This window comes from Maniola jurtina, chromosome 17 (genome assembly GCF_905333055.1).
Source record: "Maniola jurtina chromosome 17, ilManJurt1.1, whole genome shotgun sequence".
In the NCBI taxonomy this organism is placed as follows: Eukaryota; Metazoa; Arthropoda; class Insecta; order Lepidoptera; family Nymphalidae; genus Maniola; species Maniola jurtina.
In genome coordinates, this window is record NC_060045.1 from 712,775 (window position 1) to 834,670 (window position 121,896).

Consider the following 121,896-nt stretch of genomic DNA (forward strand, 5'->3'; position numbering starts at 1 on the left):
TCTACACTTGGCCTTTGTGGCAGACTATGGCCCAAAATCCTTCTCATTCTGAGTGGAGACCCGTGCTCTGCGCTGTGGTCTAAGTCAGAGGTTCCTGGTTCAATTACCGGCAGGGGTGATTTGGAATTTATAATTTGTTGCCTGTTCTAGAGGCTCCGTCTTTTGGAAAAAAGAAGAAAGAAAGAAGATAGATTATAGCCTAAATCCTTCTTATTCTGACTGTAAATCCGTGCTCAATAGTGGGCCGGTGATTTGCCGTTGAGGTTGCTTTTTAATTGCTTGAAGGCTTGCGCTTGACGACAATCGTGCTTAAAAAAGCAATGTCGGGTCTAAGTCGCGCTTGCCTATTCATTCTTGTGGTGATGGTGAATATGCTTCCGCGGTGTTCGTGGCCCGCGATATTCATAAAGCGCATGAATATTAGAGCATATCCCTCGCCCGTCACTTGTGCGTCAATCTCACTAATATATAAACGACGTCTGTCTGTCCGTGCATAATGGCTTAGAGTTACTAAACGAGCCACGTTAACACTGCTACCATGCCTCGTTACATTGAGAGGGGTATCGAGTTACCGGTGCTTTTTTTAAATATTCAAAAGCCTGTTAAGAAAATATGTTACTAGGGGTCCATTGTGGCATGATGGATTTGGCACCGGAAGGGGCAATTTGGGAATTTATGATTTAGTGTCTCTGGTTTGGTTTTTGGGGTTTGACGTCACTTTGAGGTCAGATTATGGCAAGGGTTATGGTGTGCGTAAGACAAATAAACTGTCTACCTATTGCCTGCCTGTCTAATATGTCTGCGACTACATCCATTTATTCAGGAGGTTTATTGCCTTTTTTAGAAATTCCGTGAAATCTTTGACTTTCGCGTATGTAGTATGTGTATATTGAACAAAAATCCCATCCCATATCTTTTTTCAGGATGTACCATCTCTATCTATCTATCTATCTCTATCTCTGTACAAAATTTCATCAAAATCGGTAAAGTGGATGGGCCGTGAAAATAAAGAAAACAGAAAAACGTTTTTTCTTAAACTTTGCTACACATTACATGTTATACCTAAAAGCTGGTTATCCGGCGTTTCATCCACTTGGGCATTTAAGCCATTAGAAGGGAAGAAAGAAAAGCAGATACATTTGTAATAATTAGGTATGTAAGTGTGGATTATTAGACATGCCAGACCGATGAAGATTATGGGTTTTCAACGTCATTATGGGGTCAGTTTATGGTGAGTGTGACAGACAGACAGTCTGTACCGCGAGATGTACCGCGGAGTGCTCCTGACAGCGAGTGACCATTACTTTTATGGGCTATTTCGTATTCATACGTGTTATTTATGGGGCGACATATTGGATGGCATAATTGCACGTGTGCACTTACTCCTTTGTTGCAGTTGCACTATTTTTGGCATCTACGTGATAGTAAAAACTACAATTTTTCTGAAAACTCAAGTCTGGTAGATAAATAACTACCTATTTCAGCATTTGCTAATAAAGTCCTTTCATAATGATACTCATCGAAATGTATAAATAAATCTAAATTTCGATACTATCAACGTTAGTGAAATGTAAAGTTTTGTAATAACCCCGTAGTAAGCTACTGTTTAGATTAGTCCATGCTACGAAATCCGTCCATTGCTACGATCGTAGAGAGAGCTACGGTATTGTAGAGATGGAGCTACGGAATTGTAGACAAAGCTAAGGTAGAATTGAAAAGAATAGAATACAATACAAGTAAACTTTTACAAGTACTTTTGCATCGTCAAAGTATTGTAGAGAAACTTGCTATTGCGGTGAAGGTAAACATCGTGAATATTCTTAAAGGTGTGTTAATTCTGCCAATCCACATATGACCGGTGTGGTGGACAAAATCCTAAATCCTTCTCATTCTGAGAGAGACCGTGCTCAGTATTGATGGCTTGATCATGATGTGCCTATTTTCCAACTTACCAAACCTTCCTCGTAATATTCATAAAATGTTATCTTCACAGGTACCTAATGATCATCCAGCAAAAAAATAATAATAAGATAACGACTAGTTCGGTACTGCCCATGACAGCTCGAACTTCATCTCTCGCAGCACTGTGTCCCATTGTGTCCAAAACTCATGCAACTGGGTCCAAATATCGACAAGTCGTAATCATCAAATGAAATATGGTATGTACTCGTAATCTATATTATTTAAATACATATAATTATGTAGTTAAACGACGAAATAAGCTTAAAATCATTGAAAAAAATCAGAAAAAATCTGATGATTTGTGCTGTGTCTGAGCCACCCTCAGCGCACGAAATATTCTAATCGTTATTTATCTCAATGCTGCATTATCTCTGTCCACACTCCCCCATAACATGCAGACATACCCAACGATTTTATAGAGTGGTCGCCGTAAACGCATTAGGCCGATGCAATGGCGATAAAAAATTCTATAATCCCAGACAATTTGGCAAATGAGTGGCGTGTCGTCCTCCCCCCTCCCTGCCCGTCCTCCCCCTCCCACTCTTCCGCTATCGCCATTAGAACGCTCTTTTATCGCATTACTCTTCGTACACGGATGTAAGAAGACAGGGAATCTTGTTAGGAACTGAGAATTAGTATTTGGAGCCTTGGCTCAGACTTTTATATAAATTTATTGGAACAAACTTGGCCGATGCATCGATGGTAATCTAAGATTCTCGGAAAAGTTAGTTTTAATTTTTATTCCCTTCAGGAAAGGCAAAGGTGGGTAGACCATGCAGCCTGGTAAGTCGTAGATGAATTATTCTTATGTTGTTATGAAATATGAAGGCAAAGCTGTTCAGTCGTTTCTTTTAATAAAGATTCTCGGAAAATATTTTGGTAAATGGTTCTTTCTTTATCTAGATCTACGTACAGTAGGTATAATAAAATAAAATGAAATACATTAAAACTTATCCTTAAAAATTTTTATTTACAAAAAATATACGCCGTCCAAATGGTCATTAATGGGTATTGTGCCCAATACTATTTCCACGCTGAATGGCAACGAAGTTGAGAGTAATTCTGAGAGTTGATATCGTATCCAAAAGCCCTAAAACTTCATAGTTCGTAGTCGAGGGCGTGTCGGCGACCATGACAGATGCGCTCTATCTGTCAGGACGACTCGCAAGTCGCAGCGTTGGGTGCTTATGGTTTCTATTACGACGCCCGTTCCAATCCTGATGCCTTAGCAACGCCCATAAACTATACTGTCTTACCAAATGCATGATACATTCTTTAAGGCGAAGGCGACGATGATATGAAAAACTGGTCAAATGCAAACGGCGAATCCAACGCGAATGGTTCTGTGCTATTTTGAAAATAGTCATTCTAGTTATTTTTAACACACTCCGTGAAAATTTCAACTTTATCTATTACAGTTAGGCGATTGAATAATAGGTAACTGACTTTATATAATTAATGCAAATGGTATAAGCCTTTACTGGTCTATTAGACGTATAAAAGGAGAAACTAACTGACTGATACAATATACCTATCAATGTATCCACAGCTCGAAGTGCTGGGTCTAGAAACTAGACCTAGACCCCTTCAAGAACTTTTCGAAATTTTACCTAAACGAAGCTGGGGTGGTTCAACTAGACTAATAAAAGGTAGTATCTTAACTAAGGATATCTAAATAATTTGATACTATTTCAGTTACCGAAATTCAGTTATAACACTACTTCTGATTCTCCTTGGTGACGCAAGAATTTCATATGAATCTTGTAATCGGATTTTTCATATAAATTAACGATAAACCATAACATTATCAATTTTAATGATAAAGTCAAGAAAGTTGATTAACACAGTTTGCACTGCATACAGCAACGACGATAAGACGATTATGATTATCATGATGCGTTTGGGTAGATTACAATTATCTCTAATCGCTGTCCTTTGATCGTTATAAATAACACCCAATTTCAAACGACTCATTAGTTGAAAAATAGCCATAGCAGCAAAAATGACGTCCGAAATCAAACAGAAGAAACTTATGTTTCTATTCAAAATCTTCTTTGACCGCGATGGCAATGGTTCGATTACGAAGGAAGACTTTGAGCAATCGATAGAAAAACTTGCGAAGGCAAAAGGATGGGAGCCGGGAGATGAGAAATACAAGATAGCTGAAAAGACTTTGCTCGAAATATGGGAAGGCATGCTTTATAAGGCCGACGCGAATAAGGATGGCGAGATATCTGCTGATGAATGGGTAAAACTGTGGGAGGAGTCTAGCAAGGATTCCCCTTTCGATTGGCAGGCTTACTACTGCAAATCCATCTTCCGTCTCCAAGACTCGGGCAACGATGGAGCGATCGACAAAGAGGAATTCGTCTCCGTCCATAAATCTTTTGGTCTCCCCGAAGATCAGACTAGCGAAGCCTTCGACAAACTGGCTTGCGGTAAGGACAAGATAACCTGGGAAGATTTCCAACAGCGCTGGGAGGAGTTCTTCACCTCTGAGGACTTGGATGCTCCAGGGAATTACATTTTCGGTCACTTAACTTTTGTTTGAGTATTAAAATCTGTGCTGTTCGGTATGAGTTATGAATGTTTATTTATGTTTGCATTTGGCTATATAATAATTTTCTAAATAAAAATACTTTTTAATATTTTTGTTTTTCAGTCCGTTTTCCTACATGTCTTATCATGTTATCTTTTGATGAGTATAATCACTTAATTACGTTATCTTAAGGATTATAATCATACGTTTATGTTACATCAGCAACGAAATTTTGATTGCTGTCTTATCACAGTTGGAAAAATATCTAAAAGCAAGAAAACTTGATAAAAAAGTAATAAAGGCAATTTCAACGGGCGATGGAGAGAGATGTGCTTGGAATTTCTCTACGTGATCAAATCAGAAATGAGGAGATCCGTCGGAGAACCAGAGTAACCGACATATTTCAACGGGTTGCGAAGCTGAAATGGCAACGAGTAGGGCATATAGTGCCAAAAACTAATAGACGTAGGGGTCCTATGGGGTCTAACTGCAACAGCGATTTGAGCTGTATTTTGATAGTCAGTAATTTTCTCTTTTAAATATTCACTATAAAAATGCAACTGCAACAACTGCTTACCGAAGTATCAAGAGCGGGAGAAGCTAAGGGCTTATCAATTAACGTCAGTAAAACGAAGGCGATGTTGATTTCGAAGAGGCCTGAAAGTCCCTTCCGTCTGGAATTGAGGGGCCAGAGCGTGGATGTGGTCCCGAAAATGAAGTACCTGGGTAGGTACTTCACTTCGGATCTGGATCACCTACAAAGAAATAAAGTGCCGTATTAGCCAAGCCAAAATCATGTTCCACAAGATGTCCAAGATCCTTTGCAGCACCAAATTACAGCTTGAGCTGAGATGCCGCCTTATAAAGTGCTATGTCTGGTCCACCCTCTTGTATGGTTGTGAAACTTGGGTTCTCAAAAAGGAAGCAACTAACCGCCTGCAAGCTTTCGAAATGTGGATGTACAGGAAAATGCTCAAGATAACCTGGAACAGTTTTACACCAAACACCAAGGTACTGGAACTGGTCCACAAAGAGAGAGAACTCATGTCCACCATCATGCGAAGGAAGATCGCTTTCTTTGGGCATTTACAGAGAGGAGGACAATTCTCATTCCCAAGATTAGTTTTGGAAGGGAGAATTGCTGGCAAAAGAGCTCAAGGTCGCCAAAGACGCAAATGGTTGAACGATATAAGGGGGTGGACAGGGCTTAGTTACCCGAAGTTGAAAGAGGCGGCTTTTAATAGAGAAGCTTTTCGGATGATGATCGCCAAACTTCGTTTCGAAGAAGGCACGCGATGATGATGATGATAAAAATGCCATAACTTAACTGTTTAGCTGTTAAACGTTTAAACAGTCTAAACGCAAAGGAGAAGCGCAGGGCGACCCTTTTTTGAATACCTTTGTCCAATTTATTTGCGAGGCTCATAATTACCTTTATTTTAGCAGAACAAATTTCGCCATGAAAAGGTTGTGACCCAAGAAAGATCCTTGTTAAGATAAAACGGTCGGTTATAAATAAAGAATAATTCTGTGGAATACGGTATAAAAGTGGACATTTTTGTTGAATACAACGAGTGCTAATTTTGCGGTGAATTATCGTTTTGAACCCCGGACGGGACGCGGAACTAGGGCCCGAGCCACAAGCTTTAGCGAGTTCAAAATGACAACATTATGAGTTAATAACCACGGCGTAATATTGTATATCAAATCTTTGGAACTCGTAATCGCCGAGTTTCTTGCTAGTTCTTGCTAGTTCTCTAGATGCATTTAACGATTTAAAAGAATTTCTTATTTCTATTCACTCTATTTTATTCTTATTGGCAAGTTGGAACGTTTTAATCTGGATTATAACATATTCCAAGTTTGGCAAATAAAAAAAAAGTAAATTAAAATTGGTTCATTCGTTTAGGCGTTACGATGCCACAGACAGATACACAGATACACAGATACACACGTCAAAATTATAACACCCCTCTTTTTGGGTCGGGGGTTAAAAAACTCAACTGAAACTTAAGTTCTTCGCATTTCTTTATTATATCGCTTGTAGCTTATAAATTACGCCATTTCCTGATCCCAGTGCAAGCTGTAGAGGCTACCTGGCCAGCGGAGTGGCTTCACGATATTTATAGCCGTGTTATTACGCGTAATCGTCGCTCGAGTCCCCTCCTTTATTATACGACGATCTCACTGAAAGTTATACCTGAGAATTGCTCCCGGTAATAGACTTAATTCCTTGATTTGTTTGGCTTACGTGTGTAGACTACCTGACATCTCTTATGAGAAGTTTCACCAGCGCATTCCATACAATCGTAGTTTGATTCACATTTGAATACTAACCAATTAAACTCAACAAAATTTTGTAGAAACGTTTTACTGGCATTTTTGTGCCAATTTTAAGAAAGGATTTTTGGAAATTCCACCTCGGTAGATGGATTAGCTAGTGTTTAAATAAATTTTACTCTTTTTAATCAGTATAATTCAAAATTACCAATAATTTTGCTATTATTAAAAACAAAAGAGTAATAGTATTGTAACAAAATAAATCAGTAGTTACCTAAAAAAGTTCATAAACCATTTTCATACACCTTTTAATTTTTTTGGCAAAAACGTGGAACAAAAAATAATCGAATTTCATACCAGGTTCGCAACCTATCGAAAATAGAGACATAAAACAATGAAGAGATCATGAAATTATATCCAAATGCCGTCAGAGGCTCGAGCTTTTATGAAAAGTGAATACCGAACAGAGAAATAAGATAATCCTTACCGTTCCCACATCAAAGCGAATATTCCGCGCGTCAATGTTGGCAAAATTCAATAAATAATCGCCTGATCATAGCGAGTGGTGTAACGCATAAACGATCCATATTTTCATAAGCTTGTGCTCATTCGGATTACCCATCACAGTTTAGTTTTGTGAGCTATTTTGTGTTACTTTTCTGTTTTACTTTTTATAATGGTGTACGATAAAAAATAAACCAAAAGTTTTTTTTTTTTAATTCAAAAAAATTCAAAATTCAAATTATTTTTATTCAATTAAACTTTTACAAGTGCTTTTGAATCGTCAAAATAATCTAAAAGAATATTAACCATGCTAATCATGACTAATACTCCCCTTTCCCCTCAAATTAAGCGTAACGCTTGTGCCAGGAGTGAGTACGACAATAGTGCAACGGGTGGGGTTTGAACCGGCGACCTTTCGGAATTCAGTCCGCTCCTCAAACGTTGAGCTATCGAGGCTCTCAAGTTGGTACACTTTTGTTGTAAGCTGATAATGATGTAATGGTGATAATTAATTATGTGAACTTTGTTATTTTTTTATTTCAGATACAAGTTAGCCCTTGACAGCAATCTCGCCTGGTGGTACGTGATGATGCAGTGTAAGTAAGTGTAAAAACTGCCATACCCCTTCCAGATTATCACGCTTACACCGTGATAATCTGGAAGGGGTATGGCAGTTTTTATTAAACCCTTTGGTTTCTACACGGCATCGTATCGGAACGCTAAATCGTTTGGTAGCGCGGCTTTGCCGGTTAGTTACTAGCCACGGCCGAAGCCCACCAGACCAGACCAGACCATAGATTTAGGAATTACAAAATGAAATGCTCTATCCTACTCCGCTATCGCCTGTACTCTGTGTCCACATTAAGTATCGCACAAAAATCCGACTCGTCCGGTCGTATTCAATATCCGTCCGCGGGTGCGACTGAGCCGGCCGCGTGCAGGTGACGTCTGCCCGGTTATCCCGTAACATCCTGCGAATTTGCAGGCTTTTATATTTATTAAGGGATTTTTTCAGGACATTACGTATTTGATTAGGATCTGTTGCATGATGGCTAGTTGTAAAAACACTCTGTAATTTTTCACTATCACCCCTTCGCTGGCCCACTTGGAATGAGAACTAGGCCCACTAGTTTCCTCTTAGAATAAGGATGGTGTAAACCTTAGGTCACAGTCCACCATACTGGTCAAGTGTGGATCGGCAGACTTCAAACACGTTTGAGAACTCTCAGGCATGCAAGTTTCACTATAGTTTGTACGTGGGAAGTAATCTCCGGAACTAATGATCCGATCTTGAAAATTATTTCACTTTTATCTTACTTTTATTTCCCAACTATCCTAAAGTGTTATTATATAGCCCATAAATTATATAACGCTGATGAAGTCGCGTGCGTAAGCTAGTGCCTTACAGATTAGGTCAAAAACCTCAACAGTTATCTTCACTCAGGCTAGCCGCCCACACAAATGAAGCATAATAATCACCCTAAGACGTGAATTAGGGTCGAGATTAGATCGTCAGGCGATAGTTATCGCGCTTTGACTAACTCTGCGAATCGCGCCAACTACTGTGCTTGCGAATCGCATGAGGGTCCTTACACATAGATTGGTTTCAAACAAAAAAAACTAAATTAAAATCGGTTCATTAGTTTAGGAACTACGATGCCACAGACGTCAAACTTATAACACCCCTCTTTTTGGGTTTGGGGTTAAAAAGAAGTTGACTGCGACCCTGACAACCAAATAAGCATTGTATAGAAGCAGGCGTCCATGATATCCAAGGAATATCCTTAATTTGCTATAATCCGCAAATCTGGCAAATCTATGCATCAAGCAACATACACCGCCCGCCCTCCCTCTGCTAAGCATGTAGGAATAGCCTTTGCAATTGTGCATTGTAAGGTCTACATCTCCTGAGGATGCTCCGGTGTTGGAGCGAAACGCGCGTCGAGTGTGCTCGGGTAGATTTGTGTGGTGTTGCGTGGTGGCTTGCGTCTGGCCTGGTAGCCAGATTTACCTTTTTCAGTGGTTATAGCAAATTAAGGTTTTTATTCTTTGAAACCAAATAAGCAACTATAACGATCAACCCATTAATAAGTCTGTCCTCCCGTTTATAAGGAAAGTCCACCTCGCCGACATAGTTATTCGGCGTAATCAGGCATCTACTTTGATCTCCGAGCGACGCGATCAAAGGAAACCTTCGGCAATTACGCGGTGCGAATATGTGCTTAAGGGTCTACGTAGACAAAAGATCTTGGTTGATTCATAGTTTAGTTTAATCGTGGTGGCTCACTGCGCCAACTTAGCTGGATCTTATATATCAAATCTTTGAATAGAGCAACCGCCGAGTTTCTTGCTGGTTCTTCTCGGTAGGAAATCCATTCCAAACCAGTGGTAGATGCTCTTGACGATTCAAAAGTACTTGTAAAAGTCTAATTGAATAAAAATAACTTGAATTTGAATTTGATCTCAAAAACTAGATGAGCAAGTTGCTATACATCTATTTATCTAGATAGATATTTTGTTTAACCGCATTAACTAATGGATAGGTAGGTACATACTATATAGTCTATCTTTATGTGTTCAAATTAAAAAAAAAATGTTCGTTTATTAGGTTAACCAACCCTTACTTTATGTTGCGTTCGGAGACAACCCACTAGTGACTAGGTAGACATACAAGAGATCATATTTTGTGATTACCGTGTCATCATCTCAAGAAATTTTACATATTTCCTGTTGTCGTTTATACTTTACTAGCTGATGCCCGCGACTTCGTTCGCGTGGATGTAGGTTTTTAAAAATCCCGTAGGAACTCTTTGATTTTCCGGGATAAAAAGTAGCCTATGTGCTAATCCAGGGTATATTCTATCTCCATTTTAAATTTCAGTCCAATCCGTCCAGTAGTTTTTGCGTGAAGGAGTAACAAACATACACACACACACACACACACACACACACATACAAACTTTCGCCTTTATAATATTAGTGTGATAATATTCCTAATAGGTATGTTAGTCCCCTCGTCTAAACGATCGATCCATCAAGTCTGTAGTCTGCGGAGCTCTATGGCTCGATTTAGCGAATATACCTTCACGGGAGCAGAGAACGCCGACTAGTTCGCATTGTGCGTGGAACAATACGAGCAAGTATTCAGGTAGGTACCTATGATTGATGACAATTATTTCAATAGAATCATATTGATATTTTTTGATGTGAGTACTTTTAAGTGATTAATTTAGAGTGGTTAAGCATGTGCTACACGGTTTCAAACGGCGGTTTGAAACAGAGGTTTGAAACAGTGTAGATAGTTGTTTTATGCCAAATTTCGTTTGACCTTTAAACACCCTTGGCAGCAAGGCTTGCGTTTGAAACCGCTGTACGAAGCGTTGGTTTGAAACTTGTTTGAAACCGTCTAGCCACTTGTTTAAAACCTCGTGTACGACAGTCACGTTGCAGCGGCGAGCGCAGCCAGACGTACGCGACGACGACGTTCTCAAAATGAAATGAGAAGAAGAAGAACGAGAAGTAGTTACAGAACTTCTTGAGCTATATAGAGACTTGCGCTGCCTTTGGGACTTAACATGCGAGTAATACAAAGACTCGACACAGAAAACTTCTAAGAAGACTTATTTTTCTTTCTTTTTTTTCTTCAATTGCATACAAAAGAGCAAGATACACCCCAACTCTTTGTTCTTTAGATAGGTAAGGCGCCATGACGTCGTTGTAGTGAATATACGGTGCGAGCGTAGAGACGTCCTATTCACGCAACGTTCTATAAAAACTGATGGTTTCAAACATGTTTTAAACCGTGTAGCCGGTAAAGCGCAAATCTGTTTTTTCTGTTTCAAACCGCCGTTTGAAACCGTGTAGCACATGCTTTATTTATCACCACTATGTCATCATACAAATTTAGTAAGGTCATAGACTAAGGAAATAAGTGCCTAAAAATATCAGAACATCGAAATACAAAATATCAAAATAGAAATTCTAGAATTTTCATTTATTTACAGATTTTATTCCGTTTAAATTTCTCAAATATCAAACATACTCTATCAAAAAAATTCACACGTCATATCAATTAAAATTTTAAAATCGAATTCGAACTCATAATAAATTTTAAAAATTAAAAAAAACACCTATAAAAATTTAAATAACTAAAACTTCGTCTTTCCAAATATGAAGTTTCCTGGAGCATTAGGATCTTCTGTGGTGAAGTACTCCTTCCACAGTTCTTGGAATTCGCTCCAGGATACGTTGGCCTTGCCTTTTGACATGTTTCTGAAGGCGGCTAAAGCATCGTCCTTGCTAAGACCAAAGGATGCGTAGACAGATGAGAACTCCTCACCATCAATAGCCCCGTCGCCACTTGCATCTTCAAGTTGAAAGATGAACTTGCAGTAAAGGCTCTGCCATTCGAAAGGCGAAGCTGGGTTCTTAGCATACTCCTCCCACATTGCAATCCATTCGTCCTCACTGATCTGTCCATCTTTGTCTACATCTGCGCGACTCTGCAACCCTTCCCAGATCTTCAGCAAAGCAGACTGGAGCTCCTTATATTTAGCATCACCAGCAGACCAGCCTCGCATTTTAGTAATATTTTCAATTGCCAAATCAAAATCGCTTTTGTCTATTGAACCGCTCGCATTTCTGTCGAAGAATGAGTTAAATACGTGAAGAAGCTTCTTCTTCCTGAAGTCTGACACCATTTTTGAAGATTTTTGGTTTTTTGTAGTCTAGGATAAAGGCCTTTATTGAAAAGTTGCCTAAACTATTCACTCTTGAGTTGAAGGTAACACTATGTTAGAGATACGATCGGAGTCTGTTTTATAGTGTAGAAGTTACTGCAATTATATCATCATTTTTAGGGATCTCTGCCAAAATGCAAAAAAAGAAAACTTTAGACTAAAAAAAGGCTCATGATTATTGTTTTAAGAAATGCTTGCACGACTTCATTCATAAAGATTTAAGTAAATATACAGATAAAATAAAACGAAGTGACAAACTATCACAGTCTTTTTAAAAAATCAGCAATCCGCCTTTAAAAATTAGTTCTTGTACGGTCTCAATACAAGGGAATTTGTTTTTGTGGCGGTAGATTAATTTAACCAAATATACGTTTCCTTCCAACGTACGGAACCCTAGATGAGCGAGTTCGGCTCGCACTTGACCGGTGTTATATCTTGCGTGTGATGTGCCTTTGACGTTCTTCATTTGTTATCACTTTCGCTATCTTGTCTGCAATGCAGCGAATGTTTCCTTTCTTATTAAAATTAGGATAGAGTAATGAGATGATTGCTCTAATAAAGCAAGATAAAGGTCAAAAAGTAAAATTCAACTATTGCGCCGCATTATTTATCATTCCGAACCAGGTAGTGGTGCGTTTCTATATTATATGCATTTTTGACGATTCAAAAGTACTTACCTACTTGTAAAAGTCTATTAAAAAGTATTTCTATTCTATTCTATTCTATTCTAGCTATTCTATTGGAAATACAAACACGGAATAACGGTTTTGGGTAAAGGATAGCTTCCTGAAATTTTTAATGTTTAATGGCAATTTGGGTGCACCATTTGATGTAGGAGAAAATATTAATAATTATGAAAGGGAATATTATTAATTATTTATCTGTACATTCGAAAACAGATTTTTATTTATTTTTATGCATAATAGTTTTTGATTTATCGTGCAAAAGGTTGAAAAAAATACCCAAGTACGGAACCCTCGGGGAGCGAGTCCGACTCGCACTTAGCCAGTTTTTTATAAGTTGGGACTTGGAACAACTTTTCTATTTCATAGTTTGAATTTAATACTATTCCTGCCACTACATAAACTTCTCTGTCAGTAACTCATCTGTATTCGGCACTGTAATCTTATATTTACACTGGCATAATTACAGCATAGTGACAAACTTCTCTTGAATTGTTTGAATAATGATTTGATTACTTGGTGAGCAAAAATTCAGCAGGTTTCCTGAATGTACAAGGTTTTAATATCCGCCATGTATTGAAAAATGGAACCATTTTCGATTTTTATCCTGAAAAAATATTTGTCTGACCGCTTGATTACCCACCTATTATTCCGTTATCTATTAGTACTATTTTAAACCCACCTTAGCAAGATGGCACCACCAACTTACTGTGATAAAATCTATTTATAGATAATTTCAGTTTAAATCTATACCGATGTGTTAATCATGGCTTTAATAATATCGCTGATAATAGGTATACCTACCTATTTGTACTGATTATTATGATAACAATTATTATTATCACAGAGGTAACGCTTGCTGACATAATATTCACATTGTACTAATTTTAATTAAAACAAGTGTAAATTATAAATGTATAACACCCCCGACGAGTGAAGGTTACAGTAACTAGAAAAGAGCTGATAACTTTGAAACGGCTGAACCGATTTTCTTGGATTATAGCTAAGAACACTCTCGCTCAAGCCACCTTTCGAACAAAAAAAAATTAAAATCGGTTCATTAGTTTAGGAGTTACGATGCCACAGACAGACACATAGATACACAGATACACACGAACAAACTTAACTCAGTGAGCTTCCTTCATCATTTAAGAATACCACAACATACTATTTTCTTCTGACACATCAAGATTACTGTAGATTGTAGGTATATAACAATAACCACGCACATCTCTCCAAGACATGCATTATCTTAAAACAAAAGGCTTTAATTAAAAATACAGTGTATATTATCACATATTATAAAACTTATACAAACACACCATGTATAATTCGCGTCTACTCCCAAGGAAGTAATTCGCAGCCTTGGGGTATTGATATACAAAATCCTAGATATCACCCACAGTCGTTTCAGGCTTTAAAAAGTACACAAAATGCACTCTGCGTTACTTCCGTATCTGAATTTTACAGAAAACTTAAGATATCTCTATATATGTATGACATAGATAATTTCTTAAAATAGCAATTGATGTTTATTTTTATTAATTGCAACAAATTTGTGTTGCATTCGTAATAGACAAAATAAATCATGATAGTCATACAGTTTATTACTTTCGATAGACTTCATGTTCAGAATTTAAATATAATCTATACTAATAAATAAAATTGGAGTGTCTGTCTGTAATTTCGAAATAACTACCTCATATTAAGCTCATATGGTTATTTGAACGATACCAACACTGAATCACACGTTTTTAAAATTTTTGTCTGTCTGTCTATCTGTCTGTTTGAAAAGGCTAATCTTCGGAACGGCTGGACCGATTTTGACGGGGTTTTCACAGACAAGTAGAGGATTGATCAGGGAGTAACATAGGCTACTTTTTTAACCGACTTTCAAAAAGGGAGTTGTGTTTTTCTTCCTATGTACACCGAAATCTCCGAGATTTCTGAACCGATTTGCGTAATTTTTTTTTTAATCGATAGAGGAACTTTGTGACAACTTTCCCACGGGATTTCAGACCCTAAATCCACGCGGGCGAAGCTGCGGGCATCAGCTAGTATTAGATAATCCTATTAGATGAAGCCCGCAACTTTATCCACGTGGATTTAAAATTTTTAAAAATTCCGCGGGAAATCTGATTTTCCAGGATAAAAAGTAGCCTATCTCAGTCTCTGGGATGCGAACTATCTTTATAACTCATAAAAATCGGTTAATTCACCTGTTCAATCGTTTTTGACGAAATTTGGTACATACGTAGCTTACATTCTAGAGTAGGACAAAGGCTTTTAATCCCGGAAAAACAAAGAGCTCCCACGGGATTAAATAAAAACGAAATCCACGGAGATGAAGTCGTGGAAATAATCTAGTGTCCTTACAAAAATTCTGATTAAGCACAATTTAAAGGTGCCCTTAAGTTAAGGCTTTGTTTTGCAAACTTATAAGAATGTATTATGAAATTGGTTTGTCGCGAACATTTTGTTTCAAGGGGAGTCAGTCCAGTAATTCTTGCTGTTGTTTGCTTGGGCCGGAGTGTGTATCTTTGACTTTTTGTAGGTATAACTCAGCGTCAGGGCTGTAAAGTGGAAACGCCAAGGTTTTGTTTCCTCCCTATGTCTGGCCGGTGATGTATTAGCGAGGCGCGGCTTTGGACGTCTTTTAACTAAGATTTCGAACGATATAACTCCTTATAGTTAGGTACACAAACAGCTGATATAACCTATTATAGGTACGAGTAGGTTATACTAGGTATCAGCTATCCTAATAATCTATCATAATAATGACCGGGACCGACGAACGATTTAAAATGTCCTTCGAACCGTGGATTGTTTCCGGTTCGTTTCCCGTCTGAGTAAAGAAGTAAATTAACATTATCAAATAGGCATCGAGAAGCCCCTATTTCACTAAAAAAAAAATTAGTTTTGAAATGAAATGAAATAAAATGAATGAAACTTTATTTCATGTTAGACAGTCTGTGCCACTTATGCTAATATTATGTCAAGACTCTACCACGAAATTCGGAAAGAAGATTCTATAGAGAAGAGCCGTCAAGAAACTTCTCAGCAGTTTCTCTTTGCTTTTTAAAACAAAATGTTACATTATGTAAATATACAATACACAATAGCAATGTAAGTATTACACTAGCTTGAGGGTGGGGAACGTGGTAAGGGAATTGCCCTCCCCGCGAAACTTAACCCTCGGGAGGACCTGTGGATGATGGACATGGGGCGGTCCGTCGTTCACAGTGTGGTCCTTGGGTTGGTTGGCTGCTGTGGTTCCAGCATGACTCTAACGGTGTTTGGGGGCACGCAGTGTCCCAGTGGTAGGTTTTCTGAAGCGGACATCCGCTGGCAGACTAACGATGCGGTCTCTTGTACTCCGTCGTCAGCGGTGGGATGGAACTTCGTGAGGTTTTTAGTCGGTAGGACCTTTATAACCACTGTGCTCCTCCGTAGCCGGTGGTATCTATGAGGGATTTTCCTCGCGGAGAAAAGAGTTACGCAGGCTCAGTAGTCTGTCTTTCCTTAACGTTTATTATTACTAAGCGAAGTCATAAGCTACATTCCCTAATAAAAGAAAGCCAGAACGTTTAATGAGGTAATAACAGGAGCAGCTTCTGATCCCAAATGGCAGCGTTTTACGGCATATTTATGATGTTGCAAAACATAAATATACTCTACTTTCTTAATAATAATGTTAGGAACAGAGTAGATAACTATTTATAAGATGCTTTTCGTAACTTAGATTTTCAAAAACTGTCTCTGATTTGATTCATTCACTCTTTGATTTCCGGGGATAAAAAGTACCGTAATATGTCCAAGGCCCTGGGACAGTTCAACTCCTTTAGCAATTTCATCAAAACGTTAAACAGAATGCAGTTCGTGAAAAACTAGTAAGCAGTAAGTAGTTAGTTTACATCCCGGGGATTGACATAGGCAACTTTTTATCCCGAAATATCAAACAGTTCTTACGAGCTTCTTAACCAACCATCTGTTTAACCGATTTGTACCCTCTCCTTAGACTGATGATTTTTTCAGACTAAAAACTTATTGTATGCAAATTTTCGACAATATTGGTCCTGCTTTTGAGGTTATAGCGAGACAGATAGATTAACGCACAGCGTGTGACAGCACACTTTCGCATTTTAGCGCTTGCTGAAAATAATTCTTTTTAACCTGACTCTAGTACTCAGATAGACTCGTTTCCATATTAAAGTAAAAATATAGGTTAGGTTTAATTTAAAATTCAAATTCCGTAAAGACTGCCGTATTTCAACAGACATAAGTGCGAAAGCGAATCGCAAACAAGCGGGAATTTGCGCCATACATCACGCGTTATCTGACGCGCAAAAAACCATCGCCCGCCTAACATATCGCAGTTCGCAAATTGCTTATTGTTTTATGAGTTTACGGTTAACCCGTGTTAACCCTTCCGAATTCCTATGAACTTTTAATAACTTTAATCCAGTGTTTACCAAATCCGAAACAGTGTATTCGTCGCTTGGAAATAAGTTACTTTAACAACTTTGGTACCAATGTTTTTTTAAAGAAATAACGTATCACGTCATATTTTTTAAGCTAGGTGCCTATTATGTTTTACTTGTAATATCATGTGGTGTGTAGGAAATATTTTGCCAGATTAGGATCCTTGAATTTTTGGCCCGGAAGACCCTAATTTTTTTCAAATTAAAAGTAAGCAGGTAATAGATATGATGTTTAATACGTCCTCTCTAAAGCGCAGACCCTATTGGAAGGATTTTCATAACTTCCATCCGAGCGTTTCTAGGGCACATCAGTTTCTTCAGAATTTTTCTCAAAACATAACTCATAACAATATGAATCGAGCGAAATGAAACGTAGGAGAGCAAAATGTACAACAGTTCATATTCAACGTTCATGCATGGGAGCAAACGTAAATGAGGCCCCATCATCCATACAAGCCATACAAACCATACAAGCAGACATGCTTCAATATTGTATTTGTAACAAAAACCTGCACTACGTAGCCTAGGTAAATACGAGTAACTTTGATATTTGTCTCTATGCAGCTGTAGTTCAACTAGATGTGGCTTAAGAAACTGTAAAAAGAGTCTATTTGCCAGATTATGTCAAATTGAAAAGATAGTATGATTCTGGCAATCGCCTTGTGACGTCATTGATCACCTTCCGTAGAACGAGCGTGACGTTATTTTTAGGTTTCCGTACCTCAAAAGGAAAAACGGAATCCTTATAGGATCATTTTGTTGCCTGTCTAACTGTATGTCTGTCCGTCCGTCCGTCTGTCTGTCTGTCTATTAACTTGCAGAGAAATATATTGGTATGTAGAAACATAAATGTGTTAAGTATATCTTGTACGATAGTATAAAACCTTTCGTGTGCAAGTCAGATTCGCACTTGACCGGTTTTTTTTTAATAATAAATTCTAGCCTCATAAATTACCACATACAAAACACCACATCATTTCATAACTATAGTGTCCAAGACCCTATTAAATATCACCTGCATGCTTGAAAGCTCTCCATTATCATAAAAATGCATGTTCTCAAAAGTGACCGAAATCTGTCAATCTGAAGTTGCCCTGTGGCCAGCGTAATGGACTATGACCTAGCGGACCGGCGCCGGCGGCGATAGGTTGAACAGGATGATGATGATGATGAAAAACACACCCTATTATTTATATCATAAATATTTACCTACTTATTGTCTAATCCTATTAGACGTATATCTGGATCGACAGGTATCTTAATCTAATCTAGGTATCAAATCAGGGTTTAAAAAATGACTAATCTATCAGCTAACTTAATTACATTGCTCTGGAAACACACGTCAGCAGTTACTCATTGACGCAAACTGTTATCGCGTCGTGAATCATCTTATCTTTTGCAGTTTATTTCACTGATTACAGCTACCTATTTTTGATAAAATAAAGTTTGACTAGCTTAGGTCATAAATTATTTACCTACCTACCTATATTACATAAAAATAGTTCAGTGAGCCAGACCAGACTGACAGGCAATGCACAGCCCGTGGAAACGACGCTAGAAATTGAAATTTCGAGGACATGTTCCTCGAGCTCCCTAAGGTTGCACTGAGGAAGAATTGTATGAAATTCCAACCGGAATCCTTAGGAAATGCAAAACCGCACGGACGAAGTCACGGTAATAAGCTAGTATAGCTAGGGAATATAATATGCCTCTGTTCAAATTGAACTGCTTGTTCAGGTTGATGATGATGACCTATAAACGTGCATTATAGACAAAGTTAAAAATCAGTTGATTTAACGATAAAGAAAAACATTGTGAGGAAACATTCATGCCTGAGAGTTCTCCATACTGTTCCCAATACGCAATTAGTCAACCTAGTAGACTAGGGCCAACACCTTGTTCATTTTGAGAGGAAACCCGAGCTCTGTAGTGGGGCGGTGATGGTGATGATGATGATGATAGGCTGATGGATGGATAGCGCCACATCTAGTCAGTGGTTGTTCACGTCGGTATATTATTTTTAATACCGCTTACAAGCCGGGCGCTGTAAGACGACCTCGTTACACGTGGCTAATCCAAGACCGCCGCCCTGGAATGAGCGTTTCCATTGCCTACGTTTTTTTGACTCGATGCCAATGCCCTTGACGGCAAGCTGCGTGATGATGCAGTCCAAGATGGAACCCAAAGCAAAGCATAATAAATTCAAAATTCATGAGGCGAAACCGCCGCGGGCGGGGCACGTGGTAAGTTCGCAGAACTGATACACGTTAAGGTACCAAGAGATCCTGGGATGACGACTTCGCACCAAAAAAAGCAGCGTTAGCAGACCCCTCCACTGAGTGGACGAACGAGTCGCAGTGCGCCGCTGGATCCAGGCGGCGCAAGACGCACGAGTCTGCGAGAGTCGCTTGATGGTAGTTTGCAGCGTTCGGAAGGGCCTACAAAGATCTCAGCTCCTTGTCCTGTTCCCATGGCACTAACGCCGCACGTTCTTTTACTGGATATATAATGAACACGTAATAGCGCGGGTGCATGTACAATCAAAGGCCGTAAGCCGTTTACGTCTCAATAATCATATTCGCGTAGCACGGTTATGCACATGCGTTAGGTGTGTGTGGCGTGTTTGTAGAAATCGGTAGGTTCGAAAGGTTTTTAGTACAAGTTTCGCGTAATCGCTACTGGAATTATGAGGCCAACCGTACAATGTACACTAAGTGAAATACATATTTTGCGGTGAGAACGGGGTTGTCGGCCGTTGTCTGTGCAATGGACACAGTGCCCCGCGACTTGGTCGATGCTCGCCAACAATGAGCGCTCACCGCGAGGCAGATGTAATGTATTTACCTACAGAGTTAGACTATGTAACCTCGCTATTCCCCTTCCAGACATAAACAATAATAGCTAGGTAAATGGTAACTATTGTACCTAGGTACCTACTTTATGCCCTAAATCTCGTGCCTCATTTCTTTCCGTTAATGGGAATCTTCTAGGCAGATAGCGTGAACAGATTTTTTTTTTAATTCAGATAAGTTAGCCCTTGACTGCGATATCACCTGGTGGTAAGTGATGATACAGTCTAAGATGGAAGCGGGCTAACCTGGACGGGGTATGGCAGTTTTTATTAAACCCATACCCCTTTGGTTTCTACACAGCATCGTACCGGCACACTAAAACGCTTGGTGGCATGGTTTTGCCGGTAGGGTAGTAACTAACCACGGCCGAAGCCTCCCACCAGACCAAACTACAAATTTAGAAATTATAAAATTCCAAACCCGGGAATCGAACCCGGGACCTCCCACTAATAAGATCACAGTGCTTACCACTGCGCCAGAGAGGCTGTCAAAATAATGAACTTGATAATAAAATAAGAGTTTCTTCTCATGTAGGATAATTTATTTATTTCAGAACCTGTGGTAGAGTTATCTTGTACCAACAGATAGACATCAGTTGGTAGTACGGACGGTTCTCTCGTACTCAAATGAAGAGCAACATTTTGAACAGCTTTTGAAATGCATTATGAGATTTAAGCAATAAAAAACAAGTATTTAAAACAGACTGCATTGTCGAAGCGTTTAGTCTCGCTGTCGCTCTTACAAACTATTAAGCGGCTCTATTTACACTTCACGATACGATTACGACTGTGATATCGTGCGGTGTCATTCACTATTGAAGTATCTACTACGCACAAGACGGGCTATTCCGCACAAAAAAAAATACACTGCCATGGCACTCGTTGTTATTTTTCTTACAACTTGATGTCCAGTGGATACGGGATTTTATGTAAATTTCAGCTGTGGTTGGTTATCATCCAATACATACCTACAGATCGTACGTCGGTCGGTTCATTGTCAATATCTAAAAATATAGATACGATATCGTATCGCAACCATCGCATCGTTTTATATAAATACCCCTCTCAAACTACCCTCCTGCTTGCATTTCGCTATTCGAGCAATGATTGCTGCAACCATTCTGATAATTGCAGTTACAGGTTCGCTGTTTTTAATGCACTAGTGTACAAAGTGTGCTATTACTGTACAGTATATACGATGGAGGAATAATGGTCTCATAATGCCCGCCGAGTTTTATTGATTCGACAGAGTAACTAAGCGTTTCAACTGAGAAGACTGCAATACTTGACATGTCTTAACTTATATAACTCGTCCAAACTAAGAAAGTGACACCACCATAAAAGATTGTCACCATATTGTGACCTCTAGCTAGAAATATATTTTGATTCAAAATATTATTAATTTTGTAGAACAAAATCCATTGAAAATATATTAGAATATAGGAAACAATATAACTAGGACGTCACAATATGGAGGACACGATTTCACCTTCTTAGTTAGGACGCGTTATATTTAAATACCTATGAGATTTCTTTTTTATTCCACTCATGTTTCATGTTAATTATTTTTCATATTTCTTTGGTTTTTACACGCAGCTTTGTTCACACTTTTTCCACTTCTCTCACGAAAGGTTACCTGGTAGAGATTGGTCTGTAGCAATAAGGTCACCTTTGCATACGTAGTTTCAAGTTATTTATAATGCACATATTTCTCTAACCTTGTGTGCAATAAAGTATATATCAATCTATATATCTTTCTACCTATCTTTGTTCAGAGGCAAGGTGTATAACAAAAACTGCACGTTTAGTTTTTAAAAATATATTTCATAATAATTCTTTATTACAATATATTAAGTAACTTAAATATTATATTAGCCATCATTATCATAGTTATTTCAAACATACGCGTATACACTATAAATTAATCATCAAGAAAATAAGCATACATATCGCAAAAATCAATTCAGAATCGTCTTTAGACATAACACTAAAATTTCATTGCGCACATAATTTTAAAAAGAAATTAAATGTTTATTTGTTAATAGATACTTCCTAAAGGCACTCTTATTGCAACAAAATTAGTTGTTGTTTAAAATTTTAAAAAATCAATTTTTTTTCGACAAAGTTGATTTTTTTTATAAATTTCGGTTGTGTACAAAACTTTACTAAGAATCGTACCATCTCTTTCTTCAAACAATATTTTGAAAGGGATAGCACTATATATTATAGTCTTTAGTTTTTTTTGTTTAGTAAAACTTATATTATCTGTAATAATAATTTAAGGCTGAGCGAGAAATAAATCTAGCCTATTTTTTAAACAACAAAGAAATTAAACAAAATTTATTAATAATAGTCTTTTTAAGCAGATTATTTATTAATATAATAATAATAATAGATTATTTATTAATAGGCATTCAATAAAAGATAAATAATGTCTATATTATCATTGCATTTTTAATTATGTATGTACTTTTATGTTAAGAAATCAATCAATTATTAATAACTTTAAAAAAGCTAAATCAGATTATTAATATTGATTAATAATATTATCATACATTCATACTATATTAATTGATATAATATACATGAGGTTCATGGAAGATGATAATTGTCTACATTTTATACACAGGTACAAAACAGTTGCCGCTTAAAGTTGATTAATATGACGTTTTAATATAGCAGTAGATTATAACAGTACTAATACTCATATATAAGTATAATGTACCTGCGCAGAAACCTTATTTTTGAATGGCGCGAAAATATCTCGGCCAATCATAGCACGCATCCGTCCGTTATTGGTTGATACCTAATTACCTACGCGCCATGTTTCGTACGCGCGAATCATGAACGGAGGTAACACGAATCGTTCTTGTATTTAAAGTCTTAACGTCAAGCAATAAGGTCTGTATTTCATTGTGTACATTCGGTTTTGGTCGGCCGGTAGACTGCGTTTTTCTGCGCAAAAGAATTTTTCCAAAGCGACTAATAAAAGGGGTACAGTTGAGGAAATATTAGCAATGTTTGACATAGCTAATATTCTTTCAAACTTCAAAGACTTTACAACATTAATAAATGAGTAATGTTACGTGCAAAAATTTAATATTCAATTGGAGTGAATTAGCTACAGCTGCTTTTACAGGTAAAAAGAGTTCTGATTTTGAAATAGTGGATGATTTATTGAACTTTTTATGTCAATAAGTCATCTTAAAATAAAGAGAATCATTATTTTTAACTTTTTATACTGGCTTGAAGTTCAATCAGTCATTGAAGGTACCAATTTCAATATTAATTCACGTCGCCAGTTTCTTGAATCTGCATAACTTAGGTAGACAGTAACTTAAGTAGTAAAATTATATTATGGGACCATCTCGCAAACATACTGGTTAAAAATTGATAAAATGAAATTGCAAATTGGTCTAGAAACTTCGCAGGAACCGGTATACACAGATATACAGGCTGTAACCAGAACACTAGCAGAAACTTAGCGTTATTATTATACTACCTTAACACAATCCAACGTCATTATAACCATTTGCCTTATCTTGTAGTTTTACTGATTTAGTATTTTTCAATCCGCATTGTACGGAGCGCAAAACTCGGGTCAATGCCCCACTTACGACGCGGCATTGACTTAGAGTGGCCTATTTATGGAACGTTCGTTGACCTCTAGCGTCAGTCAGATGTTTTATTTGCAAAATAATGTCAACTTTTAAAAAATACAGGTTTTTTAGCGCTTTTGTGGTGGTATATTATCAGTGATCATCAGTATTATCACTTGTCTTCGTTTTTGCTAGCGTTCTGGTTACACTCTGTGTCTCTGTACAAACGAACCGATCATCTTGTTTTTTTTTTTTTAAATAGTGAATAAGTGATGTTGTTCACCGCGCGCAGACCTGCAGCTGCTGCGCGAGGAGGAACAGCATCTTGAGGCCGGGCAGGAAGGCCGCGACGGCCGCGAAGTCCGGCCCGGTGGCTAATGCCGTGACCGCACTGAGTGCGTTGTGGTGGTCGCCCGCTTGCACCAGCTGCACGCACGAGTGCAGTGAGGACAGCGCTGATTCCGATAGCTGAAATTGTTATTATAGACAATTCAGTTACATTAGTGTTTACATTTGACGCACAATACTAGGTACCATTTTTACCCGACTACGTGTATGTGTAGTGTAAGCTTGGCCCATATTAATTATCTATAAACGTGTAGAAGTTACTGATTAAATAGTTGGCGCCACTCAAATCATAACAAATCATAACATCATATTAGAAGGCGTCATTGATTGGCTGAAGTTGTTCAACATCTGATCGATAAACGTACTGTATATAAAATTCTTATAGTTTTTAGTTGATGAATTGTAGCATAATAAAGGATAATATTTGTAATCAATATATAAGATGAAAACATCTTTATTACTTAGATGATTTGTTAAACGAGCTTGATGATTTGTATATTAGTCACTAAGTTTATTCATTGTACAATTTGGATTGGCCGATAACGATAAGATAAAAAGGGGAGTGGCTAATAAACGTGGAGAGGTTACCTGTAAGAGTGGTTTTAAAACGACGACATTCGAAAATATACTAACGTAAGAGGAACAACATTTATTTGACACAAATGTAAAAGTTAATAAATTTAAATATGAAATAAAAGTATAATAATTTATCATAAAGATTGTGTTTGTGATTTCGTCAGACCTTACCCAAAAGTAGGTATTTTGAGCATATTCAATGTACATTTAAACAATTTAGTAAATTTTGTAGTTTACATTCCTTATGTAAAATATTTGCGCGCCATTACATGGCAAGTGTAGTGACACTAAAATAAATTGCAAAACCTATGCTACATTTGAGCAACTAAATGATTGTGATTATGATTATGATTACGACAAAGCCGTACGGGAGGGTTATAGCAGTCTATGTATGTATGTATGTTTGTATCCAGATTCTGTGTTTCACAGTAGCACCTAAACTACTGGGCTGATTTTGATGAATGAGGTATCAATTGGTTCGTTGTAAGGGCCCGGGTGACACAGGCTATATATTTTAAACGACAAAAATTTACTTAATGGATGATACTTCAAAAAAGTGGGGTTCTCCAAAAATTTTTTTGTTATTATATCGAGTGGGATGCCAAATGAAAGAGGAGAAATTTTTAAGTTCATGAATATAAAAGTACTACAACATTAAAATATACCAAGCGACAGAAAAACAATTTTACTGTAATATTTTAGGACCCATCCCATTAACCAATTCTGACAAAAGCTACAAAGATAGATTGCAGCCCGGGGTCATAGGCTATTTTTCCCGAAAATTCAGAAAGTTCCCACGCCACTAGTAATAAAACAACAACGTACCCTATTTTCTCGCAGCATATCATAGAGCGTTTCTAGTCTCCTCTGTACATCTTCTAATTTTCTCTTCATTTGCTGGAAAATGAAGTTAATTATTAAGGTAATTTCATATATCCATGATTAAGGCTAAGTTAGGAAATCCTGACTTATGTAACCTATTTTGTTTTTACATAAAATTTGAAATGTCATCAGCGTCGGCAGAATTCGATCGTTGAAATACTTAGAACTAAATGTTACAAAACTAGCGCTCCAAGCGGAAATGTTACAAAATTAAAGTCTTAGATTTTGACTTTAAGGTGCACTACACGGGTCTGCCCGCGAAATTCAAATTTAAGCCTAAAGCCTAATTTGTCGTATTAGTTTACAAATTGCGAAAAACCAAATTAAATTCTAATTTCGCAGGCAGACCCGTCTCATGCACCTTAAACCAATAGCCTACAGGTCCAATTTACTCCAAAGTTCGATTCTATCAACTTTAAATCTCTCGTTTTCATTGTGTTTTAAGTCAAAGTGACTGAAAGACTATTCTCAGACTTAAAATACAGCGATACTAGTCTAGTAGCATATAGTTACCGGGTTAGCAGCTCGCTCGGAGCACGCGTGCCTCAGCGAGTCCAGCGCGCTCTGCAGGACCGCGTGCTCCTCTGGTATGGGGCCCTTCTGTACCGGCGCCGCCTCCACCGGCGCGGGGCTTTCCACCTGGGACAACATACAATTATCATCCCACGGGCGTAGTACGGCCTTCCTCTGAGAAAAGCATATTATAGTATCGAAGATTATGTAAATGATAAAAGAGCGTGGATTTGACCTGCAGCTCGCTCCAGCAATGCGCGGGACTCCAAATACTTTTACACATGGCATAATATTGTGTATCAAATCTTTGAAAAGAGCAACCGCCGAGTTTCTTGCTGGTTCTTCTCGGTAGGAAAGGCATTCCGAACCAGTGGTAGATGCTTTTGACGATTCAAAAGTACTTGTAAAAGTCTAATTGAATAAAATTATTTTGAATTTGAATGACAAGGGTTACAACGGATGGAAGTATCCCGGAGCCTGGCTTCCGAGTGTGGGTACCTAAACCTGTAGTGTTATTTTAACTGAGACAGTATGGGGAAATCCAAAACCATACAAGGAAACTGTCTTATGAAACTTCAGCTCTTTTTTTATAAACAACATTTTGGCACAGTCAATTATTTGGTCAAGCGTGAGTTGCCCATAAAAATCAACGAAATTGACTAAAATTTTTTTTAACACCCATCGATTCATGTAAAGATGATTTTATTGTATCGATAGAAAAAAATCGGGACAGCAGAAGTTGGTCATATTTAAGTAAATGTTTTTCCATACAATACTATATTTTCTACAAACCTGTTGTGGGTACCCGGGTTGCATACCCTGAGGATACTGCTGATATTGCTGCTCGTACTGTTGGCCCGGGAACTGGTTCTGTCCGGGGAAACCCTGCTGACTAGGGAACTGCGCCTGTTGACCAGGGAACTGCGCTTGCTGTCCAGGGATCTGCGCTTGTTGTCCAGGGAACTGCGCTTGTTGTCCAGGGAACTGCGCCTGTTGTCCAGGGAACTGTATGAATAGATATGTTACGTTCATGTACATGACGTATAAAATCCATTCTCGCTGATGAGTAAAAAAAAAACATAAGCGTAAAGCTTGTGCTTAGAGTAGGTACAACGGTTACAATAGTGCAACGGTTGGGGTTTGAACCGCCGACCTTTCGGCTCTCAGTCCGCTTCTTTATCCGTTGAGCTATTAGGCTATTTAAATGTTATTAAGATTGGGATGTTTGTCATTCCTTCACGCCACAATCACTGAACCGATTTATCTGAAATTTGGAATGGAGATAGCGGCTACCTTGAATTAGCACATAGGCTACTTTGATAGGAGAAAATCAAAGAATTTCCGCGGGATTTTTAAAAAAGGCTAACGAAGTCGCAGGCCTCGTCTAGTAAACTTTTGACATTTTATTTTGACATAAACTTTACCTGTTGGTTTGGATATTGTCCCCCTTGCCCCTGGTATGGTTGTTGGCCAAACGTTTGGTCGTATTGGGAGGTTGGCGCCAACGCTATGTGCTGTGGTGGTTCCACTCCAAACAGTGGGTGAGTTATTGGCGCTTGAGGCTGGGGGGTTTCTTGCTTTGGCTGGAAACAAAACATTCATCACTATGTGGTGGTAAATGGATTTCTGAAAACCTTAATGAGGGTCTACATATAAACTGCGGATTGAGCTGGATGTTCATATATCAGTCAGTCAGTTTATCCTTTTATATACATAAAGATATGAGACATTGGAAAATAATTAAGTATAGAATATAATACAATAGAATTAGCCACTTTTCTCTGATGAAGTAAAACAACATGCAGATGATGCATTACAAAAACCATACCCAAATTACATTAATAGTCATACTAGACTTTTGTTTTAATACAAAATCGCTAATGCGACCTTACACTGGGTATTTTGGCGAGTTCAGTAGCATATGTAAATGTAGCAGTTTTTGTTTAAAAAACAACAAAAACAATGTCGAAAACAAAACAAACTATCAAATTTCACTAAAAAAATTACCTACACTTGAAGGATTTTTTAAATCCCGTCGTTTTCACTAATTATGATGTTATAGACCAGAGGTTCGATAACATCAAAATTTGCGGAAACTACGGGATTTTCTAGATGTCACTAACAGTCGCTTAAACTGCCAAAGATATATTATTTATCAAAAGTTTCAGCATTGACGGAAAAGCGAGCTCTTGTTGCGTGGTTTATACGATGAGTTTTGGATGAAATGAAAATTATCAAACAAGAAATCAAATCAAAACAAAGAAACACAAAAAACAGTAAATAAATATAGTCAGTTCTGCCATCACAGCTGTGACTGATAGACAATCTCCATCAAAATGCAGGTTACTCACACACCTGCCGCAGGAGCAACCTAAGTCGCCCATCAAAAGGGGCAATTTCCAATTTTTCTCAACATTTGCTGGTCAGTGTGAGAGTAAACTACCGATTTATTCACCGCCCTTATTCTGAACACACGTGTTTGTTGTACCAGTTTTTTAAAATAAAAATAGCGAGCAAACGAGCATCACCTGATGTTAAGTGATTATCACTGCCAATGAACATTTGCAGTATCAGAGGAACCGCCAATGCATTGCCGGCCTTTCAGGAATTTGTTTGTCCACCGTACTATCGGAACCCCAAAGGAAAAAGAAAAGAAGGAGAAATTGCCCCAATCTCGCTACACACAAGACCATGTCCCAAGGCGCTAGAGACTACCTAGGGAGCAAGAAAGGTTTTGTGTTCTTACCACCATGCCACAGGGACAATCTAGACAAGTGTAAATTAAAAATATATAACACCCCCGACAAGTGAAGTTTACAGTAACTAGAAAAGAGCTGATAACTTTCAAACGGCTGAACCGATTATCTTGGATTATAGCTAAGAACACTCTCGATCAAGCCACCTTTCAAACAAAAAAATAAAAAATAAAATCGGTTCATTAGTTTAGGAGCTACGATGCCATAGACGGATACACAGATACACACGTCAAACTTATAACACCCCTCTTTTTGGGTCGGGGGTTAAAAACTGACCCTGCTTACCTATACACATAACAAGAAGGCAATTTAGGGTCAAATCCCAAGATTGCCCCTGCAGCAGGTGCGTGAGTAGCCTGCTTAATGTCTAATGAACGACTATCAAACAGATGCGGATTCAAATCCTGTCGACTGCGCAGTTTTTGATAGGTATTAAAAAAAATTAACTCATGAGGGAAGCATGCTACTCGCAACGCAAGCCGAACCTCGGAATGTAGTCTATGCTCAATAATGTGGCTCCACTGTCGGGTGCCCGCGTGGAGGGCCGACATGTCTTCGTGGCTGAATTGCTGGACCACAACATTGCGTCAAACATACACATAATATATCCAGAACAGATACAGAAATCTGTATCTATATTATATGGGTAGCTATACATATAAATCTTTTAAAATGATTCTATTTAAATGTGTTACTTCAAAAGTTCAAAATAAACAATTGCTTGGACTTGGTTCAATAAATTACAGTATAGCAGTAACCCCTATAAAGGGTCAGTAAAAATTACTTAAAAAAAAATCTCATTCAGAAAATACTTAGGAATATTTGAGTGTTAATTAATAAAAATTTTAACTCCTTACCTTAGGTTTAGAAGTCATCATCGGAGGATCATTCCACCCTGGAGGAACTGGTTTCGATGGAGGCGACGCCGCAACCGCTGGTTCCACGTGTTGATTATTATAGTAACCACCGTTAACGGCTGGGTTTAACGGGTTCATTGGATTTAATGGGGTCGTATTTAATGGATTAATTGGATTTGTCGGGTTCAAGGGAGCGGGATTTAATGGGTTGATTGGGTTTAGTGAGTTAATGGGGTTTAACGGGTTAATGGGATTGGGTTGGTTGATGGGTGTGAAGTTGTGGCTAGGCACGCTAGCAGAGCCGTATTGGTCGGGTAGAGGACTGTTGTAGCCAAAGGTAGGTTGCGATTGTATGGGGTTGTTGTAACCGTATTGGTTATATAGGGGTGCGGATTGTACTGAGGGGTCCACTTTGTATTTTGAACGGCCGGATTTCCCACCTAAAAAGATATTTTCACATAAAGTAGGTATATATTGATTATATTTCTGTAGTAATGTTTTTCAGTCGTGTAATATGACGTACAACTAATAAAAAATCCCCTCGACGATGTCCCCACGAGATACATGGGGTTATTCAAGGGGAAGACCAACAAATTCCTGAAAGGTAGGCAACGCATTGGCTGTTCCTCTGGTGCTCCAAATGTTCATGAGCGACGGTAATCACTTAACATGAGGTGACCCGCCACCAGTGCTACAGCTACTCTTCAAATAATCATAATCAAGATTTTTTTTTAACTTTTTTTAAAGGGTTCCGTGCCATCGTACAAAAAATAGCTCTTTTGATTTTTTGGCGGCCATTTTTAAATTTCCTTATTTGTTACAATAACGGCAATATAAACACCCATTCTGAGAAAATTTCAACTCTGTACATGCTATGGTTCACGAGATACAGCCCGCTGACAGATAGGCAGACGGATAGACAGCAATGGTTGTAATAGGGTCCCATTGAAAAGTATTATCATATTAATAAAAACATTTATACCAGGCTGTGAGGAGACGCTAGGGGGCCGAGGCGGCATGGCACTGGCTACCCAGCCCGCTGTTTCAGGCGCCGGGGCTACAACAAATAATAATAACATTGGATAAAATCTCTTGATTATTCAAAAGCTCTGTGTAATTTGATTTATAATCTAGCCTGACATTGTCTCTATTAACAGGGCTCTCTCCGTCACTCGTTTCCACTCGTTTCATACAATCGTAGTTCCAATTTCATTTGAATAATAAGCAACCAAAGTCCATGAAATTTTGCAGACATATTCTAGAAACTAATATCTGTGTCGGTGATGTTTTAGATTTTTCTAAAAATATGTAGTTTTAAAATTACAGGGGCTCAAAGATTTGTATGAAAATTTTAAGACCGCGTAACTTTGAAACCTTGTATTTTAACAGAAATCTGGAAAACCACAGACATAGATATTAGTTTCTAGTATATGTCTGCAAAATTTCATGGACTTTGGTTGCTTAATATTCAAATGAAATTGGAACTACGATTGTATGAAACGAGTGGAAACGAGTGACGGAGAGAGCCCTCTTAAGCTTTAAGATTCTGGAGGGTGGTGTTGTCTGCCGGATGACAACCTAGGTTAAAATGCCAAACATTCAAGCTTTTTATATTCATCAATAAATATCTAGTAGTGTTTGTCTTACCTGCATTATACGCGTTAACATCGTTATGCGCAGGGAACTGTCCGCGCGACTGTGAGTGTGAACTCACTGTGCGCGTCCGCGCCGCCGCCTGTTGCGGTTGTTGCTGCAACCAAATGGTTACCACAATAATATACAACTTTGTAAAATCTAAATTCTAGACATATAAAGCTGACTTATAACTGACGTCTGATAATAACTGTCAATTAACCTAAGAGTCGAAATCTCGTTCTCTTAAATCCCAAGAGAACTCCTACCATTATAAGATTAATGGAAAGGGGTCACGACCCTCAGTAATGAGGAACGACTAGAGAGATAACTGACGTGCAGCTATGAAAGGATTTTCAGAAATTCAATTTAATTGAAGCCCATGCGGGTCAGCAAGTCTATGATAGTTATAACGTTACATATCAAAATATAAATTTAACAAGTTAATGGGACTTAATGAGTTAATTGGATTAAAATATTAATGGGATTTAACAAGGTGATTGGATCTAACAAGTTAATTTGATGTAAAGATCGAAACTGTTTAGTTTATAGTTTTATTTTGCCTTTGCTCGGGACACTGTTCACGTGAATTGAAGTCGTTTTAAAATTTCCAATAAAACACCTTTGTTCTTCTGGAATAAAGTTTTCTACATAGACGTTGGTTTAACCGTTGAAGATTATGAAGATTATTTTTAGTCGTTGCCGTTGAAGCCGAAAATTAAAGTGGATACCGCGCACGATAGGCTGACGATATGGCGAGGGTAGCAAGAATTGGTTAGATGAGAAAAGCTGTGGACGGACTATGGTGGCGTTTTCTAAGAAAGCGTTTCGATCACATACTGATCATGATGGCGATGGTGATGTCACATACCTGTACAGTCTTCTGCGGCCTCATGCCCAAAGCGACCATGAGCCTCTGGTTGAGCTCAGTGGTGGCGCCCTGTAACGCGGCCAGCGCGCTCTGCAGGCATCCTTGCGACGCCAGCCGAGCGCCGTACTCGCTTAGAAGAGTTTCCAACTTGCCACCGGGCTGCGAACAGAATAAATAATTGGGTCATCGAGCTTGGATTCAAAAGTAAAACTTCCTTAGGTGCGATTTGAGTGAGCAACTCTGGTCGTTTTCGAAAGTAACATTCGTATTTTTCCGTTTATATTTATTTTTATTTTACTTAGAAAACTTTGTTGCATACACAAACATATATACAGAAAAACTAGAAGAAATACTATACTAGATGGTGCAAAGGCGGCCTTATTGCTATAGCAATCTCCAGGCAACTTTTAGTATACGGATTTAGCCCAGGATGGTTGCACAGAGTAAAACTAATAAACATAAATATTTACATGGCTAAGCGCCAAAATTATCTAGGCATGAAATAGAAAGGTGACGCGAGTTGCAGTTTCATCACTTTTTAGTTGAGGTCTAAAAATCATCACCTGTACGGGTCGCCCCCTGGCGGCAGCGGCGGCCTTGGTCAGCAACGCCAGCTCCGTACACTTGGCCAGCGTGGAGATGTCCCTCGCGGCGCCGCGTAGCGCCCGCGCGGCCAACGCGTCGCCGTGCGCCGCGCACACGTAACACAGCGCGCCCGCGTCTCGCAACGCTTCATCCGACTCCTGGGATAACTTGTCTCCCAGCATTTCTGTCAAACAATAATAATCATCATCATTATCAACCGATAGACGTCCACTGGATATTCCACATGCCACGTTCTTTTTTAGGGTTCCGTACCTCAAAGGAATAACGGAACCCTTATAGAATCACTTTGTTGTCCGTCTGTCTGTCTATCTGTCCGTCCGTCCATCGTGTCTGTTAAGAAAACCTATAGGGTACTTCCCGTTGACCTAGAATCATGAAATTTGGAATTCATATTAAAAGTGGAAGGGAAAACTGATGCCGGAAGGGCGTCCTATATCCTAGCGGTTCGGATTAGAAACGAGGAAGGAAATCGCTTAGTACGTTTTCCTTCACTTCCTGAATCCAGTGGCGAATTAATGTTCCATTTCGACCTCAGAAAATTGCCCGAGACTTAAGATAAATTTTAGACTCTTGCGAAAGTCTATGAAGAACTTCTAAATAATCTGAAATTATCTTACCACAATAATGCGCAAGACTGTCTCCCTCGCAATGCGTAACCAACGCCGCTAAGGTGTCTCTCCAGCTATTGGGCGAAGCAGCCTGGATGAGAGTGTCCCATTTGGACCTCAGGAGACTCCCGGACACCAGGGACACGGGGTCTGAAGCGGTCTTGTTGAGATGGTACTTCTGGACTTTGTATAGAAGCTCTTGGCTACCTGAACACACAAAATAGTTGTTAGACTTGACCTATATTGATAAATAACAACAATTGGAAAGTTTCGCAGCTATTTAACTCGTAGCATTATTTTAAAACGCTTTGGGCTCAAACAACAACACTATACAAACAAAAAAAGAGATTTCGACGAATTGAGAACCTCCTTTTTTTGAAGTCAGTTAATAACATGAACAATAGCACTAATTCGATTGTGCATCATCTCTAAACTAAATTATGGACAAGTCAAAAAATAAACTCTTTGATTTTCCAGTGTAAAAAGTATCCTTCCTTCGTCGGGATGCAAACTATTTCAGTCCGAATTTCGTCACAATCGATTAAACGGTAGGGCCGTGATAAGCAGACCGACAAACACTTTTTTATAACTTATACACTAGCGTTTGGCTGCAACCAGACCTGTTGGCAAGTGGTGATGCAGCCTAAGATGGAACGCGCTTGCCTAGAAGATGCCTATTCACTCTGGACTTGAAGGTAGCCAGATAGCTTGCCAGATATTAAAAGTATCATTGTGTACATTACCCAAGGAAGCAATGATAAGCGCGTCCGCGATTCTCTTCGCCTCCAAGCACAGTTCCACCGCCTCTTCCAGGTTGCCGCACACCAGAGCGCGACAAATCAAACTCGTTGGATCTACCAAATATGCCTATATTATTATTTTGTTACGTCGCCGGCAGGAAATATTGTACATCGACCTTGAAAAGGGATTTGGGCGTCGTAGAATATTGTCTCTGTCACTCTTACCTATGTGACATTTTGTCGGTCTCAACGACAGAGGCTACGAAACCGCTATCTCTCTCTAAAGGTCGATGGACAATATTTCCTGCTGGGTACTGTACGTATTATACATCCAACACGTGCAGCCTGTGGGCTGATTATACGAAGAAAAGGTAGTGATCTCTACAATAATGCATTCAAGGCTCGAGCTCGTGAATTGCAAGAACTAAACTAAGACGAAAGTCTTTGCTTCTTCTCACCTTCTCCATTAGGAATGACCACGTTGTCCACCGCTGGTTCTAAGTCCACACTTGCGAGCTTCCTTTCGATCAACGTTTGCGCGTCCTGTGGGAGAATTGAGGGGTGTCAGCTAAAGAAAACTCTAGTGGGGATGTATCTGCACATGAGTACTGCACATTGCTAGAGAGCGAGAAACAAAGCTTGACTGAAGAACCAATAGTGCAGCAGACCCCACATCCCCGCCATCTACCAAATAAATCGATAAATAACCCCCTGAATCAGTTGAAGCAGATAAGTAGCTCGATTCCGTAAAACCTGCATCAGTCATTATGACAATCGCAATTGTTGTTATTGGCTAAAACGGTATTCTTCTTGCAACAATACATTGTAACCAATAATGAGCGAGCGTCAACCAGCAATCAGAGGTGATTGCGATCATTATATTGGAGCTGTCATTCTACCGCAATCGAGCGGCCGATTTATTTTTCTGACGTCAAATGAAAGCTCTGCAAAAGTATAGACGCCATAAGTTGGCACACGAGAAATCTATATATACAAAAAATTGTCTTGATCCATGGTCCTAGGAATCAGCTTAGCTTATTACTAAGCACTAACGCAAAGCAAAAAGGAACATACAATTCTTTTTTTTTTTAAAGAATATTAGCCATGCTAATCATGACTAATACTCTCCTTTCCCCTCCAATTAAGCGTAAATCTTGTGCCAGGAGTGGGTACGACAATAGTGCAACAGGTAGGATTTGAACCGCCGACCTTTCGGAGTTCAATCCGGTCTTCAACCGTTGAGCTATCGAGGCTTCTTGACAAAATAGCAACGTTGCTAAGTAAGTTATCGACAGATTACAGATAGATTGATCCAGATAGCTTGGCCGCAAGTGACTTACCGATAGATCGGTGCTGGTGTCGGTGGACAACTCAGCTTCAGTCTCCGTGCTCTCGCCCTAAGTTAGTGAGCGAAAAGGTTATAGGCAATTAGTGCACATATCAATAAAAAGAGGGACAGTCACACTAATGCAAGTACGCTGGACTTGCGATTGCAGACTGTTTTTTGAAGCAACATGATTTTCGCCATTTTGGCGTAATAGCAGCAGTGAGCGTCATGAGAGCGTACTCGGAACAAAATGTTAGTGATGAGGCGTCTATCAACATAGTATCAGTACGAAGACTATTTTGACACAATGGTAGTGATTCTGAGTGCAACTAAATTTTAGAGTATTCACATCTTTTTCTTACCAATGCAATAAAAAAGGACAGACAAACCGTAATTTAATTTAGAACTGTCAAACCTCGAAACTTTAGATGCCAGTCGTGAGCCTACTGTTTAAATTTGTAGAGTGCACTAAAATTTAGAGTCTTTAAATTTAATTCATTTTCCACCCTTTTTCAGATATATTTAAAAGAAGAAGATGCAGATACTCTATATTTAGTTTAGAGAAAACCATCAGAATCGATGTCAGTGTCAATTTAATTTCCCGGTACGCTCGGCGAGGCGCTTCGAATCGGCACAAAAAATAGCTGTCATTTTGTATGGCAAACCTCTTCCAGCGTACTTGTATATGTACATTTCAGTGGACAGTTGGTATAAAGTGAATTCAAGCAGAAACGGGTACATTTTTGTGTTAAAGGCATGTTATAGGTAGCTATATCAAAAAAATTTTTGGCTAACATTAGTGAAATATCAATCAGTTATAAGGTTTATAGACATTCAGTTAGTGCTTGAGATAAGTACAAATTTTGAAGTATATAATATTATGATTAGAAATTTGTAGAAATAGATATTTCGAGTAAAGATTGGTGTATAAGTTGAAGATAACTAAGGAGTATATTGAAAACGTTTCCAACCAAGTTTCACTTGAAACGCATTAAGTAAGAAAACTCAAAAGAGCGTACTTTAACTTTGCTCACATTACTTAGGTTGAAATCTATAGAGCGCACTTTGACTTTCCTTAGACTTAAGTTTCAGTTAAAACGAGACAGGTTTATGCCAGCGGTATAACGCTGTCTCGTTTTAACAGTGTCTTCAGTCTGACCAAAGCCAAAGTGTACTTTATAGATTTCAACCTTAGAGTTAAAACGAGATAGATTTATACTTTTGACATAAATCTGTCTCGTTTTAATTCTAAGTAGTCTGAAAAAGTACGCTCTATAGATCTTAAAGTTAGACGTAGAGATAAGAGCACGAAAATTAAACAAACCCAGAAAGTTTTAGACATAAGGTTAAGAATTTTTTTAGACAAAGTTATCGAACATAAATTAATAGATACTAACCAAAATAAACTCGTAAACAAAACTGGATGTTTGAATACCTGTTCGATACTCATACTTATCTCATAAATATATATAAAGATACTTACTCTGCTGAGTCCAGCAAGGTCCGGGGCGCGCGCTTCAGCAGCCTGACTCTTGAACTTCGAGGGGATCTCATCTTGCTTGAAACCTTCAATACAAATGGCGCATTTTAGGAAGAGTTTACTACTAGTCACTGAATATATTTTACAATTGTATCAAAGCGTTTTACGTACACTTGAAGGAAATTCCAAAAAAAAATATTTAATACAAATCAAAAAACCTTCCAAGTGCGAGTCAGACTCGCGCACCGAGGGTTCCGTTTTTTCTGACAGTTTGCACGATAAATCAAAACATATTATACATAAAAATAAAAATATGTTTTAGAATGTACAGGTAAAGCCTTTTCATATGATACCCCACTTAGCATATTTGTCCATGAACACACTTTAATTTGTGATGTAACCACAAATTCACGGTTTTCGGATTTTTTTCTATAATTGTGCTATAGGACCTACCTACCTGCCAAATTTCATGATTCTAGGTCAACGGGAGGACCCTTTAGGTTTTTTAAATAGACACGACAGACTGACAGATAGAGAGACGGACAGACAGACAGACATACCGCCGAGTTACAACTATAGAGCTGTGTTTTATATTTGGATACGAAAGCCCCAACTAGCACTCACCAAGGAGATTGAGAACTTCACTCCGGAACGTGGACATAAAGTTGGCGCGGAGGAAGAACCACGTGTATCGCTCCTGCTGATCGCTCGCCGCGTCGCCTTTCTCGCGGCAGTATCTACGAGTATAAGGGGTTTAGAGATCAACGGAAATTCTCCAAAACACTATAAATACTAACCCTACCATACACTTTTGGTACTACAAATTTACTACTTACCTTCACCTACAGTGAAGTACAAGGAACCATAACCTTAGTTTGCTATAATCCGCTAAATCAAACAAATTTGACAACTAATCCACACAAATCCCAACACCACTCTGACTGAAATTGAGTGGTGTTGGAATGTGTGGTGCTGCGTGGTGGTTGTGCGTACTGCTTGCTTGGTGCTGGCTTTTCCTGCATGTTCATCAGTGGGCGGGCGGTGCATATCGCATGCTGCATGTTGCACCATTCAGATTTGTTTGATTTAGGGAATTATAGCAAATTGAGGTTATGGTTCCTTGTATATCATGGACTTCCGCAAAATAACACCTGCTTCTATACAACATACAGTACATAAGTACATCAAAATAGTAAACTCACTCAGCCAGTCTCTCGGCGGCGCCGGGCTCCTGACTCAGCGTGAGTCCGATCACGGTGTCCAACTCGAATGCCTTCTCCACTATCTCTGGTTCGCTCACTACCTACAGTGAAGTACATCAAAATTGTAAAAAAAAAAAAATTTCATTCAATTAAACTTTTACAAGTACTTTTGAATTGTCAAATAATGCATTACCACTGTTCGGAATCCGAGAAGAACCAGCAAGAAACTAGGCGGTTTCGCTTTTCAAAGATTTGATATACATTATGCCATGTATTGTAAGTACTTAGTACTTAATTGAAGTTTCATTCCTGGAGCGAGTCAAAACTACGCTCTTTTATCATTTACATAATTTTCGATTGTATACTTTTTTGAGGAGAATAATTTTAATAGATTTTTTAAACTTCTGTAAAGCCACACCAAAATTATTAGTGCTAGGTTATTATCCTATTTGACCACAACGCATTTTGGCAATGAAGAAAATACATAACAATTTGAAGTTTTTTTCTTTTGAGATTAGTTGCTATTATGTCAACACAGCTTAAGCCACTCAGATTAGAAATTTGAAATTTTCATACTCACATAGAAATGATTTCTAAAAATTTAAATTTAAAAATAGAGTATGAAAGTTTATAGAAGTCCTAAACCATTACATAAAATGTATATTACATTATATCTAAAGAAATATGTTTCACGTACCTGACTAATGTAGACCATTTTCTGTGGCCCCTCCTCTTGTGGACACCTCTCGAATGTCACTAGTTTTCCGCCGAACTGTGAACATATTCTTAGTTACTAGCTTTTTCTCGCCACCTCGTCCACGTGATATAATTTATAGCTTATAGCAATCTATCTCTAATATAGCTATCTATCACTGAAAGAATTTTCAAAATCGGATTTCATTAGTTCCGGAGATTATCTGGGGTTATTCAAGAGGCCAACAACTTCCTGTAAGGCCGGCAATGCATTGACGGTTCCTCTGGGGCTGCAAATTGCGGTAATCACTTAACATCAAGTGAACCTCCTACTCGTTTGCTCACTATTTTTATTAGGTTTCTAGTTGATGCCCGCGAATTCATCCGCGAGGATTTAGATTTATGAAAATTCCCGTGGGAACTCTTTGATTTTCTGGGCAAGTAGCCTATTCCCCGGGATGCAAGCTATCGCTATACCAAATTTCGTCAAAATCGGTAAAGCGGATGGGACATGAAAGTTAACAGACAGACGAGCATGTACAATGTACAGTAGACACTTCCATTTACAATATACAATTATAGTACGAAAGAGATGATATGATATTCAGATATACACTCTGCAGTACTAACCGTATGCATGAGATCCAAAAAATTAGAAAACTTGAGATTTTGCACATCTAGGTTTTCTCACTAAGAAAGGATTTAGTAATTAAGAACCCTCGTTACATTTACCATCTGTGACACCAGGAATAGTTTCGTGATTTAACGACATACAGCGCCATCTGTTGTCAACTGTGGTGTTACTATATCAATTTCATATAATACTACTGCTACTACTACCAGAGTGAATAGCTGATTTTATGACTAGCTGATGCCTGTAACTTCTGCGTCGGTTTAGATTTTTTTGATCCCATAGGAACACAAATTTTTTGAGATAAAAAGTATCCTATGCCTCAACAAGGATGCATTTCAGATCATTTGGTTCAGGGATTAAAAGTGGCTTTTCAGATGTTTTTGCTAAAAAAACCGGTCAAAAACGAGTCGAACTCGCACACGAAGGGTTCTGTACCATAATACTCAAAATAACAGTTAAATAACAGTACAGTGATGTAACCACAAATTCACGGGTTTCGGATTTTTCCCTTTACTTGCGGTATAAGACATTGCTACCTGTCAAATTTCATGATTCTAGGTCAACGGGAAGTACCCTATAGGTTTTCTTGACAGGCACGACAGACGTACAGATATACAGACAGACAGACAGTCAGACAACAAAGTGATCCTATGGTTCCGTTTTTCCTTTTGAGTTACCCTAAAAACCAGGAAACAAACAAACAACTTACAGCAAACTTGGCGCCGGTGGGTCGTTTAAGCCACTTGGGCGCGCGTGTCGGCTGCGCGGCCACCGTCTGCACGGGCGCGCTCTGCTGTACGACAGGCAAGGCGGCGAACGAGTCCGCGCCGCCAAATGACTCCATTATGTTGCTTTGACTGCTGGCGCTCTACAACGAAACAAAAAGAAAGATGTGAGTGTAATTTTTTTTATTGTGTGATAGGCTTGCGCTTGACGACAATCATGCTGAAAAAAGCAATGATTAAGGTTTAGGTTAGAGTGCGCTTGCCTAGAAGATGCCTATACTCTTGCTTTAAAGGAAATACGCGCGTTTGCGGAATTTTTTTTTGATAATGGGTTTTTCTTTCTGTTAGATCGAATTGGACTAAAAACTAGTTTTAGGTTGTTTTGTTTAGAAATTAGCTCAAGTTTGTAGTCAATGATCGAACTCTATTGGATTCAATTTTAGCAGTTAAACGCAGTTTTGCTTAGGAGTTCACGTGGAACACCCCACTCACCAGCTCGCCGCCCTGGAGTCCACGTCTCCAACAACTCACCATGTTGTGCTGTGTGCCGGTGTGTAAGAGTGTGTGTACAGCCAGCGACTGGTCGAAGGCGGCCGCGGACAGTAGTCCTGGGTCGCGCGGACTCCAGCTCACGCCGAACACCCAGGCGGACTGGCGGCTCACTTCCACCACCAGCTCGCCGCCCTGGCGTCCACGTCTCCAACAACTCACCATGTTGTGCTGTGTGCCGGTGTGTAAGAGTGTGTGTACAGCCAGCGACTGGTCGAAGGCGGCCGCGGACAGTAGTCCTGGGTCGCGCGGACTCCAGCTCACGTCGAACACCCAGGCGGACTGGCGGCTCACTTCCACCACCAGCTCGCCGCCCTAGAATGAGGAGTTATACGTACAGAATTGAGAACCATCTTTTTTGGGTTCCTCAAAAGGAACTTTTATAGAGCCACTTCATTGTCTGTCTGTTTGTTCGTTATGTCTGTCGAGAAACCTATAGGGTACTTCCCATTGACCTAGAATCATGTAATTTGGCAGGTAGCAATGTCTTACAGCACAAGTAAATGGGAAAATCCGAAAGCTGGAAATTTGTGGTTCTATCACAAAAAATTTAAAAATTGTGTTTTCGAAATAATTAGATAGAAAAAGAAAAATAAAACCGACTTCAAAAACCAATAATACTAAAAAGTAGAAAATAATTTTTGTTTAGCTACAGATGTAATGTACCTAGGTATGAAGTCGGGCGAGCTTCACTCTTGGATTTCTAATTTTGTTTTATAATATGCTCGCTCGACTTCATACCTAGGTACATTACATCTGTAGCTAAACAAAAATTATTTTCTACTTTTTAGTATTTTTGGTTTTTGAAGTCGGTTTTATTTTTCTTTTGAAAATTTTTTATTTCACAATTTTTAGTGGCCCCACTGTACTGTATAATATGCTATGCCCAGTTAGACCCCTACTGTTTACTAAGCTATTACAGTGATCGCGAGCAATTTGCTCTTATCCATTGAGGAGTTCTGTTCTCCATCTCCGAAGATATTCATCAGATCTTCACCAAATTTATATGGGACCACCTGCACAGTATACCCTTTCAAACAAAAAAAAATTTTCAAATCGGTCCAGGGGTCTTTGAGTAATCGGGGAACATACATAAAAAAAAAAAAAAAAAAAAAAAAAAAAAGATCCCGACGAATTGAGAACCTCCTCCTTTTTTGGAAGTCGGTTAATAAATAGAGAACAAAGAAAAAATAAAGAAACTAAAAACAAATAGTTTACTAAATCACACCAAGATGGCGCTGTCCCATCATTAAAACTTATTAGTTTGTCATAGTAGAATTGACTATAATAGAAACTTCTGTAAAAAGTTAGTAGGAACCAGGAACTTACTGGTTTAGTATTATTAGGGTTCCATGCCAGTATTCTTCCGTCCTTGCCCCCGGACAGTAGCAAGTCGTGGTCGTGGCGACTCCACGACAATGAGAGAGCGCCTTTTTCATGGCCTTCTAGTGTCACCAAGGGAGATGCTGCTAACCTGAAAATGTTACAAAAACGCTACACTATTATATTTCATTCATTTGATATTTTGTTTGTTTATTCACAAGTACAAAAAAAGGTAAATGGGAAATTGAAATATCAGATAAAAAATGACATCATTTTCGAAATCAAGACCGCGAAAACGTGCCGTGAAAATGCATCTTAAAAAATAAAGCATCCTTCCTTGGTTCTCCAAATGGAGATCATTTTTGTAATCAGCATTCCAAAAACTTCGGGGATAACGCAAGAAATTGATAATCGAAAAAAAAAACACGTTAACGATCTTCAATTTGAAAATGAAATACATTTCATAATTTTCGTAATCAGCATCACGGGATAGATATGCCCGCCTCTCACAGTCTCCTATTGGGCATTACTAAAAACTAGACTTTGAATCGCGCCATGATTAAAAAAAACTACAAAAGAAGCCTGAGCACCTAAATATAAAAGGAATACAGTGGACCCCCGGTAATCCGACAAATGTTTACAGCGCATTGTCGAACTATCGAATTTGTCGGATTATAGTGTACTGCCTAAGACACCCTATAATCAAGAATTTTGTACAAAAGAGTACCTTGTAATCTGACAAATTATAGATCTAAGTAAGATTCTATTTATGTTATACATACTCTGAAGAAAAATCATACCTGACTATGTAGCTATATCAAATTTAGTAAATCCAATAATAATAGACATGTAGGATTACAGGGGATGCTGTATTAGACAGGGACCGGATTACAGAGGATGCCACTGTAGATTATTTCTAAACGTCATGTTCTCACCTCAAATCCCACAACTGTATGACGGGCGCCTGGTCGTCCTCGGAGGCGATACAAAGTTGAGTGGCCACCGCGGGGTGCCACGCTAAGGAGCGCCAGCGAGTCCGGAACTGTGAGTCACTGCAAACGACATTTTCATCGAGTTAAACTTTAATTGCTCTGAAGAGCTGTTTGACCTTATTCCACCCTCCTTTTCCACTTCAGCCTTCAAGCCTGGAGAATATCTAAGCTTACTCACCTTAGTTTCATAATGGGTTCATTTTTCCTTAAGTCCCAAACCAAACATCTTGTGGCAAATGTGGATCCCAATATGTGCTGTACCTGAAATAATAGAAAAGTCACCTCTAAGTGCGCTCTACAGATTTCAACCTGTCTCACTTGAGAGATCTCACTTCTCTCACACAAATGTACAATCCTTTAGGCTACCTACTAGACTTATGGCATGAGTTTAGATGACTGAATAGGTGCAGATCCAGGAGGATAGTAGTTTTTCGTGCACAATGGAAAAACAGTTCATGTAATAAGAGTAATTCTTAACCACTCTCATTACATGAAGACAAAGTCAGAGTAACTGACTCCGACTTGTATGATCTCAAACTGTTCCAGGTCAAACAAGGGGTGGTTTGTATTAGTAAGGTTTTAGAAAAATTCCAGATGAAGCCGGAAGATTTTTATGGCTAGGGTTGTCAGTAAGACCTGTATGAGCTCAAACCTGTTGGTTCCAGGCCAAGCCCTGCACATGGTCGTAGGGCTGGCTCCTGTTGCCTGGCGCCATGGGCTGGCTCGTGTTGTTGAGGTCCCAGATGAAGATCTCACTGTCTGACGCGCCAGAGGCCAAAAGGTTCTTCTGGTAAGGGTTGATATCAAGGGCTGACACGTTGCCTGTAAGAGGAAATATACTTAAATTACTTTCAATACCCTCCTATTCATAAATACTTTCCCTAACAGTGTCAATAAATAGTTAAGTAAAATGGATATAGCATGAGCTAGGAACAAAAATATTTCAGTTGAAAAATATCACTTTTTAGTTTTATTAAATTTTCATGGTGGCCATTTGGAAATTTTAATTATTTCTTGTTATAGTGGCAATAGAAATACACACTCTGTTAAAAGTTCAATTCTATGTATTAAGGTTCACGAGATACACCCCACTGATAGGCAGATGGACAGCAGAGGCTTAGTAATAGCGTTGGCACCCTTTGGGTATGTAACCCTATAAAGTATGTAAGTATGATAGTTTAATACACCTACTAGAGCCTAATAACTAGGTGATGCCTATATAACTTCTCTATGGTTTAAGATTTTTTTATCATATGGTTTTTCCAAATCTTAGACCTCTTGCAAGGCGAAAGAGTTCAATAAATATTTTTATCAGAGAAAGTTCTTATGAGCTTATTAATAACTTTTAAAAATAATTTGGTTAATAAGAATTTTTAATTCTGAATAACCTGCTCTGAGCGTATTGATGATAAGATACATTTTTCATTGGCAATGATAACAAATTAACAATGCTTATCTTTGAACAGTAGTGAGGTAGTCTATAGTCATAAAACATTCAATATGGCAACTGTGCAGATAAAAATGTTGACAAAGAAAATAATATAATTTAAAACCACATTGTAAGCTTCTTCAAGATATTGAATAACTAAATATTTGCTATCGTTCACTACTGAGTCAGCCCAAGCTTTTATATTATAGTTGATCAAATTATTGTACTTAGTTATTTACCTACTTACTATACAATGCATTGAGTCTGCCATTACACACTTGGCCACCATGGCAGACTATGGCCAAACTTATCTCATTCTAAGAGGATTCTGGACAGGATTCTCATCAAGGATGATGAATCATTAAATGTGAGAAAATTCTTAGGAAGGTACTTTACAAGCAAATAGCAATAAGGATTGTACCTTGATTTAAAACTTGTTGATTTTAATAGATGACTAAAACAACCTATCAAAAATATAAAGAAAGTTGTTTCAATATACTATTCTACTAATAATGTGTATGCAAATCTGCCTGTTTATCTGCCCCAAGCTGTCTGCCCATGTCATAGCTCCTTTTTGAATAAATTTGGTACAAAGATGGATTGCATTGCATGGAGATAGGCATTTTATTCCAAAAAAATCCTAAATCCATGTGGATACACAGGAACATAGTATTTGATACATTAGCATTGTATGTATGTTTGTTTGTTTCAAGTCTGGAATAAGTAATTTTCTTTCCTTTTTTTAAGCTACCTATTTAAGGAGGAAGCGACGGGCCTGCCCGCAAAATTCAAATTTAATTTGGTTTTTTGCAATTTGTAAACTAGTACGACAATGCAGCTTATGGTATTTTAATTGCAACAAGTATCATCCTCACAGGTTTATATAAAAATTTTTACTTGAAAGAGTCTAGTTTAAGAAATTAATTCTAGTATTGACTAATTTGTGAGAATAGTTACCATTATGTTTAGAGGTGCTGCCGACAAGGGGCTCACTGGCCTTGTTCAACAAATTCTCTGCACTGTAGAACTCCAGCAGGCCTCCGTCGCAGCCCCCCACTATTATGCCTGCACCGGACCATGCTAGCTTCTGAAATCTGAGAAGTTTGCTTATTAAATACTTACCACAGTATTTATTTCAATATTTTGACATTTTTAGTTTATTTTTTTGAAAATCTGTGAAATATCAAAGATTATTTGGTTATTGAAAAGTTGACCCTCAACAGAGGCTTTCAATGCCAATTTGATGGCAACAATAATACATCACTTGCATAACAGTTTTTGGCAGCAATTCTGTACAAATTGTGCTACTTCTAAATTAGATAAACAAAAGTGGGCCATGAAGCAATTAAAAACAATCTCATTCATTCATTCAGTGATAAGAATAGTCAAGTGTGCTGTAAAAGAATGATCACTATAAGAAGAGATAAGTACATTAGTTTTCATTACTGTGCTTTAAAGATAAATCACAGAAATCTTCTCAGAGAAACATGTAAGTGAACCCTTTTGCCTGGCACTTTTTGGTGCTCCTCTTATGCATTTCTTCGAAATGCTACTGATTTATCTTATAAGCAATGTAAGGAAAACTGAAGTACTTATTATAGATTTATCTTGTTTATCTTTTATGAGAACTAAGAGAAACTTAAAGAAACTACAGCACTAAAATGCCTTGCATCTATATTATATCACACATATTTGCATTTCTACCTTATACTTAATGTTTTTCTGTATCTTTTTAGTTGTGTGGTGTATAATAACAGTGTATAGGTACTTAATGTTTTTCTGTATCTTTTTAGTTGTGTGGTGTAATATTTATTTGTACAGTTGAGTTGTACTTAAAATTAACATTTTAAAGACTTGTACTTACTTATGTTTTGTCTGTATGCTAGATTTAAGTTCTAAATCAGGGCTGGAGTCACTTAAATTTAAGGCATAGAGCTCTAAATAGGAATTAGAGCTGAAATTAGCGTCCACTTGCTGCGCCGCGGAGCCGGTAACGATCATAGAAGGGTAGTGCCCCGGCGGCGACCAGCTGGTGTTCACCGTCCGCTTTAACTCCTTAATCTTCATTGTCAAGCACCAATCTCACTAAAACAACTATCACACAACTTTAAAACCGATAAAACTAAGTATACAAACAGAATTATGTCACAGCTTTTCGAACACGTCACACATAAAACTTATACTTTTATCATTAAAAGTAAAGCCTTTGAGATATTGGAAATTTAGTAAATTGTAGATTTTGAGTGAAAAACGAAGAAATTAGACGTAAAATTCAGTTATTTACCATAAAAACACCGAGTTGGCAGTTGGCACTTCCAACGTGGCTGACGTATTTATTTCCAAAATGACAATTCTCTGACAGCGGCTGTTGAAGTGACGTGAGTGACGTTGACAATGACGTTGACATTCGTCAAAAGTACAAAGCACAGATTATATTTGAATCGAGCATTGAAATGCTGCTTTGGTTTGGATTTTATTTGTTAAATATTTTTGATATTTTACACAAATTAGGTATGTATGTAGTTAGGTAATTTAAAACTATTACTCATTAGAATAAGAATTAAATGAAAAGCATATACCTAGTTACTTATGAAAGAAGGTTTTAAATATTAATCAAAAAAAAGATATCAAGAACTCAAGAGGGTCAAGAAGTGTTTCAAGAAGACACTTCTAGAAGACATTTTGAAAAAAACGGACAATTAATAGAAGTTTATGGTAAGAAAAAGGTAAACGGCTCACGGCAACAGCTGATCCTAAATACAGTTTACTAAAGTTTCAAAACTGCACAGACCCCTGCAGTTACTAAGCAGTTGTTAAATCGATTGAATTTTTCATTAAATACCTACCTAGTATAATAAGTAACTAAAACACTTTCTAATATGGAACTAGGAATCAACTTAGCTTTCTAAACAGCATAAACTACGGTACCTACCTACCAAATAAATATCTACTTACTTGTAATACTTATACCTAGTCATTCTCTCCAACGAATTTACTTAAATAACTAGTAGGCATTAGGTAGGTAGGTAGAAAAGTATATCTGGCACCAAACAAGCGATAAGTAACTAGGTACACAGTTGTTGACTCCCCCTTACCTTCAAATCATCTTCAAATCCTTTTTTAGAAGAGGGGGAGTGAGTGTGACTGATAATAATATTAGTACTTTACCTAAACTGCTTGAACTACTTACAGTAAAGAGAAAGCCTTCTTGTAATTTTTTTAGTTTCTAACAGCATAGTGCTTAGAGTTGTACTAATAAAGCAAGTGTAAAGATCTGTAAGTCCCCCATCGGAGCAAGGACTGATAGGTACCTGCTGCCAAACTTCACACTTTACTTTGTTAAGTAAATAATTAAGTTGGTAGATACCTACATTTGTTTGTGAAGCTAACAGGAGGTGTGAAAACATGCTTATCTTGAACTTTCTAGAACTTGTTTGTAGCTATTCCAGCAATCATGCCGATAGCGATGTCTACGGACGAGTGGGCGCGCCTCTCGCGCTGGTCGGCCGACCACCGCGAGGAGCCGGAGGCGGCGCGGCGGCGCGAGGCCGTGCAGCACATAAACCAGATGAGCCAGCTGATGACCAAGTCCTGGCCCAACTCATTGGAGGTATATCTATTAGACGTGCTTTCTAGCAATGTGTATGGATGAGTGCAGTTCATGAACCGCGGTGTCGCGGGCATCAGCTGGTACGTTTATAAAGCGCAGTCTTCCTCGTCTCCTACAGAATGTGAACAAGCGCAACGAGGAGTTGCGTCGCGCGCGGCTCGCGGCGGCGGAACAGGCTAACTCGTTGTTCTACGCGCGCTACGTGAAACAGAAGCAGGCGGAACAAGCGCGCCTCATGTACAACGCCAGAGACTCCTTCTTCAAGAACAAGGACGCGCCCAAACTGCTGCTGGGGTGAGTTCTCCATAGAATGTGAACAAGCGCAACGATGAATTCTGATCTATCACAAAAGAACCACTTTTGACTACCTTCTTGGCGCAGTGGTGTAAGCGTGATCTTATTAGAGCGAGGTTCCTGGTTCGATTCCAGGCAGGGATTGGAAATTTTAAAATTTTCTTAATCTCTGGTCTGGTGGTCGGCTTCGGCCGTGGCTAGTTACCACCCTACCGGTAAAGCCGTGCCGCCAAGCGATTTACGTGTAGAAACCAAATGCCGGGTCTTCTCAAATTCTACAATATCTGTATTTCTGTCAATGTCTGCGTACGATGCCGAATTATTAGGTATTAGGTAGGATCATTGAGCCATTTCAACTTAGGCTTGAAGTAATGTCTCTCTCTATGATCTGCACGCCACTGATTTCAACAGTTTTTTTGGCCTCGGTGGAAGAATTTTGTCACAGTTATAGTAAGATCCATAAATTGGCATATTACCTTATAGCGCCGTCATAGAAACAGTAATCCAAAAGGAACGAGAAGAGCAAGTGAAGTTCAACAAGGAGCTGAAGAAACAAGCGGAAGAGAAGAAGAAACAGGACGAAGAGCAAATCATTCAGAACGCGAAGGAATGGCACGCACTGATGGAACTGAGGAGAAAGCGGCGGTTCGAAGTTAATAAAAAACATCAGAAAGAGATCTTGGATCAGTGAGTTTGTTTTTAGCACAGATTTTATGAAATGAGTCCAGGGTGAAGGTTTTAGACAAGAACAAATCGTTAAAAGCTTTCCAATGAGTTCTTACACTACTCAATGATCGACGTTAGATAAAAAAAAACTTGTTTTATAACTTTACGTCAAAATATTAAGAAATAAACACCAATAGTAGTAGTAGTAACTAGTTAGTATATTTAGACTTTGTCCAAAATAATAAAGGTTCACCTTTAGGGCACACGAAGTATCAGAACGCAATCGTAAAGAATATGAGGAGGAGCTAAATCAGCAAATGGTCGACAACATCAAAGCGCAGGAACAGATGGAATCTCTCCGAGAATTCGAACAGGAATACGTAAGTGAATGTTAAACACGAAAACTTAGAAAATAAAGATTTATTAGTTATTTATGATGTATATGATGTGGGCATCCCACATCAGATGGCTCTTCTTAGTTATTTATCCAAGATTTTATATGTATTAAAGTTCAATATCTCACGTAAGAGAAAGAAGGCTTTCGGCACACAATAGGATACAAATATGCAAATGATACGTTAGGTTAATTAGGTATAATTATTATAGAGTAAGAATGAGAAAGAACACATCCTGGCTGATATGCAACGAGCCAAGCAAGAAGCGGACAAACGACGTCAAGAGCAAGAGGCCAGAGACAAGATGGACGACCGCCTCATTGAGGTTCTGCAGCGCTCGCGGGCAAGGATCGAACGCAGAAGACGACAGACTGAGAAACAGGTAGGTAATAAAGCTAATGGCAAAGAAATACCAATTATTCTATTGAATAGAATATTCGAAAAGCTAAGATTGTTGAGGTGAATATGAAACACCTAACCTGCGTAAATAGATCAGTATTAATGCAGCGTTGTGTAATTTTCCAGATACAAAAAGAGAAGCAAGAAGTGCTAGAAAAGATAAGCCAAAGACTGGAGTCTGGGGATGCGGAGCGTGATGCCAAGGAACAACAGATACTGGAGAAGGCTGTTAAGGAGAAGGAAGCTGCGTAAATGATTCTTTTTATCTATATTATTGCCATTTGGAAACTAAATATAAATATTAATTTCGTAATCAGTACTCCGAAAAGCCTAGGAAATGACACCCTTTTCCTAGGTTTTTTTGGGGTCGATTTTTTCAATTTATTTAAGGTTAGTGGCTTTTGGCAACTTTGTAAACACCAGGCTTCTAGGTTCTCCTAGGTTCGCCTTGGTCATAGGCTAGTTTTTAAAGCCTGTTGATGTCCTGGTGTAGGGTGGAAGCGCGTCGCCAGGCGGAGCTTCTCAAAAAAGAAAAGTCCAAGCAGGAGCGCATCGAGACACGGAAGCAGTTCCTGCAGCAGGAGAAACAACGACTGCATGAGCTTAATGTCATGCACCAGTGGGAGGTTATGAACAGGTAAGTAGGTATGGTCAAAAAGAATTAGTCTAAACAAGAGCAGTACAAGGCATGTACGGCTGTAGAATAAATTGGAGCAGATCGAGACTGAAGCATTTTCTGAAGGAAGAACAAGTTTGTATGGGATGAATGTCATGAACTGGTGGAAAGTAAGGATGACAGAGCAAAAAGCAGTAGTACAAATAGTGCAACAACTTAGGACAAGTTAATTACACTTTTGGATAATTTTAATAGATTTCTATTAACTATCTAACGATATTTAACGTCAAGTTACCGAACAAAATACTTATGTCAGAACAAAAGATAAAAGAGAATATACGTATATGAACAGTTTTTTAATAAAAATTGTCTAAACAGGTTCAAAAACGACGAGTTATACGAAGAGTTCCAAAAGAGAATGCGAGAAGAAAAAAAGCGTAAGATACTTGAGTACAGAGAAGACATCATCAAACAATGGGTAAGGAAATAGTTTTGTGTAAAGCGTTTTATTGTGTGTTGATGGGTGTTTAGCAGGGTGGTATTTTCAGTCCACTTTTTCTTGTAATATTTTACTTAATAAACTCTAACAACTGAGTGACTGACAACGCCCAAACATAAAGAAGTCTAGGAGTTAGATCTAGAATATCTAGAATAATAGTCTAGTAGTTTGAAATTTTGCGTCCTTATATGAACATAGGTGAGCACTATAAATGCGTATTCGCACGCTTTTTTTGCCGGTATGTGTAAATTGTAGATTAGAACTTTGCTTCGATTTGCTGCCAATATGAATCAAGAGGGTGATGAATTGGGGGTGATGGAAATCCTATCGGGCCCAGGGCTAGCGTAAGGCCAAACCTGCATTGAAATCGTTTCAATCTTCAATTTATAGAATGAAGAATACAAAATTTTTGTGCTAGCGCGAGCGAGAGGAGCGCGAGGCTGCAGAACGCGCAGAGACGCGGCGTTTCTACGGCGAGCTGGCGGAGAAGAAGCTGCGTGACGCCGACAACAAGCTGCTGACGCACGGCGCCATGCTGCTGCAGGAAGCCCGCCAGAACGGCCGACCCGACTACGCACTGCGGCAGACGCTTGATGTGAGTTCATATTTCATAGAATTGTTTTACAAACATGAGTCTTCGTGAGTCACATTTGTGTGTCCTTCGAGCCGGATTTTAATTTTTATTCGTTAATATTGTTCTTTCTCTCCTATTTTTTTAGGCTTTGGAAACGAATTTTATGCTTTAATATTTCAAACTCAAACTCAAACTCAAATTATTTTTATTCAATTAAACTTTTACAAGTGCTTTTGAATCGTCAAAATAATCTACCACTGGTTCGGAATGCTGTTCCTACCGAGAAGAACCAGCAAGAAACTCGGCGGTTGCTCTTTTCAAATGTACAATTTACAATAATATGCCATACTGTATATAAGCAATTGCAGCGCCGTGTATTGCTGGAGCGCATCAAATCCAAGCTTTTTTGTCATTTACATAATCTTCGATTGTATAATAAGCTTTTTTCAGGAGCATACTTTTAATAGATTTTTTAAACTTGTGTAAAGGCAAGTCTAAAATTGATTGTGGAATTTTATTATAAAATATTACACTCATTCCCACAAACGATTTTCCAACTTTCCTGAGGCGGAGCGTAGGATATGCGAGCCTATCACGGTTTCTAGTTTGCCGGTCGTGGAAATCACCGATTTTTTTGTAACTATGAATGTTTTGTCGTACAAAAATTGTATTTATTAATTGTATCTTCCCGTCTTTTCTTGGTCTTTGGAACAGGATTTTACTAAGTATTTTAATATTGAAATGTTCCTGTCTTCCTTTATGATGCTCTGGAGTGATTTTATTCGTTAGCATTGTCTTTTTCTGTCCTTCGAACTTTTTTGATGCTCTGAGATTTGAACCGTTAAGATTGCCTTTTTTGGTCCTTCTAGCCGGATTCTATTCGTTTAGGTATGTTGTATTTTTCCTGTCTCCTTTTTCGATCATGTGAGCCGGTATTCATTTCTTCCGTTCTGTTTCAGCGTTACTGCAAGTTACACCGCCTGTACCCCATGCCGGACCTGCCGTCATCACTGCAGGAACACTTCAAGCGATACGTGCCGCGAGACCTCACGCAGCCCGACCCCGAATATGTCTACCCCGCGCCGCCAGAACCATCAGCGGACCAACAAATGGAGGAGAAGAAACGAGATGGACTACAGGAGCCTGTGGTCAGTTCATAGACATACAGGAATCGCATGGGAACTCGTTGATCTTCTGTGATAAAGTGCTACATTTTACATGCTATTGGTACATGCTATTTTATTAGGACTAAATTTCATCAAGATCAGTTCAGCGGTTGAGCCGTGAAAAGGTGACGGACAGACAGACACACATTCACATTTATAATGCCTACAAAAATTTACTTTGATAGCTAGACTAAAATTGTGATAGTTTATGTACCTACCTATCTACTTAGGTTCTCGTAGATATTTACCAACGTTTACTCCTTTAATAGCTAAAAAATATTAGTGCGTAGGTATAGATATAAGATGGTGGTCTAGAAACAGCTGTTCTGTTTGGCAGCCATTTTTAATACGGACGGAAGTACGTTCCCATCCCTTCCATCCGATAAAAATACCTAAGTACTTTCATTTTAAGTCGCGTCTAAAGAAGCTTTACTTCAATATTCGATGTGCTTCAGCCGGGCCCCATCAAGCCCCCCGCGGCTCCCAGCAAGGAGCCCGAGGACTACAAGAGGGCGGGGCCTGCCAACGGCTTGCAGCGACGGAATGCTCTGGTACCTACCTATAGCACTTTATGATTCAAACCTACTAAGGAACCTAAAGCTTAAAGGTCATACTCATAGCTCATTAGAGCCACCCGGCACCCGACCTGCACCCCGCCTCTACTTGCGCGGTTAGTATTATTTATATGAACTTTTACGGGCATACGCTCATTATCTCAAATCCGAGCGAGGCGATCCCCTGACGTTACGATGTAATGAGCTAGACCTTTATTCGCTATAATCCGCAAAAACAGATAAATCTGAATGGTACAATCCACTGCTCGCCCTCCCGCTACTAAAGGAGGAAAAGCAAGCAATACACACCACCAACACAATAAATACCCCACAAGTCTTCTAGAACACACTGAGCGCACGTTTCGGGACTCCGGCAGATGTCTAGACTCCACAAATGCGGCTATGTATTTCTTGCTTTTCCTATTTTTTGTACCATACAGATTTGCCTGTTTTGGCGGGTCATGGCACAGATTAAATGTTCTTTAGACTTCGTCAAAGTAAAGCCTGGCTTCTACTGACCGTTCACTACAACTTGACACCCGTCCTTATGTTGGCACCATTGCAAATCACACAATAATAATTAATAGTTCTAAAGAAAAAAGCAAAGCAATGGAGCCAGCATGACGGGAGGAATCAAGCTGTAGTGAACGGATGATATCAATCTTAACTTTTGCTTTTATTTTTCTGTTTTCCAGCACGACATTTTCCTGCCGCCCATTACGGTTCGGCCGTGCGAGACTGCGCAGTGCGACTGCGAGTTGAAGAACAAATAAAACAACAACTGTACAAAATACTCGTTTATTCTCAGCTCATTTTACAATGTTCCCAATCATCTGTTGTACAACTTTTATGGCACCAGAGTTGATGTGGACCCAGCCTAGCTGTAGACTCGGCGGTAAAAAACTGACATATTTTATCAAAGAGCTCTTGGTAATTTTTAAGGAAGTGCTTGAAAGAAATTTTGTTACTATAGTACCATAATTTCCTTAAACTAGAATCCTTAAATTGATGATTTTTAGAATAAACATCAAAAACCGTCATAAATAAAGCTTGTAGGGCCTAAATTGCTAGTGTTTAATTTTAGAAAGAGTTTAACTTTGATAGATTTTAACTGTCGAAACATTTATAATTTCAGAGTAAATCGAACCTAAAGCATATTGTTTTAAAGCAGTAATGTCAGTAGTATTAATTTTTCTCATGCTATGTTTACGCTTAAAGTAAGTAAAAACCTAGATAAATGTACCAGTAGATGTAAAAACAAAGTCGAGCCTTATAACAAGGCGTTAAGATCCATAATACTTTAACATAGTATTTGGATACTCGAAATATATTAACAACAAAGTTGTCAAGATTTTACTTGTACTAAACATACAAAAACATGTAACAGCTAAATGTGTGTATATGTCAGTAACAATTTTAGTGTAACCTTTGAATTCTACAGCTAGTACGGGCGCACTATAAGATTTTTGTGACTAGAGTTAAATTAATGTGATGTTTTGTTTACAATTTTTTGTCGTGTTACAAAATCGTTGGGAGTGTGTTACTTACAATAAAACTTAACAATAAATTTTGAACTAAGTCTATCTTATTCGAATCTTTGGTCACATTGAGTGTAGATAGTCAGAGCGGTGGATAAAATAACCATAAGCGTGAGGATACATTAGCGACACGTTACGACAAAAAGTCGGACTTTTAAAAAAATTAAAAATCTTGAAAATGCTTGCACTGCGTGGAATCATATAAACGCACTTAAAAAGCACTCCTTGACCAAAATCAATCAAACCAAAATAATCATTTTTTTTGGCTGTCATTCTTTCACAAACCATTGACTGAAATAATATGCTGTATAATAAAACCTTGGTAATACGTAAAACGTACGTTGTGTTCGTTGGCATACGTGAAACCTGATAGTTAACGTAAGTTCAGCCAAAAAATTTGACAAATTAGCACGGAAAACACATACAAAGGAGAACAAAAATATAGGCAGGTTCAATTTGAATAATTGCAATGCGATCACAAATTCGTAGGTACCCTAGTATTTTAAGGGCCTGTTTTTGATGGACTTAGTTGTCTGCAGTATCATCCCACGCTAAGTGTACGACAAAGTGGCTAGTGTACCCTCACTCTAAATCGTCAAAGAAATTCTAAAGTCAGACGATACTACGTCGCGAGTTGACCAATATGGAATTAATCTCGACACAGCATTCTGTAATACTTTCGTTACCTTTGGCCTTACAAAGTATTGTCTACAGTTGTCAAACTAGAACGATTGCTATTATTAACGAAACAGTAAAGAAAACTATAAATTGACGATCATTCTAAGGACTGATTTTTCAATCACCAAACAAACTTACTGACGAATACATTTGACATTTTGACGGATTACCAATATAATAATCATCAGTGCCATCATGATCAAATCATCGCGGCTCACTACTGAGCACGGGTCTTCTACCAGAATGAGAATGGTTTGGTCATAGCCCATCACGTTTGGCAGACAACTGTCAATATGTCTATTTTATTCCTGAGTTTATTTCACGATTAAAAAATTGGCTATAAGTTATTAGATTGGCCAGAACTCTACAAGTAGTGATATCTTTTTCACAATCTTTCCTGTGGAAAAAGTAAGATTTCTGTACAAAAGAGTTAGTGCCAAAAAAATCTGAATCAATCGTACTTAAAGCCTAATTTGTCAAATGAAATCGTTTACAATAACAATCGTAATGCAAAAAACATACAAAACTAACAAATGTCCTGCTTAAAGTTAATAAAAATAATCGGAGCCATTTAAACGAAATAAAGTAAAACATAACCTTAACTATATAAAAAAAACTGTCCATCTTTCTCGCGCATACAATAATTTATCTTCTATCCTTATCTTATAAATCGAATGACCCCGAAGGTCGGAACGTTCGAGAATGTTCGGTCGCTACTTTCGCGTCGTCCTAAAACTAATAACTGAAGAGCTGGTGGTAAATTTTGGTAGGTGCTTGATAAACGTGCATCAAATGTAGTACCATACGTGTGCCGTCTAGACTGCTAGCTAGACCATATATAGGACTTTTCAGTTTTAAGTTTTGAGAAGGCCGATTTCAAACCAATGTTTTATGTTATACAATTAGGGCTGACGATTAATTGCAATTTGAAGTACTACTTGATGATTCGAAAATCGTGGGATTACTATAAAAGATTGGTTTTTGTTAGGCTGCATCATCACTTGCCAGCAAGCCTAATAGCAGCTGATAGATTAAAAAAGACTTGGACAGTCTATAAATAAATAAAAAAGAAACAATTCCACACAAGATAACGAAGTTATAAGTGGTAATATTGACTTATGAGTTTAGTGACACATGCTGTTCTATGTGAAATAAATTAATTAATTTCATTTAACCACACTTCCAGCGTTTATCAAGCACCTCCGCAACATTTTGCACTCGCTCTCCAACTATAACTAACTTACTCTAGCTTGTACTGTCGTGCCTAACAAATATATATAAATTTACAAACGAACATACGAACCTAAGTTAAAGGATATGGCAAGGTTTTGTGCTTATAAGAACTTCCCTATTCGAGTACAGAAATAACTATAATACAAATGTTACTTTATCTCTTTGAACAATCTAACATCTTATATTAGTCTATATTATGATAATTTAGAGGAATATTAGTACAAAAGATATCAGGCATCGATTAAGAAATTCAAAATGGCGTAAAACATAGCCTACAAAATAATTTCATAAATTTAGGTTATAATAAAATTATAATATACACTGCAAATAATTTAATAATATGGTACCAGATCTTATTTATGTAAAACTATATTATTTGTCAATGCAAGCCTTATTATTAAAAACAGATCATATTGTAAAAAGTTTTAAAAAATCACAGAGGCCTGATAGAGATCATTCATTCATAATGTTACCTTTTTATGGGTTTAAAGTAATGTACGCTTTTGTTTTTTTTTACGTATTCACGTTGTTTAAATAAATAAATCATTAAAAAACAAACAACATTTGAAAGTAGGTTTTTATGGAATAAAATTTATGATTAATATAAAGTACAGTAAGTTTTTCAAAGTATTATAAAACTCCACGCAAAGCTCACTCAATTATTGTACGCTCGTGGGGTTAAAGCACCTTTTGACACCTTCGGGCGTGCTACCAGGATTCAATATTTCTTAATCGACGCCAGATATGTTAAATTATCATTACTGCCATGGTATTTACATGGTATTTAGTAGAAGACATGTAATTTTACTAAGGCAATATCGGACGTTAGGTTCAGGTCATCTCTCATAGCCCATTCGGTACGATAAGCAATAGGCGGAGGTTACTTGCACCCTTTCACCCTAAACTAAAGTAATAAATAAATTAAGTAACACAATACGGTGCCTATTTGGTAGAACGAAAAATAAAACAATCTAAAGATCACTGCATCTCTTTTTTTCCAATTAAAAAAGAAAAAGACACAATGTATTTTTAATAAGTGACATCTAGAGTTTTTTTTTTAATTAGATGATGAGGAAACACTTGGATGAACTCTTAAATCTACTCCAAGAGTAACAATAACATTCTTGTAAAAGAAAGAGATAAAATTATGGAAATTACTACGTGACAGTTAGAGTCAGCATGCCCCATAACGTTGTCAATACTAAGCAGCAGACACGTTAAAATTGTTGACTTTTTAAAATGAGACGCATTTATACAAATTAATACGTAACAAAAAGAGACAGTATGAATCATACTTGTTAATGGCATGCTTGATTGCTACTAAAAGATTTGGGCATAGATTTAAACATTCTGTCCTTGTCTTACTTCATTGGAAAAAAAGAGATGCACTAAACTCAAATTCGTTTGTTATCGTTCGCCCAAATCGGTGCCATTAACTAATACATTCTGAATTTGGCACTAATCTAACTTAAATCTAAACGTGAGGAAATGCGTTGGGAAGTCAAACGCCCGCATAAGGCCCGGTGTCCACCTAAGCGGAGAGGAGAGGAGATGTGTTTAGTCGACCAATCAGATTCATAATAGATGACATAACAAATATATTATCACGTCATCTTTTTTTTTTTATTCACTATAGGTAAGCGCTTGACCACAATCACACCTGATGGAAAGTGATGATGTGGTCTAAGATGGGACGTGTTTACCTAGAAGGTGCCTATTCACTCTTGTTTTAAAGATACCCGGATTGTAATTGGTAGGAAACACAGATCTTTTAAAAATCTGATTGGTTGACTGTACACATCTCCTCTCCGCTCCGCTTAGGTGGAGACCGAGCCAAATATAGCTGGGCTCATATTATTATCCAAACGCAAACAAACTATACCAATTACAGTCCAGTTAAAATCTAGAAATATTTTTTAAAGAAAATTTTAGACGTAAACTAGACTGTGATCGAAATCATAAGATGCGTATAATTTCTAAGTTCTAACTGATCTTAGCGTCAATAAATAGATACCTCCAAGTACGTTGTTTTTCCTGTTTAAGGGATATAATAACTCAATGGGAGGTATCGAAATATTTGTCATTCCTAAGTTTGTGTCATGAATCGAGTTTTAAAATATACGGGCAGTACTTTAACATGAAGCACGAGTGAAGCACCATACATGACGTAATTTGAGGTATTCTACGTGCAGTTTCTGCTCAGATAAATTCGGAGTTTTATTATTTTTGCGTAGCTTGGACCATGTGTTGTAACCTTTACGTTTGCCATGGCTTAAAGCTGGGTTATAAGGTTCTTGGTGCGTATAAACGCAACGCATGTAACCCAGCATACGCTAAACGTAGCGTTAGTTTGACGTTACGCAGTGCGTTTGTGCGCACCAAACATTGCGACATGTTCTATGTACTGAATTTACGTTGCGTTCGGCGTAACGTCGCACTTTTCTTTGGTCGCATTTTGGCGAGAATGCATTCAATGTATTTTGCATAATCACTCAATATAAACACCAAATACTAAATAGTATGTTTCAGGTACAGAAGGATCCTTCCGTACATGTTCAAATAAATAGCGACTTTTGTTTAGTCGTAATAAAGTGCAATTTAACTCGAACAGCACTGCGATTTTTAATAAACGCCTCTATTTCTATCACGTAAACTCCTATCTCTTATCTCTCTCCCTCATAAGAGATAAGAGGCGTAAAACAAATGCACTGCCAGGTGTAAGGTTCCTTCACGTACTTTTCGGAGTAATTTTTGAACAATATATGACCGAAAATTTATCCGCCGAACTTTACACACGCCGCACGTAATTTGTGCAAGTGTGTCATGTCACTAAGATAGCGCTTTCGTAGACAATCTGATAGTGTGGAGTCTAAAATGTGATATGTTTAAAACAGTGGACTGACCGTTACGAACATGTAAGGCTGATAGTTCAGTTCCGGCGGGACGAAGTTTAGTTCCGGCGGGACGCAGCTTAGTTCCGTCATGGACGTCCCGCACCAGTCTGGTTTTGTCTCACTATAGGGATATTTCGACGCAAGGGGAGCGAGGCTAGGCGGAGGTTGTCCCGCGCTTAGATGCGGAGTTTTTCAAGGGTTATCCCGGATTAAGAGGGTGAGGTTGGTCAGGGGTTGTCCCGGACGTTGTCCCGCGGTGTGGCGGCACGCAGCCTGCGGGACACGGCGTCTAATCGCTGCATGTAGGCGGCCGCGGCGTCGCTGCGCGGGGAACTGAAATAAATGGCTAATTAAGTGACTAATATCCTCCCGCTAAAAAAAAAAGAATAAGTTAGTTGAAAAATAAAGAAATTGGCATCATATTAGAAGTATAACAGTGCTCTGTTCCATCCCAGGGATGTAAGCTAAGATGTAAGGTTTAACTGTTGGGCCGTGAAAATCTAGCAGACAGACACACTTTCGCATTTATAAAATTGTTTAGTATGGATAGTGCGCGACAGGTTGGCACAGCAATCGCGGTATGAAGTGGAGGGACGCTCCCATCCCGATTGCCATGTCGACATGGCGCGAACTATAAATGTTTACTAACCTAAGTAATACTTGCTCTTCACGCGGCGAATTGACACCGAACGTTGATCGCCGAATGGAATCTGCACAAAACAAACAATCATATTATGTCAATATTGCTTTATTTGAGCCTCCTTTAAAAGGGAAGGTGTTTGATAAAAGCTAATAAGCTTTAAGGACCGACCAAATTAAGTCCGCTGTGGGCGGTCCCTTGCACGAGTGTATCAGGCTGTCGGCCAGCAGAGAGAATTGGCGAATGCTCGTGAGGCGTATAACATCTGCCCACAAAGACGTTGCTTCGTGATGACCACGACGGCTCTGCCAAGAGTGTTACGACGAAGAAGAAATAAGCTCAAGTGAGTCTGGTTGGTTTAGAGTATAAATAAAGCTGATGTATAAATACCTGCAGGCAACCCTGAGGGCGAGGAGGGTAGTTTGAGGTTGAGCAGGCGCCGCGCGACGGTCGCGCGGGACGTGGGGCCCAGCTCGCGCGGCGCGGGAGTCGACGAAAACGGTGTCCTGTATAGTAAACCAAGATTACTAACTGAAGAGTATATATGTATACTTGTATAGTGCACGATAATATTATGAAACCACTTGAAAAGAGCAACGTACGCAAGTAGGACCGGCGTTCCGAACCAGTGGTAGATTATTTTGATGATTCAAAAGCACTTGTAAAGTTTACTTGAATAAAAATCTATTGTATTCTATGGATATTGGATACTCACATTGGCTGCGGCGCTTGTCCTCCGGCGGGGCTTTGACGGAAGAGAGCGTTGGCGGCCAGCGCGCGCGTGGTCTCGCGCCGTCGCACCAGGAACGACATGCGCGCGGAGGCCACCAGCGCCCACGCCACACATCTGCAAACCACCCAATATTCATTACGGGTGCCGTCAATAGGATGAATAGTAATGTATGGAACTGTATGAAACATGGCACACCGCTTGCGTAAAGCGTGGAGGTATGTGTGGCCCGGTGTGTTAGGGGTTTACGCACGTCACTACGCACGTGTCACGTGTACGCAATTGGTGTGAATCGGCCTTTAAATACGTACTTGAACTTTTTCAAGCCGCGTAGAGGCGGGGTAGCGCTGCTGGCGTCGCTCGCTCGCTGCAGCTTGCGCTCCAGCTCCGCGTAGCCGGCTATGACTCGCTGCAGGTAACGCTTCTGCCACACCAGCGCCTTGCGGCAGCTCTCCAGCCGCGCCCAGCGCCCGTGCAGGTAGCGGATCTGATGGGACAAGAGATATTCAAATTATAGCTCAGACCTTAAAACGGCGACTTGAGTGATACGCCAACCATTACCCCTCCCGCATCGCTCGCCCCATATTTTAAATGCGAAAGTATGTTTGTTTGTTGGTTTGATGGTAGGTATAGTTAAAGATCTAGAGAGTGACACTATCCCGGAAAATCTTAAAAACGATCATCATGCGGACGAAGTCGCGGGCATCAGCTAGTCAATAATAAAGAAAACTAAATAACCTATTGAAATAATCAAGTTACAAGTGTAAATTAAAAATTTATAACATCCCCGACAAGTGAAGGTTACAGTAACTAGAAAACAGCTGATAACTTTCAAACGGCTGAACCGATTTTCTTGGCTTATAGCTAAGAACACTCTCGATCAAGCCACCTTTCAAACAAAAAAAAAACTAAATTAAAATCGGTTCATTAGTTTAGTAGCTACGATTCCACACACAGATACATACGTCAAACTTATAACACCCCTCTTTTTGGGTACTTTAGCCGTGTTAACCATGACTAAAAAGTTGAGAGAAAGAAAAAAGTATCGTACCTCCTTAGCCACATGCAAACTTAAATTCAAATAATGAAATTTAACACTGTCACATTTAGACATATTTTGTCAGAATGTAATGTTATCAACAGATTTTATTAATTTATATTTTTTTATAAATTATTTCTCGTTCTTACAATGAAAGTTTAAGAATTTCAGAGAGATATCATGGAGCCGCTTAAAACTGACTCCCCAAAGTTGTCCAATATGGTGTAAGTTATATCAGGATTAGCATTAGCCCATCGCTAGCCCCATTCTTCTTTCTTCTAATTCATACAATATTGTATAGACGCAGGCGTTACTTTGCGGAAGACCATGATATACAAAGAATCAAAAGCTTTATTTGTTATAATCCGCCGAGAAAGGCAAATATGGTATAAAAATTAAAGTATGGTACAATATGCAGCATGCGACATATCGCATGCTGCATATTGTACCATACAGATTTAGCTTTTTCACCGGATTATAGCAAATTAAGCTTTTGATTCTTTGTCAATCAATACAGCTAAATTCGAACCTAAAAACTTCGTTCACCCATCCACTTTAGTAAACGTTGCTTAACTTAGCTCAGCTGAAAAATTAAGTGATATTTAATTGCTTAAAACACACAAGTTCGAAAAGTTAGAGGGGCCTGCCCGGGATTGAACCCCCGACCCTCCGAATCACCGATATCTTAACCACTCGGCCATCACCACTTTTTTCATCATGCTTAACCTAAAATACATCGTTGTCAGTATGTGCGGTGATCACCCGTCGATCACCAAGACGGAGCTGAACGCGAAGGAGCCGAGGGCTGACGAGGACAAGGAAAAGGACATCGAAAAGGACGCGAAGACACCCATGTCCCACGCGAGGATTTCACCCACGGTGAGAATCATTATTATTTTACTTATTCTTGGACTCGCTGATTAATCTTATTATAAAATGCGTTGCTTGTTTGTGCTTCTTGGTCCGCGATGATCTATAATCACCCACTCGATTCACTGGCCAGTTATAATATTTTCTCTCTAAATCTGATCGCTTACGTACAGGACGTATCCGAAGGTTTAATGTATAAAAAGATTGGAAGAAGTAGTGAGACACGTCACCGACAGAAGAACTTTCTCTTTTACCAACTCTACTGTCTCACACAATAAGCGAGATTTTGAATTGAATGCTCTTAAATTCCACGTGATTTAAGAGCATTCATTCGTTTATATCATTTGAAACAAAAAAAAAAAAAAAAACGTTTATTTTTGTACGTTGTGCCACACATCGCCAGCTATACACCACCAGCTAAGGGTTTGTATATGCGGCGGCTCTAATATGTCAGCATTAAAGCCAAAAGACCTCAAGCAATTCAATTCAATTCAATTTGACGATTCAATTTAGCTATATCCTCGTCCTCGTAAAAACCTCTGTAAAGAAGCTTCGCTTCAATAACATGGTCCTTTGTGATGCAGTCGTCTCGCGACAAGCCCGAAGAGCGTGCTCGTTTGCGCGCCGCGTCCGAGCATGCGCTGCGAGCGCTCGCCAAGCAGCGCCGCTCGCTCGAAGCCGTGCACAGACCCGACGTCGCCGCCGTACAGGGCAACAGGGAGCTAGTGCAAGGTACCACTTCATACGCGCAAAGATACACACTATGCAATTATCGATTCATCTCTATTATTTTATTTGTACCAGAAAGTTGCAACAATAAAGAGAAAAGGGAAGAAAAGTGGACAGAGAGATCTCTCTATAAGAGATCTCTACCAGTGACTCTTGGTGAGGAAAAGGTACAGCAAAGATATAAAGTAGTCATGAAAAAGGCTGCTTATTTATGTGCTTATTTATGCTTGACAACAATAAATGTGATAAAATTACGTATATTCAGAAAGTTAAGACCCTGAAAATATCTATATTTTCGGCCTGAGGCAAATTCGTGCATAAAAGCGCGCAAGTGTAGTTTTAAATTGGGTAAAGATAAGAAAGACACCCTCGGAAGAGCATATCGCATGTTGCACCATACAGATTTGTCTGGTTTAGCGGATTATAGCAAATTAAGTCCATGAATATACAAGTAACCAAACTTGTATATTCATGGACTTCTGCAAAGCAACGCTTGCTTCTATACAACATATATAAAGTTTTGATTTCAGCGGCGTTGGGCAGTTTCCGCTGGCCGCCCTACCTGGTGTGCGTGTGGGTGCTGGTGCTGCTGATCACACACGCACTGCACTGCGTGGTCGGGATGCTCGACAAGGCACTGCCTGCTTTGCGGTAAACCCTGCGTTCTAATATTCCTTCGTACTTTCTTTAACCCTCAGTGATAACCTAGTGGTTAAGATGGCGACCGCCTAATTGGAAGGTTGGGGGTTCGATTTTGCGCACGCACCTTTAACTTTTCGAATTTATGTGCATTTTAAGCGAATATCACTTGCTTTAACGGTGAAGGAAACACCGTGATCAACTCCATGCTTAAGAGTTCTCCATAATTCTCAAACTTTTGCCAATCCGCACTTGGCAAGCGTGGTGGGCTATCGCTAACCCCTTCTCATTTTGAGAAGACCTATGCTCAGTAGTGAGCCAGCGAAGGTTTGATGATGATGATGATGATGACTTCCCTTAATCTTCTTCCAAGTACACTAATAAATAATTACTTATTACTTGTACTAGTGTACATCTACATTAGATACAAGGATTTTTCGCCCTTTACAAATAACTTGTATTTAGGTAGTAGGATTTGAATAATCTCAGCCAAGCGGTACCACTATATTAAAACTGTCCCGTTGATCTACACATCTACTTCCAACAGTTGCGATCCTTCACAGCTGCAGTTAAATAAATCTGCATCTGTTCTAATTATAATATTTTTCTAATAAGCTTCCTAAAATTCTTCATTCATCAAACACTTCAACAAACATTATTTTACAGGAAAGTCTGTCAATACTTCCGAACGTGGACCGAAGAGAGCTGGAAGCGGGAGGTGGTAATGAACCAGCGCCTCTGCCCCATCGCACTAGCCTGCATCACTGCCCTACTGTACACTCTATACTGTGTCCTGGTGGCTGTGCACGGGTTGGCGCTGTGGGCCGTGGAGCCACTGTGCGCGGAGGTCGACGACAAGCCCAGCGTGGAAGAGATCCCTAGAGTCACCAACTACGTGGACATAGTTGGCAGCAAGATCAAGCAGTAGTATAGACCCTATTCGAAATTATCAATGATGTTGTTTATAGGTTTGAACTAAAGTTATTTGGATTTGATTTTTGGTGTAACCTATAAAATTATTATGGAATATATTAAAATTATGGAATAAATCACACAAGTTGTTTTATTAATGTTCAAAGTTGCCTTTCGGTTTTTCCAGCTTCTAATAAATACCATAAGTCCAGTTATATTATGAGATAATTCACGTCAATTTATCTTTTACATCTGTGCCGGTTTCTACATTCGGTGAATCGTACTCCTTTGTGCATGAGGATGTAACAATCCTGGACAAATTATTATTATTCTCGTTATCAGAGTTGGACCGGATGATGCTCAGGACTTCAAGAACCTAGGTTAGCTAAAAAGTATATGGTGAACAAGATAAAACCTCACAATTATTCTTATATCTTACTCTTTGAAAGAATCCAAATCAGTTAAGAAATCTCAGAGAAATCGCTGTACCTATCAGAAACATTAGTGACATAAGTGTGCATTAATGCGTATTACTTCATACATCATTATCAACCATTAGAAAGAAAGAAGAAAGAAATTTTTTTATTTCTTTGAAGGTTTTGCCACAAATCACCTGTAGTACCTACCTAAGGGTTTGTTTATCCTGGCGCCTCTAACACTTAAGCATTAAAGCCAAAAGGCCTTAAGTAGATAAAGCGATAGCTTACACAACTGCTACGGTTGCTGCTGCGACTGCTATACTCGCTGCTGCAACTGCTTCAGTTTAAATAAACTGCAGTCAGCAATTTAAGGGTGTTGACGGTGCGACAGCGACGCAGGGGGGAAACCTCGCGAGGAAAACTCGGTGGAATAAACTAACTCTTACGGCTTGTTCCTTCTCGTCATTGCTGAGTTGCTGCGTCTTCGCCTCCAGCTGCGCGCGCAACTGCTGCACTTGCAGCTGCAACTGCTGCAGCTTCTGTTTGTCTGACGCTGCGTCAGGGCTGTCGACGGTGAGGCAGCGACGCAGGGACGAGATCTCGCGGGCTAACTCGGTTTTTTCGTTTTCGATTACTGTCTGCAAGTAAATTACAAGCAATCATTTAGTTTCGGCCCGCTGGACCGATAGCCTGAAAAAGGTGGCGGGGAGCGGGTGGATGAGGAAGGCGGAGGACCGTGTTTGGTGGCGCGCTCTTATAAAGGCAGCAGCATGTTCAGCAGTGGACGCATACAGGCTAATGGAATGGAATATAGTTTCGGATCAGTCGACACGCTGTCCCATAATAGAAATCGTACATATAACTTACGAATGTGTCAATGTTCCTCGCCTTGGCGGCAGCTGCAAGTTTCTTCTCCAGCTGCACGATGGTAGTGCTCTGTGTGTGCAGCAACTCCTTACTGCGCGCCAGTTCTACGCCGGTTTCGTGTTTTAGTCTGCAACAAATATATACCTTTACTTGTTATGTGCGTTGTACTATACTTATTGTTATAACCCCGGGGACGTCTTGCACACCACGCGTGCTAACCCTCTGCGGGTGACTGCGGGCGTCCCCCCACCTCATACCCCGATGGTCATCTCAACCTGTCGCGTACTATAGATGCCAAATTCACCTGCGGGTGTACCGGCCACACCCAGCAACCTTTGATGTCACGGCGGCGCCGTCGACAAGATGCAATAGATGCACAGTGCGGTATGGAGGCGACAGTATCGAAGCGGACGTATCTCTTCAGATCAACGAATTCTTTGAGCTGCGTGCAGTTTCGCCCGCGCATATGTACATGCGCGTGAGAACGATTGTGTGAATGTGTGTGAACATACCTCCTCAGCTCAGCGAGTTCTTCCTTCAGCTGCGTGCAGAGCTGCGTCCGCGTGTCCGCGTCCCTGTGCGCCGCGCTGCGCACGTGCTCCAGCTGCGCCTGCAGCTCGCTGCAGCGACGCTGCTCCATGTCCAGTTTGCACTTCAGCAGAGATATCTCGCCTTTCAGTCTTTCACTGTTCTCCATCTAGAAAGAAATTATTAGAATGAAAATATTAAATCAGTTGGACTTCGTCTGTGTTGGTGTTAGCTGGTGGGCGTGCTCTGCCTTTTCGGAGTGTTTTTTTTTTTTTTTTGTTAAAACTGACTGGAAAGCGCTCTAGGGGGGTGCCGTGCGTGTGTCGGCGAGCGCCGGCACAGACGGGGTCCATACTTGTATGGTTTAACTAATTTGTTGCAAATAGCTACAAACTTGACATTGACTAGTCTTTGTAAAGCCAGACGAGAGCGCAAAAAAATAAATAAATCAGTTCAACAACCATATTATTATTTATTCAACCATATTTTCATAGAACTACAGCAGTTTCAAACAACTTCTTTTTTACATTTCACGTGACAGCCAGCCAGTACATATTTATTCTTTACAAAAGTGGATTGGTATTATTCAAATACGATCTGTATTTCAACAGAAATGTCTTGTGAGTTTGTATATGACACCGTAAAATTGTTATGGCGTTTGTGCACTCATCCGTGATTTGACGGATCCGTCAAAATACGACTCGAGTACATTTTTGTATGGCGGCCACTTCGAAGAATCACGGAAACGAACCGCATACGGATGAGTGTAAAACACCCGTAGATTATAATCTAACAGATTAGATCTCGCGAGATTGTAGTCTTCGGTTAAACCCTAAAAACTAAATAATCGAGGTTACCTCCTGTCGCAACTTGTCGGTGGGTTCCGCAGGCGGCAACGCGCGCTCCAGCTGTTGCAATCGGCGCTGCAGAGCCTGCTCCCTCTCCTGCACCTCCAGCTCCGACTTCATGGCGCTCTCCAGCCGACGCTTCAGCATGTCGATCATACTCGAGTCTTGGTTCTGGAATTGGAATCAACTCAAAACATATTGTATTGAAGCAGCTGTTATGCTCTGTGCGGAAGTGGATACACAAAGAACGGCAATTTTAATAGAGTATAATTCACCAAAACGAACAAATCTGTATGGTGTAATATCGAAGTTATTAACAAGAGATGGGCAGCTACTTAGCACTTAAAGACGTTTAATAGTACAAAATGGTTAAAATTAGATGAAAAGGTCCTCAAGAAGAAACTGAAAGAAGTTTTTTATAAAGGACTCAATCAATTGGCTATAGTTAATTTAATTTGTACATCCATACTAATATTATAAATGCAAAAGTGTGTCTATCTATCTGTCTGTCTGTCAGCTAGCTTTTCACTACCTAACAGTTTAAGCGATTTTGATGAAATTTTGCACAGAGGTAGCTTACATCTCGTAGGGAACATAGGTAACTTTTTAACCCCGAAAATTATTTATATGAAACTTGGTACAGAGGTAGCTCGCATCCCGGAAATTGACATAGAGAACTTTTTATCCCAGAAAATCAAAGAGTTTTTATGGGATTTTTACAACACGAAATCCACGTGGACGAAGTCGCGGGCATTACTTAGTTATACATTATTGTTTAAATAACTTGCTACAAGAGATTTACGGGAAGAACAACAAGGGAGTGGAACTCACGTGTAGCGTGTCGGCCGTGTCCTTGTGCGAATCCAGGAGCAGCGCCAGGCGCGCCGAGTTGTCGCGCTCGGCCTCCAGCCGCAGCCGCGCCGACTGGCACTCTTGAGACAACTTATCGCGGACCCTGACAACAATGTGCCGGTTAGATGGCAAGATAAACAGAGCCCAAAGAGGGCCATAGTGAGTGCTAGAGGGACGTGTGACTTAGTTGTGACAACTGAAAGAGTTACAAGAGCAGATATTATTGGTTATTATTTGACAGGTAGTGACAGGTTAGTTATGGAAAATTAAAGATTCCTACGGCATTTTCAATAACCTAGTTAACGTGCATGACACGGGTCTGCCCGCGAAATTCAAATTTAATTTGGCTTTTCGCAATTTGTAAACTAATACAACAAAGTAGGCTTATGGCATTTTGATTGCGCCAATGGCAGTACCATCCTCAGGTTTATATAAAAATCTTTACTTGAAAGGGTCTAGTTTAAGAAATTAGTTATAGTATCGACTTATTTGTGAGTAACTCATGTCAAACTCATTATTTTGACTAATTACTACTACTACTTCGTCGTATTAGTTTACAAGTTGTGAAAAACCAAATTAAATTTGAATCTCGCGGGCAGACCCGTGTCATGCACCTTAATAACCAGTTGGTTTAACCCACAGGTTTTTTTTGGATAAGTTATTAAAATGTCCTCTCGTATTAAACTTGCGCGTGGATATAGATCACTACTCGTAGACCTGCCTGGCTTACCTGTTCAGCTCAGTGATGAGAGCATCTTTGTCCTGGAGCCTGCACTCCAGGTTGTTGACTTGCAGTTCCAGCTTCTCGTTGTCACTCCTCAGCCGATGCAGGCGCTCCGATGATGACGAGTGAATGGAACTTGTGGACCGACTGTAAAACAAGTTTAATGGAGTTTTAGAACACTACGCAGTAAATCTGTACTCTAAGGTCGTGTCAATGACTAAATGACTCACTTTGAACTATTCAAAGCCAGTCTCGGAATGTCTTCTCTTTCGTCACTACTTGCTGATAATATCTGAAACAAAACATTAAATGTTATGAAAATTCCAAATCTAAATCGAAACCAAAGATCCATACTCCATACCAATATTATAAATGCGAAAGTGTGTCTGTATGTCTGTCTGTCTGCTACCTTTTCACGGCCCAGCAGTTAAACCAATTCTGACGAAATTTGGTACAGAGTTAGCTTATATCCCGGGGACGGACATAGGCTACTTTTTCTATGGCCATCCTTTAGTATTATTATAAAAGTCCACATAGGCAAAGCTCACACATTCGTACTTTACAGGTCGAGATAGCAATCGAGGTGGAGACGCCTCACACGCCCGCACAGCCCCCACGCTAACCCGGTGCGGGCGAATGCGGGTGCGCGAGGCGTCCCCCCGCCTCATACCCCAATTGCCATCTCGATTTTTCGCGTACTATACCCATGCCTGAGTGTGCCAATCTGCACTTGGCCAGCGTGGTGGACTATGGTCAAACCTCTCAATCTGAGAGGTGGCCTGTGCTCAGTAATGAGCCGGTGATGGGTTGATAAATGTTACGGTGGCTTGTTAGGGTAAAAATGTTGCAAGTTACAATAATATTATGTATGTATACAACTATACATATATTCCTAGTCACTATATTCCTCCTAGTCATTATATCCTCTGTAACGTGGTTGCCTGGCAGAAATCGCTTCAAAGCGATAAGCCGCCAAATTGTACTACTTACTATTTTTGTTGTGTAACGTTTTATTTTTATGTTTCTTTTTATGATGGTGTACAATAAAGCATATTTCAATTTTCAATTTCAAACCTGTTCCATGATGTCCTCGTCCAAAGTATGGGAGTAGTTGAGCTGGTCGCGCAACGCACGCTCCAACTCAGCCGTGGGCGAGCGCACTGCTAAGGCCCGTCTTTCATCCGAAGTCTCCACACTGGGCGATCTCTTGACCCTGCAAATACATACAAAAAACCGGTCAATTGCGAGTTGTGTGTGCGCGTGCGTGCGTGCGTGCGTGCGTGCGTGCGTGCGTGCGTGCGTGCGTGCGTGCGTGCGTGCGTGCGTGCGTGTGTGTGTGTGTGTGTGTGTGTGTGTGTGTGTGTGTGTGATTGAAGGACAACCCATCAAACCAATAAACTACAAACAAACACAATTTTGCATTTAAAATATGGATAGTGATGTGATGATATTAGCATCTAGCATGGAATGTAATGTTTTACCTTTCAACCAGCTCCTTCATGTTGATCAGTTCCGCTTCAAGCTCGCGGCACCTCTCGGCTTTCGCGCGCAATTTTTCTTTCAATTCGCTTACGTCGGACTCTTCACGTAACCTGAAATCATGTCTCTGTGAGGTCTCCCGACAATTCTCAAACTAATTCATACTTAAATATATGTACAAGATAAAGTTAAACAGCACTAAAGGCGTAGTGACGCGTGTAAACCCCTAACACACCGGGTTACGCATAAGTCCACGCTTTACGCAAGCGGTGTATCATGTTTCATACAGTTCCATACATTACAACGCAATCGTACGCGCTACGTCAACGCTTACGCAGCCTGTGTGAACGAGCTATAAAACCCAACTTCTACCCGTGAACTGCTGATAGATCGCGATAAATATAGTAAAACCGTTTTTCTGTCGTTCATGTATATTTGAACATTATGCTATATTTGTATTTATGTATTTATGAAAATTTTTTTTGAGACCTCCACTTTTTTTGATGTAACATCGGTTAGATCGATTTTCTTCGTATAAAATATAGCCTATGTCACCCGGACCTTTACAACGAACATCAAAATCAGCCCGGTAGTTTAGGCACTACGGTGGAACACACAGAATCTGGATACAAACATACATACATAGACTGCTAAAATCATAACCCCTCCTTTTGGCTTTACCACAGTCGGGTAAAAAAAGTCACGCAAACGAAGTCGCAAGCAAGAGCAAGTAACCTCAATCTTTTTTAACTTACCGAGCAATCACGACCTCTAACTGCTGCGTAAGCTGTTGTTTCTCCGCTGTGAGCTTGTCGAGTTGCTGCTGCAAGCTTCTAGTTAGTTGCTGCAACTCGTTAGTCGCGGCGTCTTTGTCGGAGAAGTCCTTCGTGAGTTGGCTCAAGTTGGTGCGCGCTTCCGTTAGGTCTAACTTTGCTTTTGCTAGCTCGAAGGCCTGAAAAATGTAATCGTTAAAGGACTGCTCAAAAGAAGGAGTTATGTTTTCAGGTTTCAAATATGTTGCGTTTCTTTATTCCATCATAGCTTCTAAATGCCTGAATAGATTTGGATCTATGGAGTATCGTTATAATCCTTGCATCATCCCGTCTGACACTGGCTATAAATTTTTTGAAAATATTCAATATGGCGGCTGTATGACGACTGCCTTCATAAATGAGTTTTTTTTTACTTTTTAGTTCGTTTTTAGCAAGGTACAGGCGTTCATCTTTTTAGTTTTTTTAATTTCATGCATGAATCCTGAAAAGATTGCACTCCTTTTTTGGGAAGTTATGTAAAAATTGACTCTAATTTTCAAACTGTCATATCCCTTCCAGGTAGCGTTTCTATCCTAAGCTATGAGTACCTAGTTAATTAAATAAAAGCGCAGCCAAGCATAAACTTAGCGGAAAAGAAAATTGTGTACGTTACATACCTTGTCATTTAATTCCTTCTTGTGAAAATCGAGCTCATGTTGCAAAAGCGAGATGTGTTTCTTGATCTTCGCTAACTGTCGCTTGTCACTGTTCGCCTGTCGGTCCGTAGTCTTCTTATCTTCGCCATTCTTGTTCCTCGGCGAAGGACTCCTTGACACCATCTTCAGTTGCTCCCTTAACGCCGCTATTTCATTGTGATACAAGTTAAAATCTTCTTGGAGAATCTCTATTTCAGTCTCCTTATCTTTTAATTTGTCATTCAGTAATTTTAATTCCTCTATTCTTAAAGCCAAGTCGCTGTTCAAAGAGTTTACCCTTTCTAACTCAGTTTCACTATTTTGAAGTTTTAAGGAAGCGTTTTCTTGTTCTTTCTCCAGTTTACTAAGTTGTAGTTTCAGTTCTTTGTTTTCGGATGAAAGTTGATCGTTTTCTTCAATGACTTTAGCGATGTCCCGAGTTAAAGTGCCAACGGAATCTTGCATTTGGAATAGTTCATTCGTTTTCTCTTCTAATGCAGCTTTTATGTTTGCCAATTCTTCGTTTTTATCATTTAGACATCTCTGTAGATCATCTAATCGATCTAAATGCTGATTTAAACTGTCGATTTGGTGGTTTTTCTCAGTAACTAATTGTTCTAGTTTCTGTAGCTCATTTATTTTTTCTCTTAACTGTTTATTTTCAATTTCACATTTCTCTAATATAGTATTTCGTGATTGGAGTTCACTTATTTTCACTTCTAGATCGGATAATTTTGTTGTTAAATTTCTTTTCTCTTTGGCAAGTTCTAGAATCATGTTTTCTCGTCTTAGGATATCTTCTTTGAGCAAATGTAGGTCCTTTGATTTTTCGCTGGCTTCTTGAGCCATTTCAGTTAGCCTTTGTTCTAAAAGCTTCTTGTTCGAGGAGAAACTTTCTAATTGATTCTCGTAAAACTTTTTATCGTTCTCCATAGTCGCCATAGTATTTTCTAATAGTCCTTTGAGTTCTTCCACTTCCTCTTTTAACGCTGGGAACTCGCACAGTTGTTCCTCTGCATTTTTCAGTTCAGATTTGCAAACGTCTAATTCCGTTTTAGATTTCTTTATTTCATGTTTCAACTGAGTTAGTATATCAGGAAAGTTTTCCTGTTTAATATCTAACGTAATGCCGAGTTCTCGCAGGGACGTGAATTCCTCATTTACCATTTTATTATCACAGGGTTCTAGTGAAAAGTTTATCTTCTTCGGTTCAACATTAATGTCTTTACTTTCATTAACATCTCTGTTGGGGTACATTGAGCAATTGTCTGGTATGTTTTGAGCGGTCGAATGTTTGGCACTGTTTCCGAATATTGTGGTTTCGTTGGCATTTCTCGTGTATAGAACCCTGTTTTGAGTTGAAGTTAAATGTACGGGTAAGGAGTCAGCTCTTGGTGTATAGTTAACGTCGAAATGTTCGCCGAATTCCACGTTTAACGAACTCATATTGGGTCGTTGTACTTCCGGCGCCAATGTTCTGTTTAAAAGTGTTTTATCTCTGAATTCGGGTGCATTCGGACTGATGTTTTGGGCTTTTAACTCCGCCCGACGCATTTGCAAGTCCTGTTCGTCGAACTCTGATATGGAGACGATATCGCTGAGCGTACGAGCGGAAGCTTTGCCCTCAACAATCTCGCTTTTTTGGTTGTATTCATCTTCCAATTTGAGCGCTGTGAATGAATCACGCAACGAATTAGTCGCTAGCTAGTGAGTCTAGACAGCTGTGTCAAAGCTAATGGGGTAACCTAAATAGATGCATCCAAATTGGAGGTAATCCAAAACGTAATACACGTCCTACCTCGATACAAACAGAGTTCTCTCCGAATCGTTTATGTAGGTACAGTTAGGTACTAAATGGTATCCATTTTTTTAGGTTTATGGTTGATCATGAGTCATGACCACTAAATCGATTTTAAAATGATACAGATCACATGAATGGACGATTTTTATGAAATTAGAAATCTACTTTAAAAAATCATACTATATACGTTCGAAAACTCGCAAAAGTCATGTAAAAACAAAGTGCCTTAATTTGGTTCATTTGAAAAAAATATCGATTTTGACTAGTGTTTTTCGATCATTGTAACTCGTTACTAAAAAGAATCACTAAATTCAAATTGATGAATATGTATTTTATGTAGTCCAACTGGTGGCTCTCAAGATGTAAGAACTCTACGGCCAGTTCGGAAAGAAAATTCTACTGAGAAGAGCCGGCATAATAGCAAAGGCTCACAAATACTCAGAGTGAAAAGTTAGTAACTTACCCATAATTTCATTCAATTGTTCTTCCTTCTCAGCCAGAGCCCGCTGCTGTTCCCGGACTGTGGCCTGAAGCTTGTCTTTGTCGCTCTCCAGGCCCCGAATTATGGACTCAAGTTGGGCGATTTTGGACTGAGCGTTGGAGAGCTCCCGTTCCAATATTATTACTTTGTCTTTAGGATTACCTACAATGATTTCAAAATATTTAATACTGTAAAATTTCTACTGACAAACTTAGGGTGTCATATTCATTTGACCGAAATCGATAGAAATCGTTGATCGCCGTGGATCGTTTGGTGTAGTAGCTCTGACTGAACGCCGCACGTTATAACAATCGATGATCGATTGATCGATAGTCATTGATTGAGAGGCGTAGAAAATCGCCAAGCGAGATTCGAAAGCAATTCCGTTATCGCCAATAGAAAATGCATCGATAAATATCGAGCAATCGAGCAGATAGATTTGATGTAATAGCAACTGTCGATCGAAACCGACCAAACTCTTAATCTGTTGTAGATCGATGGCATTGATCGAAGTTTATACTTGGGTTTCTAAAAACTTACATGAATTTCCATAGACAGATTTATTCTGGTCACCGTTTTTGTCTCGTTCCTCCAGACTCTGTTTTATCCGCTGTAATTGCTTGTCTTTGGCTTCTAGCTCTTCTTTTAATCTTTGGACCTGTGACACATAATATTAAATTTGAATAATAGTAGATTATTCAACATGGGGGTAATGTAATGTCTTACGTCACGGGCGCTGGGATAAATCCCAAGCGTAACGAGGGATTTTAATCTCTAACATCTAAACAATTCAAAAATCTATAACAAGAGGCGGCTGCTTCCTCTGACGTAGTGTCAGAGATGTGCGTAAAAGAAACTCAGGATAAAGAAGAAGCTATGTCCATACCTCGGCCTGTGTATCGTGCAGCTGTACGCTGAGCTGGCTGGCGGCGGAGTGCGCCAGCGCCTCCGCATCGTTCCTCTGTTGCTGTAGGCGCGCCGATAAGGATGATATGCGTAAAGCCTGCTCTGACATGCGCGCTTGTAAGACATCTCGCTCAGCACGCACCTCCTGAGAACAAAATTACTTTTATAAACCACTTCAAAAACCTTTTAAATCTGAAAAAGAGGGAGGTTACGAATTCATACATACTTCCATACTAGTATTTTAAAGGTGATTCCGTCTATCTGTCTACTAGTTTTCAAGGCAAGTTTGTTTGATCGATTTTAACAAATTAGGAGAGCTTGCATCTAGGGTATGGACATAGGCTTATGGACATGGGCTAGGTACTTTTCGTTAGTTCCCACGGATTTTTTTTAATCTGGACGGAATAGGACGAAGTCGCGGGCATCATCTAGTATATAATAAGGATGATATAGCATAATAACATGAATGTTAGTAAACAGAATTGAACAACTCAGGTTGAATAACCTCTGGGACCAGAACAAAACTTTCAATTATCTCAATTTGTTTCATAAAACTATGCATTTACTACTTGAGTGGGTACTCCTACGTTTGCGCTTATTACTTAAACCACTAGTTAATCTATAAAGCATTTATCCTATTCCAGATTGATAGAGCTATTACAGAATTAAGGTGGAATCTGAACAAAAAAGAGCGTACCTAATGTTTTCATGGTTCATGTATGTATGTGAGTTTCTATATTCCATCATAACTTCTAAATACCTGAACAGGTTTGGATGTATGTATAGGGTATCGTTAGAATCCTTAAATCATCCCGAGTGACACTGACTACAAATTTTTTGAAAAAATTTAAAATGACGACTGTATGGCGCCATTTTCAAATGTGAATACTTTTTAGTTCATTTTCTGGAAGGGCAGCCGTGTTTTTTAATTTATTTATACACCGACAAGTATGGCTATAAAATATACAAATTCACTGCAGTATGGTGGTCTATTACAGGTGCACATCAGAGGAAATACCCTAACATACACCATTTTATGAATAAGTAAGACTTCTTATAGGCCAGCAGATGTGGCTCAATAGAAATCTCAGTAGGTACCCCAAGTAAGTACTGAGCGAGCTCCAGTGTGGGAAAATTCAGTTTTCCCCCCACAGTTAAAGGAACGCGTATTTCCGACTGCGAGTAACCGGCGGTTTGTCGACGAGCTATATTTGTCTTCGCGCCCCAGTTTACACTGAGAAGTCCTCAACAGAGCCATGCATCATATTCGGGTCAATATTAATGCAACATGATTAAATAAACGAGCCCGCCAGTTTCATAAATTTTAACTTCAGTGATTCTCGGTTGATGCCTGGCATATGTTACAATGCACACGAGCCGCTTATTACCTATACGTTGATGGTATTATGTCAGAAACCTTCCCGCAAGTCCCTACAACAACTGCAGTAAAGTTTCATCTCAATCGGTTTAACTATGCGTGAACGCTATTCGCTATAGGTAGCATACAAACAGACAGACCAAGATGAGTAAAAGCTGTATTTTCTTGCACAATTTCCCACGCAAACATAATTTGTGTTTGTTTTTATAGTGCGCAGTTACAAAATAGCACGTGCTAACAAATACAACGTTACTCATTGTTTACGGACTGTATTCAATGTTTCGTTGTGTTGTGGAAACAAACATAATTTCCAACTCGACACTAATGAAGACACAAATAAAATTCGCAATGTTTGACTAAATTAAACTCAGCCAATCATAATAATTTTATTGTGATTGTAATAATGATTGATGCAGGTTTTCCGCATTCGATTCCTCATATTATGCATGGCTAAGGTTTGGAATACTTACTATCCCGAGATCTGTGTTTCCTACCAATTACATTCTGGGTATCTTTAAAACAAGAGTGAATAAGCATCTTCTCTAAGTAAACGCGTCCCGTCTTATCACTTTCCATCAGGTGAGATTGTGGTCAAGCGCTTGCCTATACCCTAATGAATAAAAAAAAACAGCTAATTATAGTGAGCGATTGTCGTCCCATCACAGGTCATTACAATAGTCATAGTCTAGCTGTCAAACTATGGCAGTTAGATTGCTCTGACGTCAATGGTTAGAGCTGTAGTGCTTTAATTTTTCTTTTGCCTATGTTATTGTACTGACTAATCTTTCAAACGACTGAACAGATCCTTTGGCACAGATATTATAAAAAAAAAATTACGCGGATAAGGTTGCCGGCATCAGATGAATGTATAAAAGAAATGGTCCATCTTAACAAGTGCACAATAGCAATTGGTATCACTTGACTCGGCGGTGACCTCTTGCAGTTAGAACGTCCAATATTGTGCTTTATTATGCAGATGTGCACAATGATAGAGGTTAGCTGAGGTTAGTTTGTGCAAAGGCAAAATGTTTCGACCTCTGCGAAAGAAATTCTATTTATACACGTACAATACAAGGCCTGACCCCAAATTTCTACAGCGCTGAATAGCTCAAATAAAGTTTACTGACTAAAAAACATTACTTTGACTAAAAAACATAAGTATATAAAAGCAAGGAATTTTCTGATTACGTACAGTGAAAATATAGACAACGTTAAAGCCTTTCATTCAAATCGAATATCATTGTAAGATTTTACACTTTTTGATTGTCAGTTGTTGAAATTGTGAGATAAAATAAGATAATAAACACAAGCAATTTTTATCCTGGAAAGAGTTCCCTCGGTCTTTTCAAAATATCCACGCGGACGAAGTTGCGGGCATCATATCGTTTTTTTTCCGAGGGGAAATCTTCTTAAGATACCTGCCTGGGCTTATGTGGGATTTCTACCCACTAAAACTTCTTTGGTGGCCCTCCTTAGCACATATTGAGGAAGCTCTGCGAACTCTGAACAACGTGCGCCGGTGCCTCTCGCGCAACGCACATTGTGCTCCTCCCGGAGGATTTACTTCCCTCTTACAATGTACGTACGCGGCATCGTATCTAGTATATCCATAAAATTTATATTCTCAAGTAACTTTCATTCAATGTCGAATTCTTTCATTCCACTCAACACACACATTCAATGTTGTAGTGACGATAAACACTACCCATAGACGATGAAACCATAAACTACTGCACTGGGATTCATTTACTAATCCCTCCACGCTGTACTTGTATTAATTACAGTGCTAGAGAATATTACCGTGGCTAGAGTTTTACAGCCTGTTGAAATGTTACACGCCCACTTTTGAATTTCGATATAAAAATACATCCAGTACTAATAAAAGTGGACTTTTACATTGAAAATATCCATACTACTAATATTGGGTAAAGTACTAAGAGATAGCTTGCATCCGGCGACGGACTTGGACTTGGGTACATTTTATCGCGAAAAATCAAGCAGTGCCCACGGAATTTCCAAAAAAGTTATATGCCGATTTAGATTCTTCATTTCGCGGGCTTCAGCTTACAATGATCATAATATTATGTTACTCGTTTTTTCATTCGATTTTTCAATCCTTAGATGTTCTGAGATTAATGGGATATGGGGCCCCGCAATCCTGGGTCGAAATATCGACATTAAATCATCATATTTTGCGATTGAAATATTAGCTCCGAGTGTAATTTTGTTCCACATTACCACAGGATCCTAATTATTACATTACCATATACAGATTATTTATAGTTTTACTGATAACGATATCACTAAACAAAAACGTCTATCACACTAATATTATAAAGGCGAAAGTTTGTGTGTGTGTGTGTGTGTGTGTGTGTGTGTGTGTGTGTGTGTGTGTGTGTGTGTGCGTGCGTGCGTGCGTGCGTGCGTGCGTGCGTGCGTGCGTGCGTGCGTGCGTGCGTGTGTGTGTGTGTATGTTTGTTACTCTTTCACGCAAAAACTACTGGACGGATTGGGCTGAAATTTAGAATGGAGATAGATTATACTCTGGATTAGCACATAGGCTACTTTTTATCCCGGAAAATCAAAGAGTTTCCACGGGATTTTTAAAAAACTACATCCACGCGAACGAAGTCGCGGGCATCAGCTAGTAATCTATAATATCACAAATGACTAGTACTACATACAGTTCACAACCGTTCGGGAACTATTAACAAAACGCCGAGGCTTCGACGTCACTGGCAGGCGTCAAATACCAAGTACATTTGACGCAAGTAGTCCTAAAGTAGCCACAATTTTTCTTAGATTTTTACGCAACCATAGCCCGATATTCTATGTATCGCCGATTAAGGATAAAACCGAAAGTTCCCTCCCTGTAGTTCATGAACTACTAGTGAAGTTGCGTATGAGTTTGTGTTGATAATTCTTGATTGGCGCATCCGTAAACAAATCCCAAATAAAAAGTTACAAATGAGGAGCTAGCGAACAAAACGGTGTAATTGTACGAAACTAAAAAAATCAGAAGGAGTAAAAACTTCAACAGCTTGCTGTTGAAATATCACTGTAATTGTACCGTTTTGTTTGAAATCTAGAAGAAGATTGGACTGTTTTTGCACAGGTTTCAGCTGTTTTGCTTGAAAATATGGTCAAGTTTGTATTCAGTGATCGAAATCATGACTTTTGGACTCAATTTTAGCAGTTTTAGGCCGCATTGCTTGGAAATGCGTTCAGATTTGTATTCAGTGGGGCGAAATTATCGGGATAAATAAAGAAAAAAAATATTTTTATCATAATTGTAATTACACCATTTTGTTCGCCAGCTCCTGAAATTATTGCAAGAAATCGGGCAGTTATCAAAATCTTGTGTAAAATAAAATTTATCAGTGGCAGTCTGACCTACCAAACAATCTCACTTCGTTTGAACGGAAAGTTGTCTACAATCGATAAAATAGGTAACCTCGAGTCAGAATTCAACAAATTAAAAAAATCGATTATTATATACATGAAAAGTGCAAACTCACCGTGAAATCCGGCAGGCCCATAGCAACGTACCTCCTAAACTGACTGTACAAAAACATCACCTCCACCCACACTAATAACACTTCATTGCGAGAAATGCTTACATTGTGCCGATCCTTTGTGCTATCAACTACACTTTACACATTGAAACTGGAACACTAACCGTCACTCGCCGCATACAAATGTAATTTGGTTCTCATTTCAATATTAACCAATCAAACTCGAAATATCAACTAAAATCTATGTCCGTAGTTTGTCAGATTTCCGTAAAAATTATAAGTTTTAGAGTTACACGGATTTAAAGATATTTATGTAAATTCTTGAAACCGTGTAACTTTGAAACTGAACATTTTAACGGAAATCTTGAAAATCACAGACGATATTTCCTATTATCTACAAAATTTCATTGAGTTTAATTGGTTAGTATTCAAATGAGTTTGTTTGGATTAACCCCATCTTAATGGAGGTGAAAGTTACGAAGCATAATGATTTGATGAAGTTACGCGATTGTGTGTTGGTATAGACCTTTTTACAGCAGAACACGTCTCGCAACATGGGAACTGGCTGAGGCCGCGAGCTACAGCTGGGTACTGGGCGGCGGATCAAAGTGCAGCGAGCGTGTGAATTGTTGGACGCGGTAATTGGGAACGTTATTCGTAGCTGCCGATTATCCAATTAAATTGCATTTACTGGTATGTACATAAAGCTGATTTTTCTCTAGAGAACGTGAAAATTGCATAGCTTTTATTCCTGTGAAATGAGAATTTTGGGAACATCATAATTTTATACTGTACTCAATTTACTGTTTTCAAAAGAAAACATGTAAGAATTGTATTTGGCTGCACGAATCACAACAGTTAATGACAAAATTTATGTTTGGGTATCATTTCAAGATTAAAATCTTGTCTGCTGAAAATTATAACAATAAACAATAATTTCAGAGGCATTCGAGTGAGAATTCAATTAAACTGTTCTGTCATATTGTGTCCCTGTGATATTTCAAGTTTCTTTGAAGAATCTAGATTCTAGATAGAGTCTATCATCACCAAAATAACCTCGTGGAAAGACAAAACAAAATAAAGTTTAGTCTAAGGTTCACAGAGCTTCTTGGATTTGACTGACATGGTCCAAAATAGTCTCATCCATATTCATTGTTTAGAATACTTATCTCGGAATCGAAGTTAGGAGAATTTCTAGAAATAATCGCAATAAATAACATGCCAAGTCCATAAATTTCCGACTGAACGACATTATTGTATATTTAGCTCTCATACAAACGTATTATCTACGCATGTGTGCATTGCATGTGTCTGTGTGAGTGTTAAAACAACGTGTAGGGCTGACAGCTATTTCGGCGCACGCGCAGGTTTTTTTTCTGCTCTTGTTATAGAGTGACATGTTTTTTTTTTGATTTGATGACAACTTAGCGCCCTAACTGTAAGTGACTTTGGAGTCTATGATGAATTGAATGATGATCTCTATGATTTATTATTGCCAATAAGATGGTAATAATTATTCGTTGCTTAGGCCCCCTACCAGACCAGACCCCGTGGACAGAATTCAAATAATTTTACTATGTGATTGTGAATTATAGAGCAAACGTCTCTTGCTTAGAAGTCGGAATAAAACGTACGCAGTGTATTTTAGAGGGTTTGTATGTAGTTCGCCTGGTAGTGGTTTGCACTGCTTGCTTTTCTAGAAATTGGAACAGAGATAGTTTCAAAATCAAAGATTTAGAAATCTTAAAAACGTAAATCGACTCGACACTGCTAGTTTAAAATAAACAATTTTCATCTTGCCTTTATTCTTGGTCTTTTTGGGAAATTGTAATGCTACTTAGGATTGAACTGAAGTTTTGTTAAAAAAAGTTAAGGCTTAGGTACACCGTTACACCAGAGGTTCATTTTAATAATGAGCTTTTTATCGGGTTCCTCAGGTTCCGTATCCGAACGGTGGCAACCGGACCCTAAAGCCTCCGCTGTCCATCTATCCGTCCGTCTGTTTGTCTGTCTGTCTGGGCCGTATCTCATGATCCATAATAGGTAGCGAGTTGAAATTTTCACAGAATTTGTATTTGTATTGCCGCTATAACAACAAATAATAAAAATTACAAAATAGCCGCCACGAAACTAACAAATCTTTCGTACGTGGATCCGACTCGCACTTGGCCGAATTTTTTGTTATACATTGACATGAGATTGGGCAACTTTTAATCGGGTTACCTTTTACGAGGCGTTAAAAGTCGAGCATGTATTTAATTTGTTTAGACAATGCGAGCCTCGTCGTAATCATTTACAAACATCTGCAGTATGCCAGTAAAAAGCGCATAAAAGCTCTCACGACGGTTTTCGTATGAAGAAAGGTATGCTTTAAATTAAAATAAGGGGCATTGTCTGTCGCTGTCAGGGAAAAAGACAGGGAACAGTGCCATTACTAAATCAGATTTACAAAGGTAACCGGGCACTTTGGACCCGTTTTACGAATAGTTGCGCACATAAAGCAAAATTAAATCAAAGATAATATTGTAACCTTTCTGTATATATGTATATTTGATTCAAAATCAATGGTGGAAGAAAGTTATTAAACATTCAAAAAAGTATTAATCAATAGGTTTTTCTTTCATGGCACAATTTTTTTTCGTGATTCCCATGACCCACAACAACGCGACCTACATATTATGTCAGTGTAGATCAGAGCAGTATTTGAATACATACTGTTAATTTCGCTTGTGTCAGCCACCGCGGGTATGGTTTCTATACTAAAGTGCTCGTTTACCTTTACGAACTTATAATATGATAATAAATAGATATAGTTGTCCGCGAAGAGAGCAAATGCAGTATGATCGAGTACGCCACACAATTCTAACAATGAACCCGGTAAGTGATGATTCACGGGTCACGGCAAATTGGATCTATCCTGAAGCCTTGTTTATAACTAGCGCATTTCAGCCTACTGATTCGCTAACTCAGTGTCTACACTGAACGATAGGCACCTAGCTCATTTGACATTTATTTTTAATCCATTGAAAGTTTTCAACTTGTTATACCGCAAAATGAAGAGTTCCTATGGGTTTTATATTGTAGATAACGGGTACATACCACGATTAAGTTAAAAACACCATATGAATCGTGGTATGTACCCTTTGTCTCCCATGGATTGTTTTCTAGACCTAAATCGATGATCAAAAAAAATATTATACATAATATGATGCAAACGAAGTCACGGATTTCAGCTAGTAATGAATAATGAGCATTGAGTTATTTCAACTAGGGTAAGCAGTATTTTTTGCCTACATGACTGTAGAGCGCTGCCCGGGCTAATTAAGGAATCATTCCAAACTGCCTCAGTCGAAAATCGAATCCAGAATCCATTCATTAAGAACACAGCGCTAACCATTGCGCCAAGGAGGTCTTGTACAATTTTGTTTCTAAGGTTAAATACGAAAAAAAAACAAGATTTCTCGGAGTGAAAAGATTTGAATGAGTAGGTATACAAATAGGAAAACATATATTATATCTATAGTTATTATGCTAAATGACGCAACACTGCGGATTCAACAACGTTGCGTTGGAAACTTGGCTCGTCTCTCCCGTTGTTAAATTATTATGGTTTCTATATAAAAACACATAATTGTTATTGGAAAGACCACGCAGAAACGCGATCTTTTACTTATTTAAGATCGATTTATTGTGAACTATCGCAACATGTAATGTTTTTTTAATTTATGGACTAGTGCTTGGCTGCAATCAGACCTAAGACAGCCTAAGACAGAGCGCGCTTGTCTAGAAGATGCCTATCCACTTTGATTCGAAGGAACTCGTATTAAAAATGCAAGAAATGTGAGGAAAATCAAAGCGTTTGCCAATCAAACCTCTCATAATCCAATGGGACAATAAAACGACACGATCGGAGAGTGCGTAAAGCCAACGAGTTTAGGGCCCTTCGAATATGACGTACGTAGCTCCTTGAACGATTTCCATGCGAATTCCAATGGCTGGCTCTTGGGGCTAAGCCCCATGGGGCTCAAGCACTGCTGTTACTCGCAACACTCATGCACACGGTAAGGTTTTTTCGTAGAATTTTACGATGCGACGTTGCACCGCAAGTATTGTGAAAGGGCATTTTCGTTCTCTCCGAGGCACTGGAGTGTACTACGCTAAATTTCCAATAGCTGCTGAGAATTATCTTGACAGAAAACCCCTATAATTTTTTTGAGCCGTAGATGAATCTAGCTACTAGACTCTAGAGTCTAGACCAAGATTACAAGGTTTGCAATTGTGTATTGTGGAGTCTACATCTCCTGAGGATGCCCAGATGTCGAAGCAAAACGTACGTTCAGTGTGTTCTGGAAGATTTGTGTGTGACAGTAACGACTAAACGATCGATAAAGTCGAGCTAATCTGTAGGCACTATATAGGATTAACTGTAAAGCCGTAATCGGAACTTGAGAAATGCCAACAAGTACACCACAATAACATGCGTCGAGCCCTTTGCTTGGCGCCAAGCGTCATTAGCACGGTTAGATCAAACGACGCGACGCCAAATCCCGTGTATTTGTGAACCGGTGACGAACCGTGGCGATGGACAGTTCGGCGTTGGACATTTGCCAACGCGTCAAGGTCGACTGGACACGGCGATACAGGATGTAAATCTATGTACTACGTATCAAGAATTTAAATTACTGCTTCTCAGAAGCATATTTTTTTGGGAAAAATAAATTTTCAGATATGAAGTGTGAGTTCAAAAAATATTTATGGGGAATTGGGAAACTAAATGTTTGTGCAGTCTTTTCCAGGTATTCTTCTATCTAAGTGTCGTCGTCGTGCAATTACAGCTCTCCACTCGCACGTTCAAAGTCAGAGTTCTCTTTACCTGCCACTGTAAGTAAATAGCGACTAACCTGAGCAATATCTTTCAACTGCGCGCGTTGCATCTCCAGGTCCGCGATGCGCTTGAGCGCGGCCTCCTCTGCGCGCGAGTGCGCCTCCAAGCGCTCCCACACTCGGGACAGTTCCGACAGCGGCTCCACGCGGGGACTGGGGTTCGATTCCGGGGATTTCATCTACAAGGAGAACAGAACATTCATTCTAATTCCAAGGCTACCTGGCAAAAAACGCCCTAACTAAGCGATACGACCACCTTTTGTATTCTACTTTATGTCTGTATTCTTTGCAATGTGTTATGGTGTAAAAATAATGAGGGTAATAGTTTACGCACCTTTTGACACCTTTTTTACGGCCCAATAGTTTAGCCGACTTTGATGGAATTTGGAGTTTGGAATTACGGAGTTCTATCCCGGGGACGAATAAGGGCTACTTTTTATGCCGGCAAATCAAAGAGTTCCCAAGGTATTGTTAAATTCCCATCCATTTAACCAGTTAATATAACATGTAAAGGTAGCTTTAAAATTAAGCCGGTAGCCGGAAACATTAAGGGGTTCTCAGGGGATTTTGAAAAACCTTAATCCACGCGGACGAAGTCGCGGGCATCATCTAGTTATTATATTAAAAACACAAGTTCCCCTACCTCAAGATGCGTGTCCTGCTGCTCGTGCAAGGACACGTCCTCCGTCCTCTCCGACGTGCACGCAGAGCTGCGTTCGTGCGCGCGCTCCAGGCGCCGCGTGCTGCGAGCCAGCTTCTCCTCCAAGCAGCGAGCCTGATAAGTTACATACTCCATTTAATACTTCTGCTAAAACAATAATGGGGAGTGCTCTGAACAGCTGTTTGACCTTATTACACCCTCCTTTTTCTACAACCGCACCGCACGCCACCGCAAGCAATTTCATCCTCACCACCTGGATGCATGGTGCACATCAACCGCCCATTGTGCCAGATCCTTTTTTTCTATGTCTAATATGAAGACCTTTGTTTTAACACTAATGACTACACGGAACACACGGCTTTTTACAGCAATGTCTTTACGTTACGTTACACTACCATTAAAATACTGAAATAAAACATCCCTATTATTTATAAAGAACTAAACTTACCTGTTCTTTAATTTTCTCCACCAGCTCCATATACCTATCTTCTTCTTGACAACATTTAAGGCAAGTCACTTCACTCTGGTCGACTCTTTCACTCCTCAACGATTCCAACTCCCCCAAAACCGCTCTCATCTTCCTGTCCCTTTCATCTATTGTCTTTTTCATTTGTTCTAACTGCTCTAACACCTCTGTTTCTCTTAAAGTCTTCTGTTCAAGTTGATTTTCTAAGTCAGCAATGATGTCACGTAATAAACCGATTTTTTCCTCTGTAGTTTTGAGCTGATCGTCCGTTGCAGCTTTTTTGGTTTCTAGTTCGGCTATTATTTGGTTCATTTCTCTGGTTTGGGTTTCTAGTTGCTCCACCTGAATAATATTTTGGTTTTTAAGTTCTTGAATAATTAGGCTAGCCCAGACTACTTATTTATTCATGACATGAAACAATAAGTGAATGAATTGAATTTTAAAGGCTGCTGTATCAAAAAATAGGTTGATTATTATGCAACATATTTGAAAAGATAAATTATGATTTTGTAACTTCAGTTATTTTATTTTCGAGCAGACCATTGGATTACCAGCAGGTATTTCGGCAGAATTGCATAATTACTTCTGTAGTTTGATTTAGGAACGAGAAAATACTTATTTATGAGTAACTAACTATCAAGAAGAAACATTCTAAATACTCAATTAAAATTACATTATTAACAAGTGTTAATACTACAGTGTTAATCGTTAAAGTAACTAATGAGATGAATAATAAGAAATTAGCTATAAAGTACATGCAAAGAAACTGCAATAGTTACGCAGTGAAATAGAAATGATATGACAATTAAATACAATATTATGATCCATAGCGTTTTGTGGATACACTTAACAAACAAAACTGGTCCTTCGAACCGGACTTTAACTATTTCTATTACAAAAATCCACATAAAAAGCTACATAGCGTGTACAGTGAAGAAGGAAAGTAAGTAGCGACTCACGTGTGCATCGTGCTGTCGACAGTTACAAGACGCGAGGCGCAAGCACCGGATCTGGACATAATATATCCCAAACCCTATGTTAACGTCAAATATATAATGTCCCACTATCACCATGTTAAAGTGTATACTTGTCCCACAACTGGGCAAAGGCGTCCTCCTCTCACATAATTAGATAAATAAATTAAATAAAAATCAGTGCAATTTTTAGTGTGCATTTGCAATATTCTATAGTTTAGTATGGAAATCATTAGTTGGTTGGTCGGTGGACGTGCAGTTTGCATAAGTGATAAATAAAGAACTAATAAGGCTATTGTAAATTATATTTTTAGTAAGACATCCATCACTACCCATATCATAAATACAAAAGTGTGTTCGTTTGTCTGCTTGTCAATGCTGTCGCAGGCTTTTGCATTAAAAAAAAAAGTTTTTATTTCCATAGGTGTGTTAGTTACAATATTTCACTTTAGCCTGTATTAGTACCTATTCCTTGTTCAAAGTGTTAGTACTTACTTAAAACTAAAAACTACATTATAGGCGCCTTATTGCCTACGTGTGCAGCATTCTAGGTCCTCTAGAAATGACCGTTCAGCCTACAAGCCAAAGCGCTGAGGAGGGTGTTGGTACTTGCCAAAAGTCATCATGAATGCAGCAGTTTGCGCATGATCACGTAAAAGTCATCCACACGAACACCCGCAAACATTGCGGACGCGTTGCAATGACGTGGTTTTCCCAGCACCGCGCTGAGCACATAGTTGTATTTAACACGTAGGGCGCTGTGAGGGTGCCTTTCCACCAGAGATGTGCTATGCAGCTATGCTACGAAGATGTGAAATCTACGCTACGAAAATATGTGACCGTTTCCACCAATACTAAGCTATGTAGCTGTGCGAGGAGGATGCGCTATTAAGATGCGCCGCCGCAAAGTAGCTGCGCGAGAAAGATGCGCAGCTCGAGCTATGCGATGTATCGATAGTAGGGAAGCGGTGAGAGCGGCACGGTGAGGAGAGAGGCGCTCACGCGTCCTGCCGTGCCTGCACATAGCTACACCACTCGCGACGGCCCATAGCATCATTCCATATAAAAACATCTTAGTTGAATCCGTTTCCACCAGTGCTAAGCTATGTGCAGCAATGAATATGATTGGTGGATATCAAACGCATCCATAGCAACGTAGCATAGCACATCTCTGGTGGAATACCGCTGCGTATAGTTTGTTCACACAGCATTTGCTCGGAACTGACTTTTAAGAAACTTTGGTCTGCTATTACCGTTCTTAACGAGCGAATAGACGTGTTCACGTCAACTGCCGCCTCGAACACCACACTCAAAAGATCAGGAATTAACAATACTAACCTCGCCCAGTATCCTCGCGTTGGTCTGCAGTCGCGAGGCTAGGCGCGCATTTTCTTCGCGCATGTCTTGTAAGCGCGCCGCAAATTCATCGCGCTCGGTCTCTCTTTCCGCCGCTTGCTCTTCTACGAACTGACGCGTTGACTTCAGCTGGCGGTTGGCTGCCTCCAACTATACCACATGAAGACTTATTTAAATAACAAAACCGTTTCTATGCTATTCTATCATATCTAAGGTTCCTTAAAAAATCTAAATATATAAAAGAAAAGGCGACTGACTGATTGTTTTACCAACGCACAGCTGGAACTACGGGATGGATCGGGATATTTGGCATGCAGATAGCTATTATTACTTAGACATCCGCTGAAAAAGGATTTTTGAAAATGCAACCCCTAAGGGCGTAAATAGGGGTTTGAAATTTGTGAGTCCACGCGAACGTAGTTGCGGGCATAAGGTAGTCAAAAAAGATATCCAAACCATATAAATTGCTTGTAACAGCGTATAACAGACTTATTTTGACCTGTCACACTAATAAATTAGTGTGCAAATTAGAATTCACCATTTAGTTAATTTAAACTCATATATCACTACACTTATCGATATTATGAGGTAAATTCTATCCCAAATCCTTCAGTTCTAACATTGTTGGGGGTTGCAATAAAATGACTCAAGGTCCTTCAAAGCTTTTCCGCGTGCAAGAATATCTGCGTTCTAATAATTCAAAAATAATAAAGCTATACAAGAATATTATAAAGCGTGCTTGGAAGCATTTACCTTTTCACAACAAACACTGTGCACTGGTGAAACAGTTTGCAGCTCCTGACGCGTGCGGCAAATAAATATTTCAACTCCATATCATATTCGCATACATACACAGTGCAGAATATTTTAGAATGGGTAAACTTTGAAAAGGTCAAAAGCATGATAGTATGTTTTATATGTATGAGTTTCTCCATAGTATGGGATACGCGTTCCTTTCGTCCGCGTGAATTTAGGTTTTATAAAACAACAGCGTGGATTTAGGTTACAGGGACGCAAGCTACCTCGGTAGAAAATTTCATATAAATCGGTTAAGCGCATGGATCTTTAGGAATCCCGTGGGAACTTTTTGATTTTCCGGGATAAAAAGTAGCCTATGTCCGTTCCCGGGATGTAAGCTAATTTTGTACCGAATTTTGCCAGAATCGGTTAAACTGTTGGGCCGTGAAAAGCTAGAAGGCAGACAGACAGACACGCTCTCGCATTTATAATATTAGTGTCATTACGACTTGTTTTTATTTGGTACTTGAAACCCCCCTAAAAGTTTCGGATTCGGCTTGGTCAATAGAGGAGCTGACCTGTTGCTGCAAGTCGTCCCTGTCGCGCAGCGCGGCGTCCAGGTCGTGCGCGACGCGCGACAGCTGCGTGCGCGGTGACGACACATCGTCCAGCGAGCGGCACGCCGCCGACACCGTGCCCGGCCCCGTACCGTACCTGCCGGGGCAGACGAATATGTCAACAAATGCCCCCAAATCTGATTATGGCCGGAGGGCCGATCGCAGATGGACATATTGGAAACGAAAAAAAAAATTACTTTGAGGTTACTATAGCAGAGCGCTAAGAAAAACTTAGCATTACTACCTTAACACAATCCAATGCCAATAATCCTTTAGCTATTTTGTAGCTTTAGTAATTTAGTATTTTTCAAACCCGCATTGTAGAGCGTGCAAAACTCGCGTCAATGCCCACCCAAGACGCGGCATTGAGTTCGAGTAACCTCTAGCGTCAGTCAGATGTTTTATGCAATATATAGTGAACTTTTAAAAATACAGGTTTTTTTTTCGTAGTTTATTTTATGGTATTTTATCAGTAATCATCAGTACTATCACCTGTCTTCGTTTTTGCACCGTTACACCCGTTGCAATGAAAGCATTCGGACATCGCTTCCTCCATATTCTAGAATATACCGGATAAAAACCATACCCCTCTGCGATGACGTCGGAATGAGCTCGTTCCCCAAGCAACAGCGCAATCTTCACCATAGCGGCCTCGAGGTCCGACCGGAGCAAGTTTTCACGTTGCAGGCATTCCGACATCGCTTCCTCCATGTTCTAAAACACCAGACAAAAATTATTAAATGAGCGAAGCGAGGTTTCTGAGTCTACTTGTATGAATTTGTATCCGTCAGTCAGATCCTCATAAACTTATGAGTAAACTAGCCGATGCCCGCGACTTCGCCCGCGTGGATTTAGGTTTTTTGAAATCCCGTGGGAACTCTTTGATTTTCCAGGATAAAAAGTAGCCTATGTGCTAATCCAGGATATTATCTATCTCCATTCCAAATTTCAGCCAAATCCGTCTAGTAGTTTTTGCGTGAAGGAGTAACAAACATACACACACACACACACACACACATACAAAATTTCGCCTTTATAATATTAGTGTGATGCACATAATTACATTGTATTCTAAAATAATATGTAAATCAATGCAATGTAAAATATAAGTTTATTAAATGTTAGATTTCAGAAAAAAAAAATGGTCCAAATCTGAACAAATACTAAGGCTGAGATCTATAAGAGTGTACTTTGACTGTGCTCAGACTTCAGCTAAAACTTCAGTTCAAACTTCAGTTAAACTTCAGTTACAACGAACAACAACAAAAACAAAGCTAAGCTTCAGTTAAAACGAGACGGTTTTATGTCATACTGGCGCTGTCTCGGTTTAACACTGTCTGAACCTCACATTAGTTTTAAGTTGACGTAGCTCTAAACTTCAAACAAACATTTACAAAGTCGTGTAGTGTGGAGGAAAGAGATAGAGAAAGACACAGAGAGAGAGGGCAAGAGAGAGAGAGAGAGAGAGAGAGAGAGAGAGAGAGAGAGAGGATAGAGATGCATACCTTCCGCTGCAGCTGACAGTTCTCGCAGGACATCGGTTTAATCTCTAACTCTTCCACCAGCTCCGTAATCTGCACCGGATTCGATTCCAGCATCTTCGACTCCTGACGAGCTTCTGGAATAAGGATGATTATTCAAATGAAACTTTTAGGAAAAACATAAGCAGGGTACAATTGGGTAAACTCTAACTTCACTTAGTCATTATTCGCGAGTATATTCCAAAGTACTTAGTTAAAAAACTTTTAGTGACTTCTACAAGTTATTATTAGTCCAAAAAACCGGTCAAGCGAGAGTCGGACTCACACACGAACGGTTCCATACCACCGTAGAAGATACGAAACTGTGTCCTTTTAAATTTATTTTCAATGGCTGCAATGCAGGCAAATTTTTATTATTTGTTGTTCTAGCGATAAAAATACTGTGAACTATAAACTATAAATAAACTCTGTGAAAATTCGAAACGCGTCCAGATCTGAGAAGAACCCACAAGAAACTCAGCCGGATATTCTTTTTTTATTATCTCCAGTCCCTCTAAAATTTAGAGTCTAAATAGTTAATACTCACTGCTGCTGGTAAGTCGTGCGGACAGCTCGAGCAGTTCCTGCGCCTCATTCCGCAGCCTCTTCAGCGAGTGCTCCAGCTCATTCTTGATGTCCAGGCTGATGTCTCTCTGCTGCTGGAGGAAGCCCACCACCCCTTCCTCGTCCAACGACACCAGGATAGCGTCCAGGTCCGGCGCGAAGTGGACGTGCTTGCCCCGGGATACCACGCTCGTGTTCAGATCTGATTTATTGGGGCTCGATGGACGTGATTCGAAGTCGAGTGTCCTGGAATAAATAGTTAAATCGAAACCTGTAAAGATCTGTTAAAACCAAATTGATTTTAGATTCCCCGGTAGATTAATGAAACTCTTTTGAATTTTGCAAGTAACTTAGCCGATTTGACATACAAATTGCTAAGAGGCTGACAAAATTTGTGGCAAACAGGCCTTGCTAAATAAATGTCACAAAACAAATAATTGGACTTGTCCCTTTCAGTACATGTGTGAATTTTGATAAGTTCATTGTTCAAGTTTATTTTGTAAGGGGTAACATCCAGATGATACTCATTTGCCAACGCAAGCACACGATGAAATGCAATGGACATTAAAGTCATAATAACTGTCAGTTAATTCAACACTCACAAGACGCAGGGTTGCCGAGATGTAAATGTGTGTTAGGTGAGCTATAGTTAAGCTATAGTTAGACTTTGCGGGACTAACCACTTTATCCGAGATCATAATAGGTATTATTATTTGTCCTTTTGCTTTATTTTACACACTTGCCATCACGACGTTTTAAATAATCTGGTTAAAAGGACACCCTAAAAACGAACAGAAAAATTCGATTAATTAATTTTAGAAGACATTGTCATAACGATATACACAACATTATAGATATATTCTGCTATGTTGTGCTAATATTATAAAAGCGAAAGTTTGTGTGTATGTGTGTGTGTGTGAATGTTTGTTACTCCTTCACGCAAAAACTACGGACGGCTTGGGCTGAAATTTAGAATGGAGATAGATTATACCCTGTATTATGCTACTTTTTATCCCGGAAAATGAAAGAGTTCCTACGGGATTTTTAAAAAACCTACATCCAGCGAACGAAGTCGCGGGCATCAGCTAGTAACAGAATATATCGCGAAATTGTCTGGGGTGAATCGGCTATATTATGATGGAGGCAAGTCTTGACAAGGAGCATACAATAGAATTAGCCAAAAATTTCTGATAATATGCCGCCATTATAACGTCGATAGTGTGAAGGCTTGCTTAGCGAAACGCACCAAAATATTAATTTGACTAGACGCTGGCGGCCCGCCAACGCACATGCATCTTGAATGCATCCCGTAATGCGAGGGTTTCCTAGAAACGGACGCGGTGTATATTAAACCTAAATAACACATTTGTAGTTAATAAATCCGTGTCCCGCGGTTTATGTTTGGACCAAAAACAAAGCGAGATGTATCTCTCGACCATAGCCGCTCGCTGTTTCGCTTGTCTCAAACTGTCCTTGATATGTTTTGTTTAAGAATCGTTTGTTTTGTGATAATTCCGACGATTTTAATTATAACTGCATTTCATTGTATGTTTCCATAATAATATTTTTTTTACCTACAACTGTGATGCGAACCTGACAGTGGGTACATCAATACAATAGCAACTACAACTACAGGACGATGAATCTCAAGCGAATAGCACAAGTATAGTACAAGACAGGTCGAGATGGCAATCGGGGTATGAGGGGGGGGGGGGGGGGGGGGCACCCTGCACACCCGCACGGCACCCGCGCTATCCCGCACCGGGATAGTGCTGTGTGCGGGGCGACCCCACCCCCCCGCCCCCCGCTTCACTAACGCAAGAATCTACTAAGTTATGCGTTCAGCTTTTTTCCTTAGTTTTCCTTAGCTTTACTGTGTGGCAAAGGAATTTAAGGGGTACATAATTGGACTCACTGGTCGTGTAGCAGAGGTCCCAGAAGATGCGCGAGCACGGTGCGGTTGAGCTCGTCCTCCGCGCTCGCGCAGTACGCCACCAGCTGCGTCACCGCGCGCTGCAGCGTCGCCGCCACGCGCCGCAGTCCGTCCCTGAAGACAACACTATATTGTAGGATGTCTTAGACTCTGCAAGCCATGTAATGGCCGGTGACTTCAGCGAGTTTCTCAACAGGTGGTTCCTCAACAATTGAACATGAATACTTTCTATCTTTGTTGTGCCTATTCTATTCCCTTTACAACCTCTCGCACTGCCAAGGGTCACTGGTAGAGATTTGTTATAGAGATAAAATCCCGAGGGAACTCTTTGATTTTCCGGAATACATGTTGCCTATGTCAATTTTCGTGATGTAAGGTACCAAATTCATCAAAATCGGTTAAACTGTTGGGCCGTGAAAAGCTAGCAAACAGACAGACAGATAGACACGCTTTCGCATTTATAATATAATATTTATGGATAGGAAGTAGTAAATTACCTTTCTTTGGTGACCTCCTCAAGTTGCCTGTTCTGGTCAAAGCTGTTATTCCGCCTCTGCCGCCATTTGTCCGCCTCGCCTGGCGCTTCCTCACGAATACTTAGCTGATGACAAAGAGAATAAAATGTAATGGTATTTCATTTATACATTTTTACACATTTACTTCGAATATGACTGACAAAATTGCGGATATACCAATATACAGTGTTTTTCCAAGAATGTGTAAATCATAAATCATAGGAGATATAGGTAAACTGTCTGAGGAACCATTTAGTCTTTTTTTTTGTGAAAATAGTTTTGGCATATTCAATTTTTTTTTAAGTTGACTCATTTTGATGTAAGGATCATTTCATTGTATCGGATAAAATCAGGACAGCAGAAGTTGGTAAAATTTAAGTTTGTACATTGTACAAGTACATGTTTTTTTGCTTGATTTAGGAATATTTTATTTACGTACCAAGAATCTCCTCAGCATAACCATGTTTGTGATATTGTTACATCTTGAATGCAGAAGTTTACACATGCATACACATATTTAACTTTATACACATAATGTCTGATAAGTTTTATACAAAAAGGTGCACTTTTTATACATTTACAAGTAGTAAATAGTAATCATTCAAAATAAAAATAATATGGCAATATTGATGCCAGAAGGGGAGCTCCAACTAGCATTATCTGAAGGTCAAGTATTTTAAACCAATGTCAAGAGCAGTTACCATTAACCTATTGGGGCATACATCAAAAGAATAATGATAATACTTTATGGGTTACTTCTAGTTTTATAGTGACTAATGTAGGTATGATGCTCATATCTCAAGCCATTCCATCCAAAGCATACTAATAAATGTGAACGTATGTCTGTCTGTCAGTCTGTCTGTTTGTCTATTACCTTACCTTACTCTAGTCGCTGAACAGATCTTGATAAAATTTTGTATTTTGCACGAGATAGCATCTCGGAGACGAATATGGTCTACTTTTAGGGTTCCTTATCTTCAGAGAAAAAAAGAACCTCATAGGATTATTTCATTGTACTTATGTCTGTCTGTCTGTCGTGGCTGTCAAAACCTGTCGAGAGAATCAAAACCTATAGGGTAGGAAAACCGTGACTTTGTAGTTATGTAGGTACATCACAAAAAAGTCTTATTTTGTCCTAAAATGGTACGGAACCCTTCGTTTACGAGTCCAACTCGCATTTAACCGGTTTTTTATCTTGTAAAATATCTTAGCCCCATTTGGACTTCGTCTGTGGTGGCGTTTGCTGGCGCGCGTGTTGTGACTTTTTGGAGTGTTTTTTTTTGTTAAAACTGACTGGAAAGCGCTCTAAGGGGGTGCCGTGCGTATGTCGGCGAGCGCCGGCACAGACGGGGTCCATACTTGTATAGTTTATCTAACTTGTTACAAATAACTACAAACTTGACATTGGCTAATCATTGTAAAAGCCAGACGAGAGAGAAAAAAAAATAAAGAATAGCCCCATTTGACACACGGGGAACCAAGTGTGAAGAAGATAAAATTTAAGTATAATTTAGTTGTAAGTAGATATACATAATATATAGCGAAACTTATGAACTACATGAATTCCTTGTCTAAAATAAAGTTAATAGGCAGTACGCATATAAAAGATGTTTTCAGTCTTTCGCGGAAAAAAGTAACAGGCATAAAACTTTTTAACTTTCTTCCCGTCCGTCAGACCAGCAGGAAACCATGCCGTCCGTAAACAAGTAACAAATAAACCCAGCTGCGCTCAGAAATAAAGCCGGAGAAAAAACCATGTGTGGCCCGTCGCGTGTACTTTTAGAATTGTGCCAATCAGCGATATTAAATGGATGCGGCATTTCATATTAATGGACTTAGGCTGAGATCTATAGAGCGCACTTTGACTTTGCTCAGACTTAAGACACTTAAAACGAGACAGCGTTATACCGCTGGCATAAATCTGTCTCGTTTTAACTCAAACTTAAGTCTAAGCAAAGTCAAAGTGGGCTCTATAAATTTTAACCCAATGAGCCTGTGAGAGCCAGACCTTCGTTATTTTATAAAAGCTGTAAGTTTCTAGGTGCATTCAAATCGGTCCATCCGCTTAAGCGCTACGATACCACAGACAGACACACAGATATACCTACTGCATCTTACACTTATAACAGCTTTGAATAGGAATAACACTACAAAGAATACCAGTCATTATCACAACTGTGTTAAGCTTGTTTTTGTATAAACAGTGACATTAATAAGGGGGACGGTAGAGCGATGATGAATATACCACAGATCCTATTTGGGTAAAAGATAAACAGATGTAAATACTTTTGAAAGAAACAATATGATATTTTTCTTAGGCAGACTGAAAGAGAGATGGCACCTGTTTTAGAATGTTATTGTTTCTCTAGTTTTTTTTTATCGTGAGGAAAATCTGTTATGGATACCGCCGGCCACGGGGGAGCACAATGGTTCCAGTGGGTTCCATCCCACCGCTGACGACGGAGTACAAGGGACCGACAACACCTCGTTGCTCCGCCAGCGGATGTCCGCCGCAGCAGACCCACCACTGGGACACTACGTGCCCCCAAACACCTTTAGAGGCATGCCGGAACCACAGCACGCCAACCAACTAATTACTACAACTTTTTATCGTTTAAAGGGTTAGCAATTAGCATCTTCTTTAAAAAAAAACATGATACCACTCAACATCGGCGCGCCAGCTCACTATTGAGAAATTATCTCCTCTCAGAATAAGAAAGGTTTACGCCATAGTCTACCAAGCTTGCCCAATGCAAATTGGGAGACTTCATACCTTTGAAAATAATAGGCTACTACTAAACTACAGGCTTCTTCACAATATTTTCCTTCACCGTTAAAGCAAGTGACCATACCTTCGGAAAGTCAGATGTGTGACCCGGAATAGAACCCCGGACCCACCGAATAGGAGGCCGATGTTTAAACCACTAGGCTATATTACTACTCATACTGTAAGTTATTTATGAAATATACGAAGAAAACCTTATAAAATGCGTCGGCAAAGCGCAAACGTGGATTCCGGAAGCTTTTACAGACGGAAGCAATTCATTAAGTTAATTTCATGGGATCGCAGAGAGCTAGTAAGTACCTTTGCCACAAATATTATAATAAGAAACACATAGATAGGCTACTTTTGTCCCGGAAAATCAGCGTTCCCACGCGATTTTTTAAACCTATATCCACAACGCGAACAGCTAATATACCATATAACAGTGCGTATTAGAAACGAGGAAGCAAAACACTTCGTATTTTAGAGTTCCTATTCAAATCGACAGCTTAGTCAATGTGAGACTCCCCTCCGTACCAATTCATAATCAATAAACAACGGGCGAGGGTCACAGATTTCGTTTTATGGGAGTTGGGACGCTTAATGGAGAGCGGCGCTTAACGGAGCAAATAGTAGGGGACAGGGACGACTCGTTCGTTAAACTCCCGTCCTTTTGTTAAAAAGCGGTTAACCCGAAAAAAGTAGTTTTTGAGTTATCACCAAAAACGTGGGAATTTTGAAAAAATGTAATATGCTACATAAAACCAAGTGCTTTCTTTGAAAAATCAAAACAATTCAGTAAGTAAATTCATATGCCCATGATTAGGGTTAAAAGGTAGGGTTTTCTTTCCATTAATTTGCGTTTTATAAAAACTTTGGACTTGTTGAGAAACTTCTGGGATATTATTGTAAAAACGTACACAATTGCCAATAATTTTTTTTTTACTACACTTTACTCAAAGTTGCTCAGCAAGCTATGGAGAGGGCTAAGTTAGGAGTTTCCCTGAGGGATAAGATCCGAAATGAGGAGATTTGCAGGAGAACTAAGGTCACTGGCATAGCCCAAACTATTAAGCAAGCGGAAGTGGCAGTGGGCAGGCCATGCCTATCGTAGAGGCGATGGCCGTTGGAGCCGGAAAGTCCTTGAGTGGAGACCGCGTTTAAGCAAGCGTAGCTAGTGTGGGACACCCTCCAGCAAGATGGACCGGACGATATAAAGCGGCTGGCGGGAAGTGGCTGGATGAGGGAGGCTGAGGACCGCGTGTGGTGGCGCTCTATAGGGAAGGCCTATGTCCAACAGTGGACGCCCACAGGATGATGGATGGATAGACTACACTTAACAGTTACGGGTTTAAAATCAATGACAAAAGTAATAAATAAAACAGTTTCAAGAATCCAACACAAACTTTCATCGAACCGGCCGGCACTCGCCGTCGCAAATCAACGCACATACGGTCACTAATATTTTTAGACGCATCATAACACTGCAAACACATCTAATGAATAACGGTCAGGGCTCGTTTGAACTCCACGACCACTTATCACAAGTTTATTGAACACTCTCCATAATCAAACATCGTAAAGCTACAAAACTACACAAAATGAACCTTATTTTCGAGTACACTTATATGAGAACGCAGTGCTTTTTCGCGCGCACGTAGTGACGTCACGCGTGCGTCACACATGCGTCCCGATGGACGGTCAACGCTGCACTGAGCCCTGAGGAGTGAGGAAGTTTTCATGATTGTTTATTATGGGATAGTATCCTTCAGGCTCCTAGACAAGTCTTCTTATTTGATTTGTCTACAAAACATAGTGTCGTTATCTGCCTACTTGTCCTTTTTTACAAAAAATATTATTAAGTAATCATTTTATTGCTATATATCTCTGGAATCAATTATTATTATTACTAAATAAAGCCCACGACTTCGTCTGAGTGGATTTAGGTTTTTTTTTAAATCCCGTGGGAACTCTTTGCCTATGTCAATTTCCGGGACGCAATCTATCTCTACACAAAACATATAAATCGCTTAAACGGATGGACCTTGAAGAATCCTGCGGGAACTCTTTGATTTTAGGGGTTAAAAGTAGCCTATGTCCGTCCCTGGGATGTAAGCTAACTCTGTACCTTTCATCAAAATCGGTTAAACTGCTGGGATGTGAAAAGCTAGCAGACAGACAGACAGACACCCTTTCGCATTTATAATATTAAGTATGGAATATGGATAGTATGAATTATAATAATCGGTGGTACAACCAAAACTATTGTTCAAAAGTGCTGAAAATACCATATGAATAGGACGTCAATTTTTTAATTACAATTCCAGGTTTTGGAGTAAAATTAAACACCGAAGCCGAAAACATCCGGGCGTGTAACAAAAAGAGGAACGAACACATCTTGCTGAGAGGGATGTACGGGGCATCGGAACACGGTGGGCCGGCAGCCTGCTGGGCACGGATCTACGCATCGTCCTCCTGATTTACAGGGGGGTGGATACACTTCAGAACCGGCCAAGTGCGAGTCTGACTCGCGCACTGAGGGTTCCGTACTCGGGTATTTTTTCCAACATTTTGCACGATAAATCAAAAACTATCATACATAAAAATAAATAAAAATCTGTTTCAGAATGTACACGTAAAGCCCTTTCGTATGATACCCCACTTGGTATAGTTCTCTAATTTTGAAAATTGAAAATACTTATTATATTTTGTTCATGTAAACATTTTAATTTTTTTTTTTGCGATATAACCACAAATTCACGGTTTTCGGATTTTTTCTTTCTTGACAGGCGGACAGGCGGACAGACAGACAGACGGACAGACAGACAGACAGACAGACAGACAACAAAGTGATCCTATAAGGGTTCCGTTTTTCCTTTTGCGGTACGGGACCCCAAAAAGAGGAACGAACACAGCCGGCAGCCTGCTCGGATCTACGCATCGTCCTCCTGATTTACAGGGGGTAATATACTTTGTTTGTGTATAACAAACACGACGCGGTGCATTCCAATTTTGAAGACTTTTTTGTTTCGTTACTCTATACTCTATACTTTATAGAAGGGCGAATTGATGGGTATGTCACCGTAAAATTTACTTAAGGCACTTAGGTTCTATTAGGTAATAATATTATCAGGTGTTTCACTGGTTACTAAATTTTCGCTGCGGCATAAATAGATCTCACAATTATAGAGGTTCAAAATCTTTCCATAGTTCACAATCTCGCAAGATAGATTATAATCTAACCGTATTTACAATTTCACGGTAACATGTATTATACCTTTCATGTATAGTTCGCGACAGGTCAAGAAGGCAATCGGGGTGTGAGGCGGGGGGACGCCCCGCACACCCGTACGCCGCCCGCGCTATCCCACACCGGGTTAGCGCAGAGGCTGTGCGGGTGTGCGGGACGTCCCCAACCCGATTGCATTTTTGACCTCTCGCGTACTATGCTTAGTTAAGTTTCTGTGTAAACATCTTCATTCAAGTTCAAGTAAAGGGTTCAAAACGAGCGCCCTACGTCTGAGGCGTCTAAATATAACATCCTGCCTGTGTCGCCCTAAATCAATGATTCGCCACGACCGCCGCTACACTGTTAATTAGTTAACACGGCTGAAGGATAAGTATTTTTTTGAAAATGATGGTCAAGTCACAATGAAAAAGGTTTAGGCCATAGTCTGCCACGCTGGCCCAGTGCGGATTCACACACCTTTAAGAACATTGTGGAGAACTCTCAAGCATGCTGAATTCCTCACGATTTCTTCTTCACCGTTAAAGCAAGTAGGTTCCTACTATTTGATTCTTAAAGGTTGAATGGAACACACCCCGTCGGCTGAAAGCTTCGCTTTGGCGGGCTTTTGTTCCGAAAACCATGTTTTATATTTTAAAACGAATAAAATAATTTAAATATCCACTTGGTTAATGCCACTTATTAACCCTGGCTATAAGCTAAATATTAAAAATTCTATACAACTTTCACACTCAAGGATCATCAAGACCCCAGGGGCGGGTATATTGAGGGCTATGAATAGTTAACCATATTACGCGGTCGGGCTCCACACTCTCTGTTTATGATTACGACAAAGGGCCGGGGAACACGTGTCCTCTTAGCACGTGGGAACCTTTGTCATATCCACTTTAGAGACGCCTGCTTGTGAGTTCTGACTTCCTGGTACTAAAAATGGGGTTTTTCATACAATATGTACACATTTTTTTTTTCTTTATGTTCCACTAACTAAACCGTCCGCTATGCTCTTATGAAATTTAGAGCAAGCTATATTTTCAGTTATAGACTACCACAAGTATACCAGTTTTTTTTTAATTTATAGACTAGCGATTGGTTGCAAACGGACTAGGTTACTGGCAAGTGATGATGCAGCCAAAGATGGAGCACGCTTGCCTAGAAGATGTCATATATTCACTCTTGACTTAAAGGAACCCATAATAAAATTGGAATCGTTCAATATCCTAGCAGTTCTAACTAGAAACGAGGAGGCAAATCAATTCGTACGTGTCCGTAGAATTTCGACTAAGTACGGATGCAGAACTTGGGGATGCTTTGCAGTACGATAGTAGAAAGGATAAGGAGGAACCAGGTCAAAAAATTATTGGGCACACTCTCCGAAATATATCGTGTGAAATACTGATAGACGGAAAATATTGCGCCGATATTGCGAACTTTGAAGCTTAGAATTGACTATTTGACTTGAGTTTGACTGAGACATCCCACATTTTATTCCGGAAAATTAAAGAGTACCCATGGGATTCTTAAAAACCTTGGTATGGGACCTTGCGGGCGAAGTCGCGGGCATCATCCAGTATTCTAGTTACTATATGTATATGTAAGTATATTGAACTAAGACAAGTATCGATTATATGAAATCTTCTATGTGTATGTAGGTCGATAGTTTAATATTTAGGGCAGTATTACACAAGTCAGTTCATCCTTATGCTTCAGTAAAAGCACTACTTATGCACTCCATGGTGATTCAATGGAAAGAGCAATTAGTAGGTCATGTACACGTAATAGAAATTAGAGGCAAGGTACTGTCAGAGACAGAAATTATTTCTGCGAGCACAATAAACCGCGCTGGTGAAAATAAAAATAAGGAATAAAAACTGAATGTTTGTTAAAACTTTCTAGTTGTTTTGATCGGAATGACGAACTTTGGGCACAGTTTTAGCACAATCTCGGGCCGTTTTGCTAAGAAAACGTTAAAATTTTTATTTATTGGGCAAAAACTTCCGGATTTAAAAAATCGTATCGCAGATTTGATCGCATAGTATTTGAGGTTTTAATTTCACCATTTTGTTCGCTAGTTCCTCAAATATGTTACTGTAAATATTTTGAACCGTCGAATAGTTGATGAAAAATGTAAGTATCATTTTCTTAAAAATCACAAAAAAAGTTTTCAACCTCGGTAAGCTTTTACCACAAATCCGTGGAATATATGTTCGTCACTTGGTTTTCTACGGAGGTACAAAAAATATGTAAAAAAAAATGCCACAATCCCTTCAAATTTTTGTATGCAATTTCTTCTTTCTTAGGCTTTTTGTGGTTTTCATTTCAAAAAATACGAAGGAATCACTTGGAAGAAATATTTAGTTACTTGTAAACTAACTAAGACTAAATATTTAGTAACGTTTAGTTATTATAATAATACACTTGCGAGCGCGACTTTCCCCCGGTTGAATAAATTATGAAATTAAAATCATTATCTCGAGTGTACTGATACAGCGAACCCTACAGCATGGGTGAACATCTGGCAATGGGATAGCATAGTGTGATACATTACAGACATCAGATGTTATCTTCATATTACGGTAAGAGGTAAGGGGGTAATGGATTCAAAGTTCAAAGTATGAACAGCTGAATATCATCTATTATATCTGAATTTTTTACATACAAGTAATATATTGTAACGCATTATTATGTAAGTAATTATACCCAGGTTTTATAATACCTGCAGTGTTGGTAGATCCCCATTATGTGGACAAACAATATCAAACGAGTCGTAGGCCGATAGACCTACCTAAAGGCCGATTCACACCAAGCACGCACACGTGACAGTGCGTAGTGACGCGCGTGAATCCGTAGACATAAATGCACGCATTACGTCTACGCGAACGTTCACGCCACGCAAGCGGTAAGCCATGTCTCATACAGTTCCATATATTACAACGCAAAAGTACTCGCTACGTCTACGCTTACGCAGCCTGTGTGAACGAGCTGTAAACGACGCCAACCCGCGGCGTATGGAAGTCCCTATAATGCTAAATATGCATATGGAAGGAAAAAAGAGGAGAGGAAGGCCAAACAAAAAAATAGATAGATGGTCTACGTGAAAGAGGATATGTGGTAAACGGGGTGGAAAATGCGTTGACGTATGACAGAAATGAGTGGAAGAAAAAGACGTTGTGCCAACCCAGCATAGCGTGGGATAAAGGACGGGAAGAAGAAGATTAAGGGCAGTTTTGCAATACATCTGATTGCATCGCACGCACACGCAAGCACGTCATTAGCACGTAGACGCGCGGTGCAGGCGGGTGAGTGAACGCATCTAATTATACCCGCGCATTATTTACTATGCGCCGCCGCCCGCCGTCTAATCCTAATTAAATGTCTTCTTACTTTGCGCTTGCCGCGGTAAGCTGGATCATGTTTTCTTTGCATTCGAAGACATTTGAGCTAGAAATCTTGCTGGGTGGGCTGTGCCAAGTTAGCTTCTTTAGCAGAATCTCAAGTTTGCTCTCAAGTCAGCGCTGCGGTTTGAGCTTTGCGGTTGTTGACAATGTGTCAGTCAGTTAGTTTGACTAGCTGATTATTGAAACTCCTAGGCAGGTTTCCCGGCGTGAGAGTAACTCCATCGAGCGTCTTGTCGTGCAAAGCGAGGTGGAGGGCACTAGAGGGCGAGGAAAGTCGCCCATGCGATGGACTGACCAAATTAAGTCTGCTGAGGGCGTTCCATTGCATGAGTGTATCAGGCTGTCGGCCAGCAGCGAGAAGTGGCGAATGCTCGTGAGGCGTATAACATCTGCCCTCAAAGACGTTGCTTCGTGATGACCACGACCGCTCTGCCAAGAGTGTTACGACGAAGAAGAAGAAGAGGCAGGTTTCTTCACAATGTTTCCTTCATCGTTAAAGCAAGTGCAATTTAATTTGAATTTTGAACCGAAAAGTGAGAGGACTGTGTGTTAAAGCCTGGGACCTGGACCTTGGCTTTTCCACTGGTGACTAGACTATCACGTCAAAATTAATATCTTCAATTAATTTACTTTTATTGCTCTAATATAGCTGCAAATATAGCAGTTAAACTGTCAAAAGACAATAGAAACAAGCCGTTAGTAGTTAACGATGAAGACAAAAACAATTTAGCAATAGCTATCAATACTATCGTTAGACGCAGTCTCATTTGCGGTTCGGAGAAAGATCACACTTGAGATTTTTTGTTTTACAACTATTTTGCCCTTATTGTCTTGACGACGACAACGCAGAGACAGAACCATATCGAAGACAGTGCTATTTAGCTGCGTTTCCGTATATTATTTGATGCTGCTACAGACTTGTTCTGAATCGATCCTTATATAGAACAAACGTTCACATGAGAATATAACACCATGTGAACTCCAGATTCCAACTCCTCAATGCTGATTCTGCAGGATTGATGTGGTAAAGGAACAAACGCTAACTCAAGTTTAAGTGGACAGTCACAAATCATCTTCAAGAACAACCCATTGCCAGCTCACTACTGAGCACGGGTCTCTTCTAAGAATGAAAAGGTTTTAGGTCGTCTGCCATGCTAGCCCAGAGCGATTGACAGACCTCAAAATATGCCAAAATAACTATTTAAAAATGTAACTGACCCGCTGGGTCTCGCTTCAGTCATACAGCCAAAATATAAACCCTCTTTATTCCCTATCCTGTGGGCATTTCGGGAAATCTGGCATTATTCCTTGTCTACATTATGAAGGGAATCTCTGTGCATAATTCAGCTTTTGAGATCCAAAGGTTTGGGCTGACCGATGATGACTCAGTTAGAGTACGAGTCAAAACTTGTATTTCGTATGAAAATGTTGTCCTACGGATCCTATGCTTTTGATAGATACGATGCGACGTCGCATTAACGTGCTTTTCACATAAAATATAAATGGAACATGGCAATTTTTTGTCACGAGACTTGTCGCCAGTGTGCGCTTACAGTTACCTCCAATACTCATACAAGGGGAATGCGAGGGTGGCGGTATTTATAGTGTATTTCTCCATGGATTTATTTGGTTCATCTATAGCATCGGACGTCAAATGAGTCGTCAATCTTTAGGAATTAAAGTCAGTGAGTGGAGTAGTTTATGGCGTTACATTACTGACTGAGAACCTTAAGCGATTTATGGGTGACGTGTATTGCTCTTAAAATTCAGTTCAAATCTTTTTAAATCTGATCTTTAACTAACAAATCTTTAAGAAGATTTTACAACTTTTTTCGATTGAATTAGAAAAACCGGCCAAGTGCGAGTCGCGCCTCGCTCTTTTAGGCTTCCGTACAAAATTATGATCAACATATTTTGGGTGTATGAAATATTTTAATTCAGAGCTAGACATTGCAACAAACCGTTAAAGAAAACCCCAAAAAAATGTTCGTTTGTTATGGTCACAGCTTACAAACTACTTTAGCTGTTTAAATACAGTAGGTATATGGTACATAATATATTCCTAACTAGTTTGGTTTTTGAGATAAGCACACCCTGAAAAATATTTAAATTGAATTTCTAATTCAATAGTTGGTTTTGAGTCAACTCTCTAGAGCAATCACCAAAATTTCAGGTTGGTAGCTCATTTCACACTAATCACACTTATATTATAAAGGCGAAAGTTTGTATGTATGTTTGTTACTCCTTCACGCAAAAACTACTGGACGGATTTGGCTGAAATTTGGAATGAAGATAGATTATTCCCTGACCCGGAATTAACACATAGGCTACTTTTTATCCCGGAAAGAGATAAGTCCCACCGGATTTAAAAAACCTATATCATAGTTACCAATAAAACGCATATCGTGCATGCCAAATGCAGGCCGTATATGTATAGACCCTAGGAAGTAAATTTCGTAAAAAGTACACTAACCTCTTTCTCCTGGCTGGACTTGTCTGCGTGGATCCTGTCCCTCAGCGCCACCAGCTCCAGCGGCCAGCTCGACAGCTCCGCGTCAGGGTCCGACAGCAGCACCTGGGTTATCACAGCTTATTAGCTTTTCCAAAACCCTTCCACATTGCTCAGGTCCGAAAGCAACACTTATTTTATTTATTTATTTATCTGGAAAACTTTATTGCACTCACAAACATAATATGGTATACAGAAAAGATTAGAAGAAACTATACTAGATCGTGCAAAGGCGGCCTTATTGCTATAGCAATCTCTTACAGGCAACCTTTGGTGTACGGATTTAGTGACCAGAGCGCAGGATGGTTGCACAACTTGCACAAAGTTAAATTAATATGCTCAATGCTCATGCATGCACTTAATATCTCTCTCTGGAGGAACTCTCTGAGGAATTCGGACCTCCGAAGTCAGTCCCCCATTCAGATATTGATTTGGATCAACGCTGGTAAGCAGTAATAAAGTGATATGCACTATCATCCTAGACCACACCCTAAATCACCCATATTATAAATGCGAAAGTGTGTTTGTTTGTTGGTTTGATGCTTTGTCCTTCAATCACGGCAACGGAGCAACGGATTGACGTGGTTTTTTTCATGGGTATAGTTAAAGACCTGGAAAAAATCAAAGAGTACCTACGGGATTGTTAAAAAATTGGTTGTCTGTAAAGTCGGTTTACTGACGATAGTTGAACGTGACAACAAAGGCCGATTGTGCTTCTTTGTCGCTCGTTCTGCGCTCTCGCTTGCACTTCAAGCCTTACATGGAACGCCTCAGAGCGAGGTAACGCCGCATGAGTCATGTTTTTTCGTGCGTGCAGCCGGCTCTATCGAATTATAAGACGTTGTCACGTCAAAAACCTAAATCCACGCGGACGAGGTCGCAGGCTTAAGCTAGTAATATATTTATTATACACTATCGCACGAGCCTACACGTCCCTCAACAAATCATAAATATAGATACATCGACTGGACAGGAAATATAAAACAAAAGCATATAATCATAACCTCTTATCACTTCAAGGCACACACTCCAAGCACATTAACACTTGTAAATGAAATCCTAACTATTCTTCTTCTGTGTTATATCAACAATTAATCAATACAATTGCAATTGAGACAACTTGATAGACAATTTAAACGTAATTTCTATAAAATCACAATATTGAACGGCCAACGGTCGGTAACTGTCGTCCAACATAAAAATTCTCATCGTAAACTTACAATTAGATCCGTCATTTTGTTCTTCATACACAAAAGTCAAATGAATTTTTCAATTACCCACACTTTTAGGATTTTTTTTTTAACTGACTTTTAAGGTTACGAGTTCTAGCCTTTTAAGACTTAAACTCAAATAATGATAAAATTAAACGTCACAATAAGTACAGATTAACGAGATAATAACACTTTAGTCGAGTTGATTCATAGTTTACAAGAATTACTTGAGAAATATCAATGTCATGTTTAAGAAAACGTTCGCAAACTAAAAAAAAATTGTTAACTCAAAAACTATTCACTCAATTTCACTATAGTCACATATATAGAAATCTTTTATTCGTCACAATGCACAAATCTTTGCCACAGCTTCTGTACTACTGAGGATAATTATTAATATAACATAGGTACATAACATGGCATACGACCCTACCCTTATCAGTTGCTACTGCTAATGTATTGTAAACAAACGAAGTAAGTACCTACCTACCGTTTGTTTTGGTTATTGCTTTGTACTTTATTGCTTAAAGAATAAGGCCCTTATATTTCAGGTATGATACCAACAATAATTTGTTTATATTATGACGATTTTCGTTAACTAGCAGTCCTAATTCCTAATTAACTGATTTGTTATTATTTGGTATTAACTTCCCAGAGTCGAAAGGGGTTTTACGTAAATACCTAATTCTTATTAGGGTTTCTGTAATAAACAAGTGTAAATTAATTTATAACGCCCCCGACAAATGAAGGTTACAGTAACTAGAAAAGAGCTGATAACTTTCAAACGGCTGAACCGATTTTCTTAGATTATAGCTAAGAACACTCTCCATCAAGCCACCTTTCAAACAAAAAAAAAACTAAATTAAAATCGGTTCATTAGTTTAGGAGCTACGACGCCACAGACAGATAGGTACACAGATGCACAGATATACACGAACCACGTCGAACTTATAACACCCCTTTTTTTTGGGTCGGGGGTTAAAAATATCTAAGCATGATATATTAAGCTCAGAATACTGGGAAGTCCTGCCCTCATACTAGCTGCTTTTATAAATAAAGATCCTGGTTCGAAACTCATGACCAAGAAACGAAATAAAAAAAAACCGGCCAAGTGCGAGTCAGGCCAGTTTTTTTTTTCAAACAAAATGAGTGTTTGCAGACAGCGTGGTCAAAAACTGGGTCATTCATGCGAAAAATGTCACTCGTTTTTTGGCTTGGCGCCAGTCGTAGTCCATAATATATCAAAACGAGTGCGTTCACTCGACGATGAGTGTACGAGTACATCACTAAATATAGAGCAAAACTTGCAATGTATTATTTTTGCTACTTAGAAATGGGTATTACTGATTTTATGGAGGATTTATCAAATGGGTTTACAGCGGAAACGAGGATTTGTGCTTTGATCTTGACAAAGGTCTCACACGGTCTACTAAGTACGTGTAGGTACGTGTTGTATACGTACTTACTTCTTAAACCGTAATTTGAGACCTTGGATGTAGTATAAGCCTTGGATTGTTGATTTTAAAGTTACAATAATAATAATATGAATATTATATAAATGATAAAAAACATGGATTTGACACGCTCCAGCAATGCGCGGGGCTGCAATTGCTTGTATAGTATGGAATATTATTGTAAATTGAAAAATTGAAAAGAGCAACCGCCGAGTTTCTTGCTGGTTCTTCTCGGTAGGAACGGCATTCCGAACCAGTGGTAAATTATTTGAAAGATCAAAAGCACTTGTAAAAGTTTATTTGAATAAAAATCTATTCTATTCTATTCTATGGAAGTGATAAGGATGCATTTATACGTATCAGGGATGAAAGGCCGGACGAAGTCGCGGTAAATCCTTTTAGGGTTCCGTACCTCAAAAGGAAAAAAAGGGACCCTTATAGGATCACTTCGTTATCTGGACGTCTGTAGAGTCTGTCAAGAAAACCTATAGGGTACCGTTGCCCTAGAATCAAGAAATTTGGCAGTTAGGTAAGTCTTATAACACAAGGAAAAAATCCGAAAACTGTGATTTGATAGGTAAAGTTAACCCTAGACTGCGATCTCACCTGGTGATAAATGATTATGCAGTCTAAGATGGAAGCGAGCTAACTCGGAAGTATAGTAGTTTCCTTAAACCTATAGTCCATACCCTGATTGGTTTCTACAAGCCATCATACCAGAACGGTAAATCGCTTGGCAGTACAGCTTTTCCGGTAGGGTGGTAATTGGCCATGGAAGAAATCTCCCATCTGACAAGACCAGAGACTATAGAAATTATAAATTCGCCTAATTACGGGAATTAAACCCGGGACCCCCCCATTAATAAGACCACAGAGCTCACCACTGCGCCAGAGAGATCACACCTCTCATTATATCTCAGACATACTTGTACTTTTCCCGGTACTTACTCGTACTCAGCCGGGTATACTTAAAGAATACCCAGCTGAGTTTGTTGTGGGCTCTTCTCAGACTTGGGCGCGTTTGGAACCCTCGTAGCTTTAGTTTTAAGTTACGTAATTAATTATCACCACTATATCGTATAAATGTAATTGTACCTACTTTGAATAAATGATTTTGACTTTTACTTTTCCATGGGCGTCCTCCTGCATGTTTACCAACCGCCATATTAGTTTTACTGTGACGTCACATGCGGACACGCACTGACAATACATCTATGTATTTACAGAAATGCGCTGAGCACTTACAAGATAAACTATAGATTACTGACTGACTGACTAATTAGATGGATAATGATTTCTGACTGGTTGACTACAGAAATCCTTTGGAAAGGTAAATAAATGGAGTGGAACTTACGCGTCTCAAATAAAATTGCAAATCACGATCCGGCATGCCTTTTCCACATTGTATTCACACAAGTTCACAACAAACACAAAAACCGCACTCAAAATTACTAGATTTAATGTTTAGGTACTTTAAATATTATATCGATAAAACTATGGTAACACTAGTTTTTTGATAAATTTTTAAGTTCAATTTGAATATTTTTTGGAGAACATTCCAAAAATCGTGGAAGTTTCCAATCACTTGATGAAAATAAAGTTTTTTTGCCGATGACACCATTCAAAACAGAATCTCCACAACAACTGAAGAAGTACGGACCTTGCTCTATTTCGATGCGGCAAGGGAGTGAGAACTTCATTTTATTAATGGTTAACTTTTTGTCCACTGGCGCTTGTCCAAAATGCGTGCGTAGGCCCAACAGTACACGATAAGGTACTTTGCCCACTAAATGTTGACGGACAAAAATTTTTTTGACGTGACAACGTCTTATAATTCGATAGCGCCGGCTGCACGCACGAAAAAACATGACTCATGCGGCGTTACCTCGCTCTGAGGCGTTCCATGTAAGGCTTGAAGTGCAAGCGAGAGCGCGGAACGAGCGACAAAGAAGCACAATCGGCCTTTGTTGTCACGTTCAACTATCGTCGTAAACCGACTTTACAGACAACTAATTTTTTTTTTTTCATTCAGATACAATTTAGACCTTGACTACAAACTCACTTACTGGTAAGTGATGATATGCAGTCTAAGATGAAAGCGGATTAACCTGGAAGGTGTATGGCAGTTTTTAGGGTTCCGTACCTCAAAAGGAAAATCGGAACCATTATAGGATCACTTTGTTATCTGTCTGTTTGTCCATCTGCCGTGTTTGTCAATAAAACCTATAGGGGAATTCTCGTTGACCTAGAATTATGCGCAGGTAGGTAGGTCTTATAGCACAAATAAAGGAATAAATCCGAAAATCGTGAATGTGTGGTTCATCACAAAAAACCAGCCAAGGGCGAGTCAAACTCGCGCACCGAGGGTTCCGTACTCGGGTATATTTTCCGACATTTTGCACGATAAATCAAAAACTATAATGAATGAATTAGAATGAATAAATCGACCCGTCATTAGAATACAATAAACAGAACCACAATATCACGTAGCACATAAAGACGCGGATATCAGCTAGTGTAGGTGCAATGTAGTAAACAAGTGGTCTAGGTGTTTGGAGTGGCAATTAGGCGAGCCGACCCCATTGCGTTTGGCAACACCAAGATTTCCGGGTGTAATGTACTGCAAATATGATTGCTGATATGTCTACACATGTGATTTTAAACAGATTTAAAATAAAGATGCGACTTTCCAACATCTGTCTGCGGCGGATGCTCGACTATAACTTAGGTTAGGTACATTGATAGGAAAAAACCAGCCAAGTGCGAGTCAGACTCGCGCACTGAGGGTTCCGTACTCGGGTATTTTTCCAACATTTTGCACGATAAATCAAAAACCGATAAATAAAAATCTGTTTTAGAATTTACAGGTAAAGCCCTTTCATATGATACCCCACATGGTATAGTTATCTTACTTTGAAAATTGAAACACGTTTTAATTTTTTTTTAATGATGTTACCACAAATTCCCGGTTTTCAGATTTATTCCTGTATTTGTGCTATAAGACCTACCTACTTGCCAAATTTCATGATTCTAGAACAACGGAAAGTATCCTATAGGTTTCTTGACAGACACGACGGACAGACAGACAGACAACAAAGTGATCCTATAAGGGTTCCGTTTTTCCTTTTGAGGTTCGGAACCCTAAAAACGCGAATAACCTCAAGAAACTTATGTTCACTGGGAAGATCGCAAGGAAGAGATCCCGGGGACTTAGCCCAAGATATTGAACTGACCAGACAATGCCGTCCTTTTGATAAAAAGCGGACCCGAAAAAGTGGTGTTTGAGTTATCGCAAAAAAAATTGGTATAAAAAAATGATGTTTCTGAAAAGTATATGCTACGCAGAATCAAATTTAAAACTGAAAGCTTCCATTTCCATTCCAAACCATTTCGTTCAAACATCAGTGAGTGAGAGAGACAAAGAGAGCGCGAGAGTGAGAGAGGCGAAGGGAGTGAGGAAGAGAGGGAGTGAGGAAGAGAGAGAGGGAGAGGAGGAGAGAGAGAGAGACAGGGAGAGATAAGAGTTTACGCAATGAAAAGAAAGGTATTTATTAAAGTTCAGGCCGCAGCTTAGTTACACTCTATTGCGTCGTAAGTCACTAAGTATAGTTACTTTTTCTTGAAGTGTAAGAATTCTCTGATCGTAGGTCAAATAGAATGATGATGATCACGGTTACTTCATCCAAGAAACAACAACCAAAATCGATCCATAATCTCCAAATTCCTTTAGAGCATTATAAATATCGCATAAAACTTTCAACAAACAAAATATACCACATAAATCCGGCATGTGTTTACATTGTGGCAATGCGTCGACCATCACGTGTGGGATATGGGTTAAATATTGGGCGCTCATCTGTTGCAATACTTAACCTAGCGAAGAGGCTATAAAAATATTATGATGTTTTATTAGTTTACAAACGCTTTCCAATGTATACTAGCTTTTCCTCTACTTCTTTTTTTTAATTCAGATACAAGTTAGCTCTTGACTGCAATCTCACCTGGTGGTAAGTGATGATGCAGTCAAGATGGAAGCGGGCTAACTTGGAAGGGGTATGGCAGTTTTTATCAAACCCACACCCCATTGGTTTCTAACCGGTATCAGAACGATAAATCGCTTTAATCGCTAAACGGGTGGTAACTAGCCACAGCCGAAGCCTTCCACCAGGCCTGACCAGAGATTTAGACATTATAGAATTCCAAACCCTGTCAGGGTTTATACCTTTTTGTACCTGTATCAGGAAATAAATGAAATTGAATTGAATTGAGGAGTGTACCAACCTGCAGCTGCTCCTGCATCTCGCGCAGCACCTGCTTGCGCACGTCGTCATCGCGGCTCGCGTCCTGTGCGGCGGCGCGTTACACACACGGGCGGTTAGCAAGCGGCATTCCAGCATGCACCAACATAACGTTACATTAGGGCCCGAGTGCCAAAGCCCTGAGTGCAACTCTTCAAGTCAACTATATACTTCCATTCAATCTTTTTGGCGACTCAAAAATGGTAGTACTGTACATTTTTTTAGGGTTCAGTAAAAACGGAGTCCTATGAATTTCACTCTGCTGTCTGTCCGTCTGTCTGGATCATGTCACAGGTATCTAGCTCATAGACGAAATGAGTTAAAAACCTGAAATTTTGGTATTTGGTGTAAAACTTTGAACCAAATATTGAATTAGAAATTCAATTAAATTATTTTTTTATTTTATACAGATACAAGATAGCCCTTGACTGCAATCTCACCTGGTGGTAAGTGATGATGCAGTCTAAAATGGAAGCGGGCTTGGAATGGGTATGGCAGTTCGGAAAAACAGAGACGGAAAATGTATCAGGCATTTAAAACGTCATGCATTGTGACGCGACTCATGAGTATAACAAACATGTCACGTGTATAATTCTATCAAAATGATATATGCTATACACAACGTTTTGCCATAAGTTTCTCAACGATCTAAGGCTGAGATCAATAGAGTGTACTTTGCCTTTGCTCAGACTTAAGTTTCAATTACAAGTCTAAATTAAAAATTTATAACACCCCCGACAAGTGAAGGTTACAGTAACTAGAAAAGAGCTGATAACTTTTAAACGGCTGAACCGATTTTCTTGAATTATAGCTAAGAACACTCTCGATCAAGCCACCTTTCAAACCAAAAAAAACTAAATTAAAATCGGTTCTTTAGTTTAGGAGCTACGATGCCACAGACAGATACACAGATACACACGTCAAACTTATAACACCCCTCTTTTTGGGTCGGGGGTTAAAAACAAGACAGATTTATGCCAGCGGTGTAACGCTGTCTCGTTTTGACAGTGTTAAGTTTGAGCAAAGTCAAAGTGCGCTCTATAGATCTCACCCTAAATGACACGCAAACTTGAAAAGTTGCACTAAAGGACTTGTGTACAGGGTTCATGTGTAGATGACAAAGGGGTGGGGGCCTGTTTATAAAATTGGGACCCTAAGGGTATCAACATCTAAATATATTGAAGTTCAGTTCATCGAGTAGCATATAACGCATTCGCATTAAATAAATAATAATTATAAATGGAATTATAAAGATTTTGATGAATTGGCAAAAGGAATATATGTGAAGCGAATAAGACAAATTAAGAGGGTTGCAATTTTACCAAAAACATTTTCTAGACTGATCCTGAAATGGTTTTCGGATTCAGAGATCCGAAAACCGGTCTGAATTTCGTCAAATTTTTCATTTTGTCCACAAAAAAACATTTTATAAACAGGTCGTAAAGTTTGAGAGTAAAAGAGATAAAACTTAAATAAGGATTATTATAAGGTTTCCAAAAATTCCCATTTGGTTCCGAAAGATCTGAGGTATCCAAGATGGGTGCTCGCATGAGTATGTATGGTAGTGATTTTGTACATTGATTGTATTTACAATTATAGAAACATTCATAACACCTTTTTAGTATAGGAAACACCATAGCGAAAAAGTTATACAGTCAACCTTATGTAAATTATTTTGTTGATTACCCACCTATCATAATTTTTATGGGACTTTTGGGTGGCGCATCGTGTCGAACAAAAGTCCCAAAAATATAGGAAATATATATAGGAAATTTAAATATATATAGGAATAGCAAGGTTTTTTTTATATTTTTGCTAGAATTCATGATTCTTATCAGTTTAATGCTAGCAAAACGAAAAGTCCAATCTGAGCACAAGGTGTATTTGCAAAAACAGTCAAAACACAGTTGTCAAATACAGGCTTATCTATTTAATCCTTAGCCTATGACCTGCGCAAATAGCCATGTTGCAACTTCAGGTTGGACTACTTCTTGTGCGCGCACTATCCTTTCATTGTAGTAGGTACTACGCCAAAGAAATTTTTACTATCACCGCTTTGGTTATATTATATTCAGGATTTCTCAAAATCCTTTCTTGAGTCTATGTTAGAGAGAACCTGCGTGCCAAAATCCTTTAAAACCAGTAGTTTGAGCTGTCAGTTGATATGACAGTCTATTTCATAACTTAAATTTAAGTTAGATTGAGATTCAAAAAATATTTTATTCAATTAGACTTTTACAAGTACTTTTGAATCGTCAAAAGCATCTACCACTGGTTCGGAATGCCTTTCCTACCAAGAAGAACCAGCAAGAAACTCTGCTCGATTGTTATCACTTGAGAAGAATATAATTAACAAACATACTGGTTGACTGTATAACTATGTATTATAATCTCTGTATGCTATGGGGGTACCACCACACTTATCATGACAGACAGAGAAGTGAGCTACTGACCTTCTCTAGCTCTAAGTCGATGTCCTGCTGGTACAGTGACACATTGTGTTCTGTGTTGTCTGTGGTTTGGATGTGGGCTTTTAGACGAGTTATCTGGGGACAAAATATGAGCGATTTATTTATGAGAAAGCTAGGTTACTCAGTGGGGATGAAGAGAGCTATGCTTGGAGTTTCTCTACGACTATGTGATCAAATCAATCAAATTAGAAATGAGAGGATCCAAAGTAACCGACACAGCTCAACAGGTTGCGAAACTGAAGTGACAATGGGCAGGGCACTGAAAAACCGGCCAAGTGCGAGTCAGACTCGCGCACTGAGGGTTCCGTGCTCGGGTATTTTTTCCAACATTTTGCACGATAAATCAAAACTATTATACATATAGGATACTTCCCGTTGACCTAGAATCATGAAATTTGGCAGGTAGGTAGGTCTTATAGCACAACTACAGGAATAAATCTGAAAACCGCGAATTTGTGGTTACATCATTAAAAAAATTAAAATGTGTTTCAATTATCAAAGTAAGATAACTATACCAAGTAGGGTATCATATTAAAGGGCTGTACGTATACATTCTAAAACAAATTTTTATTTATTTTTATGTATGATAGTTTTTGATTTATCGTCCAAATTGTTGGAAAAAATAACTGAGTACGGAACCCTCAGTGCGCGAGTCTGACTCGCAATTGGCCGGTTTTTTGTTAAGTTTTCGCTTGTGTCACAAAGGATTACACGCGATACTATGATAGCATACACTGTATTATAAGCACAGACGTTGGAAAAAGAATTCATATTCATACATGCGGTTCCACATAATATTTAAGACCAATGTACTTGTATATTATACCATATTCTAGCAAATAAACACTTCTTATTCTTATTCTTATTCTACAAAAAATTACCCGTTGAACTTCTGAAATACCTACTAACCCAAAATTTGCTGTGTTCCAATATGGTTTGCAGGGTGGCAGTAACGCAAGACCTCGACATGTGGGAGTCCCTACAAGAGACCTATATCCCGTATTGGACGTCCATCGCTTGACGACTATACCAATGAGACAGTTAATCATCAATACCTGGTCCTCAAACGCAACGACGGTCTCTCTGTGCCTCGCCTGTAACTCGTCAACGTAGGCGATGTGCTCGGCTTTCATCTCCAGCAGCTGGTGTTCCAGCTTCTTGTTGATCTGTTTCAGCGTGCTCTCCACCAGGGTGGATGTCTGCAGGAGTAGAGGTTTTTTTTAAACCATTCAAGTGAAAGTCGAACTCGTACACGTAAGGGTTTCTCCTCTCAGAATATGAAGGGTTTGGCCATAGTCCACGATACTGGCCAAGTGGGAAACGGCAGAATTCACACACCATTGAGAACATTATGGAGAATTCTCAGGCATGCAGGTTTCCTCACGATGTCTTCCTTCACCATTAAAGTAAGTGATACTGAATTGCTTAAAACGCACATTGCTCCGAAAAGTTAAAGGTGCAGTAGACCATGAATATGAAATGGCACTAATAAAATAAACATGAGTAACCTCCATATTAAGTGAGCTGAAATCCACGGAGCGAGTTCGTCGCTTCGCATCTCCCGCGGCCAGGTCGTACTCCAGCTCACACGCCGAGCCCGCGGGCGACACCCGCGACCGCGCGTGCCACACCTCCTCCGAGTAACTGCAAATATCATTGTTTTCTTTTAAACACCTAAACATTCTCCTACGTGCCTACGACTCCCGACTTCCACCATTTTTTTTCAAGTACCTATAGTCCGCTACAGGTTGAGATGTATGCAATCGGGGTATATAAATATGCTGCTTATTGTAATTGTTAGACTTACCCTTCTTTCCTGAGCAGCATAAAATAATAGAACTAATATTAGTATTATATCAACAAACAAAAACTTAGAAAATTAATTTTTGGCTAAGTGCTACCCGTGCGCATTAACATGGCACCTGGCTCCAAAACAACCCTCCTCCCACTTCCCCGCGCGATGCCCCGCTCTCGCCGTGCCGCCGCGCGAGATCAGTAGCGGCACGGGTAGTAAGGTTGATATCGGCTGGGATCTATAGAATAGAGCATACTTTGACTTTGCTCAGACTTAAGTTTAAGCTAAAACAGACAGGGACAGATTATTTTCAGCGATATAACACTATTTTAATAAGTCAAAGTCAAAGTGTGTTCTATAGATCTCAACCAAAGACTTTCGGTGGCAAAACAAACACACAAACTCCGAAAACTACAACCGTTTGGCACGACGTTCTATATCTAGCAAACAAACATATAATATAGTAAAACTATAGCATCAAGCGTATCTTAAAAAAGCGTATTTTAAGAAAGATAGAAGCAGTTAGTAACAATTACCTTCGTTCCATATCCGAGCATTTCTTCTCAAAGTATGTCCTTAAATTCTCCATCTCTTTCTCATGTTTGACGCTTAACTCCTCTCTCAAAGCGTCGATATCTGCATTACCCGCTTTAACCGAACTTAAAAGCTCTCTTAAGCGTCTCGACTCCACTATACTAGCTTGTTTATCCTGCTTCATTTGCGTTTCTAGCTCTTTTATGTCAGTGTCAAAATCTACCCTCATTTTACCAATTTCGTCACACAACAAATGAATTAAACTCTCACGCAATTTATTCTTCATATTATCTTCTATGCACCCTTCAAAATTGTTTAGTATAAGCGTCAATTTGTTTTCGAAACCCGTTTGGAATTCGTCTGATGAACTAGATCTTAAATCAGATTTTGAGTAGTTCACAGTTATCTCTTCTCTATCCATATCTTTTTCTCCATTTGAACTTTGTAGGGACGTAGTACCGCTCATCAATGCTGAGTAGTATTTTGTAGAGTCACCTTTTATCAAGCTTTGGTATTTGATGAAGTCGGATAGGTGTGCTTTGATCGTATCGTGTTCAGATTGAGACTTTTCACCAATAATATGCTGTAGGTTCTGTACTTCGTTCGTGAGGTGGTCATTTTCGTGTTTAAGGTGTTCCCGTTCGTCGACGGAACGCTGCAATGAGACCGTTAGTTCCTCGATTAGTTCGTCGCGTTTTGCAATAGCTTCTTCCAAATGCACAAGCTGGAAAGGACAGATTGGAAGCCTGTAGAACATTTATACACAAAACATAAGACTTGAAAGGAAAAAGATACAGCTCAGCTTGTGTGGGCCTCTTCTCAGACTAGGACACATTTGGAACCCTCCGTAGCTTTCGTTTTCAAACATTGAGTAACTCACTTCCATTTACTAATTAATACATAGTTTTGAAATAATATCTTTGAATTTTTTTATATTTAACAGCTAAACAGTTTCCAAAATAGTGCTAAATTGAAGGACCATTACATGAATAAAGCTGTTTCAAGGTCAGCAGCCGACAGCAAGATCAGATATCCCACAGGAAAGAAAATCATCATCTTCATCTCAACCCTTTGCTAACTCAGGTCTCCTCTCAGAATGAGAAGGGTTTAGTAAATAAATTGTTGAAATAGGAAGTAATTAAAAGTTTCGAATTCCATTAGTGATTAATGGAAAGGGGTCACAACCCACAGCAATGAGGGATATGATGCAGAGAGACTGGTAATTTTGCAAGGGTTCAATTCCATCTATCTTTTTCCTTTAGTCCATGCACAAAACAAGACACAAATGCAAGCACAATATTATGTATGAAAGTCACAAATTATTATGTATAGAAGTCAAAAGTCAATACTTTATAATAAGAAAAGGACATCCTTATTAATAAAAAATCATGTTTCACATATGAAAATACTTAAAAATCTCTTCAAAATGTTATATTTTAAATTGTAAACAATTTAATCAAATGACAGTAAAGATTAAGTTGACAAGTAAACTTTATATACAGAGACTATACAAAGGTATTTCATTTCAAACTTATTCAAAAAAGTTTATACATAGTGAGGTTTTAGTTAACAACTTCTTGGATAAATTCCAGATATTTTGTTTACTCTTTAATTATGATTTTTTAAATAATTTAATTACTTACCTATTTATTACAGGTAAAAAAAATCTACAAATAAAATACATAAGTATTCAAAAAATACTATATTGAGGCATAAATAAATAAAAATGTGCAATCATTATTTAACATTCAATTTCACAAGCATTCCAGACATGCGATTAAACATTTTAATGGTGCAAGCATAGGATGCAATAGGTGTTAATAGTACAAGTAAGGTAGCATAGAACACCAAGACCACATAGACCAGGCAAACCAAGCAACAAACCCCATATAAAATCAATACCTTCACATTAAATTCCTCACAAATGGTTTTATAATCTGTGCTCATAGTCGTAAAGGACATAGTCTCATCTGGTATAAAAGATTTAGGTGGTGTAACATCCTTACTACATTTCTCTTTTAAGTCATCCTCAATAATTATTTCTTCAATTAAAACATCTTGTTCAATCTTTTCACTTCCCGAACTTGGTGTCAAGGATTTGTCAGGAGTGCACTCTTTTAAAGGGGAAGAACTATCTTCAAATACTTCCTCTATCTTAACCCCCTCATTTGCACCAACAAGGCAAGGCGATAACAGGTTCTGAAACACTGGTATTTGCTCCAATGTTGGGCCAATTACAGTGCTGCCACTTGGTGGAGGCCCAAATATGATTTTCGCAGCTTGTAGGGGAAACTTAGGAGCACCTTGTCCTCGAATATCCAACTTGATGATCTCTTCTGATCCAGAACTACACTGGTCGAGAGATTTTGGACTTTTTTCAAGAGACGGACTGGATTCATTGGGTAAGTTTGTACTATCAGGATTTTCATTAAGGCTAAAATTAAGTGAATCTACATATTCGCTTCTCGGTGAGTGTTGAGGTGTATTATTGCTAGAATCTTTAGATATAGGTTTACTTTTTTGTGCATCTTTAGATGTGTCCGAGGATAATGCAAGTATGACGGGGCTTTCCTCACTTATGCGGTTATCTGATTGGTAAATTTCTAGGTTCCACGATGTACTGTGATGAGATGAATCTTGTTGATTTGGGCTTAAAGCTGTAACTTGACTTAACGGTGGGTTTAAAGAACTATCTTTTATGTTATCGCTTGTTTCAGGTTTAGGTAAGTCCTGTGATTGTGAGGGGCCTGGCTCAGACTCTGTAATAGAGTACTCGGCTTGGGGAATGTGTTCAGATATCGATTCTGTCGTAACATCGTCGTTATCGTGAGATACATCGCGAACCACTTCCTGCTCACTTTCTCTCGTCACAATTTCAGAGCCCGTATCTTTGTCAACGGCTTCTACAGTGGGAATTTGTTGTGAATGTACGACATCCGGAAGGACATGCTAAAAATATACAGAAATTATAAATAAATCGGTGAAATTTCGTAACTTATAAGAACGCGGGAACTGTAACTTTGCATAATTCGGTCAATAATGCGGGTCCATAATCGCTTCATGAAAACCAAATGATACTCTGGCAGAGATATGAAGTTATCGAGATGCCCGTATCCTTTTTGTATAAAAATAACTTACGAAAATAATTATTTCTATCGGTACAAATTACGTTCTTGATACTAGCAGGATAAATCATAACGGTTACCTTATTTTCCGACGTTTGTGGCAGATCTTTTTGGGTTTCATCCATAATTTAATAAAATCATAGTAATATCGTCAATGTAATTCATAAAAAAGTCAGTAAACCTGTCGTCAGGACGACGTTTTTTCAAACAAAATACGACAGAACAACACAAAACACAAACGCCAGCGCCATTTAATTTCAAAACTAATGCATTCCTTTACAAGCAAGAAACATATAGGTACTCTTCTTTAGAAGTTCACGTATTTTGCTTATATTTTTAGAAACAAGTACAATTATTTTTTTCAAAATATTCTTTTGCTTTATACTACCTGTAGTTAAATTTTTGAATCCAGCCTGGGGTTAGTAGTAAAGCTCATTATTTAATTTTAGGATCTTAAACTACTTAATTTCTTACGTAAAATGAAACTGTCAGAGCTCATATTTGACAGATAGCGATACAAAATGCACTATATTAAACGGAATAAGATTCAAAGTAAAAAATAAA

At 39.1% G+C, this 121,896-nt stretch overlaps 6 protein-coding genes and 2 long non-coding RNA genes across 21 annotated transcripts; 5 read left to right on the top strand and 3 right to left on the bottom strand.

Annotated features, from left to right (window-relative positions):
* The first annotated feature begins 3,923 nt into the window (after nucleotides 1-3,923).
* Nucleotides 3,924-4,610, top strand: LOC123873535 (calexcitin-2-like). The gene has a single exon (XM_045918397.1). It carries the CDS (start codon nucleotides 3,965-3,967, stop codon nucleotides 4,511-4,513), a length of 549 nt encoding a protein of 182 aa, XP_045774353.1. The 5' UTR covers nucleotides 3,924-3,964; the 3' UTR covers nucleotides 4,514-4,610.
* A 6,648-nt stretch (nucleotides 4,611-11,258) lies between these two features.
* LOC123873589 (sarcoplasmic calcium-binding proteins I, III, and IV-like) lies at nucleotides 11,259-12,133 on the bottom strand. The gene has a single exon (XM_045918471.1). It carries the CDS (start codon nucleotides 11,983-11,985, stop codon nucleotides 11,434-11,436), a length of 552 nt encoding a protein of 183 aa, XP_045774427.1. The 5' UTR covers nucleotides 11,986-12,133; the 3' UTR covers nucleotides 11,259-11,433.
* Nucleotides 12,134-21,848: 9,715 nt separating this feature from the next.
* Nucleotides 21,849-36,263, top strand: LOC123873590. The gene is made up of 3 exons (XR_006797714.1): nucleotides 21,849-22,076; nucleotides 22,464-22,472; nucleotides 36,253-36,263. It is a non-coding gene; the product is annotated as an uncharacterized LOC123873590 (long non-coding RNA).
* LOC123873588 (protein transport protein Sec31A) lies at nucleotides 23,781-46,746 on the bottom strand. Of its 5 annotated transcripts, none has more exons than XM_045918470.1 (27): nucleotides 46,666-46,746; nucleotides 46,246-46,475; nucleotides 45,339-45,475; nucleotides 43,605-43,774; nucleotides 43,131-43,213; nucleotides 42,896-43,012; nucleotides 41,967-42,111; nucleotides 40,800-40,952; nucleotides 40,073-40,231; nucleotides 38,734-38,808; nucleotides 38,037-38,137; nucleotides 37,459-37,571; nucleotides 36,838-36,920; nucleotides 35,368-35,424; nucleotides 34,486-34,570; nucleotides 34,031-34,141; nucleotides 33,297-33,494; nucleotides 32,637-32,842; nucleotides 32,074-32,232; nucleotides 31,218-31,320; nucleotides 30,553-30,627; nucleotides 29,571-30,010; nucleotides 27,382-27,540; nucleotides 26,750-26,878; nucleotides 25,958-26,083; nucleotides 25,388-25,459; nucleotides 23,781-24,106 (listed from the first exon to the last, which is right to left on the bottom strand). In XM_045918470.1, exons 2-27 carry the CDS (start codon nucleotides 46,446-46,448, stop codon nucleotides 23,918-23,920), a joined length of 3,648 nt encoding a protein of 1,215 aa, XP_045774426.1. In that variant the 5' UTR covers nucleotides 46,449-46,475; nucleotides 46,666-46,746; the 3' UTR covers nucleotides 23,781-23,917. The 5 variants fall into 5 exon arrangements, with proteins under 5 accessions (XP_045774426.1, XP_045774424.1, XP_045774423.1 ...); XM_045918468.1 differs by having other exon boundaries at nucleotides 26,750-26,941; XM_045918467.1 differs by having other exon boundaries at nucleotides 26,750-26,947.
* Nucleotides 46,747-47,010: 264 nt separating this feature from the next.
* On the top strand, nucleotides 47,011-57,039 carry LOC123873988 (vicilin-like seed storage protein At2g18540). The gene is made up of 13 exons (XM_045919128.1): nucleotides 47,011-47,107; nucleotides 47,822-47,991; nucleotides 48,110-48,285; nucleotides 48,769-48,972; nucleotides 49,211-49,331; nucleotides 49,558-49,728; nucleotides 49,872-49,993; nucleotides 50,239-50,382; nucleotides 50,740-50,839; nucleotides 51,279-51,455; nucleotides 52,394-52,582; nucleotides 53,056-53,151; nucleotides 53,850-57,039. The coding sequence occupies exons 2-13, from the start codon at nucleotides 47,836-47,838 to the stop codon at nucleotides 53,925-53,927; spliced, it is 1,734 nt and encodes a 577-aa protein (XP_045775084.1). The 5' UTR covers nucleotides 47,011-47,107; nucleotides 47,822-47,835; the 3' UTR covers nucleotides 53,928-57,039.
* A 1,404-nt stretch (nucleotides 57,040-58,443) lies between these two features.
* Nucleotides 58,444-121,576, bottom strand: LOC123873987 (pericentrin-like). 10 transcript variants are annotated; one of them, XM_045919121.1, is made up of 39 exons: nucleotides 121,413-121,576; nucleotides 120,110-121,156; nucleotides 118,210-118,862; nucleotides 117,686-117,694; nucleotides 117,387-117,522; nucleotides 116,934-117,077; nucleotides 115,861-115,953; nucleotides 113,391-113,453; nucleotides 106,409-106,510; nucleotides 94,512-94,615; nucleotides 93,997-94,128; nucleotides 92,065-92,327; nucleotides 91,503-91,615; nucleotides 90,584-90,711; nucleotides 89,959-90,094; nucleotides 88,625-88,792; nucleotides 87,272-87,322; nucleotides 86,295-86,654; nucleotides 85,829-85,960; nucleotides 85,203-85,364; nucleotides 75,389-75,553; nucleotides 75,043-75,160; nucleotides 74,485-74,664; nucleotides 72,203-73,890; nucleotides 71,529-71,725; nucleotides 70,776-70,886; nucleotides 70,369-70,507; nucleotides 69,525-69,586; nucleotides 69,301-69,441; nucleotides 68,550-68,673; nucleotides 67,728-67,889; nucleotides 66,855-67,039; nucleotides 66,343-66,469; nucleotides 65,922-66,113; nucleotides 61,179-61,354; nucleotides 60,853-60,984; nucleotides 60,528-60,643; nucleotides 60,147-60,207; nucleotides 58,444-59,830 (listed from the first exon to the last, which is right to left on the bottom strand). In XM_045919121.1, the coding sequence occupies exons 1-39, from the start codon at nucleotides 121,455-121,457 to the stop codon at nucleotides 59,725-59,727; spliced, it is 8,223 nt and encodes a 2,740-aa protein (XP_045775077.1). In that variant the 5' UTR covers nucleotides 121,458-121,576; the 3' UTR covers nucleotides 58,444-59,724. The 10 variants fall into 10 exon arrangements, with proteins under 10 accessions (XP_045775077.1, XP_045775073.1, XP_045775074.1 ...); XM_045919117.1 differs by having other exon boundaries at nucleotides 118,210-118,931; XM_045919118.1 differs by lacking the exon at nucleotides 117,686-117,694 and having other exon boundaries at nucleotides 118,210-118,931.
* Nucleotides 61,966-65,196, top strand: LOC123873989. Its single transcript, XM_045919129.1, has 5 exons — nucleotides 61,966-62,130; nucleotides 62,653-62,785; nucleotides 63,361-63,508; nucleotides 64,036-64,156; nucleotides 64,811-65,196. Exons 1-5 carry the CDS (start codon nucleotides 62,087-62,089, stop codon nucleotides 65,070-65,072), a joined length of 708 nt encoding a protein of 235 aa, XP_045775085.1. The 5' UTR covers nucleotides 61,966-62,086; the 3' UTR covers nucleotides 65,073-65,196.
* LOC123873993 lies at nucleotides 102,616-115,414 on the top strand. Its single transcript, XR_006797818.1, has 3 exons — nucleotides 102,616-102,627; nucleotides 108,778-108,781; nucleotides 115,315-115,414. It is a non-coding gene; the product is annotated as an uncharacterized LOC123873993 (long non-coding RNA).
* Nucleotides 121,577-121,896: the final 320 nt, after the last annotated feature.

Bases quoted from the DNA above. Each gene is read 5' to 3' on its own strand.
- LOC123873987 (XM_045919117.1), bottom strand. From the start codon at position 121,457: ATGGATGAAACCCAAAAAGATCTGCCACAAACGTCGGAAAATAAG. The intron at 75,161-75,388 runs GTATGGACATAG...TATGTGTCACAG, and splicing joins TGCACGATACACAGGCCGAG to GTCCAAAGATTAAAAGAAGA. The intron at 74,665-75,042 runs GTAAGTTTTTAG...AAATCATTGTAG, and splicing joins ATCTGTCTATGGAAATTCAT to GTAATCCTAAAGACAAAGTA.
- LOC123873989 (XM_045919129.1), top strand. From the start codon at position 62,087: ATGGAGCCGCTTAAAACTGACTCCCCAAAGTTGTCCAATATGGT. The intron at 62,786-63,360 runs GTGAGAATCATT...TTTGTGATGCAG, and splicing joins ACGCGAGGATTTCACCCACG to TCGTCTCGCGACAAGCCCGA. The intron at 63,509-64,035 runs GTACCACTTCAT...TTTTGATTTCAG, and splicing joins CAACAGGGAGCTAGTGCAAG to CGGCGTTGGGCAGTTTCCGC.
- LOC123873588 (XM_045918465.1), bottom strand. From the start codon at position 46,448: ATGAAGATTAAGGAGTTAAAGCGGACGGTGAACACCAGCTGGTCGCCG. The intron at 43,775-45,338 runs GTAACTATTCTC...TTCCTCTTACAG, and splicing joins CAGCACCTCTAAACATAATG to GCAACGTGTCAGCCCTTGAT. The intron at 34,142-34,485 runs GTGAGAAGAAGC...CATATTTGGTAG, and splicing joins GGTCATTCCTAATGGAGAAG to ATCCAACGAGTTTGATTTGT.
- LOC123873535 (XM_045918397.1), top strand. From the start codon at position 3,965: ATGACGTCCGAAATCAAACAGAAGAAACTTATGTTTCTATTCAAAATC.
- LOC123873589 (XM_045918471.1), bottom strand. From the start codon at position 11,985: ATGGTGTCAGACTTCAGGAAGAAGAAGCTTCTTCACGTATTTAACTCA.
- LOC123873988 (XM_045919128.1), top strand. From the start codon at position 47,836: ATGCCGATAGCGATGTCTACGGACGAGTGGGCGCGCCTCTCGCGCTGG. The intron at 48,973-49,210 runs GTGAGTTTGTTT...GTTCACCTTTAG, and splicing joins CAGAAAGAGATCTTGGATCA to GGCACACGAAGTATCAGAAC. The intron at 50,383-50,739 runs GTAAGTAGGTAT...TTGTCTAAACAG, and splicing joins CAGTGGGAGGTTATGAACAG to GTTCAAAAACGACGAGTTAT.